Here is a 143,131-nt window from a genome sequence, read left to right as displayed (position 1 = left end):
ATCTTTGTGATAATCATTCCAAACGTTTCCAGTAGATAGTTGCATATCTTGATTGTGATTACTTTGGTCTTCTTCACACATTTGCGATCCTGAAAAAATAAAAGAGTTGAGACGTTAAAAACCATGCCTTTCCACGGAAAAAAGAATGCTCCAGAAGGGTAAATAAATCCTTCTTAAATCTCATGGCCGAACTTAATGTTTCACGAAATGTATTACCAAGGACTTTGCTAAATTATTGTCGTTGAGACAGGGGTGTTTTTCCAAGTCAAATTTCAGTAGTTTGAAGTACCAAGTTCACTCAGTGATGCAGGGATATTAACAAGAAACTAGCCGTATGCGCAGCGTCGCACGCTGCATGTCCCAATCCAGTGAATCACTATACATCTAAAAGATTCTAACGGAAGAAAGATAGCCGCCGATTGATGATTTGATTTTGATTTTAGGAAATAAAGGAGAAAAAATATAACATTGCATTGCAATTTTTAACCACTAAGCACAATTAAATAAATGGCTTAGCAAAAGTATATTTTAGATCTTCTTCGTCATCGTGGTTGGACATTCGAGGGTGACTTTGAAAGACTTGAAAAAGTTTTGAAAGTGATAGGGAGCGGCTATCGTAAACAAAAAGTTTTAAATAGCATCTGAATAAGAATTCTTTCAAATGACAAAAAAAAATTGGGAAGAAGGTTGATTTTAACACATCAAGCTCCAAACTTGGTGAATAGAAAATAGTATCTTGGGGTCTCAAAGTTAGTCTAGTGGTAGGAAATCTGCTTAAGGGGCAAGAGGAGGCTTTGTAGAGCTTTGTTAGATTTTCGAAAACTTTTTACAAAACGTTGTAAACACACACGTTTAAGCGTATTAATATATAGATTAGAGGAACAATTTCAAAGACACTCTTGCTATACCCTTGAATGAAGTAACTAATTTTATGCAAGCCACAGTTGGCTTACTGGTTCAAGAGAATGCACATTCTTCAAAAAGACCAAAGTTCAAACCGGGACCAAGTATTGTATAACAATGTTTTAAAAATTGAATATCTTGGGTTCTCAAAGTTAGTCTAGTGGTAGAAAATCTGCTTAAGGTGCAAAGAGATGATGGTTCAACGCCACGAAGAGGAGGCTTTGTAGAGCTTTGTTAGATTTTCGAAAACTTTTTACAAAACGTTGTAAACACACACTTTTAAGCGTATTAATATATAGATTAGCATAGTTATGTGTAGATATTATTAAAGTCTTGCTACATTTCACCTACCTGTACTAGCATTTTTTCGGTACTTGCAGCTGGCGACCAGATCGGAGGCACTACACTTTCGTCTCAAAAAAACGTTTTATAGACGTATAAAAAACGTTGATCAAAAACGTTGTGTGCCGGCTGGGGTATTCCTAAGGTTAGGATCCGATTTCAACCTGAATTTAACATGCAATACCTCAAGCAAAAGTATGCCCCTTTTGCGAAAGTCTTGACTTTTTATTATATCTTTTCTCCTTCAAGAGCAATTTATCAAAATGTGCGGACTGCCATTTTTTTGGAATAGACTTTAGGGGATAAATGGCAATTTACCGGTTTATATTCTCTAAAATCGGCTTCAATCTTTTGACTTTCTTATAAAAAACGTGTCGAAGCAAAAAAGTACTGCACACCTGATGAATGAGTGGCAAAAGAAAAAGGAAAAGTACCACGATCACGACTTTTCTTCTTGCAAAGTGGCCTTTTTTATCTCTCGTTGGAGGGAAAATAACCTCTATCTTTTCTGAAGACAGTTTCTCTTTCGAAACTGCACCTGAATGGACATTGCACCTACCCGACCTAACCAATTCAAATCCAAAACGGTTAAGATAATTTTACTAGAAAATGAATATCCTTTTTACGAATGGTTAAGGATAGCCGAGGCAAAAAACTTTTTCAAAAAAAGTAATTGTTCTCTAGAATTCCTAAACATGCGTTACGTGTGTGACAATTTTTTGAAATTGAAACTTTTCTTAATCTAATTCTATAGATTTGGCTCTTTTTCAATGAAAAAGTAGTTTGTTGTATTTATGTAATATTTTGACTTTTTTTCAAATTTTTTTTTTTGATTAAAAATTTTTTAATTGAGAAGTACTTTTTTTACTCTTTTGAGAAATTTGTAACTTCCAAAATGGTCAAGAAATGTGTGATGAGAATCAAAGGACAAAAGCTTCTGACTTCATCAATGATATTTTACTTGAGTTGTCTGTCAGTTTTCAGTCTGAAAAACTAATAATAATACCCCTCTCTTGGTCTAATCTGTAAAATTTAAGATTTTAGGGGTGGTGTTTCTCTGCAAATATGAAGTAGTACCCGGTACTAAATATGGGTGGGTGGTACTGAAAATAATTGAGTAAAAAATCAAGTAAGTACCCTGCCTCAGCTCTGCTTCAAATGGGGTTTTTTAACTAAACTTTTCAGAACACAGGATGGTATTTTTTTTTAGAAGTTTTCTCTACTAAAATCGTGAACTGCGACACTTTTTATTCCCCGGAAAATCACTCCGAATGCAGACGAAATGGAATCATCAAGGAAGTATGTCTACTCCGAAATTTCTTTTGCACGATCTTTACTAATTTTTCAATCTTTATTTGTATGGCGATCGATGGTGAATTAACTATTCTTCTGTTATGGCCACCAAAAGCGGCACATCAAAAGAAAATCAGGAAGTTCTTTTTAAATCAACGATTCTTTTTAAGATTATTGGTTGATTTTTCTTAGGATTGTTATGCTTGTTGAAAGTTTTGCATTTTATTGTAAATTCAATTAAATTTGTGTAACTATTGTGCATATTGAGAACTAAGCGCCTAATTTTAATTTCAGTTATTATAATTGGATCAGTAACCCAAGATACTTATATTGGTTACCCTTATGGGGGGGGGGGTGTCGCACATAAAAATCGACATCGACATCAAAAGAATTAATCGTAAACACGGTCATTAAAATTGGTCAAATGGAATTCGCGGGAAAAATTGCTGACGTTAGCGAAATCGTTAAAAAAACATAAATGGTAGACAAAGCGGCGGGCAGATCGACTGGGAAATTAGTAAACATTCTGGTGGGTGGTGACTCTTGCTTTAATGGAATCAGACTTGGAGCTTTTTTTCTGGTAATTGGCAGTAGATTTAGATTTTGTGTATTCTATTGGTAATTAATACACCACTTGTTAATATTTGTTTTATTTCAACAATAAAGTCATAGATTTTCTGGGTATAAAGAACTGATATTTATCCAGTTTTGAGTTTACAATTTATGACTTTCAGTTAGGGAAACCATCCAGGATCCTGCCATTCTACAAGCCAGCAAAAACTAAATGACACTTGTTGCGGAACGACCGTTTTGAGGGCGCGAAGCGCCCGAATAGGGAGTGTAGCATCCTTTGGCAAGATCTGCGTACGCGGGGCGTAAATTTGTATTATGTTCAAAAAAGTGTTTCCAAAACTGCTACCTCCGACGATAAATGTTTAGCCACCGGAAAGAAGCATTTACCTCGTAAATTTTATTGAAAAATAATTTTAGTAAAACTTTGGTTCTGTTTTTGTAATTTTTTTCAAAAATCACACATATTTTTAAAAAAAGTAAAAGTGTATCTAAAATTATATCGAGTTTGACTATCCAATCAAGTGCGAGATGTTTGTTTTTGTGTCGTTGCTGCTACTTTCATTTTTGCACACTTGCGAAACATAAACAAAGATGGCGATTTTTGTCAAGGCAGAATCCTGCTGATTTTTTAAGCTACTGGATGCATCCTTTGCTTGTAAAATGACGTTGCTGCTGTTCACACTTAATGGAAATTTTACTCGAGTATCATTCTAGGTTTTTTTACCACTTCCTCTGGGAGAGGTGAGATCTGTCCTACCCTCCACTTGCTGATGTGGTGGCTGTCAACTGCTGAATGAAATTTTCGATAAATGGTCACAATGGTCTGATGGTTGTTTACCTTGTGGCATTCAAACTTCATGGTACGTTTTTGTGATAATTTGATTGGAGTAACCGCTCCTATTTACATCAATTGATCTCACCGAAAAACTATTTTTATGACTTGATCAAACCAAACCAAACAGCAGTCAAGTCAGATTTAAAACAATATTTGGATTTCGAAATATTTTAACGTTTTAAAGACTTTATAATTTTATTGGAAATGTCATTATTAAATTTTACATTCAGCGGGCATTGTTGCCAAACAATGATTTTTTTGTCACGTTGCCGTTGTTTAACAATTTGAGTAAATGCTTTTATATACAAATCAAAGAACATTGAATATTGGGTGATTGTGGTCAGTAATATTCGTTGAGGTTATCGTACCTCGATGTGGTTTGAGATCAAGCACATTACACGATTCCCATCCATCCAGATTCGATAATACAATTCGATACCTTACTTGAAAACAGCTCTGGCCGAAACATGTTGGAAATTTGTAGCATAATTATAATAGTATTTTTTTCTCGATCCTCGTCCAATATATACAATTTCGATATACAATAATGTACGTATAATGCAACACAAGAAAGGGGTAAATTGTGAATGTTTGAATGCAATGGTTGCTGCCTTACTACAATCTAATAATGTTTCAAGAGGTTTATATACAAGAGATGGGTAAAAGTCATTGCAAGATTTGTTTTTTGATTGCATGAATTAGATGAATCTATGAAAACTAGAAAATGTACTGAATTACAGTATAAACTATTGATACCGTCAACTGCTCTAACTTGGGACGATTGGTCAAAATATGAGACTGGTTGATATCTGGTCTGTATTTTCACTTACTGTTAAATATCTTTGACTACAAATTTGTTTTTGTGTATTTTTTAATACGCCGTTCATTAAGTCAAATCAAAACAAATGACTTTGGAGGTTCGGTGAAATGGTGGCCGAATTGCCGTCCCATGTTTTGTCAGATAGTCCCAAGTTAGAGCAGTTGACGGTATTTTTGTGACAATGGAATCCACTTTTTACTGTTAGTTAGGACATCCTACTTATCAAAAGCTCTATTTTCTTGATCACGATTTCACCTTGAATATTCAAAAACTACAACAGCAAAACAATCAAAAGAAAGACTACATGATGCTTTTTTTAAGACACATCAAACTATTTTTAGTTCAAAAGCCTTGTATAGAATACTCTCAATATGAGCTATGATGCTAATTTTTAGAGTTTTAGTTTTTATTTTTGATATTATTTTTTGTTATTTTACTGTACCCTGTGGAAAGTTGTATTGAGCAGATATTTTTGTAATTTTGATCAGCAAGATTTTTTAAAGCTGTTACAGTATAAAAGTATCACAAAATCGAGTACAAATGACTTTTATTTCAAATACCCCCAGGTGCTTTTGGAACTCTGTCTTCATACATTTCTAATTTTTCAAACATTCTCACTGGCAATAAATTCAACGTGAATTGTAAGGTCCTATTAGTTTTTCTTTTTTTTGTAATTCTTCATTAATAATGGAGTAGTACATTTTGAGATTTCTTCGCTTTGCGAAAACAGAACGCTCGTTCCGCAACCCCTTTTATGTTGATAAACTTAAGTTTCTTACTATTTTCCATCAAAAACAACCAAAAACATTGCTACTTCCCAAAGCTGGAGACCAAAACAAATTATCTTCCAAGATTATGGCGCCCTTTTGGATCTATTGTTATGGCCATCTAAAATGGTGGAAAGAGTTACGGAAAGACAGGGGCGCCCGCTAGCTTCGAGGGTGGTAACGCCAAAACGCCCAATATGATCTTCCAACAAAAAGCGAGCGAGTTAGTTACCGCGCGAGTTACGTCATACACTCCACCGCAGCGCACAACGAACGGTGTTTTAGTGAATATCAATAATAATAAGAATATCTTATGTGCTTAAATTCAGTAAACTTTAAGTGCTTCATTGAATATTAAGAAGATAAGAAGATAAAAAATGCGCTGGATAATTTTCATTGTAACAGTTTGGTCAATCATTGCTGAAAGTTTGAAATAAAAATTCCGACGCAAAAAACAACTTCAGCCAATAAAAAGCACAGTGTGCTTATATTTACTATGTTTGCTACATCGTCTAGGCTAAAAAAAGTGCGAAAAGACACGAACGTCATTTTTTAATGAGTGTTGGTATGATTTTTAAATCTTGGTCGCGTACATGAACTCGCCAAATGTTCCTAACTGACTTTATGTTTTAATACTAAGGGTCAGTCACCTTCTACTTCTATACCATTGTCGATTAGACTGCCAGAGGCCAAGTTTTCATCAGAGATCCTGTGACAACATGGCGTTCTAAATCATTTAGAACGCCATGTCTGACAGTCTGACAAGGTAGGGTTTTTCATTCGGAAGGCGTTGCACTGCAAAACGTTCGAAAATTAACAATCAAATTTATTTTCAAAACCCAGAGCTTGAATCAAAACATCATTGTTGAAAAGAATTTTGAGTGACAAAAATAAAGTGAGAGGGATGATGCAAATATTGATCGATAAAACGTTTTCTCGTTATATATCTATCTTTTGGCTGATCTGAAATATAGGATGTATCAAAAGAAGATTAGGGGCAATCGAAAAATTGTTCTATTCGCGTNCGCGAACGATCTTTGAAAGAAAAATTAAAGTTTTGCTCGCGGTTTCTTTAACTCTCTTCCGAGATGATAGCGGTATTTTTTCAAACCACGCGCTTTTCCCAAAAAGCTTTCTTTTATAAGAACTTCGTTTTTACTTCGTCCATCAAAATCACAGGTTTCACCACCCCCGTATCCCCTTGCGATCAAGAGGAAAAAATCAAATTCAAATGCGCCAAGCCCGCTGAAGATTTCTGATTGCTCAGAGCGCCGAGCAATTTTTTTCCCCGATATTTTTTCCTATCCGTATCCCGTGATAGGGTATTGGGAGGTCGGGTCAGGTTGGTAGTAACGGCTGCACGTGCCGGGGCATACTCGGCGCCTTGGCCCCGCGGGTGCTAGTAAGGCTCGAATTTCAGTCAGGTTTAAAAAGGGGTTACTTTTCCCATATTATAATAACATTACCCCCGTCTTTTGCCAGTTCGGTATAATATGTTATGAATTGCGTGGTTTTGCTGTGCGGCGATGGCTCAACGGATAGAGCGCTGGCTTCAGAATCTGAAGGTCTTTCTTTGGTGGTGGTTCGAATCCCACTCGGTGAGAAAATTAGACTGGTCGAAATTGATGGACAAATGATTGACAGGTATGAAACTTAGTCTCAGAAAGTAGAATAAACAGGTAAGGTGATGAAATATAGGAAAGGGAAAATGGGCCGTCGCGCTCTGAGCATTTAGCGAAATGTCACGCTGATAACTATCAAAAATCTTCGTTTTTCAATCAGCTATTGCAGCTCAATAAATCAATGAAATAATTTGAAATAAAAAGTAAACAAACCTTGAACCTTTCATGAATCCAAATAAATAAAGCTATTCATCTAAAGTGAAGATTACATCTCAAAATAAAACGATTTCCAAAAACCTAATTCTGTCTGCCACTAAAAATTCTCTGCGGGGTCACTGGCAGGGTTAGTTACAACTTAGACTTTAGATTCAATTTGTATAGGCTGCACTACACTGCCAGCTGATCTGTATTACCAGACTTCCAAATGGGTCTAGTTAAGAAAATGAGATTATCATATAGGACGGGGGTTTTGTTTTTAGAAAACAAACTTCAAACAACATTGTTAAGAACTTCTACTTAAATATCACTTACTTACATAATTACTTTATGATTTATAAACCTTTTCTTAAATAAATGGCCTCTTACAAAGTCTTTTATGTTTGCCGCAAGCAGGGAGAAACATTTAATTTGACCCCCGGTTTTTTCTCTCTTTTTCTAGCTAATTTTTGCGCGTTAGTGTAGACACAACTTTAATCCGGGGAAATGAAGCGTTTTCATTGGTCTAAAATCATGGATGGTCACGTGACCAGAATTTTTATCCAGGAAAATGCCGTGTCCACAATGTTTTGCTTTAGTGAGATTGACCATTTTGTTGTTTAGATTTGAGCGGGCAAAACTTCTGTACAAACCAAAATATGGCTTTGTTGGAATACCGGTCGAAACACTTGTGAAATATCTTTATTTTGCGTCCTCGTTGGGTCTAAAAAGTGAGTCGGTCGGTCGGTTGGTCGGTCGTAAAAATTTTCGGATTTCCTCCTTCATCCATTTTTGGAGTATATTCTTGAAGGAAACTGCCAGCCAGCCGCAGCCAAAAAACAACCGCACGTTATGGGTGGTTTCAAATTATGACCTTTGAACAGTGTGATACCTCCGACCCAAAATGGCGCATGTAATGATAAACAAAATCAAAATGCCGTGAATGCGCTAGAAATCACTCGCAAAAATTCGGCAATAATAAAAATTTTAAACGAAGGAACGTCATCGACAGAAAAAGTCCGACAAATTGACCGACTCACCGACTCAATTCCTTTCAATTTTCGAGAGTCGGTCGGCGACGCGAAACGAAGATATTTGCGATTCCCGCCTAACCTGTTTATTTTTGTAAATATTTTCTTGTCGTCCATTTTTTTGTTTTCTTTTTCAAGTTTTGCTCATCGAAAAGCGCGGCAATGTAGTGTCTTCTTTTTTAATTGAGATCGCCAGCGCTTTCGAGTGTTTTGACGTTGCAATGTCTTCATTTTGAATATGGTGTTCGGATCGTTCACGGACTGGAACCTTTTTTATATCAACTACCGTGAGAGTGGGTAACTTGCATCAGTTGAGGCTAACATGCATAGCCCTTAAATGAATGACCCGTCTGGTCATTAAAATACAAAGTTAAATCAAAACAAAAATGGTAGAGTAGAGCTGCGAGCAGAGCTGAATATAGTTTATTTTAATGACCAGCCAGGTCATTCATTTGAGAGCTCTCAGGATAACTGGTGATATGTTTCTATTGATTTTGAATTAATGAGCTAACATGTTTCAATATGAAATTTAGTGTGATGGAAAATAACAGGTTTTTAAAAGAGGAAAGTCATTTTCAGAGCTCTTTCATTTTTCTCATAAAAAACATTTTCTATTGCGATCAGCCATGTTTACAAAAATCTCGAATTTCGTGATTTTTTTACTTGGCCTCGTTCAAAATCGGTTTGGTGTTGTTCTAGTGCTCCATTTATTTTAATTTTTGAAGAGATTGCAAGGATAGTTTGAGGATTCTGCTGGCACAAAGGAAGTTNCTCAACTTCAGTTGAGTTAGAATCTGAGAATGTGTGTCTGTGTGTGTGTGTGTGTGTGTGTGTGTGTGTGTGTGTGTGTGTGTGTGTGTGTGTGTGTGTGTGTGTGTGTGTGTGTGTGTGTGTGTGTGTGTGTGTGTGTGTGTGTGTGTGTGTGTGTGTGTGTGTGTGTGTGTGTGTGTGTGTGTGTGTGTGTGTGTGTGTGTGTGTGTGTGTGTGTGTGTGTGTGTGTGTGTGTGTGTGTGTGTGTCTGTGTGTGTGTCTGTCACCAAAACTTTGGGGCAGGCTGGAGACTTCAAAAATGGTCCGATTGGGCTGAAATTTTGCACACTTGATCCTTGGGCAAATCTCTGGGGGTGTTTTTTTCATTTTTTCAAAATTTTGATTTTTGGGGCCTTGGGACGAGTTTTTCGCCAAAACGAGGCTAAAACTTTGGGGCAGGCTGGAGACTTCAAAAATGGTCCGATTGGGCTGAAATTTTGCACACTCGATCCTTGGGCAAATCCCTGGGGGTGTTTTCTTCATTTTTTCAAAATTTTGATTTTTGGGGCCTGGGGACGAGTTTTTCGCAAAAACGAGACTAAAACTTTGGGGCAGGCTGGAGACTTCAAAAATGGTCCGATTTGTCTGAAATTTTGCACACTTGATCCTTGGGCAAATCTCTGGGGGTGTTTTTTTCATTTTTTCAAAATTTTGATTTTTGGGGCCTTGGGACGAGTTTTTCGCCAAAACGAGGCTAAAACTTTGGGGCAGGCTGGAGACTTCAAAAATGGTCCGATTTGGCTGAAATTTTGCACACTTGATCCTTGGGCAAATCCCTGGGGGTATTTTTTTCATTTTTTCAAAATTTTAATTTTTTGGGCCTGGGGACGAGTTTTTTGCCAAAACGAGGCTAAAACCCAAAATGCTATAATTTTTCTTAAGCCATTAAGTTTACAATTGGGCCTACGAATGATTTCAAAGATACTGAAGTTGAGCCAGTGCGGTTAGCACGTTCGACAGTTTATAATGAGCGAGACATAGGTTCTCTGATTACGCAATTTTCATATTGACATTTTCGAGGCATTTTGATGTAACTGCCTAAGTATATTTATAACTATGTTTTCATACCAAATAAGATATTTAATATTTATATGAATTTACAACATTCATATATTTAATATAATTAAGAGAAACCAAGTTTTTCTCAAAGAAAATGTTAAAAAAATTCAGTCCTGAAATCACACGCCTGTTTAAATCATGTATTCAAAAATTGGCCCGAGTGTGGCCCGTGCGTGGCCCGAACACGGCCCGAATTCTCGGGCCAGCTCGGGCCATACTCGGGCTTTACGCGAATTCCAATAAAAGTTTTGTCTCAGGCCATGTCGAGGGTCGTGGCGCACCGGACAGTCCAGTGTTTTACGATTTTGATTAATACTTTGATTAAATGGCCCGCGCAGTTTCGGACCATGTTCGGGCCAGATTTTCGAGAACTTGCTACGATGGCGCGTGTAATTTCAGGACCCAATATTTATATTTTAAATTCCTTATTTTAGCAAACAAATTTAAAAATCTTCATCTTTATTCAAATATTGTTCAAATATAAAAGTTAATCATCTATTTTCCAATTTTAAGTTAGGAAAATTATTAAAAAGAATGATTTGAATCTTACAATACAACTTTGTCAAACTGGTATTTGGAACTTTGAATTTGTCTAATGAAAATATTTAACAATGGATGATGATAAATCGAGGGATCGAAGTTGCGGTTATATATAGTCCGAACATGGCTCGAGCAAATCCGTATCAATTGTAAATACATGGCCCGAACATGGTCCGAACAAAATGTTCGGGCCGATTCAATAATACTTTTTTGTGGCCCGAGCATGGTCCGAACAGGCCCGAACATGTTCGGGCCATGCCGTGGGTCGTAGTGTTTTTGTCCGGTCGGTGTCAAAAAGTATCCTCTCGCTACACCGGACGTGGTAAGTCTGGTGTTAAATGCTAGGAGCTCTAGGCACCAGACATGCGTCAGAAAAAAATTAACGTGCACCGGACACATCGGACTTCAGACTTCCATAAGTCCGGTGTTGGGGTTGTCCGGTGGTAAAAAGTATTCTTATCCGACACTGGACATCCACTTTGTCCAGTCAGTTACATCAAAATGCCAAAAACATTTTGTTCAACCATACCTTCACTTCAAGATAGGCCACCATAGAATGAACTTCCTTTTATAGGATGAACCATATTCATTTGGCTTTCAGCCTTGCACTCCATCGCAGAGGCTAATCAATTTTAATGACTTTTTTGACTAATGACCAAGTTAAAAATTTTTAATTTTTTTATATTTGAGTATTAAAATAAGCATATCACATGACTTTCCGTTGGCAAAGAATAAAGGTTTAATATTTTTCTCTGGGCTAGTTAGTAAAATATCTCAAATAGGCTCTGTGATGGAGTGCAAGGCTGAAAGCCACATGAATATGGTTCATCCTATAAAATGAAGTTCATTCATTTTTTCTTCTTTTTGCAAAAGTTCTAGGAATGAAAATAAAGGGATAATGATAATTGAATAATATCCACTGATGATCCGTGGCACTATTGTAAAGCTAAAATCGCTTTGCGTACTCTTCGCTTGAGAAGTTGATTGACAGATTAAATTTTTCACCTGTGCAGGCGTTCTGCGAGCATTCTCGGCTCAATCCTTGGACCGTGTTAAGAATGGTAGACTCATAATTTTGATGGAAGTTGTTGGAATGTTACTAGACTCTTGACAGAAAATCCTTTGTTTTATTGTCAATGATGACAGTGCCAAGAATAATATGACCAAGTGATGTTTATTTATGTTATTCTTTGTATTCTATTAATTGACCCTGACTCTAAAGATAAGGAATATACGAAATATATTATGACAACCATTATACAAAATTAATATAAATATAATTTAGGAAAATTTAATATTATTAATACGATGCAATGGTAAATTTTATAAACTCTAGCATAACAAAAAAAATAAATGAAAAAAAAAATATATAATTTAAATAGATGAACACTAAAAAAAAAATATTACAAAAAATTAAAAATTATAAAAACCTAAGACTTCAATGAAAATCACTGTCCGAGGCATGGAGTGAGATCCTGTCATCGCCGTCATCCTTGTCATTGTTAATAACGATCGATTCGTTCACGTCTGGTTGAGCATTTTGTTCCTCTATTAAAACCACTATTCGTCGATCCACATTCGAGTCACATCTCTTTCGGTGTTGTCTTGCAAGATGCTTGTAATACTTTTGTTGTTTCTTCGTTCTTTTCTTTAGTTTGTTTTTCCCCATCTAAGATAAAGTTAGCATATTTCAATGTATCGTCTACGAGCTTTTCTAACTCTTGTTGATACCCTCTGCGGAATGGTTCCTTCTTCCGGGTGAGTGGGTTCATCATTTGGGGGAAGGGGTTGTGGGGCTGTTTGAGGGAAAACTAGTGGGGGAGTTTGCACTGGGGGTGCTTCAGGAAAGGTAGTCTCCCCATGATGCTCCTCCTCTATTAACTGCTTTGCTGCTTCTTCTAATTCCTGATTGCTCTGAGTGGTTTTGCGTCCTTCCTGTTGTGGTGTGGTGTCAATGAAGTATTGGCATTTTTTGACATCATCTAGGTGCCTTAGTAGGGTTTTCGTTGAGAATAAATCTCTTATGAGAACACTTTTCATTTCTGGATTTATTTCCTGTATCTGATAAGGAGAAGGTAAGAATATTGGATCGAATTTAGATCTTCTTGTATAATTTCGAACTAATACCAAGTCCCCTTGCGTGATATCAGAGGATTTTCGGTATTTTGAGGCATTAATAACCTCTTCATGTTGAATTTTCTTTTCTTTGTCTAGTGCCCGTGCTTTTTTGATCTCATTTTCAGTCAAGGCCTTTCTTGGAAATTTGTCTTTCAGCCCGTCCCTGAAAATCATGCTTGCAGGTGGCACACCCGTTGCTGGGTGAGGGGTCTGTCGGTATGTTTTGAGCGTTTCTTGTAAGATTTCTGCTTCATTCGTTTTTAAGTGCTGATTAATCTTCATTGCTTTTCCCACTGTTTTCATGAATGTCTCGGCTGGGTTTTGACTAGGAAAATGAGGGGATGAAAACCTTGTGGCAACACCATGGGTTTTAGTAAACTCCTCCATTTTTCTGCTGCTGAAAGGAGGACCATTGTCAGATATTTGATTTTCAGGATATCCATATTCATCATAGATCTCCGCTAGTGCAGGGATAACTTTATCAGCTTTAGTTGAGGCTACGAGCTTTGCTGCTGGGTATCTTGATCCCAGATCTTGAACAACAACAATATGCTTGGATGATGGCATGGGACCAAAGAGGTCTACTGCCACTGTGTCCCAAGAGTTTTCAGGTACCCTGTGACTGGTTATAGGTTCCTTTGTCTTTTTATCAACAAACAATGCGCAATCACTGCAAGAACTGACAAAACTTTTCACCTTATCGTACATTCCATGGAAGAAAAAATGGAACCTAAGTCTCCTTTCAATTCCACTTTGTCCTGGGTGAGATCCCCTGTGTGCTAGTTCAATAGCTAGTTTGTGTAGTGATTCTGGAAGAACGATTCTATCATCCTTGAGTATTATACCGTTCGCCATAATGGTTAGTTCCGACATAACAGGTCCAAATCTTTTAACCTCTTTGGAGACGTTCTTAGGGATTGATTGATAGCCCTTCCAGAGATATTTTTGAATGTGACTGAGTGTTTTATCATCAGCGGTTTCCTGAGCGATTCTCGCTAGTGAAATGTGATCAACGACTTGTGTCATATGAAGTGCGTATAGAAGATTATTGAGGTCATTGCATTCTTCTCTCTGGCCAATTGGAAGACTGGAAAGTTTTCTCCCATGACGACTCATGTAGTCTACTTGATTAAGAGACCCTTTCTGGTATTCAACAATGAACGGTATGTCTTGATGATTCAATTTGATTCGCTTTGTTCTAATGGAACCAGAACGCTTTCCATTGAATATGTGTACCAAGGGCCTGTGATCAGTGATCACCTTGATAAGGGCAGGCGAACCTACAACATATTCACGGAATCGTCTGAGTCCAAAGTCAAGGCTAGCAGCTTCTAAATCCAATTGAGGACAGTGTTTCTCAGAATCATTGGTTGTCCTTGAGGCTAGAGCAACTGGTTTTTGCTTCTTCTAAAGACGGACCTTGTGCTAAAATTGCGCCTAGCCCCGTCTTGTGACCATCAACAACAATAAACGTTCTAGCATTTGGGTCAAAATAACGCAGGAGTACGTCCTTACGGAATGCTTCTATAAGGGAGTAGAATGCATCATTGTGTTTCTTTTGCCATTTTAACCTTACCCCTTTCTTTGTAAGCTCCCTCAAGGTAGAAGCTTTTTGAGAGAACCCTTCAATGAAATCAGCATTACTCTGCATCATGCAGATAAAACTGATTAACTCCTCTTTGTTCTTAGGAGTGGTGAGGTGGTTCAAAGCTTCAACCTTTTCAGGATCTGGTCTTATACCACCTGCTGAAACGACCATTCCCCAGAATTTGATTTCTTTTGCCCCAAATTTGCATTTATCCTTGTTGAGTGTGAGTCCTTTTTCTTGCATTATGGATAGAGTCTTCTCAATTATATGGACATGCGATCTTTCGTCATCGGTGGCTATTATAATATCATCGTGTATGACGTGAACCTCAGGAAGATTTGAGAACAGAGGCTGAAGAGCTGCATTGAGCTCCCCTTGTGACGGCTTTAACCCCATGACTAATCTCTTATACCTATAGAGCTTGCCATTTAAATGAAAGACTGTAAGATTCCTAGCATTTTCTTCTATTTCTAATTGCCAGAACGCTGATTTTAAATCAATTTTGGAAAAGACCTTTTTGCCAGATAACTGGGCCTTAATATCTTCTGGACGTGGAATGGGGAAGTTTGATGAAAGAAGCGCCTTATTTAGGTTCTTGGCATCAAGGGTTGCGAATGTTGCCATCGTCTTTAGGGGCTATCACTACATTGGAAATCCATGGGGTCTGTTGACCTGCAGGGAGTTCTTCAATAACATCTTGGGTTTTCATTTCATTTATGACCTCCTCCACACGACTTTTAAGGTGATAAGGAATTCTCCTAGGAGGTTCTGCAACCGCCTTAATGTTTGGATTGGCAGGAAGCTTGACAAGATAGTTTTTTAACTTACCGATTCCATTGAAAATTGGTGTCCTCTTAGTAATGATGTCTTGTAGATTTTCTTTCAGTAAATGATCTGTGAGATGGATCATTCTGACCGGTGTAAGTACTGCAGGTTGGTTGTTGAAGCTTACAATATTCAATTGGGTTGCCATCGCACCGGAAAGTATGGATTCACATGGCTCTTTTATGATGTACCATTGAACTGGAATCGTCCTGTCACCGAATGAAACACTACATCGACTAACTCCAATTGCTGGTATCGGTTTGCTTTTGTATGGCTTTATTCTGAGATTTGTTTTACTCATTCTGTCTAGGATATTCCATTTTTTAGCTGTTTCCATGCTACACACTGAGATTCCTGCCCCTGTATCGGCTAATACAGTGTCTAGATGGTTGTTAATGAGGATATTTGTTCTAAAATCTTCTGTATATGTCCTATTCTCTGAATTGTTGATTCTGAATAGATTCACATTATACACTTGAGATTCCTCATCAGTTGAAGTCGATTCTTCTACCTCATTGATTTCCATATCCTTCCTTGCTGGTCTACTTTTACATACTTTTGCATAGTGGCCAGTTTTGTTGCATTTGCTACAAACAGATGCTCTTGCTGGGCATTGTTTAGCATGTACGACGATATCTTGTTTCTTGCCTGTTATTCCACAGAAAAAGCAGGATGTTGATCGGTCTTTATTTGGCACTTGTGTCCCATTTCTTCGGTTTGCATTCTTTCTTGAGTATTTCCCGTAGACTTTATTGAGTTTTCCTTCTCCACCAATTTCACATGCACTTTTCGATGCACTTTCGAGACGCATGCCTTCCTTTCGTAGTGTATTGAGTTCCCAGGAATTTTTTAGTGCTTCTTCTCGAATCTCCTCATTGGACAAACCAATTACTATTTGGTCCCTGACAGCAGTTGATAGTGCAGTACAGTCATCATTCGAGCATTGAAACTGGCAGTGTTTTGCTTCCTTCTCAACTCTGTTGGAAAATGCGATAAAGGTTTCACCTTTTCCTTGAGAGAGGGATCTGAATTGGAAATGTTTCAATGTGAGGTTCTCGGTAGGCTTGTAGTAACTGTCCATTGTGTCTTTAAACTGGTTCCACGTTGCATCCTTTCTTGATTTTTCAGTTGGCATGGCCATTGTCCAGTCACTAACCAAGCGCCTTGATGAATAGATGCCCAAGAATTTTGCAACCATGTCTTTGGCTTTCCATTGGTCGACTATATCATCATATTCTGCCATAGTAGGGTTTTTATTGTCGTTTCCAAGTTTCCACCTTTGAAGAGCAGAGTCCAAGGATACCTTTGGAGGATCTGGATACATTGCTGCGTAACGTAATTCATAGTCTTGGGTGAATTCAAGAAAAGCCTTCAGTGTATTGTCTGGGTGGCAGTCAGGGTCGAAGAATAATGAGGCTGTGGCATTAGTACTCATATTACCAACAGACCAACCTTTGTAAGGATGGAGGTTCACCAATTGGATTGGTGAAAGGCTGAGGCAAGTGTTTATCAGACCAAACAAATTGTCTGGTGGTTCACCGTACTTGGTGAAAGCCTGAATAACTTAGAGTAATGCACACACCTTGAAAGAACCAAACAAATTGTCTGGTAGTTCACCTATTAGGTGAAAGACTTATAGTTTTGGATAGATATAGAGAGAAAAACAGAACCAAACGTTGTTTGGTGGTCACCTGTGTTACAGGTAAAAGACTGTAATTGTCGGTTAACTTACCTTGCAGTCAATCAGTTGTCTACGATGAAGGAGTGTTACCTTTGTGTTTGTAGTCTTTCTTTTTTCTTGTAAAGCTTTATCTTCGTCGCCAAGAATAATATGACCAAGTGATGTTTATTTATGTTATTCTTTGTATTCTATTAATTGACCCTGACTCTAAAGATAAGAAATATACGAAATATATTAAATTCGACACCCTTTTCTAGAGCTGAAAATAGTAGAAAGGTCAAAACTATTTTTCTTTGCTTAGTGGTAAGAGATGAATAATTCTTTTTCAATCACCGATTCCAACTTTCATATTATTCCTATCTCTAAAGAAGGGTGTCGAAATTAGACCAACTTACGGTAATCATACTCCAAAGAATAGCGGCATTTCAAAGAAAAAAGACCGACCGTCTGCAAAATTCAAGTGCCGCGCCGGCCCGTCTAAACAAAAGGATAAACATCGGGTCGTTTGTTTTGGTTAAAATTATTCTAAAAAATAGCGAAGTGAATACTTTAGGTATGCGACTTTAGCAGATCTTAGTTGATAAAAGGAGGAAAAGAAATATGGAAAGTAACATTTGTATGGAATAAACGTCTCAAAAATCGATATTTTCTGGTGAAAAGAATTGATACCGTGAGATTGGGTAACTTGCATCAGTGGAGGCTAACATGCATAGCCCTCAAATGAAAGACCTGGCTGGTCATTAAAATACAAAATTAAATCAAAACAAAAATGGTAGAGTAGAGCTGCGAGCGGAGCTGCGTAGTTGTATTTTAATGACCAGCCAGATTTTTCATTTGAGGGCTATGCATGTTAGCCTCCACTGATGCAAGTTACCCAATCTCACGGTATGTGGTGAGTTGACCCCTAAAGAGATTTTCGACCTTCCCTTAACGGCACATGGTCGACCCCCTCCCCCCCTTAACGGCCAAATGCCGTTAAAAAATTCAAAAGTCGAATGTCGACGGCCCCTTAACAATTTTTGCCTCGCTAACCCAAATCTCCCAACCTCTTTACCTTAAAGGAAGATCGAAATTAGGCGATGGGAATTTGATGTTCTGCCGCCGCTCAAAAAAGTTCATTATTTCTTAAAAACTCATTATTTTCTTCTTTTCCTGTGCCAAGCTATCCAAAACACTCAACGTGAATCACAAATAACATCTTCGCTAACAAAATGTGCGCCTCAAGTAAAAGATATGGTTCCAATCACGTCCGCGAATGGGACAGGCATTTTTTTAAGCAGTGGGCGGCTACATACAAGGGCGTTTTAGAAATTCGCGTTTTAGATGCGTCTTGAACACGTTTGAATTTTCGCGCATGTCATTTTGATTCCGAAAGTGAAAGCAGCTCGATTTCACGGTGGAATCGTGGAATTCAACTTCGTTGGAGATGGGAAGTTTCCGCCCTTTTTTGCGCCCACAATAGAATTATCCAAATATGGGGGTATTCCAAATGATAAACGATGTCGTTTTGTAAGTGTTTATTTTCTGAGAGATACAAATAGTATATTGAATATTATTAACTTATTTATTTAAGTATTTTTGAGCACAAATTTAAATATATGTGACTCCCCAAGCGATTTGAAGTACATAAAAGTCCGATCGGTAAAAATACCGATCTTCTTTGGCCTCTACTTGACCGGTCTTTTTACCTTTTGGGCTGCTTGGATATTGAAGAAGGCCGATGCGAGGCCGCTTATTAAAAGCGGCCACAGTGAAGCGGCCACATAGTAAGTTTTAAGCCGCTAACAGCGGCCCTTATTGGACATAGCGGCCATGAGCGGCCATGAGCTTTGTTTTTTAATTTACTTACATTTTCAAGTACATTTGGAACAAAGAAAGATTTTTTCAGAAATCAAAAAGGGCAAAACAAAAAAAAGATAAAAGGGAAGGCGCTCGAAATAAAGAAGGACCTAAGAAGCCATCAAATGTTGTAAAATAAAGTGATATGATTGCTTCCCCTGTAGAGAAGGGGGAAAGCTTCCAAAAGGGCATCTTGCAGGCTTTGCTTTCTTATAAGCTCCCGATTTGTCACAAGCTCCTGATCTGTGATGTTTCGAATGCTTGATGCAACTTTTAGAATGCGAGAGAAAAAGTGAAAATCACGTGAAAAGAAAGAGACACACTCAGAAGGAGTGTATTTCATCACTATTTTTGGTAAAAGTTCACGTGATAACAGGAAGGAGAGCACGCAGAGGGAGCTCAATGTAAACAAACATTTAGTAAAAGTCTGCACTCTGCTTCGTTCGTTGTTATGATTTACCGAAGCGATTCGGTTAAACAGCCGAATTTAACCGAAACCATTTTACCGAAATTCGGTTATTTCTGAGAAGATCCCTAAGATATGAGCGAAAAAGGATTAATTAATCGAATACAACAAGGATTAAATAATCAAATATGGGAGATTAAAAATAATTGAATATAGGAGAATAAATAGTCGAGTCATTTTAAAAATCAAACTTCATAAACGAAAATCGATTATATCTTTGAGAAGATCCCTAAAGAAACCCGCTAAATAGGCCGCTGGCCGCTAAATAGGACGCTGGCCGCTAAATAGGCCGCTGGTCGCTTGGCCGGTCTCTCGATCAAGAAAAAGCCTCTAATAGAGGCCTTGAGGCCGTTCTTGGAAAAATTCCATTGGCCGCTTCATGGCCGATCTTCTAAAATGTTAGGCCGCTTGAAATTTCACTTCGCCCGCTATGAGACCGGTCTTTTACCGGCTTTAGCCGATCGGACTTTTGTGTACTTCAAATCGCTTGGGGAGTCACATATGGTTGAATAAACAACAAATGATAACAGTTCTGTTTCTTCATCAAACCCCCAGGCAAATTTTTTTGCCAATTTAGCTATTTTATAAATCTCGGAAAATAACTCCCATAGGAATTCCGATACTTGGTTAATTACGGAACTGATTCAAGAAAGTCATAATGGCAGATGATTTTGAAAGTTTCTGAGGAAATGTGTGTAATTTATCGATGTTGATGGCTTGTTGATTCTTTAACGAAAAAAGATAACAGGTATAGCTTTTTCTAATCCTGGAATATCGAGGTTCCAGCTACACTGAGGTAGGCTTTCACAATGCAAAAGGAACAAATCTTTGCAACAAGAAACGCATAAAATATGCAATTGCGCGCATCCGCACAAGCGTTCGTGAGATCTGTTATATCAACACTCCGTAAAAGAGATTTTAAGATGAATGTTGAAATGTGTATTTTTTCAATTAAAAACGAAACTGATTACAGCAAATATTCCTCTGGAAGATGTGAGCAGCGTGTGTGAGATTAAAATTGTTAATAATTTAACTTTTTCAAATTATGTACTTTTAATAAAATGCTTTAAAAATACATTTGGTTGTGGTTATGGGGGGGTAAAAGTTTGAAAGTTTGGTTGAAAGTAAGTGAAAATTCAGGCCAGATATAAACTATCCCATCTTTTGAACAATCGTGTCCCAAGCTAGAGCCATTGCATTGGGTATCACTCTGTTTGACCAAATTTGGTGCGGTTTTTTTAATGACATACAAAAGATTTTTCTAAAGGTTACTTCATTTTTTTTTATTTCGGTCCTATTTATTTTTTATTGGCACAGATAGATGAAAGTGAGTACATCACAATGATAAATTTACATAAATGGGATTTATTTCATTTATTGGGCCTAATGTAGCGGTACCTTTAGCGGACATTGTATCCTTTTATCACTTTGAGCATGATTGTTCAAATTATAATAACTTGTAGAGAATTTTTAAGAAAATATATACTTTTACGTGTTAAAGATCCCACAAAAGAAGTTATACTGAAAAAACTAATACTATACATACATCAAGTGTAAAGCCAGCCCTTAAAAAATCCTTTACATTTTGACTGTTGTTAAAATGATGTGGGTTGTTGGGATTTGTCTACATGAGCACTTTTCATTTATATTGCCATAACTGCATTTGTCCACATAGACACTTTCCAATCATAGACCTTTTTTGTCTTTCCATTCACTATATTGAATTATATGCAAAACAGAATTTTTTTAAAACTTTGAGATATTTTGGCTGGTTTTGCTGCAACTTCAGGTCTTTCAATTGAAATTTAACAAAGGAAAGATACCTTTTTCACAAAACGAAAAATAAATCTTAAAATTCAATCTTCCACTTTCAAACCATCAACAAATCTTGAAAGGTACAGTTTTACTCATCTTTCATATGGTTTTTTGAAAATTAGTGCAGAGAAAATCTTTTATGAATTACAGATTGTGTGTTGGTCTAATGTCAAAAAAAGTTCCTTAACTTATTTTTATGGAACAAAAAATGTTAAAAAAGCTCCACTTTTGGAACTAAGAATAGTTTCCTTTTTGGAATTCAACTAGAGTGACTGATGGTTGCCATTTTTTCTTTGCCTTATTACATTAAACTTCATCTAATTCCATTCATCATGTAGTAGCCATTCTAGGCATTGTCGACGTAAACATTTATTGCTTGCGCCATTGATGACTTCTCATTCATTTCATCATCATGAAAACACATTATTCTCCCTATATTGTCACTTCCTGGGATTCACTACAAGCAATATTTGTAGGGAGCCACAGCACACTATGGGGTCGTCCACATAGTACGTACCCACTAAGGGGGAGGGTATGTTTGCGTACAGGGGGAGGAGAGGGGTCAAAGGAAAATGTACGTACACAGAAAATTTTTTCATATCCCTTTTTCGCTTGTTTATTTGTCGACTTTTAAGCTTGTTATACGCATCAAGGAAAAGAAAAAGTTTCTTGATAAATATTGATTTTCATGTACGAAATAAAGGTCCAAACCAAACGATTTGAATTCGAAATTTTCTTTAACCAAGGGGGGGGGGGTGAATTAAAAAGTACGTATTTACCAGAGGGGTATAGCCATTTGCAGGGGGGAGGGGGTACTCGATTTTCAACATTTTAGTGCCTACGTACTATGTGGACGCCCCCTATTGAACTGAGTTTCATAATGAAACCGTCAAGCTTAAGGACGCCGCAACCCTTACCTCTCTCATACCTAGTCTTCTGCACTGAAGTTTGTCCTTCACACGACGTGAACTTTTCTAGTTATGATATTTCAATTTCAATCTAGTTAATAATCTTTTTCAATTTTAATAGTGCATCGAATAAATAGATTTAAAACAAAATGGCTTTGTCAAGACCAGTTTACATTGTAGCTGCTAAGAGGACAGCATTTGGTGCTTTTGGTGGAAAAGTCAAAGACCTTTCAGCAACAGTACTTGCAGAAAAAGCTACCAGTGCTGCTTTGAAGGACATCAATTTGGACCCAGCTCATGTCCAGTCTGTCATCTTTGGTAATGTAATCCAGGTATAATTGACTATTTTAGTCGAAATTTTCGATTTTAATTCATTTTGTGTGAATCGCCAATTAATAATTGATTGTTAATGGAATTATATTGATCAGCAGTTAGCATGGAAGATTGACCAAAATTTTGGTGAACTGAGAGGCGATTTCACAAAGTTAAGAAAGGAAGGAAGGTGTTTATCCTCACATGACTAAAGGTTCAATCTCAAAATAAGTGTCTTGGAAAATTGGAAATCTTGCAATCCTGTTCTGCCTTTGAGATTGGCCATCGACTATATTCCTCTACATGAAAAAAGGGCAATCTCTATCTCAAAGATGACCACCACAGTAAAACTCTAAATTTCATAAGGTATTAATTTTGAGATTAAACCTTAAGTCATGTGAGGGATGGTGTGTACTCATACAATGTAATATGTTAATATAATTATATTTATTCATCAGCAATGGATTTCATCCTAGGTAAGGATATCTTTTAATTTGCTGCCAGGGATGCAAAGGAGTGGGGGAAATTTGTCTGCTAAGGAGAACAGTGAGAATAAACTTATTCAAGTGAGCTAGAATACAAACTGAAAGGTTTTATGAACTTATCAAAGTTTAGTGAGCTAGAAATCCCACCTTTTTCTGTTATTGTTTTAAGCTGAGCTATGTTCTCTGATGACAGGCTTCTTCCAAAGCAGAAGCATGCAATCAAGAATTAAAATTCTTAACTTTGTCTGCTTCTAATCATAAGCTAGGCAATGTTTTCAGGCTTTTGACATTTTTCTGAGAAGTATACGATATTGTTTTGATACCTTGGGGTATGGTACTTTCCTTTTCATTTCACCAGTCGAAGCAAATGGTCTAATCTAAAAAGTCTGTTACAATAGAAAAACTAAAAGGCTTGAAATAATTTGCTAACTTTAAAATTTTGATTTTGAACTTTTAAATCAACCCTTTTCTTGTAGTGGACAAGTATTCTATTTACAAGTGAAAAGGGTAAATCTCAAAATTTTAAATTAGCAAAGCAAAATTAAAATGTCTTAATCTTCTCTAACACACTATTTATATTGGACTTTTTACCTCGATAGCCGCGACAGGTAAAATAATAGTTGCGATTCATGATATGCACCATTGCAATGTCTTCCGTTCCACCCAGTAGCTCATTGGTTGAAAGTGACGTAAAATCAGTCAATACGTCACTTTTAACCAATCAGCTACTGGGTGGAACGGAAGACATTGCAATGGTGCATATCATGAATAGCAGCCCTGTGACATTTAACTTTCTCATTTTCAGAGTTCATCAGACGCAGCATACTTAGCACGACATGCAGCTCTTGGTGCTGGTGTACCGCAAGAAGCTACTTCGCTCACCACAAACCGCCTGTGTGGGTCTGGTTTCCAAGCGGTCGTTAGTGCTGCTCAGGTTTGTGATAGCTAATTCTCAGATACCTTTTTATGGTATTATTTCCTCCATTGTTACAATGTTTATGGGTTTTCCGAACTCCTTGTTCTGGCATGATTTGGTGATCTAACTTCTTTCCGGACATTGTTCGACCCAAATAGCTTCATGTCCGACCCATTTTCATACTAAAGCAACCATGATCTGAGACTTTGTCCGATCCACTTGAAATCGTTATTCCAAGCCTTGAATAAGGAACCTGTTTTGTGATAACTAATCCCCAGAGACCTTTTCATGGCTGCCCAAATTAGTTGTGGTTTGTAGTAAGGACTAAGACAATCTCTTTTCACTTTTTTAGTCACGAAAATATGTAAAGATTCAGTATATAATATAATGAGTGCATACTAGTAGTAGTTTACACCCCTTTCTCACAGACCCGGTTGAACCCCCTTTCCGACTGGAAAATATGATGGCCAAAACATCATCTCCCAGCAGAAAATTATACTCCAATTTCGTCGAAATCCGTTGAACGAATCCTCGCTGCAAAATATTGTCCTATTTTTTCCATTCTTTCATTCATCTAAGGAACCTGCTCCTTGAAAACTTTGATTTCTCATTTTACTTAACTTTTTCTTTTTTTTATAAGAAAGCTTTGTATATTAATTGAATCGGTTGCCTTTAAGCTTGAATGTTCTTCAAGATGACTTTGATATCTTGGCTCATTTGCTTAAAGGCTGAAATCAAATCAATTAACTCAATAACTAATCTTAATTGTGCTCAATTGTAGGGGAGGGGTGGAATAAGCAGAGGATAGGTACTCTGGAAAGAAAGTCATAAAGTGGGGGGGTCATAATTATATGCTATAGGGTGATTTTGATAAATTTCGTTAAAGTGGCGGGTGTCTAATAAAATGGGGGGTTACTTTATCATTCCGACTTACGTTCCTTTATACTTAATAGTCATAAGTATGACATAGAAATTGCTAAATGTTTTATTTACTGGACAATACAGACATTCAAGACACACAGGGCATTCTTAGTCTTAAATTTTTGAAACTTTCGCTAAGAGTGTTTTTATTAGCATACACTTATCAAAGTCGTGTTCATTTTTTAGGAAATAGTTCTTGGAGATGCAGATATCGTAGTAGCTGGAGGCTCAGAAAACATGAGTCAAGCGCCCTACGCCATCCGAAACGCCCGATTTGGTATCACTTTGGGTGAAGGTCGAGAGGTAATTATGAATAGTTGAGTTATACGTTCTTTTTATTAAGGACTCTGACCATAGTCGAAAAATTGATTTTGGTACTTAAACTTAAAAGTTATGTTTTAGGTTCCGGAATACTTTTAACAAAGAAATGCCTTTTATAAATTTCTTTAATTTGAGTAATTGAGAATTTAATTGAAAAAATGATGTTGTGAACTTTAAAAAGAAAAAGATATGTTGTATCACCCTCTATTGCAAAAAGTGCTTCGTTTTAACGGGTAATTAACCTTTTTCTTTCGAATTTTTTCAAACAAATATTAAAAATTCACTATCGCTAGAGAGCCCTTAAAATAAAACATTAGTAACATTTTTAGGGATGCTTTGGTTATTCATCGTCTTATCCGTGATTTTCAGGCTTTAATGTTTATATCAAAATGTTTTTGTTTGTGATTATTTTATTATTATTATTATTATTATTATTATACTCCTTACTTATGGCTTAAAAGAGGCTCAAATTCAATATTCTCTTAATCATTTTTGAAATCAAAGACTTGAATTGTTCTTTATTGGTTCTTAGGTATTGGGCTTTTCCAGAAAAAAACGGTAAACCCCCTGTTGAGGAGGTCCATCATTTTGTGGCTGGAAATGCTGCAACCCCCTGGAATTCCAGGCAATTTCAGGCTTAAACCCCTCTGGAATTCTGAATTTTAGTAGGATTTAAAAAGCTACCCCTAAGGAATTCCAGTTATTTTTGACAGATTTTTGTATCTCCCTATAGAATTCCGTCACATATCAAACCTTATCCCCTTGGACCTCCTCAACAGGGGTATACGGTTTTTTTCTGGAAAAGCCCATTTGAGCGTCTTGTTGTTATATTAATTGTTCCTTTATAAAGTGCAGTGCAAGCCCTTTTTAAGGGATTTCAAATTGTGATATCTCAAGACTCGACTTTGGAAAAGACCACTAAACAAAAAGATTTGGAGATTACGCTCAGGATGATTAAAGGAATGAGGCAAAAGATCTGAAACCTTCTGATTGACATTATTCTCATAAACTATAATACCACTAATATCACTGTTTTAGAACTTTGAATACTTGCCTAGTAATATTCTTGTAATAAGGTTTGAGAGAAATATCACATGTTTGCAAATACCGAAGCACAATTTCCCATTTTTGGATCTACCTCGGAGGTCCTTTTTAGATTAACCCATGTCTGTTCCTCTGTTCGTTCGTCTGTTACTAGCTTTTTTTCTCGAGATCGGCTCATTAGTTTTTTTTCTAATTTTTTGCACAACGATGTAAAGTGAGAATGCCCAAATTGTGTCGTAGCCTAATATTTTTGAAAAATAATATTTTTTGGGGCAAATCTGGTACAAAACCCACCCAAAATGTGCAAATTGGTTTATTAGATTTTTAATTTTTTTACTCATCATGCTGCTATTTTGCTTTTGTACTGGACATTATTATCTTTCTTTTCTAATTCTATATCTATCTGATTCCATCACCTGTTAGGTCCATTCAGCATGTTGGCCTGTTATGATTGAATCAAACTTATATACCGTGTGTTATGAAAATGAAAAGAATATGTAAAAAGATGGGCAAAATCGAAATCGTTTTTACTTTATGATGATAGACAGTTCATGACAAAGTAAACTCTTCAAAGGTCACTCAAGGGGTTTTCTGACAAACTTTATGGGTTGTCGCTAGGTTGCGGGTACTTGATAAAGTGGTTACCAAATTCCCTGAAACTCAATTTCTAATCTGAGAAACGGCCAGTGGCAAAAGTGCTTGGAATTCTGGCTGATTGTTATGATTGGTTAAGAAATTTCTTTATTTAGATGGAAGATACACTTTGGGCTGGTTTGACTGATTCCTACATCAAAACTCCCATGGGTATCACAGCTGAAAACTTAGCCGCCAAATACGGAATCACTAGACTGGATGCTGACGAATTCGCTTTAGCTTCACAGGACAGATGGGCTAAAGGTATTTTATTGGTGCTTTTCTTCACTAGGAGGCTCTTGTAATGCCTATTTTAGTTTAGTCACGAGAGAGACTTGGTTTTTAGCAATGTTAAGATTTTGAAAACTAACTTACAATTGTTACACGGTGTTTATTGCTGGCGCGATCTTCAGTCAATGCAGGTGTATTGTAGATTCGGCTCTTCCAGAAAATGTCCGTACATGGGGGTGGAGGATATATTGTCCGGGTGGTAGAGCAAAATATCAAAATTTGCCTTGCTGTCCGGGAGGTAAACTTGCTCTGTCCGGGGGTAATTTGGGTTGTCCCGGGGGTCTACTGATGCCTGTCCGGTGGGTAAAACCCGTTGTACGGGGGGTAAATAACTGAAAATTGTTATATACTCCACCCCCCCCCCCCATATTCAATTTTTTTCTGGAAAAGCCCATTTTATTTCAATGAAATGTTATTTCAAATGTTTTTGGACTTATCCTGGGAAAAATACTCTGCCTCCTTTCCCGTTTGCAAATTTTCTCTTTTTGCAACTCCCGAATCACCTTATTTATTGTTAGGAAATCTTTTTAGCTGTCAAAAATAAAGTCCATTTTGCACGATATCCCCAGCTTTCTATATTAACCTCATTTCGGGATATTCGGGTATTTTCCGATCCTCGCCCCCTTTTATTAGGCATCGGAATCCATTCGACGTTTTCGTACCCACTTTGAGACCCTCTTGACTTTCCACAAAATTTTATTGATCTCTCTTGGATTTCAGATTTTTTTATGCCGGAACATCTCCCATTAATTTAAGAAGTATTTTTCTGACTTTTCTTCCTGAATACAGCACACAAAGAAGGAGCATTTGCTGACGAGATTGCACCATTAGAAATTCAAGTGAAACGAAAGACAGTCACTTTCGATACTGATGAACACCCAAGGCCGGGCGTCACTATCGAGGCGTTACAAAAATTACCGCCCGTCTTCAAGAAGAATGGTACAGTGTCGGCTGGAAATGCTTCGGTGAGCTTTTTGTTTTGTTTGTCGCTTTTTTAAATTATCTGTACATTAATGATTCAATTTCACCAATCGTTTGGTAAAGTCGCCATGGTAATTGTTGGTAAAGTGGCAAGTGGTCGTCCGCCCGTCTGTCTGTTTGTTATCAGCTATTTCGGGATTTGATCATATCTTTTTTGCACAAAGGAGTTCAATCACAATGCTCGAAATGTGACGCAGCCTAATTTCCAAAAAAAAATTCCGGCCGACAAAGCCATAAATGTGCCGACAACCGTTTTTTGGACCTACCTCCGGGTGCCCCGGTGGAGGTCCTATAAATTAACCCATGTCCGTTCGTTCGTCCGTCCGTCCGTCCGTCCGTCCGTCTGTTACCAGCTTTTCTCAGGATTGGCTCATTAGTTTTTTTTTATTTTTGGCGCAATGATGCAAAATGGTAATGCCCAAAATGTGACGGAGCCCGATTTTCGAAAAAATTTATTTCCGGCTGAAATATACCGGAAAAACCGGTTTTTTGGCATTTTCTCAAGATTTCATCATTAGTTTTTTCTGATTTTCTGCAAAAAGATGCGTATTAGCAATGCGAAAAAATCTTTTCCGGTCGAAAATGCCGGAAATATGCCGGAAATCGCCATTTTTGCAGATTTTCATCGGACTTTTTCCTTATATTTCGTTGTTTTTTCACACAAAAACATTATTAATAGCAATGCCCACCATGAAGCATGGTTTAATCGTCAATAGAACTGAGTTTTGAAGCCGGAACTTTCTAAAAATCGCCGGAGCAGCCCATTTTCGCCGGAAAAACGGTATTTCTTGATTTTCTCGAGCTGTACTTTATATTTTTTTATGAAATTTTGCGCACTGATGCAAAATGATAATACCTAAAATGTGACGGAGCCCGATTTTCGGAAAAACATTTTTTTCCGGCCGAAAAAGCCGGAAATATGCCGGAAATACTGTTTTTTTGGCATTTTCTCGAGATTTTATCATTCGTTTTTTCTGATTTTTTGCACAAAGATGCGTATTAACAATCCCCAAAACATGACCGAGTCCGATTTTTGAGAAAAAAATCTTTCCGGCAGAAAATGCCTGAAATATGCCGGAAATCGCCGTTTTCTGGGTTTCCATTGGGCTTTTTTCTTTTAAATGGTTGTTTTTTCATTCAAACACATTATTAATAGCAATGCCCACCATCAGGCATGTTTCAATTTTCAATAAAATTGAATTTTGAAGCCGGAACTATTTAAAAATCTCCGGAACAACCTATTTTCGCTGGAAAGACAGTATTTCTTGAATATCTCGAGCTGTACTATATATTATTTTATGAAATTTTTCACACTGATGCAAAATGACAATACCTAAAATGTGATGGAGCTCGATTTTCGAAAAACATTTTTTTCCGGCCGAAAATGCCGGAAATATGTCGGAAAAACCGGTTTTTTGACATTTCCTCGAATTTTCATCTTTTGTTTTTTCTGATTTTTTTGCAGAGAGATGCGTATTCGCAATGCTCAAAACATGACCGAGTTCGATTTTTGAGAAAAAATTCTTCTGGTGGAAAATGCCGGAAATCGCCGTTTTTGCAGATTTTCATTGGATTTTTTCCTTATATTTCCAATTTTTTTCACACAAAAACATTATTCATAACAATGCTCACCATCAAGCATGATTCGATTGTCAATAAAACTGATTTTTGCGACCAGAACTTTCTATTTAGTTTTTCCTTACAACCCTTTCCTCTCCCTCCATCAACAATCAATGATGAATTTTTTGCGTTATGCATTTTCGCTATATTTTCTGACTGATTTTTCTCCTCGCATTGCTATCTAACTTTCATCATCAGGTAGGTCCATTCAGCATCTAGCTTGTTGTTGTCTTTTTCTCAAGATTTAATCATTAGTTTTATGATTTTTTGAGATGCGTATTGAATATATGTTTTGAAAATCTTTTTCACATTGATGTTGTTCTGAGATCGAACAATCACTCGTGTGAAAATGGTAGTTAGAGCACAGTTACTGAAGAAGTCGATTATTTTTCTTCATTTCATGGTTCTATTTTTCGATTTTGTTTTATTTTTTCTATTCGATAATTGTCCACTCCTTATATATTATCTTTTCAACGAGCGCGAAACTTCCATTTCATTTAAATTCTAGCAAAAATTACCTTTTTCTCTGCATATTATATTGAGACAGACTTTGCGTACTTCTAAATTTTATTTCAAATCTTAGTTATTTCTAAAAAAACATCTTCATACGGCCAGTTTTGCAAAAATTATTCCATTGCTATACACCTTTTCTACCGTAAACCACCACTTGCCGCGCGGGCATTTTTTTTGTCCGTTTTACCCACCTATAACCGTCCCAGTCTTTTTATCGCACCTTACTGTAAGACAATAGAAAAAAGTGTAAAAAAGAATTGTCACGAGTTTAAGATGGTAAATTAAATAATAAAATGACACGCGCCTGACCACGCGACTACGGTCGAAAAGGTGTATTAAAAATCAATCCAATTTATAAATTTCAAATTCTCTCCCTCTTTTCAAAACAGGGCATTTGTGATGGTGCAGCAGCATTGGTCTTAGCATCGGAAGAAGCATGTAAAACGCATAACTTGAAACCGTTAGCGCGTGTTGTTTCTTATGGAATCGCTGGTGTTGACCCGAGCATTATGGGTATCGGACCTTCGCCTGCAATCAAGATTGCTTTGGAACGCGCCAAATTGTCGTTGAACGATATGGCCTTGGTGGAGGTATGTATATTTTAATCTCTTAATTGAATCTTACATGAACCATACAGTGGAGCAGTTAGTGTTTATCAATCTTGACTTCCGTCTAGGAGGTCGGTGTTTGGCACACAGATTTCTGTAAAGTCCGAAGGGCTAGATGTCGTGCTTTAAGCTCTTCCAAGCAAAAAAAAATTGAATATCGCAAAAAATATTGCTGCGAATGTTTTCAAAAACCTGCGAAGCTTCTTGCTGGTCAAGCGCTGAAATTCTATTGTAATATCACGTGACCTATGTAGGATTTCCTACCTAACCTCGGCACACTTATCAGCCAAAGCACGACATCTCTAGCCCTTTGGGCTTTATAAAATTATGGAATCGCTGATGTTGACCCGAGCATTATGGGTATCGGACCTTCACCTGCAATCAAGATTGCTTTGGAACGCGCCAAATTGTCGTTGAACGATATGGCCTTGGTGGAGGTATGCATATTTTAATCTCTTAATCAAATCTAACATAAACCATATAGTAGCACAATAATGTAGTACTTCCGTCTAGGAGATCGGGGTTTGATTCGACATTCGTTGCTCTTATTCACTTGAAAGTGAATGTACCTTCGCCCGGGCCAATCCATAGCATTTTGTCTATCGGTGACTGCTCTAGGTATCAATTCCACAATACACTGTGGATGAAGTGAGACTGTGCCGGTCTTGGCACCGTATTAACGCACTTGATCAAAAATCGTGTGTCAGTATCTCGCAAGCTGGCAAGCTTAAAGACGTCTCTAACGAGACGACTCCTAGACCGATCAATACAGAACCGTATATCCTTTGTAAGGAGAAGCCAGTCATAATCGTAGAGACATTGCGTTTTTTCGTATCAGAAAAGAGTTTGATTTTCGTATTACATACTCGTATATTTATATTTTGAATTATGCTTTGTAAGTCTATGCGAGTCGGAAGACGGTGCTTAATAGACGATATTTATACTTGGAAATATCTTCAGAAATAATAAGTAATGGAAGGGATCATTCGAGTAGTATTTCAGTGGGAATCGAACTCGGACCTATTTTACACCTATTTTACTTTATTTAACATGGATTAAAAACGACTCCAGTCTGTAGGAAAGAAATACTGTACATTAAAATCATAAATTTTCTTATTTATATCGGTTAGGTCTCGCTTAGACGGCCCACTTTTAGTCCTGCATATTCGAATTGTGAGTTAAAGTTAGCAGAAAGTTGGCTGTCTAAAATCAATACATTACCCTCTTTTGACGTCAATGCAATAACTTCTTTCAATCTTTTTCAAGCAAATATTTTCTTACTTTAGGTCAACGAAGCCTTCGCTCCACAATTCATCGCCGTTGAGAAAGATCTCGGCCTCGATCGATCCATCACCAACGCCTGTGGCGGCGCCATTGCTCTCGGTCACCCACTTGGTGCGTCTGGCGCCCGCATCATGACCCATTTAACGCACGCCATCCGTCGAAAGAACGAGCAGTATGCCATGGGCTCCGCCTGTATCGGTGGCGGCCAAGGTATTGCAGTTCTATTGGAAAACATGAAATAAAGGACTTGTTCATCCTGCATCTAATATAACGACAACAGAATGAGGTTTACACTTTTTATTCTGTCATTTTCATTTTTAAATTTCTGTCGATTTTTTTTTGTCAGTACGAATACTCTCTTTTTCTTTGTATTTTTTTTTTTTCGTTTTTAAAAATAGAAATGAGTTAATTTTTAAATTGTTTAAATTAATTTTCGAATTGGTTAATAGAATTTTAATATTTTTGATATTCCTTCCTTCCTAAACTTTTTATCCACTCAGGGCTCAATATTATGTTCGATTCTTTAAGTTTTATTTTGTTGATTCAAATGAAAAAGGTTTTGCCGTAAATTCCGTCTTTAAATTTGCTTTCAAACTTTTTGAAAAATGTGGAATAGTGATAAAACGTGATAAAAAACCATAAGTATAGGCTTAACAACAGTGCAACACCAAATAGACCTTTCCCCCCTCACTAATTACGTCACGAACATCACTTGCCTCGTATTCAAACAATTACCATGGTGATTATGTGCCTTGAGACGTTGAATGATTTTTTATGAATATGAAGTTGTTTTGATCCGCTGGGGGTTAATCACCGTGGCAATAATTTCAAAACGAGGCAAAAGATGTTCGTAACGTAATTTATGAAAAGGTCTATTTCTCGTCTTACGGATTCAAAAAGATTCTATAATGTTCACAATGTCAATTGACTATGATGCTAATAACGCATCCCCTCTCATATGTTTTGATATCGGAGATTCGTATCGTATATAAAATTTCCATCCAAGAGTTATCCCCTTCTTTGTGTCTTTGAGTTATCTTGAAACTTGATTTGCTTGATTAGTAAGTTTTGTATGGAAGATCTTTAAATTTCATTAAATTTTGTATTAAAAATTTAAATGGCTAGAGGTTAATACAATCATTGGATTTCTGAAGCTTTTTAAGAAAATTGAAACAGGATACCCTAAAATTGGGGATAACTCTCGGAATGGAACTTTATACATGATACGCATCCCCTATCAAAATCAATTTTAGGTAATTTCACAGTCCAAATGGATCATGGCCTGATCATGGGTAATCAGGACTGATTGCGCCTCCATAACGGCTTTCTGTTGGCTAGACGCTGTTGGCTGGACCAATAGTAAGACGTCATTAGCGCGCGGTGGTCCTGATTACTCATTACGCTTTGGCCTATTAAAAACCATGTACATTGTAAAATTGAAAGTAGTCCACGCCCATTTTTTGACGTCACTTTTCGACGTTTATTTTTGGTAACATTGTAATGTCTTCTTTTATTTTTAAAACAAAAACAAAACAAAAAATGAGTTTATTTGGCTCTTGGCTCCCAGTGGACAGACAACTCAACAAAAAGGACTTTCAGCATGAAAGATAGCTAAAATTATCCGATTTTGTATGGTGAGTATATTTTTAATTATTAAACTTTAATTTTAACTAACTTTAAGCTTGCTTTTAAATTCTATTGACTATACAATCTATTTCCAAAGGTTTTTTTAAATTATTGTCTTTCTTGTTCAAATCCATAATGATATGCCTTTGTCCTTCTCAAATGTATATGGATACTTTAAAGTTTTTAACAATTTCTTAGCACCCATGCATTCATGCTGTGCTTTTAAAACATTTTTGACTGTTTTAAATGAAAAATATTCTCGAGGAGAATCATCTAAAAGATTGAAGATTCATATGAAATTGAAAAACAAAAATGAATCTTCGACCTTTTAGGATAATTCTTCTCGAGAATATTTTTCCAAGGTTGTACAACTTATCTTATCGGGGAAATAAATGTCGGAGTTTTATTTAGTCGGGGTTTTTTATTTTCACCGGGGAAAAATTTCGTCAACCAACCAAAATTTCAAATTCGTCACTTTCACCCGACTAAACTGTCCAAAAGAAATGATTTCCTTCGATAGCTCGAAAATAGATCTTGTAATTCGACGTTTAAAGCACTAATTTCGGTAAATAAAGGTGTAAAAAAATTAGATTTGAATTTTGGTTGCGGTATGAAATTTCGGGTAAATGTTTTGGTCGGGGATAAAAAAATCGGGTACAAGTTTTAGTCGGGTGATAAAATGTCGGGGTAATAATTCGTCCAGAAAAATTTCGTCACCCCCTCAAAATTTTCGTCACTTTCCCCCGATAAGGTATTAACTTATTATCTTCTGGTTTGTCTAGATCCGGATGAGTAAATCAGCTCTTTAACCGTCCTCGATTTTGGGGGTCAAAACTGCGGGTTATTCAAAATCGCTTCAGTTACTCTACCGTCCTCAAAAGTGCAATACATAAACTTGCTATTTAATCCAGCTTTGCCCGAATTATTTCAGGCCCGGCGGAACAACCAATAAATTGAGAGGCTGAAGGCTCTAAAAGAGACAAGCTTGCTAGGAATTTGAAAAATAAATCTCATTTGCGCACAAGTGGGTAGGCTAAAGTCTTCCCAGTCTCCCCGCTTCCGCCGGGCCTGTATTTGGCATGTTTAACCTCGCTAATCACTTATTTTTCCAGATTTTCCACACATACTCACAAGATGAATCCAATCACCATCCATCTCATAGTGTCATTGATATACATTTTTTCGACAATACCTTCTATCCATTGTAAGAAGGCAACCCCCCGACAGAAACTTACATCATTTGCAAAAGTTAAAGCTAACGGAACGGATACAGATACATCTCACTTTAGAACAACTACCACTCGTGCGCCTATATATGATTGTGATTTTAAATTCCAACCTAGTGTCAGGGTATGTTGAGTTTTTATTTCCTTACATATTTTTTGATATTCATGACACCAACAGCTGATTGGTTGAAAGTGACGTATTGACTGATTTTACGTCACTTACAACCAATCAGCTGTTGGGTCCGTTGAAGACATTGTAATGGTGCATATCATGAATAGGAACTTCTAAAATTTTTGAGACCATGTTCGCACGTTACGATTCCGTTTCGCTCCGAAACGAAATGAAGCCATTCCTTTGATTCAAGTTTTACGTCACTTCTAACCAATAAAATGGCTTCATTTCGTTTCGGAGCGAAACGGAACCGTCACTTGCGAACATGGTCTGAAGCCTTTTGAGTTTTAAGCCTTAAAATGTTCTTAATTTTGTATTTTTTTTGAGTGTTTTTTGAGTCCATACAGTATAGTCTTAAAATATTCTTAACTTTTCTTAATATTTTGGCCGAAGCCTTGTGTTCTTATATAGTTTGTTCTTTTAAAAACGTTAATAACTTTTTCCTTTATTTCTACTTTGTCTGAATTAGTCGTCTAGTTTGCTAGACTACGAGCTATGGCAAATATTTTAATGTGATACATTTTCGTGGGGATTAAACTTTGTGTTAGGCTTATCCGCGAAATTTTAACATTTTGCGAGGAGTTAATTTCGTCGTGGTGCTTCTTTGATGCCAGTAAATATTTGAAAGAAGTTATTTGAAATTTTTACAAGTTGTTCTCAAAAATATGTCGCGGATAAGGCCTTTCCAAATTTCCATTGGGGACTTAATTTTGCGGATGACACCCAAATCCGCGAAATCCACGAAATTAAATCCCCGCGAAAATTTATTTCATTAAAGTACCTGGGGATTCTCTTTCATTTTTTGAAAATTTTGAGGTGGCCTGGGTAGGGGTTTCGCGTAAAAACGAGATTAAAGCATTTGCTGACTAAATATCTCAAACCATCTGATTATCCCTTTCAGGATAACATGTTTTGAGTATCTTTATTGCAATAATATGACCCAGAGGCCCCGTTTTTCCTTAGTTGTAGGATAAAAATACTTTAATGTTTTATCCAGGACCGCAGAAGGTTTCTGCTGACCAAATATCTCAAACCTTCTGATTATCTCTTTGAACATTTATTTTTTCATAGATTCAGAAACGTGGTTGGTTATATGTCACTATAAAGAATCCGGCATCTAAAAGCATCACATATGGTCACTACTTAGAATGTATGACAGTAGAAATTATGAAGGAGTCTGCTAGTAGTAGTGAAGGTACGTATGTGGATAAATTCTAGTGTAATTTTTTTTTCATCAGTGTTAAAAGTTCTTCCGTCTCAGACGGATTTCCGTCTCAGAGAAGTATATAGAGAGACTTTTCCGTCTCAAAATCCTGCATAATTCACCAAAAGTTCAAGAATATATGCTAATTTGCTGTGTAAAATCCATTTTCCGTCTCAGACGAAAATCTTGCTTTGACCACTGTTTAATGAAGCAAGAATACAAAAAAAAAAAACAACCTTGAAAGATGAAAGAATATAAATGAAAAAGAGGCTGATTCGTGAAATTCTGTCCACGCGAAAATCTTCAATAAACGGGTTGCAAAAGTCTGAATCACGCTTTTACTCGAAATTTTTATGTGCTTGTTACATGACATTTATTTCTGATTGGTTCGAATTTATTGACATCAATAAAGTTATCAGCTGTAAGTTGTAAAGCAAGTAACAAGGGAATAAAATCACGTAAACTTTTCGAGTAATCACATGTTTTGACTGCACTGATATACTTTTGCAACCCGTGTATTGAAAAATTTCGTGTGAATAGAATTTCGCGGAATAGGTGTTACTGCGTAGGAAAAAAGGTATTCTTCTTCTGACATGATTGTTCTTAATCGTAGGTTCATTACTTCCACCTGGTGGTAAAATGCGTGCATCCTACATGTTGAGAATCTCCATAGCATATTATAAAGACCATCCCGATGTTACTGAGCACAAATGTACTTTCTCTAAATGGCCAATCATCAATGGAAAGAAAGGAAATGTATGTACAGTAGAATTTCAAAATCATCCGCCATCTTTGATTAGTAGACCAAAGTTCGGTGCCGGCAATTTTTAATCGATCAAGCCTATCTTTCGCCTCGTCGCTCTGCACCATATAGGTTTTTTTGCTTTGTTGAACAAATTGTCGGAACCGAACTGTGATGAACTATTGTGATATACTTTCAGCAAAGATGGCGAATCATTTTTCCTCACCTACCGTTGCTTGGGAAATACAGAGTAGCTCTATCTAGTGTTTTATATAAGACATCTATGGCTCTCAACCGAGGGGGATAAATTGGGTGCCAAGTATGTGCGAGCCATAAGGGGGTTTCTTTTTCACACTCGAAAGTCTCTCAAAGGGGTACAGAAACCATTAAAAAGCAATTGAGTCTCTGTATAGGTTCCAAAATTACAAAAATCAAAAATCAACTCCCTCAAAGGGTTATATATTTTTGAGATTGTGACAAAAATTTGAAAATTTTTGCTGAAATTTTGGGGAAATAGTCTCTCTAAGGGTGGCAAAAACGTCAAAGAATGGACAAAATTTTAAAATTTAATCTCTCTTTGGGCTGATTTACGAACTTTGGCTCGGACATACCCGTCAACTCGAAAACCTAGTACCTCCCCCCAGTGGACTCTCAATAATCCATACTTCTATTATTCGAATCTTTCTATAATTCAGACGAATATTCAGTTCCCTTCAATGAGAAACCCATTATTAACGGGAAGACAGGGAATATATTATGTATAATTGATTTTCTTACATGATATTATTTTGGATAGTTTCTGTTAAAATTGAAGTCCATTTGCTTTAAGTGTTGGACCATGTCAGCGCATTTAGACTAAAGTTTGGTGTCCACTTTCGCGCAAAATGGGCGACAGTTTTTTTTATTAAAGTCTGTCCAGATATAATTGGCAGTGGAAACAAGAATGCCTGTAACTTTTGATAGTCAAATATAATTATGGAAATTTTTTTTACTTGGTTTAGAAAATCAAAAGCGCTATATTTGAATGTATTTTTGGTTGAAAAATTCGCGATTTTTAGCGGTTAAATTTGCTATTGTAAAAATTGAGCTTTTTCTCTACTTATGCTATAACTTTCATTTTTACACCAGTGGTAGTTCAACCTTAGGTCAAGAAGTTTGTTAAATTTCAAGGCAAACAGAAAAGTCCTTCGGAAGATATGGGACCCAAAATACCCCTTGGTAGCACTTTTCTGTGAAATATCAAATCTCCAACTTATTACTAAAAACGGGGGTTATCTTTTTTGAACAGTGCAATTAAAAGTTGGAAAATGTTAAGTGTTGGTGCATTGGTATCATTGGTATCATTGATTATTTCGAAACGAAGTGAAATCACAGTATAATTGTTTTGAAAAGATAAGCATGAACTTATATTGCCTTTGTCATTAAAGAACTTTGCTAATTCCCAAAACACTAAACACAGTTTGGCTATGAGGTCATTAAAGAGATCGTAAAATGTGTTATGATCGAAAAACTGTGTTATCAATCATATCACTACCCCCGTTTTTAGTAATAAGTTGGAGATTTGATATTTCACAGAAAAGTGCTACCAAGGGGTATTTTGGGTCCCATATCTTCCGAAGGACTTTTCTGTTTGCCTTGAAATTCAACAAACTTCTTGACCTAAGGTTGAACTACCACTGGTGTAAAAATGAAAGTTATAGCATAAGTAGAGAAAAAGCTCAATTTTTACAATAGCAAATTTAACCGCTAAAAATCGCGAATTTTTCAACCAAAAATACATTCAAATATAGCGCTTTTGATTTTCTAAACCAAGTAAAAAAAATTTCCATAATTATATTTGACTATCAAAAGTTACAGGCATTCTTGTTTCCACTGCCAATTATATCTGGACAGACTTTAGTCTTTTTTTGCCTGAACAAAAGATTACGTCATAAAAAAGCTACGCGCGAACAAAAAAAAGGTGAAGAAAGTTCTATTTTTTTCATCTGTTACGTCAATTTTGACCAATGGAATTGCTTCATTTTTCAACCGACCAATGACCTTACAAAAACATCAAAAGTTTTCGCTCATGTTGCGCGAAAGTGGAGACCGGCCTTAATGAGAATAGTTTTCACTCATGGTAACTAAAAAACTTCTTACAGTGGAGTCTCCATAACTCGAACCCGGGGGACACAAATCTGTTCGAATTAAGGAAACTTCGAGTTATGGAGTTCGGTTTACATGGCATTTTTAAGTGAAGGGGCGAGAAAACTTGTTAGAATTAAGGAGACATTCAATTTAAGGAGGTTCTAGACTCTATAAATATACTTCCTATATCGGTCTGCTTAATAGTGTACGGCCACTAACCTTTATATATCCCTGGACCAAGCTATATCCACCATCTTTGATTGGAGCTATTGTGAAATTGGTACCCGAGATGAAGCCATTGCAATGTTAAAAATTAACGTCTAACGGCGCTACATCATCAAAAGTATGTGAGAGAAAGTAGACCTAGCGCTCTCGATGCATTTACACCGCTATTGAGTAGTGCCGCCATTAGGGTACCACTTTTCAAAAAACTCCGATCAAAGATTTTGCCTTGCCGGGATTGAGAAGCTTGGTCAAGGGATATATAAAGGTCAGTGTGTACGGGCTGCCTTCCCGCTATGGTGGCTCTTATTGTGGCCGATTTTACCTTTTTTGGCGAGTTACGGAAAGGGACGAGTTTTATAATAAGAAACCTTTTCGCTTGAGGATGTGCAGAAGCCTGAGGAGGTTCGAACTAAAGAGACTCTACTGTATTATGGATTATGTCATTTCTTTTTCAGTCGGAGAATTGCTATATCAAGATACAAACTGAGACGTCTGGTCTCTTTTCCCGTGGTTGTCCCAAAGATGACAACGATGTTGTTAAAATTGATATGACCCGAAAGGTTCGTTGAAAAGAATTAATTATATTACAGTTGACTCTCTCTAATTCGATCTTCAAGGTGCCATGAATTTTCTTCGAGTTACAGAGAGTAATTTAAACTACTTTTTTTAGCTGAGGAAACCAATGTTTTAGTTCGAATTGCAGAATGATTCGAATAGTAGAGGTTCGAATTAGAGAGAGTTAACTGTATGATCTCTTTGATATTAGTTTTTACTAGATTTATTTTTCTTTAGAAAATTAAAGAAACATGTTTTTAATTTTTTAAAGAAAAATTAATTTTGAAATTAGCTCCTGGGGGTATAGAGCACTTTGTTGCCACAAGTTACTGATGTTGTTGACATCAGTTTCTTTGACATTAGTTTCTACTGAATACTTTTAAAGGAAATGGATAGTCATATGGTTTGATCTAGGGGATTGATTTTAATAGAGAATTGTAATTTTATTTCTACGCCCAGTTTAAATACTGAGCAAAACATATTTAAAGTCAGAATTTTGCGAAACATATTTAAAGTCAGAATTTTGCGAAACATATTTAAAGTCAGAATTTTGCGAAACATATCTAAACTGGAGAATTTTGCGAAACATATTTAAACTGGAGAATTTTGCGAAACATATTTAAACTGGAGAATTTTGCGAAACATATTTAAACTGAGAATTTTGCGAAACATATTTAAAGTTAGAATTTTGCGAAACATATTTAAACTGGAGAATTTTGCGAAACATATCTAAACTGGAGAATTTTGCGAAACATATTTAAACTGGAGAATTTTGCTAAACATATTTAAACTGGAGAATTTTGCGAAACATATTTAAACTGAATAATTTTGCGAAACATATTTAAACTGGAAAATTTTGCAAAACATATTTAAACTGAGAATTTTGCGAAACATATTTAAACTGAAGAATTTTGCGAAACATATTTAAACTGAAGAATTTTGCGAAACATATTTAAACTGAGAATTTTGCGAAACATATTTAAACTGAAGAATTTTGCGAAACATATTTAAACTGAAGAATTTTGCGAAACATATTTAAACTGAAGAATTTTGCGAAACATACTTAAACTGAGAATTTTTTCTCTTTGAAAATAGACCAACGAACTCATCGTGGAACACCACGGAGAAACCACCTCCTTCTCCGCTAACACCACGTGTGAACCGGAACTTGGTCTGGTAAGTGTTACGAACCCACTGATCTTTAACAATTTGACTGGAACGGGCTTCATATTCAAAAGAAAGTGTCATGTTTAAGAGTCGGCTACACGTTTTTTTTATAAGAACAAACTATACAAGAACATAAGGCTTCGATGGCGAAAAATGTCAAGAACAAGTTAAGAACATTTTAAGGCTTTGCGGTCTCATTGCTAAACCCCTGTCTCAGTGACAAAATTCTTGGAGGTTTCGTTTCGTTTTTAATGGGTGGAGTTAGTGGAGATCTCAAATCCGATTTTTCAACTCAAAACAATTTAAAGCGTCGACTTCACACATTGATAGGTGAATACAAGTTTTTTTATATAAGAACATTTTTTGAAGCCTTCCGATGTTTTTAACTTTTTGAGTTTTAAGCCTAAGAATGTTCTTAATATGTTCTAAACATCAAAATATAATAGCCGCATTCTTTTTCACCGTCCAACATATGTTCTAAACATGTGTTTATTTTCACCATTCTTAGAGCAATTTGTCCATTTTCCTAACAAATCGAGTGTTCTAGAGCCCGCAAAGCCTTAGAACATTCTTAAACTAATCTTAATATTTGGGCCGTCAAAGCCTTATGTTCTTATATAGTTTGTTTTTTTTATAAAACAACGTGTATTTTCCTTTCATTTTAACAGGTTCTTCATGGTAGCATTTACAACACGTTAAATTCAAATTCATCCTGGACCATTCCACTATTTCCAAATTGCTCAGATCTTTTAGACATTGATTATTCAGGCGTTTGTCGTATAACAGTCTATCATATTTGTACTGGGAAGAAAATTGCTGATTATAGTTATCCATACTACGAAGGAAAAGTACGTATTCTTACAATTTGTCTACCCAGCCGGCAAACAACGTCGTTTTGACGTTTTTCTAATATTCACAACGTCCATATAACGTTAAATGGACGTTTATAAAAGCAATGCAGCTGAGCAGCCTTTGGGTAGCTGCTGAGCATCAAGCAAAGAGGCATCAAGTACCATTTTAAGGGTCTTTGGTATTTGCTCGGTTGGGGATTAAACCATTGAGTTTAAAGCCCGAAGGGCTAGAGTAGAATCTCTAAGCTTTCGCAGGCAAGGACAAGTGAAGCCACTTATTTCCCATCCAGAACGCTCCTAGAAGGCGCCGCATTCATGACGATGGATTATATATAGCGCTTCCTTTGTTTTTGAGGATGGCATTTTTTGAAAATTAGCGATAGATTTTACTTTCAATCCGGCGTTTATATAAAAACAACGCACAGAAGTTCTGGATGTGAAAAAAGTGGCTTCATTTCCCATCCAGGAGTCTCGAGTCTAGCCCTTTGGGCTTGGAATTTAATAGTATAAAGTACCATTTTAAGAGTCGTTGGTATGACCTCGACCAAGCTATATCCGCCATCTTTGATTGGAGTTTTTTTTGAATTGGTACCCGTAAAGAAGCCATTGCAGTGTTAAGAATTAACATCTAACGGCGCTACATCATCAAAAGTTATCGATGGAAAGTAGATCTAGCGCTCTCGATGCATTTACACCGCTATTAAGTAGTGCCGCCATTAGGGTACCACTTTTCAAAAAACTCCGATCAAAGATTTTGCTTTGCAGAGATTGAGAAACTTGGTCCAGGGTTTATAAAGGTCTGTGATTGGAATCGAACCCAGAACCTTGCACATTGTAGTTTGGTGTTCTATCTCTACCAAGTCACTCTTTTCGAAACCCATAAAATAATTGCGAACCTCGTTCTCAAAGCCTTGTTGCTACGATACTTCAACGTCGTTAGACATAATTGATATTTTCAAACGTTTGCGTTTTTTTATCAAAATTGAAAACGGTCAAAGTCATCTTTTAAAAGAACGAAAACGAAAGTAATATACAGACAAAATGACTACAGACTACCACTATTAATATATAGATTAGGTCACAATGTAAATGTAAACCACACTGAAACGACCGCCTTCCATCACGCATCACGCTCGCTAAAGAGCGCGCGCACATTATTAACGCCTACATGTCATCTTCAGCACATTTTAAATTATGCATTGAAAACAGATTACAATATAGTACATTTTTCATGTCTCGATTATTCAATTCCGAATAAAAGACATTCAGGGAAAAAAAAGAGAAACACCTGGGTAATCTAGTTAAAAAACACGAAAGTAAATGATAGACAAAATAGTGAGCCAAGGCAAAACAAGATTAGCGTACCACTATGAAAGAAACCACCTCCGGCGGTCGATAATCATACTTTGTTGTTTTGGCGTGTGTCTTTCTAGGAAAGCCAATGGGCGCAGTGGGCACTTTTACGACAGGGAACTTTATTGCTTGATTCTGTTTCAGCAACTGATGTTTTCATGTCAATATTCGGCTTTTATTTATGATATGCACCACTGCAATGACTTTACGAAATTATGCAGCTTTACTGTTTTTGTTCCACTCAATACGTCACTTTTTCTATTGTTTAAGTGACGTATTGGGTGGAAAATTTTAAAAGTTCTCAGAAGACTCTCCGGTGGTGCATACCATAATGAATTGAAATCATAAAATATATTTTTTCTTCCAATTATTTATCCAGACAGAAGAATGTCACGCCCAGGTTGATAAGGAGACAAGCTACTTTGTACTTTTGTATTTCCGTGGCGCTAACAAAGTCGTGTTCCTATTATCCATGTCACTTGCATTATGTACTGTGATAACTATTTGTGGCAAAATGGCTTATATTTTCCACTTGCAAGGAGACGCCAAAAGAGGTATTGACTTTTTATTTTCTGATACAACCATAGATTTATAAAGCCCGAAGGGCTAGATGTCGTACTTTTGCTGAAAAGTGTGCCGTGGATAGGTAGGAAATCCTACCTAGGTCACGTGACAGTACAATATAATTTCAAAGCTTGACCAGTCAGAAGCTTTTCGGGTTTTCGAAAACAATAGCAGCAATATTTCTTTCCGATATTCAAATTTTTTTTGCTTGGAAAAGCTTAAAGCACGCCATCTAGCCCTTCGGGCTTTATAAATCTATGGATACAACCCCTTTTTTCATCCATAAAAATAATAACCAAGCAAAACTCGATGGGGGATTGATATTCCCATTGTTTTCATGGCTAGGGATTTGAATTCCAGTCCCGGGGGGGGGGGGGGTACTCAGGCAAAAATGGATGATGGGTATGGGCGGACGGTAAGGGGCGGTTTTTTCACCTTTCAAAGTCTCTCTAAGGGTCGAAAAATCAGAAAGGTTAAATTAGTCTCTCTAAGGGTCGGAAAATTCAAGATTTTTAGAAATTTTTTTGATTTCCAGAGAAAAAATTATAATAAAGTCTCTCTAAGGGTATGACTTTTTTCAAAAATCTAAAAGAAAATTTCAAAAAGTCTCTCTAAGGTTCACCTTTTCAGCAAAAATCAGTCTCTCTAAGGGTTGGTTTTTGGAGGTCCCGTCCGCACATACCCCTCATTCGCCAACCCTAGAACACCCCCTTCCCCCGGATTCCAGTGTTTTCGAGGAAAACGATTCTGAGAGATTAAAAAATAGCACGCTATCTTGCAGTGAGGATTTACTCATCCTGATTATTTTCAAGCAGAGAGGCATCAAAACAAGCACCATTTTGTAAATCTTTAGTATGACCCTGCTTGGGGTTGAACCCATAACCTTGCAAACCGTAACTGGATGCTCTAACACAACACTACGGTCGCTACGGTCGTGTTTTTACATATCTCTTCAAACTTTAGTATTTGATTTGGAGGTCTGGTGCAGTAAACTGAAAAGGGGGCAAAGCCCTTACTACTGTTCACTACCTGGGGAGGAGCATGGAGGGAATATGCAAGCCATAAGATTACCTTTTTATACCCTCAAAACTCTCTCACAGGGATAAAGAAGCAAAAAAAACAGCAACCGAGTCGCTGAAAGGGTCCCAAATTTACGAAATATCAAGAATCGACTCCCTCACAGGGTCGTAAGTTCTCGTAATTTGGACCAAATATTGAAATTTCTAGCTGGAAATTGGGAAAATAAGTTGTCACCGAGTCGTAATAACGGGTTAGAAAAGGGATAACATTTTTTAAATTTAGTTTCTACAGGGTAGCCTTTTGAACGTTGACTCAGACATACGCGTCACTTTGCAAACTAGTACCGGGTTTTGATGTATCGACCCTTTTGAAGACAAGTGTGGACTGAAACGACAAAAGTTTTAACCCGCAAAATGATGAACGCTAAAAGTTCTGATTTGCCGTCGTCATTTGTCGGTTTGTCATAAGTAAAACAGTTATATCAAAAAAAGCTCAAGATGGGATACTTGCGGTAGAATTTTTGAACTCGCAGCTCTAGAGAAAAGGGGCCGCGAATTAGCTTGTCTGTACACAAACCCGATATATACGGCTAATTTCAAAATTCATTGCCTTAGTACGCTACGATAATCGTGAGGTACACTCTGGTACAGGGTACGAATTAGCCTATTTCATAGGATTCGAGTTTTTAGTGCAGTATTAGTAGTATTTTTCTACGACATGGCAGAAATCAACTACAAAGGTAACAGCAATTAAAAAGAGTTCTTGAAATCCCAAGCGAATTGAATTATTACAATTTGTTTTCAACGTCTTCATTGAAGGGAAATCTGTACAGATTTGTGCAATTTCCACGTGTAAATTGAATAGAAAATATCATGTGACAGATGCACGAAACTTATGAAATAGGCTAATTACTTACCCTCGCCTTCAATGAAAGGTTTCCAGACTAATATTCATGACATGCACCATTGCAATGTCTTCTAACAATACATCACGGGCTCAATAGTTGATTGGTTGTAAGTGACGTAAAATCAGTCAATACGTCACTTTCGACCAATCAGTTGTTAGGTCCGTGGAAGACAATGCAATGGTGCATATTCTGAATAGCTGGGCTTTCTTTATACAACAACTAAGAAAACAAATGTCGATACAGTGCTCCATACGTAAGTAGAGCTTTTCAATATATATTTCAATTTGTTATTCAATTAATTAGCTTTCTTTTTATCTCATTTTAAGGCTGGCCGATATTTGTGGTGGAGATGAAGAAAACGTTTGAATTTTGTTCTTGCATGTGTTTTGGTATTTGTAAAACAACAGATTATGAACCTGTTGCTAAGGATGATAAGGAAGAAAATGATAAAGAAGAAGGTGACAAAGATGAAGATGAAGATGAAGAAGACGAAGAAGATTAAAACATGAATAAAGGTTGCATAGGGTCAACCAGGGCCCACGCCTTGATTTTGAAAATGGAGACAATATATAGTGTAGAAGGTGCAAACCATGGTATACGATGATAGGACAGAAAATGTTAGGAATTTTGTGGGTTTGAATGGGACAAAATAGCAACCAAATAATGGAAGTTTATTTGTTAAATGAATAATTTTATTTTGAAAAAAATAATGACGAGTATTCATGTATTTGGGATTTTGAAGATTGATACGTTGGGCTCTTCCAAAAAATTTTTGTACATGGGGGTGGGGGATATACTGGATATTTTGTCCGGGGGATATTTTGTCTGGGGGTAGATAAAAATCCCGAAAATTTGTCTTGTTTTTGTGGTTGATTAAGGGTGTTTTTGAATGTCCGGGGGTAAACTGATGCTTGTATGGAGGTGAGATCCGTTGTCTCGGTGTCAAAATTTACAAGGTCCAGGGGGTAAAATTTCCAAAAAAATATTATATCATCCACCCCCTGTATTCAAATTTATTTCTGAAAGAGCCTATTCTCGTGAGCCAGGGCTCTTATAAACGATTCTGCAACGTAACAAGGTCAGTGCTATAAACTTGGTGAAATCGCTTATATACCTCATGTTTATCAAAATCATTAATAGCGTGAAAAGCGTCAAGAGTCATTAGGATATTGTGGCTATTCAACTTAAAGCTTTGCGACCAAGGAAGACGATACAACAGTCGAAAAAAAATTTCAATCTCTTATAAACACCCCTGTCTCACAGCCCCGGTGAAACTTTTTCCTACAGTTGGATAAAAGTATCGATTGAAATCTCAATGGGGAATTTTAATGGGAAAATTCTATTGTTCCAAGGTTAAAAAATTCTAGTTGTCTAATTCAAACGGCGCTACATCACAAATAATAGATCTAGCACTCTCGAGACTTTTTACACTTCTGTCGTGTTATCAGTAGTATCACCAAGGTAGCACTTTTAAAGAAACTCTGACCAAAAATTTTTGTCGTTTGGGAATTGAGGAACGCCTTTCAGTGTTTACATAAAGCTTAATGAAAAAGACTTGAAAAAAAAAGATTTTTTGTTCAAGCTTAAGTTAAAGGAATCTAGATGAATCACTTTTGAGAGGTTCAATCTAAAGTTTTTTGAGCGAAATGGATGTCGAGGATGTGCGAGCCATAAGGGTGCCTTTTTTAAACCCTTGAAAGTCTCTCTAAATTAACAATTGACTCTTTGAAAGAGTTTCAAAAATTACGAAATATTAAAAATCGATTCCGTCAAAGGGCTGGAAAACTCTGGTAATTTTGAGCTAAAAATTGGAAAAACAGTCTCTCAAAGGGTCGTAAAAAACGTTACAATTTAAGTCTCTGAAAGAGTCGATTTTTGGACTTTGGCTAGGACATTTTTTTTAAACTGATGTATACAGAACGGGTTTCGGCTGCGTGGCAGATATTTCTGGCTGAGAAGATTTACAGTAGGAAATTACAATTCAACACTGTCCTCACTTACTAAAAAAAGAGCCAAATTTTTTTCTAAAGTATGACCAGTGAAATAATAACATAATTTGATTGGCTGTGTGTTTTCAACTGTCGTCTGGAGCTGGGAAATTCAAACTCATAGCCCAAACCATGCTATTCATTTCGCCATCAGTATGTAAAACAAAATATGGATCTCCGGGCTACTTGCAAGGGAGATAAGTCGCTCACTCTTAGACAAGTAAGTCAGTACCCTGAGTATCAGAGGTTGAGTTTTCAAAGAATATAATCAACCTCTGAGGACCAATAATAGAAACTTTATCGCGCATGTGTCAACCTAATCACTGTAAAAGAATCAAAGATGAAAAGCAAATATTGCCATACTAATGTCTAGCAGACTGTATCAGTATGCAGTTTACTATTTACAAATTCCCCAGAAACCTCCAAGTGTAATTGAAATGAGTTTCTTTCAAAAGAAATCTTCTACATGATTCCCAAATGTATAACAGTAATTACTAAACTATTATCTATGGTAATGTTACTTCAATGGAATCGAAATCTTTATGTTATGATTTTCTATCACTGACTCTTTTTAAAAAGCTTTGATGACATTTTTAAGTTGTGTTTTCAACGACGGGAATAAAAAGTATCAACTTTGAATTTAATCCAAGATCTTGGATGGTCGTCATGGTTACTTTTCTCGCTGCGTTGATTGCGCGCTAGATAGAATCTTGATTGGTCGGCACAGGTCAATATATGATAGATTTTGTGCAGCATAGTATTTTATTGACCTTTCCCATGCAGCATAATGTCCTATTTTTCTACTTTTACATTTCATTTCTGTCCAATAGAGGTGGTAGACCTTGTATGGATAACTCAAATTCTTCTGACCTGTGCTTTTCACAGTAGTAAGTCAGCAAATTTTGGAAGATTCTTTAAATTGTGGATTGTTTATAGATTCACCAGCTTGATTTGATTAAATAAATTGTTGATTTGGTGGTATTGGTAAACTTTTTCGGGCCAAGTTCCAGACTGTTAATAAACATCGATAGTCTTGAGGGTTTATGCAATGAAGTAAAAGCCCAAAGGGTTAGAAGCGAATCTTTAACCTTTCTCAGGCAAATAAAAAAAGCTTTAGAATACGCCGTAATTTTGACGACTGATCGAATTTTGCAGTTTCTTTGTTTTCGAGTGGTATACTTTTTAAAATCTAGCGGAAAGTTTTACTTTTATTTCAATATGGAAATTGTATAAAAACTACGCGGGCCACTCAAGGCTAGGTACCACCTTAACTTCGATGCAGATTAATAGATTATAAGCTTGTTTTTTATGCTTGGATTTAAATTGAAGATGATTAGATTCTAATGAAACTTAGACTGGCACGCCAGTCGGGCTGGAACAGTACGACGCGGGAAAAGTGAGCGTAGGTGTTAGGTAAGCGTAGGAAGAAATTTTGTCGGCGGCAAGGGCTGAAAGCAGCAGCCTCTCACCAAGTTTTGCTCGTTTTCCTACGCAGCTCCTATTTTAGCAAACGCCCACCGTCTTTTTATGCTCCCGCCCTCTGACATGATTTAATTAACAGACTATTTGCTAGTCTAAATGAAACTGTGCGGTAAGAGTCAACAACAAATCTTCAAAATTTCGGAAACTGTGCGCCATTCACGCAAATAAAAGAAGTATTGCACAGAAGAGAGATGATGTTCATGAACATGATGTTCTGATGGCGTATGGGCAGCGCGCTCTCAGTCTCAGCACAAAATGTGTCGCAGGTAAAATCTATCAGCGCGCCTCGATTATTCTGACTTTCTGATGTCGGATTATTGGCGGCCGCCTACGCTAAAGCTCTAAAGGGACGGGTTAATTTCTCAACGGCCTTTGATATGCTGCATCCCCAACTACCCTTGTGCGCAAACGTTAACATATTTTGATTGGACCCATCAAATTCACGAAAACCAAAGCTGGATTAAGTTACCAGGCCTTTCTCTGCAAAACCCGCATTTTTTTCTACACAAGAAACGGAGCTAACAATCTAGGTTTTTGGTGAGGTGCTTGCTTAAGCTGTAGTACGATGGCTGAGAAGAGACACTAAAAAAGCAATATACAAAACAAAAAATTTCAATACATTTACAATACAAAATTTAAAATCAAAAATCAAAATTTAATTAAATTATTTTTTTTTGCATTGGAATTTTTCATTTTGTTTTTTGGATTTTTCCTCCTCGGCCCTCCAACGAACTTTAGCGTGTCGGATGAAAATTTGGGGTTTTGGTCGAAGCTTCTATTATCGATTACCGCTCGCGCGCCGTAGCTGCGGCTCTGCGCCTGATAAGCTCCGCACAGCACAAAAAAAAGTTATCTGATATTCCGATGGCGTATTAGCGGCCGCCCACGCTAAAGCTCTAAAGGAGCGGGCCAAAATTTTCCTGACCTTCAGAGCTTTAGCGTGTCGGAAAAAAATTTCTACATCGGGTGCCAGATAAAGAAAAAGTCGAAAAAACATCACAAAAAATGGGCGACCGCCAAATAGCGCCCATTTCTCCAAAATTAGAATGTTTTGGTCACGTGATCAAACATCAAACTCGCCCAGCCGCCATTATGAAAATATCGAAACCTGGAGTAGTATTTTGAGTCCAGTTTCAAAAATCTCAACTGTGAAAAGCTGGCAGATAATATCGTCTGGATTACTCAATGTAAATTTTCAATAGAACAAGAGTGTAAGTTGTCAGTGTTGCAGTTCTAGATTGACTCAGAATGGAAAGATCAAAGTAAAAGGAACTATAACTTAGGCGTTTTAGTTTTTATATTTTGTATTTCTCTTTTATGTTTTGATTTTTATGAAAGAGCTTCCTTATTATGCTATGCATTTTTTTATGGGGAAGCCAAGATAATCTTTATTAGGAGTTTATCTTTTAAAAACTAATTGATAGCTTTCAAATTCATACTTTTTTTAGAATTACCAACAGCAAACAAACAAAAAATTAGAAAAAAATTAAAGTGATATAACTTGCTCATATGGCTTAACCAGATTTTGTGGTTTTCATTCATCTGCAAAATATCATGACTTTTCTTAGCCACAAATGAACAAGCATGTCAAATAAAAAATCACAGAAGGAATTCACAATATGTGTCGTAGGTTTGTCTGGCTATGATAATCAGGAAAAACGTTTGTATGGTGTTGGAAAATCATGTTTTTGCAATCGTCTGGTGAGACCTGCACAAGACGAGTATTACACTGATCATGCATCTGTCTTCAGTACTTCAGATTTTGTAGGAACAGTGCTTAACAGTGATCACTTTTTGTATTGGGGTACTGCAGAACGAAATATCGAGAATGCAGAAACCAAGGGAAGGATAAAAATTATAGAACACACAGAATTTATTGATGATGCAAGTTACTCGCCACTTTCAAAAGGTGGTCAACTTGCTGCCTACACCAAACGAGCAACATCAGCAAAAATAAGTTCTTCGGGAAAAATGATGTACATTAGCCGAGATCAAGTTGCTTTGCAAAATGAGTTTGAGGAAAAACAAATGGAGGAGAAATTACAAGTTGATGCATTTGTTTGTATCTATGATGTCAGTACGATGCTTTCAAAAAGGACCCATTACATACAATTACAAGAGGAAGTGCTTTCAAATTTACTTTCAAACATTGCAAAAACTAAAAAGCCTGCAATTATAGTTGCATCAAAATGTGACAAAGGTGATACCCAAATACTTCAAAGAGCCCAAAATTTTGTTACAAACAAAAAACTGAACACTCAACTGGTTGAATCCTCTTCAGAACTTGATGTCAATGTTGATTATGCATTTCAAGTTTTGTGGAGTTTGCTAGACACTAAAAACAAACATCGGGTTAAACCCAAACCCTTATCTTACCAAGAAGGCTTGCTTATACAAAATGAAAAGGTATCAGGGCTTAATAAGAAATACTTGAATCTAATTCAAAGGTGTGCTACAGAAAATTCATTACTCATGAGTTGGAAAGACTTTCAGGCTCTTCACGGTGAATCTTCTATATTCAAAGAGTATATTTTAGCTTGTGGCTCTGATAAAGCTCAATTAGTTTTTAACCAACAAGCCAAGAAAATAAAACGTCATCACGAGGACAAAAAACTGAATGAATTTTTAAACAAACTACCAGATGCATTGGATGAACTGCTTCCTACAATTCAATCTATTGAGGCAAATGATTGGAAGTGGGAAAATTGCCAAAAGGCAATCAAAAACCATTTATTGTTTGATAAATGGTTCCAAGTACTTCCTCAAGGGGTCCCATGGAACTCAAATGATCAATTATTTAAAAAGACTGACCGTATACCGTTTGATGTTTTACAAGTTGAACGTTCAAGGGCTTGTTTCGATAGACATTACAAAAAGTTAAGGGAGTCAGCAAGGAAATCACGTATGAAAGTAGAATTTAGAAAACTTTTAGAACTTACACTGCAGATACGTCCTGGAACCAGTTGGGCTGATGCATCAACATGGATATCAAACGAGGAATCTTACAAATGCCTTGATGAAATGGAACGTAAAGTCATATTTGAAACTTATCTTAGAGAAATTACATACAATGCTAAAACAGAATTTCAAGAACTGCTTTTTGAATCTGCAAATAAATTTTCAAAACTCAATAAAGAATCCCGGCCCTCTGAATCAGAAATGAGGGAACTGTATGAGTACTTGCAAGATGACTCTCGTTATAAAGATCTTGAGAATTTAGATAATGCACGTGACATACTCCTTTTCAATCATATTGCTCTAATGCAAAGTCCAAATAGATGTTTGAGCGGACCTGAGAAATGTATGGACAGGAGGATACAACATGTTGTTGAAATGACTGAACGAAGGTATGATCTTTTTCGATATTTTTTCATATGCCTATGATACAGCCTGAAACTCCAGACTGCATTCATTTCTATTTTTGATTTTTCGAGTTTACGGCCTGGTCATCCTTAAGCAATTTGCATTCCAACTTCAAAGACAGCACATTAGTAATTTTGTTTATAAAGCGTCTAGGTAGACTAAGTTGTAAATAGAAGAAACATCGAAGAAAATAAGAAATTAATAGACAGCTTGGATATACAGGATATTTTATTTACTGTTATCAATCTCACATTAAAATTATTTTAAGAGTCACTATCACTATGGGTGATAGTGTAACTTAAAAGCATAATCTATAGATCTATAAGCTACATATTATTATCTGAGCTGGGGCTCCCTTGCCTAATTGATGGATAATTACTCAAGCTTCATTTTCGAGAGAGTTAAATGAAGATTTTCCATTATAATGGAGGGATTATCCCTTTTATCATAAAAAAAACAGTACTAACTACAGTTTAGGTAATTTTAGGCCTTTCATTATGTAATGTATTTATGTCATGTATAGGTATTTTTCTCAGCTCAAAATAAATCTAGTACTTTGACTGTGGTGTATTAGAGCTTGCTACGAAAAAAGGTCTGTCTGTTCAAAAGTGTTTTAAAGGTGACCTATTTGTGTTTAAACCAGCTGAATCTCCTGGTCTTTCTCTTGGTCGAGGAAAGTTTTTGAATTTTGTATGTTTATTTTTAATATGGACTACAAAATATCATCACTTAGTATGTACATTTTTGAAATAACTGTCAGTTAGTTGTTTAACAAAATATCAGCACACTAGTTCTAAAGTTCAATTCATTCTGTCAAATGGTCCGGTCATAAAAGGAAATCAATGCAGATCAATGCTTCATGTATGAACTAAATGTGAAAAAGATATAATTTGTATTGAGATTTTGTAAAAAAGATTTATGAGAGGGTGTTTATAATTAGCTTGCTATGTATCATGAAGGTTTTAATGTATTATTATATATATACTTTTTTGATTTAATTACTGATTTCGAAGTCTCTTTTAGAGTCAGCAAGTAAAGTCTGGATTGAAAAATTCCATATCATATATATGATATCATATTCTCCGTATTTGTCTTGCTTAAAAACTTCACCTACAGCACCTGACCCCGAGAATGTAGGTGAAATTTGAATCAGACCTGAGAGATGTAGATTTGCATTTAAAAAAATATTGAATGTTTTAAACGAAATTTTGAACTCCCAATATCCTTTCCCAGGGGTTTGTTTCATTACTTTTGATAGATAGGCTAATTTTTTTGGTCCTTGAAGTTGACTCCCATTTTCGTTATAACCCCCAGAATGTAGGTTTGGTTTTATGGCTTTAAATCTAGTAATAGTAAAATGTTGATATTTTTTTGATTGAATTAATTATAACAGGAAATTTTAGAAATATTTTATGCCAAAACAATATTCTAAAGAGCTTTTGTTATTCTGAAAATTGGATTTTTTCGCTTTTTAACCCCCAGAATGTAGGTGAAAAGATTCGGTTGCTGAGTGCGAAATTTCAGTATTCATCGTAAATTTTTGTTCTCTAAGTGAAATTCATACTTTCGAAATATACTCTGACAAAAAATTTACAAAGATATTAATTTTATCGTGCTACAAATCATGAAAAGTAAAAGAAAGGACGAAAAGAAGAGACAAGAAAGTTGTTTTTATTTTGTAGGTTGAAGATTCTGTGTTAAAATATGTGAATAATGTAACAACACCCCTGCCTCACAGCCCCGTTGGAACTTTTCCCACGTCGGGTCAAAAAATGTCTACTAAATTCCCAATGGGGATAGAAATTCTATTGTTCCAAACCTTTCTGATTGGGCTGGGGTCCCAGCGGGTCTGGGACACGTCGTAAAAGCTTAAAATACCAACATTAATCATCTCTCAGGTAATACTTTCATGTTATGAAAGTGAAACAAAAAAGTTTTATATAATTTGACAGACTTTTTATGTCGGCTTATGAAGGCTCCCAAATTGTAGGTCAACTAACCCCAAAAAGTAGGTCAAACATTTTCGTTAAAATATCTAACTTAGAACAATAAATATTGAAATGGACTATTTTTCACATTTCCTTAGTTCATTAGGAATAAGAAAATACCTTATCATCATAACTTAATTCCAATAGATTTCGATTTAGAGAGGATTTATTTAGAAAATGTCTCAATTCGAGTAGTATCCAATCAACTTCGATTCAGATTTTGGCCTGAAAAAATCAATTCAAGTTAAAATTTTATGTCTAGAAATAATCAGTAATATGTAACAGTATGCTCTGAAACAACTTTTTATGAAGTTAAACTATTGTTAGGGCTACCATGCTAAAAAATGAGAAACCTACATTCTCGGGGTTTACTACATTCTCGGGGTCAGGTGCTGTAGATCTAAATGTTTCTGTGAGAAGCTTTTTTTATCAAGACTCACCTACTTAATTTACTTTTCAAATTCTTTTTTTTTATCTTGGGTCTTTTCTTACTTTATTCTCTGTTTTAATTTTGATTTAATTAACCTCTGAGAGTTCTGAGAGTTTTTCTTGATTTTGAAGTAAGTTCAAGTCTATTTAAAAGTTTCGTTTTGCGGTGAACTGGATGGACTGTATGTAAATGGTTCCAGCCTATTTTATCAGTTCTAATTTTGAGATCAAATAAAAAACTAAATGTCAAAGAATTATTTCACAAACTAGATTCATTGATACCTTTGCAGAATTTGTGAATTTTTAAAGAAAGGGAGTAGAGAGGAAAGGTTGACAAGAATTTCCATTCAAATCTCGTTGTCATTTTTTTATTCATTTTTTTTTTCATTTGATAGGCTGTCAAATTTTCAATCAAATGTTTTAATAAATTAAAATCATATACATAACCATTCATTTAAAAGTTTTTTTTAAGTGTTAACAATTAGTTGACATTATTTCCAGTTTTTTTTTGTTTTGCAAATTATCAGATAGATTTTAATTTTATATAAAAGAATCTTCGTTGGCTTTGTTTCTGACACAAAACACGCATTTCAACAAAATAGCCCATAGCTCTTTTCATCTTCAATATTGGCTTAATTGCAGCATATGTTGGAAAGCTTCTGCAATTCACCCAGCTCTATCTTCCTGCTAAAAAAAGAGCAGCTTTTTGTTAAATGATTAGAGTCCAGAGCAAGTATTATTACTCTCACACTGTCATTAATTTAAAGTCTGATGATAAGCTCTTATGCTTATTATACATGTTCATAATAAGTTAAACAAAAATAGAGAAAAAAGAAACCTTCGTGATGATAATAATGATAATGATAACTATTTTTGATGAACCTTCTTGTAAACTATGAAAATGGTTTTATTACAAGATTAGAGAGATGTATAAAAGTCAAGTTTTATTTTTTATAAGAATCACTCAGCTTCACATGCTTATAATTAATTTAAGATACATTTTAATTGATAATACAATAGGAAGTCATCTTTTTTACCTTACAGATTTTTTTATAAGAACATCAAAAATTTTGAAGTCTTTGGATGTTCTTTTTGAAATTTAAGCCTAAAAAATGTTCTTAACATGTTCTTATTTTCACCATTTTGTGAGTATTTTTGTCCATTTTCTTAATAAATTGGCCGTTTTGGAGTCCACAAAGTCTTAAATGTTCTCACCTTGTTATTAACATTTTGGCCATCAAAGCGGTATGTTTATAGTTTATTCTTATAAACAAAAAAACGTGTACTTGCTTTGTAATTCGAAAAAAAACAAGTGGAAGATTTTGGAAATGACAAAAAAATCGAATTGATAGAATCCATAGGAAACTCCATTCTAAATGTATATGGCAATCTGCAGGCAAAAGATCCCGTTTTTTTATTAGAACAAACTTTATAAGAACATTACCATTACCATTACCATTACTCTGATACAAGAGTGTGGTTAGATTAGACAGACATTGTGACGTGCCATGGCACCCATAGGGTTCGGCCTCGCATGAGCATCGCTCTCCCAGTGTCGTTCGAGTGTCATGGTTTACGCCATGGCTTGGCATCTCGCGTCTGTCGAGTTGCAGTGTCTGTCAGCGCTGTAATTCCTACTCAATCCCGAATGGAGGGCTCATATCTATCTATAAGAATAATAATTAATAACAAGTTAAAAACATTTTTAAAGGCTTATTTCATTAGGAAAATGGACAAAAACACTCTCAAAATGGTTCAAATAAGAACATGTTTAAGAACATTTTTAGGCTTAAATTTCAAAAAGAACATCCGAAGGCTTCAGAAATTTTGGATGTTCTTATATAAAAAACGCGTATTGAAGAAGATCTACAGTACATCGTATATATCCTGAAACTTTGTACAAGTATGAAAAACCATATAGTACATAAGTAAATAAGAACAGCAGAGCCTCTAAATTTTAAGCCTAAAAATGTTCTTAGTATATTTTCACCGTTTTGTGAGTATTTTTGCCCATTTTCCTAAGAAATCGGGTGTTTTAAAAGTCTTAGCTTGTTCTTAATATTTTGGTTATCGAAGCTTTATGTTCTTATAGTTTATTCTTATTAAAAAAACGTGTAAACTGGGTAACTTTTCTGGGTAGTTTTTCTGGGTAGCCTGCTGGAATCCACCTTTCGGTTCTCTCGCTATTTGTTCTTGTAATGTAAGCTCAGTGGCTTATTTTCAGACGTTTGTTTTTGAATTATGATGTTTTCTTTAAGATTATAGAAGCTTTAGTGTGATAGTTTTTCGTAAAGCTAAAGTTTAGTTTTTTTGTAAGAATAATATTTTTAATACCAAATGCGAAAATAAGTAGTCTAGAAGTGAAGCTGCAAGGATATTGACGTAAGGGTAGGGCGTTGACAGTTATTTTTGGTGTGAAGTCAAAAAATTCACGATGGAGTGTTTTTGTATGAAAATCTTAATCTACAGTATTGTGAGAAATTTTTAAAGGTCAGAAGTCCAAGATTAGCCGAACTCCCCCTTGGGGTCCTGTTTTGTACTACAAGTAAAAATTAGAAAATATTTCGTTTGCATTTTCCTGTAAAAATATGTCAAGATAAACCTTATGTTTTTGGTTTACAATTCTACTAAATTTTCACAAATTACTTGTTCGAGTTATGGCGACTCCCCCGTATTCAAAATTACGTTCCTTGAATATCGAATTGAAGATTTTTTTTTTATTAGAACCCAGTTTATAAGAACATTCAGGCTAAAATTCGTCGAAAAAACATCGTAAGAACATGCCCAGCCTCTGTTTGGAAAAAAAATGACAAGAAACTGCAATTTCTTCCTCTTTTCAAGCAGTTCTAACCGAGCTTAGGGATGTATTTTCTAAATCGAGAGTAAATATTGTCCAAATTTTACCAATTTTAAAAGTGCTCTTTATTTTGCTTGATATTGTCGATTTAGAGTAGTCGAAAAAATTATAAGAACGCATCTAAGAACATTTCAGGCTGAAAATTGCTAACAAAATAACCACTTCCAGGCTCAGCCAAATTTTAGGTGTTCTAATAAAAAAAACGTGTAAAGCAAAAGAAATCAACGTTAATATCTTTTCAAATGAATTTGTAAAAAATGTTTCCAGAAAAAAAAAGATGTTTGAAAAATAGGGCTAAAAAATAAGCTTTTTCTTCAACTTAGGTTTAAGTAGCCATTTTGACACATAGACAAGGAGTTTATTTAGACCATAATATGCAGGTTATGCCAGTCAAATAGTTTTATCTCAAATCTTCACCTTCATTTTCCGATCTTTTTTGAGTTTTTTTCTTTGTAACAATAATCCCACTCCTGTTTGTCTTTTCAACGAGCACAAAATCGCTACTTAATTCAAATTCTATCAAAAGTTATTGAGGTTTGAAAAAACACTGCCAGCTAATTTGAAATAGACTTTAGTCTGATCTCAAATTTCTACTGAGTTTTCTTATAATAGCTAAAGAAGATTTTTTGTTTGTATTTAGTTGTAAAAAGCTAATCATAGAGAGAATACAGTCTGATTAAGAAAAAGTCAAGTTTTCAAATGTTTACAAATACCAGTACTATCTCTTTGTAAGCATTCACTTTCATTATCGACTATACTCTTTTTATAAGAAGCAGCACATTTTTGTTGAGGCTCCTCGCCTGTTCTTGTTTTTTTTTGACACTTTTAGCCTGAAATAGTTTTGATCATGTTCTAAATTTTTTTAGAAAATGTTAGTTATTTCTAGCTTGATACCCTATTTTTATCGTTTTGACCTTTAATTTACCAACAATCCCCCCATTTGAGATGGTTCTTACAAAAAAGTTTTTCGTCGAGTCGTTGTTGTTCTAGCATATTCATGCGAGGTAGTTTTAAAACAATCGATAGCTGGTTAAGAACAAGATTTTTAGCCTTTGCGGACTTAAACGTACGTAAATACTCTCAAAATGGCGAAAGTTAGAACATTTTAAAAACATCCAAGGGCTTCGAAGATTTTGGATGCTCTTATAAAAATAACGTTTCTCTAACTGCTTTTGTTCAATGTTACGAACTTTGTTGGTAGTTAAACTTTTTGCTTGAAAAATATTGAAAGAAGTCATTGCACTATCGCCAAAATACATTGACTTCAGACAGCCAACTTTCTACCCAAGTTAATTGAAGACTAGAATAGACCGAAAGACGGGCCTTCTAGACCAGGCTCAAATGTTAATAGATTTTGTCCTCAAGTTCTAGTCCTTTCAGCATAAACGTTCTTGTTAAAATGGTCTGATAAAAATTGATATTTTCGGCGAAGGGTCCGGCTATAGTTAGACTATAATTAAAGGTTTTATTTTTACCTAAGTGATTTTGTTGCATACTAGACACATATTTCATATCAGGACAGTGTTTTGCTGTTGTTATATTGTGCTGTTATAAGCAGAAAAATGTTTTTCTTTTCCTCTTTTTGACAAATCTTGCTCCACATCCGTCACTACTAGGTCTTAAAACATCAATTGTGGACACGGTTGATGTTTTTAATCCACAGTCAATCATTTTTATGGACAGTCAATATCCAAACATCGACTGTCAATACTTTTCATCAACTGTCAATATCCAGATATCAACAGTCAATATCCAGATATCAACAGTCAATATCCAGATATCAGCAGTCAATTAAATAATCTCAACAGTTGATGAAAAGTATTGACAGTCGATGTTTGGATATTGACAGTCGATGTTTGGATATTGACTGCTGATGTCTGGATATTGACTGTTGATATCTGGATATTGACAATTAATGAAAAGTATTGACAGTCGATGTTTGGATATTGACTGTCCATAAAAATGATTGACTGTGGATAAAAAACATCAACCGTGTCCACAATTGATGTTTTCAGGCCTAGTAGTGCGTGTCAATCCAATATGAAAAAGCTTGTAAATCAAAATTGATGAATAAGCAAACGATATCACTTTTGTTTAAAAAACAAAAGTGATATCGTTTTACAAAACCTTTAGAATGTATTCAATTTATTTACCTTAATAGAACGACACAAAATCCTTACGAGAATGAGATCAACCGTGAAAATGAAGATGAACTGCTTAACTTGCTCATCATCGGCAAAAATGGGCTGGGTCGGGAACTTGAAGAGAAAATTAGGGTAAGTCGGAAAATAAAATTTTTCGGTTTAAATCCATTTCAGAACTTTTATTTTACCCCCACTGTTATGTTGAGGATATTGATTTTTCAAAGTATCGAACCCCCTGGATATCCTACTTTATAAGTAAAGACCCCATTCTTAAAAATATGCTCATGATAATTCATGATGCACCATTGCAATGTCTTCTGACAATACATCACGGACCCAACAACTGATTGGCTTGAAGTGACGTAAAATCAGTCAGTACGTCACTTTCAACCAATCAGTTGTTGGGTCCGTGGAAGACATTGCAATAGTGCATATCGTGAATATAAAGCAATTCCTTCTTTCTTTGTAGGTCGGTAGTTCATCATGTGAAGACGTTGAATACATCATCGATGGTCAAATCTATGGATTAAACCTCAAAGTGCATGATGTCAGTCAAAACTCTACAACTGGTGCTTCTGAAGTTCAATCGATCATCACTGATTTCAGACCACAAGGTTAGTTCACTGAGCATTTAAAGGGACATAAAAGTTGTAAAATGTTAACATTGCGCGAACCACGTGTCATTAAAGAGAACAATTAAAATCACGTGTCTAAAACAAACTTGTAAAACAATTGGAACAATCAAAATCAACCATGGGAAGCATGGGATGCGGTGCTCCTAAGTGCTGTAAAATTGAACCCTTGAAAATTGAGCGGTCTCGTATGGGATGCCAGTGACACCGTGGCACTTAGTAGGTTAACCCAGCTGGTACACAACCTTGTTTCAACGTCCATCTAACGTTATACACACACAACGTTGTTTCAACGTTCATCTAACGTTATATCCCTGAAGACGGTTTCTCGATCCCATCCAAACTACAGTTGACGCTCTCTAATTCGATTTTCAAAGGGAATCTGATTTTTATCGAATAATTGAGAGTATCGAATAGTAGAGCGTCGTTTATAAGAGTTTCTTGTTGACAGGGACTTTCAATATTGTCGAATAATAGAGCGTATCAAATAGTAGAACGTCGAATTAGAGAGCGTCGACTGTATATCTTCAATAGGAGCTTTTTATGAACTATTACCTCAATGGTAGGTACCAAAACTCCGATCAAAGATTGGAGATAATTGCTCTGTCCAGGATTCTAATACAGTTCATTTTGTTTGATGATTTTAATTTCTTATCATATGGTAAAAGCCTGTTTACATTGAGAAGTTTCGAAAAAGCATGAATCTCCTGTTTAAAAGTGTGCTGTATACCATTTGACGGTCGAAATGAATCATGGGTAATCGGGACCACCGTGTTCTGATAACAAATTTCTGTTGGTCCTAGAAGTTTGGATGTTTTTGCGTCTAACCAACGGAAAGCCTTTTACGGGGGCGTAATTATTCGTGATTACCCATTATTATTCATTTCGACCGTGAAATAGAAAGCCTTCCTTCCGAAATTATAACTCGCGGTGTTTCGTATTTTCGGGATCGACCAAAAGATTTACGCAAAGCTTTTTCTTTGAATGATGTAATCTATTCGAAAATCTTCAACGGTTGAGAGAGAGGTGCCTGAACAGTATTTATCTTGTAATCACTTGTCTCCAAGGCAACCTGAGATTTCTTAAGCTGATCTTGCGCGGCACTTTATAGAATTTACAAAATGCTGAGTAAAAAATCTAGAAATAGATTTCAGAACAGTTTTAAAAGTGATTTCAACTGAACTACTGAATATAGTGTAGATAATATAAACTTTTAAGAAATTTTAATCCACACTACCTTCATTTAAGGATTTAAAGCAATTTAAAACCTCATGATACGTTATAGTTATCGGACAGTTGCGAATACAATATGAGAAATATTTTACGAGTTCCGAGATTTTTCCGTACAATATTTTCCGAGCCTTTAGGCGAGGAAAGTATACGGAAAATCCAGAACGTGATCACATCTTTCCAATATCCAGTACAAATGGCAGCTTTTTAAATCCTGATATGAATAAATTTTAACTTACCTGCTCTTGCGATAGAAATGATCAACTTTGGTTAAAAATGAAAAAATTGTTGAGCGCTTTTTCCATTTATTTTTTTATTGGACATCTCTCTCTTTCATCAAATACAAAAAAATGCTTTCACATAAATATTTGCTTATCTTTATTAAAGCACTTTGCAGTAAAAGTACACATACGCAATATTTCACAGATTTTCCGAAGAAGCTTTTTGGTGTATACCAAAGTTAATGCGTAAAATTTTAATGTTTGTAATTGATGATTTGTTAAAGAATCCACGGGTTGCAAAATTATATCAGTGCAGTCAAAACATGTGATTACTCGAAAAGGTTCACGTGATTTTATTTGCTTTACAACTTACAGTTGATAACTTTATTAGGGTCAAAAAATTCGAACCAATTAGAAATAAATGATGTCATGTGAGGCGAGACCAATTTGATTAGTTGTTTTTTATTTCGAGTAAAAGCGTGATTTTTCTTCAGACTTTAAGTTTAACTTTGCAACCCGTGTATTCTTAGATTTGTGGATGATCTCATTTGATATTGGGCGCACTAGTTAGACCAAGCAAGGGGTAGGGGTACGCGTTTTTATATGTAACAGAACGTCCAAAAATTTGGAAACTTTCGGATGTTTTTAAGGTTTGAACCAAAAAATATTTTTAGAATGTTCTTAATTTCACCTTTTTTATGGTAATCTTTTGCAATTTCATCAGGCTCTTGTGTCTTAAGATGTTCTCAACATGTTGAGGGGGTTTATCTAAAGAATCCTGCATAGGGTCCTCCAGGCTTCAGGTACCCCCATTAAAATTAGGTACCCCCAACGATTTAGGTACCCCCAAAGTTTTTTGAATTCTTAGGTAGCCCCCAGGATTTGTTACCCCCATTGAAATATGTTTTTTAGGTACCCCCTTTTATTACGTAGCCATTTTGAAGAATTTCTGCTCTTTTGTCATTCCTGAAATCTTAAAGGTTGTTTCTGACATTTTTTTGCATTCTATTCTCTGTAATGATAATTTTGTGTCAGTTTGTTGAAAGTATTCAAAGAACACACAAGAGTAATAAGACATGTCTTTTCCCACAAATCCATGTGAAGAAACAAATATCCAAAATAGGTGAAAATTATTAATATGGAAACAAATTAAAAAATATACTAAGGATACAATCAAATAACGTATACGCTTGGTATACGCTCAAATAACGTATACGCTCAAATAACGTATACGCTTGGAACTGCATCCAAAAGATTTTCACAAGTTATAAAAAAATATAACAACTTCAAGCTACCATGTTTGTTATGATAGAAACGCTTGGTCAACATCCAAAAGATTTTCACAAGTTATAAAAAAATATAACAACTTCAAGCTACCATGTTTGTTATGATAGAAACGCTTGGTCAGCAAAAATGCAATATCGTTATTTATATATTTATTTATTTATTCAAATTGAAACACTCCACATCCGTGGGCAAACTACAAATTTCTTTTATAAAAAAAAAAAAAATTGTTGAATTTTAATCTCCTTCACTGGGGTTACTGTAAGATGTAAAGGACACAAGCCCGGGGGGGGGGGGTACTAGGGCAAAATGGGGTACGGGGATGCTCCGCTGGTCAGGGTATCTTTTTCAACCTCCACGAGTCCCAGGTAGGGTCGCAAAAACACCAAAATAGAAAAATCAGTCCCTCGTAGGGTGCCTATTTTTGAAAAATTCGGGGGAAAAGTAGAAAATTTTGGAATTTCAGTCCCATTCAGGGTCACTTTTTTCGCAAATTTCGAGTCCCACGTAGGGTCCATTTTTCGAACCTCAGCGGAGCACCCCCGTCGGTCGACAAGGGTAGTACCCCCCCCCCCGGGGACACAAGAAAGAAAAAGTAGTAAAAACGAAGGGTTTGGTTGAAAATTGAGAAATTGAGTAAAGTTAAGAAAAAATATCTCACACAGAAAAAACAGCCCCCACCCTCACTGACGAGATTACAGGTCCCCCCAAACATATCAGGTACCCCCTGAAAGTGGGAATACTTCCAGGTACCTGGCTTTTTTAACACCTTTTTTTTAGGTACCCCCACTTAAAGTGGGGGGGGGGTGACACCATGATCCTGCATTACTAAAAATAGACAAAAAGAACGACAAATTTCATAAAAAACGACATATTTCGCCGTCCATAAAACCCCGACCGAAAGTGACTGTACCACCCCTAGCGATTCATTCCCATTGGTTTATCACGGGAATTAACTACATGTGGTCTAAAAGAACGACAAATTACGCATGCGTATTACAAAATGCAGGATCCTTTAGAGGAACAGACTACTCTTCTTTAACCCATTCCCTTGCTATATCATTTTCTAGTAGATTGATATAAAACTCTCGGGACATTCGTGGCTACCGTAAGTTGGTCTAATATCGACATCCCTCTTCTAATTCCGACACCTTTCTTTCGAGTTGGGATCACTTATAGACAAAAGAGTTTTTTTCTTCTCTGATTGCTAAGTAAAGAAAAATAGTTTCAATCAGCGATTCCAACATTCTGATTATTCTTATCTTTAAAGAAGGGTGTCGAAATTAGACAAACTTACGGTACCGTTTTACTGCGTGATGGCCGACTAGTCAAGGCGTCAGCGCCTCGAACCAGGGGTTTACGGTGACCCCGTGAAAACAATCGAGAGACTGTCTAAAAGTCCTAGATTACTGGGCCATCCATGTAAAATATCGACTCTACCTCTATATCTACTCTAGTTACTTTCTATCTATACTTGTAGGCTATCTGGCGATATAGCCGTCACCCAATTCCCTCCCTTCATATCATTAGCTAATAGAATGATATAAAACATTCGGCTCATTCACGGCTACAGGCTAACTTACTAACTTATCTCTTTACTTGCAGGTTACTTGGCGATTTATTCTTCACCCAATTTCCTCCGATTCATATCATTAGCTAACAGAATGATATAAAACATTCGGCTCATTCACGGCTACAGTCTAACTTTCTCCTATCTTTACTTGCAGGTTACTTGGCGATTTATTCTTCGTCCAATTCCCTCCCTTCATATCATTAACTGACAGAATGATATAAAACACCCGGCTTATTCATGGCTACAGTCTAACTTACTCCTATCTTTACTTGCAGGCTACTTGGCGGTATATTCTTCATCCAATTCCCTCCCTTCATATTATTAGCTAAAATAATGATATAAAATACTCTGTTCATTCACGGCTACAGTCTAACTTTCTCCTATCTTTACTTGCAGGTTACTTGGCGATTTATTCTTCACCCGATTCCCTCCGATTCATCAAAGAGTGTTTGAAAGAAATCGAAGAACACGAAAATCAAACACACACTGCTCTACCATTGATTGTGCTGCTTGCAAACGAGGCTGGTACTCCTGAAAGCGAGATCCAGTTCCTTAGAAATGAAGGCCATAATCTGGCGAACAGGTAATGCCCAATTCTTGTCATAAAAGGAGGATGCATAGATTGGAGTCGTTTATAATGCGTGTAATACAGTATTCTGCAGTATTATAGGCGTTATATGATAATACGATTATTGTTACGGGATTTAGTTTGTATAAACTAAACTAAAATTGTTTCCTCCATTACTTTTTGCTTTATATTTATACTATGTCTAAATTAGTAGTCTAGCTTGCTAGACTAGAGGATGCATTGTTAAAACGATACCTAAATACACATGCGAACTTCAATGACGAATAGAAAAAAAAGTTATGTCAAAGAATATAGAGGAACGATTTTTTTAGTCACCCTGTATAAGTTCCTCTGAGAAATGATAACTTTTGGTTTCCCTATCTCCAATAGTTTGCAATGTATCTTTTTGGACTACCCGTACACCGTATCTCTAACGGACGAACATCTACTTTCGTTGACTCTTTCTAATTCGATTTTCAGAGGACAGATTCTGTCTCGAATTAGAGAAAGATTCGAATTACAGAGAGTATTTTATACTTATTTTCCAGCAGAGGAGACCAATGTTTTACTTCGAATTATAGAAAGATTCGAATTACATAAGTTCGAATAAGAGAGAGTAGATCAATTCCCTAAAATAGTAACTCATGGTTTCCCTATTTCCAATAGCTTACAATGTATCTTTTTGGACTACCCGTACACCGTATCTCTAATGGACGATCGAATCCACTCATCTCAAGTCGAAGATTCACTACGTGGTGTATTCGATATCATCAACAAACGCTCGCGGCCCGCTGGAACGCCTGGCGGAACGGATGACTATAACTGTGACGTCAGGTAACTTTTCATTCAATTTTTCTCCTTTATGATTACTTCTTAATAAGGCGTCTCGTTTCGTTTTTGGATTCAGATTGTACTTTTAATCAATTTTGGGCTCCGGCCAAACATCGCCTAGGTCCGGGTCCCTTTTGTTCTCACCAACTGTTCCTAATGGTCCTTGTAATAGTGTTTACTTGATGTCAATTTACATTTCAAGCTCCTATATTTTACCCTAAGTTTTACAAGTTTATGAAATAAACTCAATCAGTCAGGAAGAAAAGACACTTTTTTATTCTGCTTCATGCAAAGTTGCCTGAAGATTGTCGCCAAAGTGGCACGAAACTGTCTAGTAGAGTAAAAAGTGTCTTTTCTTCCTGACCGGCATCGCTCTACTTATGTATCGAGCACTGTAAAAAACTGAAGAATTACTTACTGAAATAAACTCAATAAACTCACATTTGACGCTCTGCCATTCAATAAGCTCCCTTATATGATGAAAATCCAAGTCCCCTTCAAAATTGAATTAGAGAGCGTCAAATGTTGGTATAGATTGGCTATAACATCAACCATTTCTACTTTGACTCTCGGTGTTTTGTTATGTTCAATGTGCGGCGACAAATATTTGTTAGAGTTGATGTAGAGCTACATCTTAGTCTTTCAATTTCATGATGAAGCCATTAGTACGGGTCTTGTTATGGGTGAAAATTCACATTAGCATGACTCCTTTTCCCATTAAATTTTCCAGGATTTTGCTATGCTCAATGTGCGATTACGAATATTCGTTAGAATTGATCTAGAGCTACATCTATATCTTTCAATACGGGTCTTTTTATGGTAGAACATTGACATTACCTAACTCCTTTTCCCATTTTATTTTCCAGGATTTTGCTATGCTCAATGTGTGGTGACGAATATTCGTTAGAGTTGATTCTGAGTTCGATGCTTCAACAGAACAATTGTTATTCCAACCCAGAGAAACAGGATACTATAATGCTGGAAGCAATGGTGGATGGTGTGAAGAAAACGATCGCCGTTACGTTAGGATCTTATCATCGTAAGTTTTGTCGAGTCTATAAAGGCGTTGGCGGATGCGTAGGTGATTCGAGTTTAAAGACATTGTCACCATAGGCGTAGGGAGATACCCTTCAAAATTTATGGATGAGAGCGGTTTTTATGACACTGTAATTATTGTCTTTATTTTATCAAAAGATAATGAGTATGTCATAAACGTCTGCACTCCCTCATAAATTTTTTACACCTATGGTCACCGAAGGATTTTGGCCTTCATCGCGAAATTTAGTCTTTACGAACAATTCTATATCGTGATTTTTGCCAAAGCCTCTAGGAAACATGAAGGAAAAAAGAACTGAAAACTCGTTTCGCAAAATTTCATCTACGCAAAAAATTTTCGATTCGGGAAAATAAGTCCACGCGAAAATCTATCGACTAAAGGAAGGCGTGAGAGGTTGGATTGCTCTTTAAATAACTTTTTGAATAACTTTCTTTCACTTTAGGCGCATATGGTTTAAAGAATCAGATGTTCCACGGCTTCATTTTGGTCTATTCCGCGAAAAGGCTTGCTTCCCTTGAAACACTAAAGTAAGTGACATTTGTTTGAGGTGTTTACAACAGCGTGATGTGACAAGTTCACTGCCAAATACGAGTATACTCGTAATGTAGGTGTCAAAATGCCGGTAGTACTTTTAAGAGCCTTAACGTGCTTCTCTATTTTATTTTTGGAATCTACGTGGAATTCTGCGTCAGTAATTTTAACGTATTTGAAGAAAACCCCAGGCGAATTTTGATTTCTTGAAAAAGGCTCGGCAGTAAACTTGCCAAGTATCTGTACATCACTGGCACCGATAAACATGGTCCCTACAGCCTTCATTCTCGCTACAACACTTCTCTACATAGGCTAGTGAACAGGGCAGGCATACCCCAAGCCAAAAAAAATGTCTGCTTAGTTTTTATGTCAGTAAATGGGTGTCGCTTTTACGTGTACATCTAGCTGGTTAGGGTCTCGAACGGACTAACGGTAAAAAGGTTTTACCAATATACCAATCTATTATATTTTCAACATTTCTTGCTTCTTCAGAGCTTACGTGGCCACGTTACCGCGTAACGTTCCCGTCCAAGTGTTAGCTGTTACGGGAAGCTCATCGGCTGCAAGTATACTGTTCCACAAGCCCGATGCTACGTATCTCCTACATGATGATACCAAGTTGTCAACTAAACTATTGCAACAACAAACCTCTCTCAACCAAGGTAAGTTGGCGAAAGCTAAAGAACATTTTAGGTTTAAACTCAAAAAGTCCGAAGGCTTAAAAAATCTTGGATGTTCTTATAAAAAACGTGTACATTCCAAGAAAGGGAGACAGGTCTTTTTGTTACCCGCTACTAAAAGAAATATGAATTAACCTTTTCATTAAATGTATTATTCTCTTTCCATCGTAGCGAACGCGTTCGTCAATTTTTTTCGCGACGTCTGCGATAAGAAAACGTTTACCGAACGCATCTTACAAGGCGTCAAGAAACGTCGCTTACAAGAACCGCTCCCCGACATCCCGACAATAAGTCAAACGACGCCGACGCCGGAACCACGTGTTAATGGTGACGGTGGCAGCTTAGCGGTCGACGATGATACGTATGCATCGATCAACGATTTCAAAACACCCGGCGTCGACTCTCCGTACGTCGAAGTCGCAATCAGTCGTTCATACATTGAGAAAGGAAGCGACTCATCACGTTCGTCGCCCGATCGACGTGGCTCGTTTGTCGACAAACGTCGTTCAAGAACGTCGACTTGTGACAGTAGTAGCGACGTCTTGTTGGATACGTCTCACGATCAGCAACGTCACGATGAAGGTTAGTTAGCGTTGCCTTATCCGTGACACGGTTTTTCTACTATTTGATCGCTTCTCTTTACTTTAATTCGACTTATTTTATCAACCCTTACGTCATTATACCAGAATTTTTGGGGTCAGAGAAATCGGTGCACTGCGGTGGGCCTTTCCTGACTTTTTGTTTCGTATAATTGGACGATATAGAAAGGATATAGGTTGACCGAGAACCTATAAAGTGGAGGGGAAGGCTGTGGGGAGGGTGGCCTATCAAAAGATTTCTTTTGAGTTTTCAGGGTTTGAAAATGCTGTTTCTAGTTAATTTCATAAGAATTCATAGGAACTCCTATAAAAAAATGAGGGCAGGGACATTTACCTACGCCCAGTGAAGGTTAAGCTGGACGGCAGAAAATTTTTTTTATAGTACAGTAAACGTTCGCTCATTCGAACTTCTATTATTCGAATCTTTCGAACTTGTTTCCAGTCTCTTTAAAGAAAAAACCCTCTTAAAATACTTTCTATTCTTCGAATCTCTCTGTAATTCGAACAAATAAGAGTCCCCCCTTCGAGTTCGAATCCCCCTTTCGAGTCAACTGTACTCGCCTCAAAAAGCCGGCCAACCGGAGAGCCTCTAATAATCTAATAATCTCTTATACTGTAATATTTGTATAAATTTCCTAAATTTCTTAATTTTCAGGGTACGGTGGAGAAGCGAACGATGTGTCTGGGATGTACGCGCAAGTAGATAAAAAGAAGACCTTTTCTTACCTAAAGAAGCTAGAACAGAAGGTAAGGTGGTGATTTTGTAAATGAATTTTGTCTTAGCTCTAGTTTAGACGGCCGACTTAACCAAAGTTATAAGAACTGCAGCGAACACCCATTTTTTTCAGCCAAAAAATGGCTTGAATTTAGGCACTTGCTAGCTTGCCGTTTCTAATTGTTAGTTTAGGCAAAAGGTGGGCAGGAAGTTGGCATTTGAAGTCCTGTATTGAAAAAAATCACTTTTAACCTTTTAGATCCGCACATTATTTTGGTTTTTTAGGGTTCCTTGACACCTAGGTAAATGCGATGAAGAATGACTTTTTGATGGTTTTATATACAACTGTAGGACTATATATTTTCTGAAAGCATTTTAACCTGTGATGGAGACTGAAAAATGCATTAACTTCGCTCTTACAAACCACTCAAAACACGTGGTTTTCAGATGGGTATATCTTCTTGAGACCATCTGGTGAAAATTTCATAGAAAACCTAATCAGATTTTATGGTAGTTTGTTTGGTCAGATCTGACCCGTCACTTATCCAAAGGGTTAACATCATCCTTCTTGTACTGAAGTCACTCTTTAAGTCACTGATTTCCTTTCATTTCGACCAATCAAATTAAAATAGCGCTGTGAACCCTAAGTTAAGTTAGGGCCTATTCCCTGTGCTAAGGGAAGGTTCACCTCCTCCTCCTCCAATCAAATTAAAAATGACGTCAATTTTTATCACTGTCAACCAATCAATTTTTTCCTTTTTACCTTTGACATCACTATCAACCAATCACATCTCTTTATTCAGGTCTCCTCAGATGACGAAGACGACGAAGTGATTTGGAAAGACAATGACGCTTATCTTCCAGTTAATGACGAATATGAAAGCATCGCTAAAAAGATGTCGGACAGCCCTTACGCGACCGTCCCATTTCTACCTAAGGGGCATCGTGGTCGTATAGTTAGCGACTACGAAAAATACAACACGCTACCATTGACGCGGGCCCACAGCGATAGTCAGGAGCCTGGTGCCACCCCTGGGTACCGGAACTCCATGCATGTAGCTCTAGGGAGGGATCAAGACGCTGTATCGTTGTCTAGCAAGAGTAAGGACTCCTCCGGATCTCTACCCGAGCTACCGACACGGGAGAAGACGTCTAGTATGAGTAGCGGTGGTGGCGAAACGAAGAGTATTTGGTATATCGGTGATAAGAAGGGCGGTAAAAAGAAGAAAAAGAATCCGGCGCCCATCGCCCGCCCTGAGGTAAGAGCCTAAAGAAATTTAGATTACTTTAAGGGCAGAAAGTTTCGCGGGCAGAAAGTTTCGCGAAGTCAAAAAGTCGCGAAATTTAGCGAGTTTAAGTTTCGCGAATTAAGATTTTAGCCGAAATTTCACAGATAGAACTTTCGCGAATCCATATAAAATTTACCTTTTTTGGTAACAAAAACTGATGCAAACACGCAAAAATTTAGCAGACAGTGTAAAACTGAGTAGGAAAGTTTATTTTTTGCCAAAAAAAACTTTGAAAAAAGGTTTATCAGGTTTACTTTCTTACCTAGCAGAAAGTTTCTGCCCACGAAAGTTTCTGCTGTTAAAGTATCACACATGAAAATAATTAAAGAAGCATTCTTTTGGAAAGAGCTCTCAATGGCAGGTTATACATTGTAAAATGGATCATCCGCTTATGTCTTCAAAGTTTAGAACGCAGAGATTGAATCACTGAATCGACATGTACAATCATGGTCAAAATCTATTGAGAATTAAGCTTATTTCCTCGTTTTTCGAATTTGGAGTTCGGGCGAGAAAGTCGATTTTGGATCTCTTAAATTTATTTGGATATTTCAATTTGGCACGGGTTTAAAGTCTTCCAGGCTATATTCTGAGACTCATTGGGCCGTATTTGAACTTTAAGATACTCAAATCCTAAGGTCCTAAGTCTTAAGACTCTACCTTTCCAACCTACCTCAGAGCACTTACAAATCGTTTGTGGTTTTGAGAATTCGTGGGAATTTCCCTTTTTTCTAAGATATTACGACCATGATTGTAGAAATGTATTATCGCTACAATCAAAGTCAAGATATTAGGCACAAGAGGGAAATTCCCTCAAAATTATAAACCCACAAGTGATTTTCAAGTGTTTTTACTTGCGGTTGGAAAGTATAGTGATAACGTTAAAATACCCAAAGTCGTATATACAATTTGATGATGATCGTGTAGCTAGTAAATTTAACTTTACGTCCTTTGTTTCTATCAATATTTGTAGTAAAAAATGTTGTTAAAAAGTTTGAAAATCACATAATTTTGATTACTTTAGTCTGAGCACGGAGTGTCTTTTGTCTTTTGTCTAATCTAACTCCTTTTAAATTTAAATTTTCTTTTGTTTAAATTTCGTCATTTTTTTACCCTTGATCCTTCTCTTAATTGCTAAGCATCAAGCAAGGAGGCATCAAGTACCATTTTGGAAATCTTTGGTATGACCCGGCTGGGGGTTGAACTCAAAACCTTGCGAACCGTAGTCGGATGCTCTACCACTGAACTATGGTCGCTTGCCAAATTTTAAATGGCTTATTACATATATCCCACTAATTGCATTTCGTTTCCCAGGATGATGAAAACGATGATATATCTGATCTCCGTCAAAAGTTGGAGGACGCCCTCATCACATCGCCCACAAGCGCCACAGCTCCACCCACCACGAGTTCAAAGAATAAGAAGAACCAACAACAAGGTGTTAAAAGTCCTGGTAAAGACGGCCAACGGAAATCGCGATCGGAAAGTAACCAATCAACGTCGTCGCTTGACCCGCGGAATATGAGTTTCATGAAGAAAATCATGAACAAGGTTAGTAGATTCTAGCCGGCACACAACATTGTTTAAAAACGTTCATTTAATGTTATATGGACGTTGTGAACATTCGATCAACTAGTAGAGGCCACTATGTCTTCCCGTTTGCAGCAGCAAAAGGATTTTATGATTGAATATTGTTCCTTGAATGAAGAAGATCAAAATTTGAGAGGTGGGGCCGGGTGTGACCACCCGTTGTCATGGAAAGTGACGTAATTGGTTACTATGGCAACCAAAATAGAAAGTCGTCAAAATTGAAAGATTTTTGTTCCATTCGAAAGAGCATGAAAAACTGATAAAGAAAAAGGTCACAACCTATTATCTGAAAATGAATATATCAGGAGATATTAAGGAAATAAGGGTAATTCCATCTCAAATCATCCAATATTTTTGAAAAATGTAACCCTTATATCTCAGATTTCTTTGAAATTTTTACCAGTGAAAGTTATCAATGAGAAATGAAAATCCTGAAAATTTCAGCCTCGTAGCTTTTTTAGTTCCCAAGATATCGCCATTTGAAAATTTGCCCCTTTTTGCCTTGCGGTCCCAAAATCCGCCATTTTGAATTTACGTTTTCTTTAATATTTCCTGAATGAAGAATGCTACAGGGCTGAAATTTTGGATTTAGGGTAATTTTGAGGTGAGGAATTCAAAAAAAGCACTTAAAACCATTAAAAATAAAGTCTTGACATGCTATAGATCTGTTTTAATTCTCCCCCCTTGGTAGCCCATGTGACCAAAAAAGGGGCGTGGCCGAACTTTTTTTGGAAATTTTTTTTTTTCATCTGAATTTAGAGTACTTGAACTGCAATTTGACCAAAAGATTAAGAATGTTCTCTTTTAGATCAGTCATAATCAAAGATCAAAAACAGGGTATTTTATAAAGGTTTAAATGGGGAAAACTAGCAAATTTTTCTTACACATAACGATACAATTTACAATGAAGTATTGAAAATACTAGGACTCAAAGAAAAATCTAAACCTTGTTAACAAAACAATCATATGAAAAGATAATATTAGCATGATCTTTCTCTGAAATTTCATACATTCTTCCAGTTGTTGTTGCTGGTGTCTCAATACAAGCTAGAATCCATTGTATTGGTACTAGACACTTATCTTGTTTAGTAGGCCAGTAAAAGTTCTTACGAGGTCCATGAGGGTGTAAAAATTCAATCAATACATCTTGCTTATTCATGTCAATTTCTGTAATCATTCCTACCCACCAAAAGTCTCCATAAACACATGCAACATAGCTAAAGTTTTTCAAGGACGCAATATCAATCTGCTCAAATACCTTTAATCTAAAATCAAAAAGAATGGAGTTGTTATCCTCACTTGTCAACTTGTGAGTGATTTTCGACTTGGATTGAGGTACAAAATGATGGCTTTTTCTTGTTCCTGGAACAGTATCACCAGCATCAAAACGTTTTTTCAATTCTTCTCTAACTACCTTCATTTCCTCTTGGCTTATTCCAACAAAATGTATGTCCTTTAATTCGGTTACACACAAATCTAGCATTGCTTCATAATCTAGTATTTGGTTTTTCAGTGGTCTTTGCAAGCTCCTTTTTGCTACATGTCTCTTAACGAAACCTCCTATACCGTCACATGGAGACTTTCCATGACTGGTGGCAAAGAAGATCCACTCTGCATCAATTCCAAAATCCTCTTGATGGTGGCAGAGATTCATAAAATTTTTATAATTCTTATACTGGCCTGCACATCCATCTGAGAAATAATAAAGCTTGCTAATTCGAGGAAGGTTTTCTTTCAAATATTCTACAACCAATGTTTGAACTTTATAAACAAAATTAGTGTCGTGGGTGTTATCATTGGAAATGAAACAGAATGATTTGTGTTTGAGTGTTCCTTCACTCTGATAATAGACAACAACTGGATGTAAAGTACAGTATTCCTTGCTCCAGTGGTAGCTCTGAATTTCGTCTTGTATTAAAAATTGATAGTTCTCTGCGAAATCACCAAGAACAATAGCTTCGTTTGGCAAAAGAGACTCTTTCTTTGCTTTAAGAAATTTGGCTTGACATTTAGTGACGAATGAGTGTTTAGTAAGCTCATCTATGTCTTTACACAAAGTATCAACATAGTCATTACAATTGGTTGTAATTGTCTGTAAACTTGCTCTATCAGTTGTATCCCACTGCATATAATGAAACTCTTCCTCTTCATCAAAATCTTTGAGTTTTTCTTTCACAAAAACTTTCAAAGCTTCAACTCCAGGACAATTTTCACAACGGTGCATCATGCATATTCTATTGGTAGAGTCACAAACAACTTTATTGACTAAATCTTTGTAAGTTATATCCCACTGAATTGCGTCAACAAGCAAAACAGCATTTTGATGTATGGAACATACACAAACTGAATGAGTCCCAGACTTTCCAGCAATTATGCAAGACTTAGGTCTCAATGCACAAAATTTAGAAAAGCCTACCTTGATGTCAGGGTTTTGCATCTTGAATGCTGCATAAAGTTCACGCAAGTTACATAAGACAAGACGTTTTTGTTCATGTACATTTTTTCGTATGCTTACGCAGTCTTTTTTACCTGGCATTTGTCTACTATTCTCGTCACTTTTATAAAAATTCTCGATGTCAATAATATGCTCCTGAGGTATTGTTTTCCCTTTTTTAGGTAATGGTGTGGCAAGTATACCAGAATCCCTTTTTAAATCCCTTGCTTTTCGTACTAGATATTCAGAAACATCAAAGTATTTCGAACAATACTCTCTGGACCAGCTATCAGGCGCAAGTGTTAGTAATTGTACCTTTTCAGGGTATGAACTGATAAGTAACTTTTCTTTGATAGCAGTGCACAGTTTATCAAATTCGTCTGCCTTCTTATCAATTGTCTCCCTTTTATCATTATTTGAAGGTTCACTGTCCTTTAATTCTTCCATTGGGAAGTTGTAAACAGTGGATATTGACTCTTCAAATTTACTCATTACAGTTTTAAGTTTTTCTTTTGCTCTATTCACTCTCGAATGTGGCGGAAGAGAATGAAGATTTACTGGAGATACTCCGACTGATTCAAAGCTCGAATTTAACCTTTTCCTTGGTGATTCTTCATACTCAACATGTTCATCCTCAGTTTCATTTTGACTTTCCCCTTCAGTTTCTGTTTCTGTATCCATTTTTTCAGGCTCTACATTAGCTCGTGAAATGATTTCCTGATACTGTTTAATACACTGCCGACAAAGCTTTTGTCCTGGAACAACAAGATACCCTTTCTCTTTCAGTTTAGTTGCCTCAATTAAAGAAATTGTCTTTTGTCCTTTTGCCTTATGACTCTTTGGCGTATCCAACCCAATGCATTTAACTTGATTCCTTTCAAAAACACGTCCAAATTGCTCAAAATGACGGTTGCAAATTGTAGAAATATCATCTTTAGAATCATGTAAGTTGGATCTCCAAATTAAAATCGCTTTTTCGTCAGAAAAGTCAGTCAATGTACGTAGGGTAGTTGTCCTGGTGTTATTTAATTGGTTACAAGCCTGATTGAGAATTTCTCCAAAACTGCAGTTATTTTCTTCACTCATTTTTTCAAACACTTTATCTTCCATTCATATTATTATTAAAACTGATATCCACATTTTTCTAGGCTACTTAAATACTGTCTTAATATTCTCAAGGTGAGGATATAAAAGATGTAACCATGCTAACCTTGTGCTTTTCTTATGAAGTTAGTGTGAAAGCATGAGGTACTCTCAAAATAAAGACATGTATTTAATGTATCCATTCTGCAAATGAGGTCACCATGAGGCATTCTGAAAGTGATGAAAATGGGATTTCTCCCCAGAAAATATATTAACAAATAAATTATTCTTCATGATATACTTACTATGAGTAAAGAGGGTCAAAGGTTGAAGCAAAGTGTAGGTCAAAGCAAATAAAATAAATAAGTTTGAAAACAACATTTCAAATCAAATGAAGAAAAAAATCTTTGAATGAACCCCAAAGAACAGTTTACAGGCCAAGTGTGTGATTTCTTGGTGACAATTTGCTAGTTTTCCCCATTTTAAACCTTTAAAAAATACCCTGCATTTGATCTTTGATTATGACTGATCTAAAAGAGAACATTCTTAGTTTTTTGGTCAAATTGCAGTTCAAGTACTCTAAATTCGATTGAAAAAAAAATTTTCCCAAAAAAAGTTTGGCCACGCCCCTTTTTTGGTCACATGGTCTACCAAGGGGGGAGAATTAAAACAGATCTATAGCATGTCAAGACTTTATTTTTAATGGTTTTAAGTGCTTTTTTTGAATTCCTCACCTCAAAATTACCCTAAATCCAAAATTTCAGCCCTGTAGCATTCTTCATTCAGGAAATATTAAAGAAAACGTAAATTCAAAATGGCGGATTTTGGGACCGCAAGGCAAAAAGGGGCAAAATTTCAAATGGCGATATCTTGGGAACTAAAAAAGCTATGAGGCTGAAATTTTCAGGATTTTCATTTCTCATTCATAACTTTCCCTGGTAAAAATTTCAAAGAAATCTGAGATGTAAGGGTTACATGCCCTGGATGACTTGAGATGGAATTACCCATAAGGCAAATGACGTCATAAAACGATGACGTCATCGAAAAATAAAAATTTGCCAAATTCGAAATATTTTGGCTTTTTGGAAAGAATACCTTCCAATGAACATAGTGGCCCCTACTAAACGTTACAACAATGTTTTGTGCCAGCTCCGCATATTGTTCAAACGTCTTAGGTGGACTTCAATCTCCACGAAGTATATACAGTGGACTCTCCCTTATTCGAACTTCTATTAATCGGATATTTCTATAAATCGAGCTAATTCTCAGTCCCCTTCAAAGAGAAATCTTCTTAAAACACTCTCTATAATTCGAATCTCTTTTTAATTTGAACAAATAAGATTCCCCGTTGGAGTCAGCTGTAAAGAGGCTTTTCCGTCACACAGTAGAGTCACCCCAGTTCGAGCGCGTATGGGGTAATGCAGATTGGTTCGAGATGGAAATTTTTGGTTTGGTTATAAGGCTTGCCTAACTGAAGGGACGTTCGAGTAAAGGGTACATTCGAGTTATAGAGGAGCGAGTTATGGAGGTTCCACTGTATTACTGTGGTAGCAATCGATAACGTCTGTCTGAAAAAATGCCAAAGTAATTTTAAGAAAACCATTAAAAAGAAAAACATTCGAACTCGTTCGATTGTGACATAATTGAAGGGACGGGCAAACTTGATCGAGTTACAGAGTTTCGAGTTAAAGACTATAGAATTTCCACTGTAAATCTATATTTTTTTTCAGGTGTCACCGAACCCATCTCCAGTCAACAGTGACGTCGAACTGGACACCACTATTGACACTCCGACCACACCCAAAAAGAGGTCTGGTCTAAGTATCAGGTATGTCCATTTTCTTAATACACGTTTATTTTTATAAGACGGTGTTTTTTAATATCATGGATATTTTTTACTTTTTGGGTATTAACATTCATCCAGATTCAGCGCTGGCCGTCTCTTAATTAAGGAGTTTAACGTGTAAAGAATTAGCTCTGGCAGAGACTTGTGGATATTTGTGAATTTGGAGCTTTCGGGTCGCCTTCAACTATACGATACCAAAATCGTCGATTCTACCCCCTTCGCTGGACTTCGCTGGGTTTAATCTTTTGCAATAGAATGTCCCACGAGGGTTAGAACCATTGGGAACCAGCTCAGCCCTGCATGGTGCCCAGAATAACCTTAACTAAGGCTCCAGTAAAGTGCTGTAAGTTTAACGCGCAAACCCAGGCGGCTCATGAGGCCTAAAACCCCGTTCGCCAACCGGTCCACCTACTCTATATATATCTTTCTATGTACCAGGAAACGAAGACAATCGCCTTCCCATCACAACAACCAACAGAATTCAAGTCAACCTGTCATTACTGTCGATGATTCATTGACCAAAGAACGATCCAATACTCTACCTACTGATAGTCCCAGTAAGTTTCTCCCTTGTTTGTTAATACCGAGTTTTTGTATCGGAGGATATCGAGGGCGACGGTAAGTGAAATGATACAAAACAAAGTCGATAGTTGATGCTCTATATCGCCTTTGCTCACCTAAAAAGACGACGTTATTTCGGTGTTTTTACCGTCGTCGAGCAAAGTGGACGGTGATTTTGGAGACATGTTAACTTTGCTTTATACTGCCTCCTCGATTTAGCTCGACTCGAATACATAAACTCGCTAATGTTTGGAATATAGTGTACGATTCCTGATATTCATGAAGTACAATTGACTCTCTGTAATTCGACCTTCAATGAAGAAGAATGAAGAATGGTCCATCCTAATCACGAGGAACTGGCCTAAAAATATATAATAAATATAATCCTAGGAAATCACTACGCTAAGGACATTAAAAAGTCACTAAATTAAATTCAGATGTGAAAACATTAAGAAGAAAAATCTAGCATTTTGAAATATACTACACATTTATCAATTTTCTCCAATTACCACGATCATTAATCAAATCAAACCAAATAGATTTCTCAATATCAAACCACTTCAAGGCTTTATAAACACTTCTACCATAAGTGAACTCAGGCGAACCAACCAAACGAGCATTACATACCCAACATGATAATAACTTTCTCGGTAATCTATCAAACGACATACGCGATACATGACCCAACCAGGATAATTGACGATTGAAGATATAAAATTCAATTGGTTGGATATTCAGCCTTGTCAACAACGATTCCGTACTTATTCGGTACAGAAAGACATGGGAACGATTTAAACGACACATTGAACGCATACATGCATGGTGAAAGTTACGCAGAAGACGAAGTAGGTGCTCAGTGAGGGACCACGACTCAGCGCCATAAAGCAATATCGGTAGAATGAGACATATGTAAACTACACTTTTAGCCTCATCAGAAATGACACGAGAGGAAAATATTGACGTTCGTAGGGCTCCGAAAGCATTGCTAGCCTTTTTGATACGATTGGTAATATCAACATAATCCTTACAGTCCCTTGATATAAAGCAACCAAGGTAGCAAAACTTGTCAACGATGGGGAAGTAAGTGTGCGCACAGAGCTTTATGGGCGAGAGATCGATTCCGTCATAAGATTCAGGATCAGAATACGATTTCGGTGGTTTCGAAACAAAAGGATTTCCGTCTTTGAGGGTTTATCCGGAGTACGAATATCACCAACATGAACTCCCATCCCAAATTTCAAGAAGTGAGTGATCAACAGCGGAGAGTAAGTTTCTGTATCCGATCTACTTTCAAAAAGCACAGCAGTATCGTCTGCATATTCAGAGTCGTCTACGGAAAAATCAGATCCTTTGGTGTTGTATCTCCGTCCTGTTAGCGTGAAATCTTCCTTGGTGCGGTACATGCATAGCGGTCGATCGTGCATTTTCCGCCATGTTTGCATTATTGCGGCAATGTAGATGACAAATAACACGGGCCCGAGGATGTCACCTTGTTTAACTTCGATTGTGCAGGGCATAGTGTTATCAGCCGAATCAACTTGAAAATTTACGTTGAAATTTACGTGTAGAACTTTCAAAATAGAAATAAGTTTGTCTGACAAGCCGAACTTTTGTAGGACTTGCCAAAGCAATGATCTGGGCACCCTGTCAAATGCCTTGACAAGGTCAAGAAAGAGTACCCATGTTTCTAAATTGTGTTCTCTGCGTTTTTTAAGAGCAAGTTTGATCGCGAATACAGCATCCATGCAACCTCTACCTTGACGGAAATCACATTGTGCCTCATGATCAAGATTTTCAACGAAAGGTTGGAGTCTGTTGTGTATTATGATAGCCAGAACTTTGTATGCTGTCTCCAGAAGCATGATTCCCCGATAGTTGCCTGGCTTCGATAGGTCACCCTTTTTCGGTAAGATGACAAGTTTTCCGAGATCCCATTGGGAGGGGTAAGTTTCATTTTCCCAGATATCAACAATAATCTTGACAAAATAATTGAAGCAAAGTTCGTCTTCCGTCAACGATTTGAACATGGGAGCAGTTAAGCCAGATGCCCCTGGTACTTTATTTTTCAATACTGCCTTTCTGATTTCTTCAACGCTTGGAGTATGACTGAAATCGTCATTCAAGATGCGCGGTGTTATGGACGATAGGACCGAAGGGTCATAAACTTCTTCACGACTAAAATATCAGCTGAAAAATGGCATAAATTATCCTCTGTAATACGAATCTCTCTCCAATTCGACCTTCATGGGACTAAAAATTGTCTTCGAGTTGGAGAGAGATTCGTATTACAAAGGATAATTTATGCCATTTTTCAGCTGATATTTTAGTTTGAATTACAGAAAGATTCGAAAAATAGAGGCACGAATTAGAGATAGATGACTGTAGTGATGTTTGCTGCTGAAACACCCCAGGTTTTTGCAGGTAGTGGAAAATTGAAGAAATTAGGGAAAAAATGTTTAGAAATTTTCCACTAATGGCAAAAACCGAACTATTTCCGTAGAAAACATTACGTGATGAACACCAAGAATAAGTGACTTGGATAAGAGCGAGGACTGCCCTTCTCTCTGTTGAAGTCTTCAAAAACGGTGCCTTTTTTCTGTAGTTGACATAAACTTAATACAGTTGACACTCTTTCCAATCCGATTTGCACGGGTAATTGTATTTTCAGACTGTGTTCACACGTGACGGTTCCGTTTCGCTCCGAAACGGAATGAAGCCATTCTATTGGTTAGAAGTGACGTAACACTTGAATGTAACCAATAGAATGGCTTCATTTCGTTTCGGAGCGAAACGGAACCGTCGCGTGCGAACATGGCTAAGAATGGTTTTGAATTCATGATATGCACCATTGCAATGTCTTCCGTTCCACTCAATAGCAAATTGGTTGAAAGTGACGTATTGACTGCTTTTACGTCACTTACAACCAATGAGCTATTGGTTCCGTGATGTAATTTCAGAAGACATTGCAGTGGCGCATGTCATGAATTATCATGAGCATATTTTGTAGTGCGTCGTTTATGAGAATTTCTTTTTGATGGTGACTTTCAATGGAGCGTATCGAATAGAAGAACGTCGAATTAGAGAGAGCTTCAACTGTAAATATCATGTTGTCTTTCAGGGTATTGCTAATATCATGATAGCGATAAGTAATAGTTATCGGACAGTTGTGAGTACAATACAAGAAATATTTTACGAGTTCTGAGATTTTTTCGTACAATATTTTCAGAGCCTTTTGGCGAGGAAAATATAAGGAAAATCCGGAACGAGTGAAATATTTCCATATTGTACGAGCAAATGTCTGATAACTGGTTTATTGGTGACCCAAAAAATGCACTTTTTGTGTCGGAAAAAAGCGCAGGGCACTTTTGTTTGTAGCAAAGTGACGTTAGATTGCTGCTACCGCTACAATCCAACAACATCTTTTCGTCAATTTATATTTTGTACATGTAAAATACAAGATACTTTGTACTCCTTTTAACCAATCAGATTGTAGATAATTTTTGGATCACCAATAATGATATCTTTGCTGTTAGAGTAGTTTTTACCTATGTTTGACTTTCCTCTTCTGCCATATTTGACTCGCTCACCTCCCTTTCATATCCAGGAACGACTCGATCATCTAAGTTTGGTTCTTTGGACAATCGAGGCAAAAGTAAATCATCCATATTCAAGCGAACTAGTGAGCTCTCACCTTCGGAGAATGAGTGGGGAAGTCACACAATGGACAGACGTCAATCGAAGAAAAAGAAGTTAACAAAATCTAAGGTTTGTAGGCTAGTTTGAAGGGAATAGGCACAGGTTTCTGTAAAGCCCGAGACGCTAGATGTCGTTCTTTAAGCAAAAAAAATGAATATCGCAAAAAATATCGTTGCTGTTGTTTTCCAAAACCCGAGAAGCTTCTTATTGGTCAAACGCTGAAATTCTATTATAATGTCACTTGACCTAGGTAGGATTTCCTACCTAACATCGGCACAATTTTCAGTCAAAGCACGACATCTAGCTCTTTGGGGTTTATAAATCTATGGGAATAGGTGCTGCAGATGCAGCCTAAATTCTTATTTACTTCAGAACTTCTTTTAAGAACCTCTTCGATGTTAGTTTCTCATTTTCATGATAGTAGCTTATTTGTTTTTTTGGACTTTTAGTGTTTTTTATTCCAAACTGGCGACCTCACCGAATACTCCTCAGTCGATTTTACAGGACTCAGCGTTATCAAAAATTATCAAAAAAAAGCAAAGTTCACTCAGAAATTAACTCTTGTCTAATCTATCTTTTTTTTTAACTTTCATTTTTCTCACTCACAGCATTCAAAAGATGACTTGGATTTACCATTAGGCGAAACTACTATTGTAAGTTTATATCTTCGAAGTAAGAATAGGTTATACAGAACGTGGACAAAATACTGACCGGTCTGTAAAATACCAACCACGTGGGTCGCAGATTTGAAGCTTGGAAATTAGCCTCGGGTAGTCAAGACCTTTCACTGGTCTGGTAATTCCTGCGTTCCGGAAAAAGGATGTGTATTATACAGATCGGTCTGTAGGTAAACGAATTCTACGAAGTCTGTCAAAGTCTGTCGAAGTTGACCCAAAGGTTTCTTTTTTTTCGATCGGTCTGTAAAGTACCAAGTGTCACCCTGAAACCATTCTTTCGGTATCTTTTTGCTTTATATTGACAAATGAACTCAGTTTCAACCTGAACTACCTGGGTGATCACGTAATTTATTCTTTGGCCTACTATAAGAGTACTAAAGGAAACTTTGGGAATTTTGAATGATAAATAAAGTTATCAAAATGATATCAAGATTTCAAGTGAAGATACTGTATACTGTTTTCAACTCTTGACCAGGGATACTACCTAGCTTTAAATAGCCAATCTTAAAACTTTCCGGAAGACCAATGAATTTTAGGGAGTACCAGACTCGCTTTATATATACTTAAAAGTAAACACGCAGATAGATGTTCAAATATTTTTTAAGTCGCCTCTTTTATTCCGGTAAATTTCGAGAGATTACTTTTGCCTTCTGCGTGAAAATGATTCAAATCTAAATTTTCATAATCGTATTTATATTGCAAGATCCAAAATGGCATCTTCAGAATAAAATCGATATTTTATGTGGATAGCCCAGTACACTTTCGATTGATTTTGCGGGGTCCACGGCTATCCAGATCAGCTAAGAATGCTATGAAATGAACTAAATAATGGAAGGATTTAGAAGGAATTCGAACTGCAAACCCCTTCTTTAATGCGCTGACGTCATGGCCCCTTAGAATATCAAATATTAAATTGAAACACTCATTTTTTTAGGACAAAAAGAAACGATCAAATCTCGGACGTTCTTTCCGCAAAGCCAAATCCAACCTGACAAAATCGAAACACGGCGACTCCGACATGAACCTCAAAGCAAAACAATGGGAAGCTATGAAACAAAATCAAAACAAAGCCAAGAATCAGAATTCATATTTTGGAAAGAATCTAGCAGACATTATACCTCAGTGTGGCCTGTGTCCGATTTTCGTTGAGAAGGCAATCAAGCATGTGGAGACGAACGGTACGTTTTACCACTTAGAGTGAAAAGGGTCTGGACCAATGAAGTAAAAGCTCGAAGGGCTAGAAGTGAATCTTCTAACGTAGGATTTTAATCTGCTAAATCCTACCTATCCTAAGTTGCGAGGCCTTGAGCGGCCTACGTGAATTTTATATAAACTCTAGATTGAAAGTAAGATTTTTCGCTAGATTTAAAAAACTACACCACTCGTAAACAAAGAAACTGCTAAATTCAATCCGTTGCCAAAAATACGGCGTATATCCTAAGACTTCGTTTTTTCTTGCATGCGAAAGGTTGACTAAAGATTCGGGCTTTTGGCTTTAGGCTTTTACTTCATTGGTCTGAAACCCCCTTTAAAATTCATCCCAACTGTTCAACTATTGAAGAGAAAGATAGCTGATCTCTAACTATTTGGCTGGATCAAGCATCTCATATAAAATAAACCGCGTCCAGTAGAGATGACTGATCCGACATGTTGTTTTCAATTCACACCGTTAACATTGCCATTTGACATGTTCTCAATAAATATATAAATACCGTTATTCGAATGTTTTGAAATTTGAACGTTCGAAAGTTAGAATACAACAATGGACACATTCCCACGGGAAATTTATGAACAGTTAGCCTATCTAGTGTGTAAAGGAATATACGATATCTGTGAGAAAGATCCGTTCCGATGAAAAAAGTGGAGCGAAACGGTTTCGATCTGTTTTGCTTTGTAACGTCTTCTTTTTTGACGTTTCGAATTTTTACGCTCATATTTTTTTCGGAACCGTTTCGGAACGGAACGGAACGGAACCGTAACGTCTGAATATGGTCTAATAATTTTCTTTTTTACCTGTCCAGGGATGAATACTGTGGGTATTTATCGTCAAAGTGGAAATAAAAATGACATCAAGATTATCATGGACAAGTTTGATGCTGGTAAGATCATAATTTCATTCGCTGCTCCTAGCTCTCGATGATTCGCTAGTTACACCCCTGTGTTACAGACCCAGGGACACCCGCCCTGCTTAAAGATTAAGCCAAAGTTTCGTCCCCGGTGGGAAAATCCCTAACAGTCCCATTAAGAATTGATTTTCTTGATTATCATCCCCATATATATTAAATACAATGGAAAAACTGCACTGCAAAACCAACCCCCCGGACTTTTTGAGCGGGGACAATAGAATTTCCATCCCCGTTAGGATTTCGATAGAAATTTTTATCCACACTGTGGGAAAAAGTTGGCTGGGTCTGTGAGGTAGGTCTACATTTTTGACGTCAATTTAAACATTCCAAGCTCTTGCGTTAAAAAACTTGGCTTCTTTTTTCCGAAAATCATCAAAGTGCGCCAAGAAATGGAATAACAAGTCCCGGGTTTTGACGAGGTACTCGCTGATTATGCGTTTGAACGTTCTATTCCGCCAACATAACTTAACTATAATAACATTTAAGCGACCGTAGCATGAAGGTAGAGAGAGCATCCAGCTACGGTGCGCAAGGTTGTGGGTTCGATCCCCAGCCGGGTCATACCAAAGATTCCCAAAATGGTACCTGATGCCTCTCTGCTTGGTGCTCAGCAACTAAAGAGACGGATCAAGGGTAAGTGTAGAAATCCAGGGAAAGGACCGGCGCCCTCCCCTACCTTCGGGTAGACAGCTAGAGAAAAGGGAACCTTTCGGGTCGCCCTTAACTGCGGTCGCAAAGAAAAAAAAAGAAAATAACTTTAACTTTAACAAGCATGAAAAATCCTTTTCTAGATAACAACATCAACTTACACGAGCTCGGCATCTCCGTCCACGCCGTGACAGGCGCCTTGAAGAACTTTTTCAACTTGTTACCAGAGCCTTTGGTTCCGTACGAGTTCGGTAAAAAGATCAACACTATTATGAGTGAGTCATGTTTTTTTATTTTGTTTTCTTTATTTAACATAATCACGTGGTTCATGACGTCATTTGTTTACTCACGTGACTAACCGCCCGATTTTTTGGAAGCAAAAAGACCATAACTTTAGCTGGAGGCAAGCAGATTTTTTGTTTTGACGAAGTCTCTGGTAGGACTTTTGAAAATAAATTTTAAAATCATTGCCATGAAATCATATTGAAATCGTCCGCCCACATCAGTCCGCCCGTACAAAATTAAAACATTGAAACCCGTCTATACATCCAACTTTCTCAAATTCGAATCTCTTTTATTTTATATTTTGGATTACTAGGCTATCCATGTAAAGAATATCGAATCGATATATCTATAAACCAGTGTTGAAAGCTATTTTGGTCAAGGAAAAGCGACGAATTTGAAATCTTGGCCGGGGAAAAGTGACGAGAATGCTTCTAAAGCAACAACATTTTTCACCGTCTAATTAAAAAACCCCTACTTTTTTCCCCCGATAAAGTATTCTTTATTTGCTAAGCGGTTAAAGAGGAAAAAACTTTATACCGCTCTCTTAAAAGAACGGTGTCGATATTAGATGAGGGATGTCGGCATTAGATGAGGGATGTCGGCATTAGATGAGGGATGTCGGCATTAGGGAGGGATGTCGACATTAGACCCAATGCTAATTATATTTATTTGCTTTTCCCATGCAGGTATAATGGACGCGGAGGAACGATTAACTAAACTTGGTGATATGATCAATCAAATGCCTCCTGTCAACCATGAAGTCTTTTTGAAAACAATGTGTCATCTGCATAGGTGAGTAAAAAAGACGAACAACGCTTACTCTTAGGTTTCAAATAGACGGGGGGGGGGGGAGTTGAAAAATCTTCGAGATTTAATAAACGGCGGGTGACCTAATTGCAGGGGGCGTTGGAAATTGTACTTCTGAAAACCCAAGAATAAGGTAAATATAGGCTAAAATCAGGCTATTTAGAGAAAAATAAGGGGCCTTCTCTTTGAGAGCTGAAAACATTCTTAAAAATTAATAAACGGGGGGGGGGGTTGGAAAATTTTTGTTTATTTGGAACCTCTTCAAAATATTACTATGTAATGGTAATTGATTCCCAGATGAGTTCATAACAATTTTACTCTATGTTAAAAGTTACACTTGAACACTCAAGGGATATAAACACCTTGGTAATGGTGTTTCAAAACGAAGCAGTCGTATTAGAAAAACTGAAAATAATTTAGGAAAAGACCTAAAAATTCATTAGCAATTTTAGAAAGATTTTGAAGTCTTCTTAAAACCATCTAGTTCGCATGGTCTTCTCAACGAGGTACTAATGCAAATAAATGGATAGAAATAGAAATAGTACGCACGCAAAGATTCCGAAGTTTTTGCCACCATTTCCCCCTTGTACGCGTAGTACAAATTGTACTTAGCTCGAGGCTAATCAATATCAAGTATTGATTACAATCCTATCTATAAAGTTGATACGAGATCAACTGGATTCACAAACTTGCTAAGTCGGGCTGATAATGTCGTTCTTCGTTTACGGTCACCGTGTCATTGCGAGTTGAAGGACTGCCCTGGGACTTCCCTTCACTCGCCAGATGAAATCTCTCCATCTCTTCATTTCGTTTCTTTGTGATTTCATACTTTTCTTTTACATTCTTCGTTATCAACATATAACCCCCCAATAAATACACATATTTATTTCTGGTGCAAATTGGTATTTGGCGGCTGATCATGTTAAGCCAGCGAGATGAGCCGAGATGGTACCATCTTGGAACAGCGTGGCATTTATGCCACTGAGACTTTGCTCATGCGCACTGCACTGCCAGAATCCTAAAAGAAACTTTGTTTCCCGTATCTTCGAATCGGAAAACCCCGCCTCTCTGATCTTCATTCGTTTCGTCCTTGTGAAATCTTCGGTCATACTGACTTTGTAGCTAGGTGCATTGATCGGTATCCTGTTTAGATTATTCATAACTCGTTCCTTATGTTTTTGAAGCTAAACCCCCCCCTTCATTGCGTACGCAAGGGTATATAGATTGGCACTTATGTCTTTTCTCCATCAAGGGCAATCTATCAAAATGTCTGGGCCATTGAGTTTCAATACCGAAGGGCTAGAGACGAGATTCCGGAATGGGAAATGAAACCATTTTTTTCCCATCCAGAACGCCCGCACGTAGTTTTTACACAAACGCCAGATTGAAACTAAAACCTATCGCTAGATTTCAAAAAATGTAGTCCTCCAAAACAAAGGAACCGCGTAAGCGGTGGGAGAAAATCAAAACAAAAAGGGGAAAAGAAAATAAAGCGAAAACACAAAGAAAATATTTTCAGATAAATTTTCATTTGGAGTTCTCTTCTCTCTTTTTCTTTACAGGGTCGGTTCCTCTCGGTTTAACTCGGTTCGACTCGTCTTTTTTCTTTACAGGGTCGATTCACCTCGGTTTAACTCGGTTTAACTCGTCTTTTCCTTTTTCTTTTCTTTTCCAGGATCGGTTCACCTCGGTTAAACTCGGTTCGACTCGGTTTTTTTTTCTTTACAGGGTCGATTAACCTTGGTTTAACTCGGTTTAACTCGTCTTTTCCTTTTTCTTTTCTTTACAGGGTCGATTAACCTTGATTTAACTCGGTTCGACTCGTCTTTTTTCTTTACAGGGTCGGTTCCTCTCAGTTTAACTCGGTTCGACTCGTCTCTTTTCTTTAAAGGGTCAATTCACCTCGGTTTAACTCGGTTTGACTCGTTTTTTTTTCTTTACAGGGTATCATTATCGAGTTCATCCAACATGATGGACACTCGGAATTTACAGATCGTCCTCTACCCGACACTGATGCGTCCGGAATTCAAATCTCTTTCAAACATCTCACAGAACATGAACATGGCCTTATTCGTTCAGACTTGCATCGAACAAGCAGAAAGGTTTGACAAATTCATTTGATTTGAATGGGGCTTATTTATGCCTACTCTGTACCAGAGTGTATCTCACGTGTATCGCTTCGTAGTACACTCTGTGTTCATTGTCTGTTTGATAAAAAATTCCCGTACGGAAACCTCTGCGATGAAGTATGATTTATATAAATATCAACACTTCTCTCGTCGTCTCCCCTCTCTCACAAACACTCCATCGCAGCGGTCGGTTTGAAAAATCTCAAATCAGAAAAGACAATGACAACAGACTCTCTACGGAAATGAATTTTGAAATTAGCCGTAGATATCGGGTCTGTGTACAGGTTAATTTCGCCGATCTAACAAGGCACGTAAAAATTACCTCACGCAGGTCTAAAAATTCGATTCGCCGCCTCCAGTACATATTCACGTTTATCAATATACTACACTAGGCTTGCTAACAATTCACCGGAGATAATTTCCATCAGCCAGCCTATCAAAAACTAACCTGGGAATCCAAAGTTTTAGAAGAACAAAATTATCTCCTAAAAAGTTCTAAAATTAAAGGGCTTGGTGCAGGTAGATCAGTTTGATACAAAGAAATGTTATAAACAGTCTGTCTGTCCATGAACCCTTGTTGATAGACTTCCTGAACTTTGGAAAACCAGGCAGGCGCATTATCAACTTACCATAAAAACTCTTTTCACGAGCTCTAAAGACTTTCAAAACTACCGAAAATCACATCAAAACATCAGCCACATGCATTTATAAACTTCCAGCCAACAGACATTTTGATTATAAATGAATCTATATATTCACTTTTATTTGTTTTCCTTTTTTATGTCGAGTCAGCTTTTTCCATAAATTATGCGCGCGCATCGAAATTATCAAAATGCGCGCAAAGGTACTGCTAAGTAAATACACTTAAAAGAAACGCTTTCGACGCTTTTGACGGTTTTGACGGTTTTGACACTTTGACGCTTTCGAGGCTTTCGAGGCTTTCGAAACTTTTGAGGCTTTCGACGCTTTTGACACTTTCGACACTTTGACGCTTTTGACGCTTTTGACACTTTTGACGCTTTCGACACTTTTGACGCTTTCGACACTTTTGACGCTTTCGACACTTTTGACGCTTTCGACACTTTCGACACTTTGACGCTTTTGACACTTTCGACACTTTGACACTTTGACGCTTTTGACGCTTTTGACACTTTGACGCTTTCGACGCTTTCGACTTGAACCAAGTCTACATTATAGAAAGGGGTACCGTAAGTTGATCGAATATCGGCATACCACATCTGATTCCGTCATTCTTCTATAGAGATGGCTTATGATTAATAACTCTTTGCTTAGCGGTCAGAGAGGAATAGATCTTTTTCATCAACAAGCGATCCCGGCCCTTCCATTATTCCCATCTCCAAAGAAGGGTGATGGAATTGGAAGGATGGGATGTCGATGTTAGACCAATTTACAGTAACAGAGAGTCCAGAATTCAGTCATCAATATTTTCCATCATTAGGTTATTTGGTGTGTCCAATGTCCAAGACATGTCTGTCAAGATCACTGAAGCTCCGAGTACCAGTAGTCTGGCTAACATTTTGGATGAATCAACCACAGCCAACATTACTTCCAATAGACTGTCAAGTATCTCCATAACATCTACGCCCCAAGCACCATCGGGTGGCGAGGCGGGTAAGAATTTACCACCCTCGGAATTGAACGATAGTTATGAGCTAGTGCACGATGAGCCATCGTTTAGTGAGACGGTGCTTGCGGAATCGGGACTCGAGAGTGTGGTAAATTCGGCACGGTCAGACGGTTCCAGTTCTAAGAAAAAGGCTGATTCAGCAAAAATCGATTCAGTTCCGGTTGTTGTATCGAGCAGCACGCCGACCGCTACGGAATGGAAATCTTTCGAAACTGCAATCTAATTCTATGAATGGGAAATTCAAAGAGTCTTTGTACTGGCGGTTGGGCGGCTTTTGGTGGAAAGGAAATGAAAGGTTCGGTAGGGATTACGAAAAATTCTCGTGTTATGGTATGACGTAGTACCAGACGGATTACGTTGTTCCAAACGGATTATCGTCGAATATTGTTGTGACGTAAGGTCATTGGTTTATTTTGGCCTAAAAATTTTATGGCAAATACTATGGTCATAGATGCTGAACAACAAAATCAACATTAACGCAACGATACTGAGTGACGTTTTTACTTGTGGTGAAATTGAAACACGCAACATCTGATTGTAAAGTGTTACCCCAACTGAGTGAGTTTTACCTTGCTATTACTGAGGTTAAGCATACAAGGATAATCGCGACGACGGACAAAAAATGTACAAGGCTAGTGAAATTTCTAGAAAAATTCTCGCTAAAAAAAAAAACTCGCTAGCCTGTTAAATTTGCGTTCCTCGTCGTGATTTTACCGATTTACTTAACCTCACTATTAACTTCAAAGCTGGTATTCTGTTTCGATGGCCTTATTGGAGATGTGGTGAAAGTTCGAAAACCGTTTCGCAAACAGATGGTGTATGAACCGTAGGTGGATTCGAAATTTTTGCATTCACAAATCACTCATATTTGACTCCTGTGCTATGGAGACGGAGAATTTGGAAAATATTGTTTTTTCTTTTCGTACATCTGAACACAGATCATGTTATTTGGCTTGTTTTTGTATTTGGATGGGATCAAGCATGGTCACACTTACGAAACGTCTTTTTTTTACAAAAAAAAAAAGTCATTTTACTTGCACACAACTTTTCATTATTTTTTTTTTTTTCGAGAAAAGGAAAACAAAACTTTAAAATTATGATATTTTTTTTTTCGCGCGATTAATTTACAATTTTATTTTTCATCTATTAATTTTAGTTTATGTATTCAAAATATTTTGCTTTTTTTTTCGACTTTCCATTGTTTTTGATTTTTTTTTTGTAACATTATCATTATTAGTAAAACTCAATTAACTTAGACATAATTTTTTTTTTGCTAGCTTTAAATTATTTTTATATTGTAAAAAAAAATAAACATTAAGATTTATTACTATGGGAAAAATGGTCCCTTTCTCCAAACTTTAAGGAACCGAAAAAGACGCTTAGAAGTTTCCACCACATCAAGAAAACTGCAAGAATTAAAAACAACAGAATTAGACAACAGCCGACTCTCTCTAATTCGAACCTCTGACATTCGAATCTTTCAAAAATTTGAACTAAACTAAATTCGCATAAAAATTGTAGTGAAAATTCTTGTTCCTTTAAAGGTCGAACGAGGGAGACTCGATTGTATACCGTAAGTTTGTCTAATGTCGACATCCCTCTTCTAATTTCGACACCCTTCGTTAAAGATAGGAATAATATGAAGGTCGGAATCGCTGATGGAAACTATCTTTTTGCTATCTTTTGTCTATCAGTGATCCAGACCTTCCTATTTTCCTATCTCTAAAAGAGGGTGTCAAAATTACAAGAGGGATGTCGACATTAGACCAACGTGCGGTATACAATCGACTCTCCCTCATTCGACCTTTAAAGGAACAAGAATTTTCATTACAATTTTTATGCGAATTTAGTTTAGTTCAAATTTTTGAAAGATTCGAATGTCAGAGGTTCGAATTAGAGAGAGTTGACTGTTGTTTAATTCTGTTGTTTGTCGTGATCAACTACTTCCTTAAGTTTAGAATATCTGACTCTAATATAATAACTATTTCGTGTTTTTTTTCTCTTTAGAACTGGTCGATTTTGATTAGACTACACGTTTTTTATAAGAACAAACCATATAAGAACATAAGGCTTTGATGGCCAAAATATTAAGAACAAGTTAAGAACATTTAAAAAGACATCATGGATTCTAAAATACCAAATTTATTAGGATATGGACAAAAATACTCACAAAAATGGCGAAATTGAGAACATGTTAAGAACATTTTTAAGCTTAAAACTCAAAAAGTTAAGAACATCCGAAGGCTTCAAAAAATAACGTGTTATACCCTGTTTCGTAAGGCTTTTACAAACGTGACTAAAACGATATAGGTTTTCGTTTGTAAGAACAAACTATATAAGAACAAAATGCGTCGATGACCAAAATATTAAGAACAAGTTCATAACATTCTTAGGCACTGCCTACTCAATCCTTACACAAGAATTCTCAGAGGATGGTGAAAATAAGAACATTTTTATAAACATTTCTATGGTTGAAACTTTTTCGATGTTCTTACAAACAAATGTGTACTTTATCATCCTTTTTTCCTATAACTATGCTCTAAGCATGATTTTCCATACTCAGACTTGTTAAATAAAGTTCGGTGAAGTTCCTAGCATCTCTAAACTCTAAGCAAGCATTTTTTAGAGTCTTAAGCATCTAGTTATTTTTTATCAATTTATTTTAATTATGTTTGTTTGTTTACTTGTTATGTTGTTTTAAGACAAATAATGATATTTTTTTTCTTCTCTCACGACAATACACTTATCATTATTTTTTTGAATTTGCATGTCAAAAAAATCATCAATTTTTAAAAAGATAAAATAATTCGTCGGACGAAATTCGACTTTTGTGCATGATTTTTATTTAGAATCATATCCACGCTAATTTTGTTACGTTGATTGGAATTCAATTTCGCGGTCATTAGATTTCGTGGTTTCGTTGATTATGTTTTGTCCGCAAGACCCTTATCTGCGAAACTTAAAAAAAAGAGATTACAAAAATAACGAAGGATTACCTTAAAGGGGAGAAATAAGTCGGGAAAAAATAAAGTTTTCCCCGACGAAACTTTTTCCCCGACTTAACTTTCCCCTTTAAGATAATCATAACATTTGCAAAAATAGAAATTTTGAGTTTTTCCTCCTTTTTGTTTTGTTTTGGATTTTGTTCATACTGAACGCAATAATCCAAAGTACACAAATTATTTCTACTTAACGATATGTTTTAAGGCTTGTCATTTTTCTTGGAACACCCTGTAGATTAACCCTTTAAGTACCACGCTGCGCGGACCTGCCTGAATGATTGAAAGGTGCCCAGTAGTAAAACTTCAAATTAATTCACTAGGGGACAGAATCAAGTAAAGTAGGGCCAATTTTTGAGGTTCTTGGATCACTCGTTGACCAAAAATGGTCAAAATGGTCAAAATCTTAAAAAATGGATTTTTTTCACTTTTTGGCTTAAATCTCGCTGGAAAGACTCGCTTTTGATTTTGTTGGCTTGACCATGAAACCCAATCCAATTCTTACGAGAACATTAGATAAACGTTGAAACAACGTTGTGTGCCAGGTGGGTTGGTATCCTCTTGAAAAGGCAAGGTGATATTTGATGTTATCACGTCCATCACACCTTTCTTTTTTACGAGGTAGATTTACTTAACGATGTTTAATTGCCCGGGGGGGGGGGGTATTTGGGCGAAAAGGGGTACAGGGATGTGCCGCTGGTCACGGTACCTTTTTCCACCTCCATGAGTCTAAGGTAGGTAGCAAAAAAAAACACCAATATAGAAAAATAATTCGGGGGAATTCGGAAAGAAAGTGAAAAGTTTTGGAATTTCAGTCCAATCGTTGAGGGTCACTTCTTTTGCAAATTTTGGCATCATTTTCAAAAGAACGAGTCCAACGTAGGGTCTATTTTCCGAATCTCAGGGGTACTAACCATTGACTTCCAAGTCCGAAGGGCTAGACTCGAGATTTCTAGATGGGAAATGAAGCCACTTTTTTCCATCAAGAACGCCTGCGCGTGATTTTTACACAAACGCTGGATTGAAAGTAAAATCTATCCCTAGATTTCAAATTATGCAGTCCTCAAAAACAAAAGAACCACTAGATACAATCCTTCATGATTGCGGACGCGTTCTAGGCGCTTTCTGGATGGGAAATAAGTTGCTTCACTTTTTCCTGCCTGGGAAAGGTTAGTGACTCTACTCTACTCTAGCCCTTCGGACTATAAACTCAATGGTACTAACCCGCCGGTCGGCAAGGGTAGTGTCCTACGGGTTTGTTTATTTTAATGTTTGTTTTAATGGCGGTAAACTCTCGCTACTTCGAACCTCTGTTGTTTCGAATCTTTCTATAATTCGAATTATAGAAGTGTCAAAAAGAAGCCTTTGTAAATTCCTTTTCAATGATTTGAAACCCTCTGTAATTCGAACTAATTAGATTCCCTCTTCGAGTTCGAATTAGGGAGAGTCAACTGAGTCAACTGCATCTTTTCAAAGCTGGGTATTTAGATTTTGATAGTCATTTTTTGATATGGTAAAGTATGGTCAATAATACCGCATCAAAAAATGACTTTCAAAATAAGTGGGAAAATAATTGAACCAGAAGTTTTGGCCGTTTTATTGTTCGGGGTGTGACTGTATTACTATATACAACCTTTTGATACTCTCGGGCACCAAATATTATTTCATTCAACCCCCCCTGCTTATTGATTTTTGGGAAATTCTTTTTTGAAAATCCCATATTTTGCCCTAATTCTGCGGTATTAGCCTCCTTTTCGAAAATTTTCCACCCAGGACATTTTTTTTCCGACCCCCCTCCCCACTTATTAAGCTTTGAGATTTTTTTCCAAACCCTCCGGCTATTAGGTACCCGAGAGTATACGTCTTTCTTTATAAGAACTATTTTCTATTTACCCTTTTTGTAGGGGGATGGGGGAATAATTTGCTCAGAAAATTTGGACGCTTTATGACTCGTGTTATCTTCAGGGCAAAAATTTAACTATATCACTTGTAATTTTATAAGAACTATTTTATCACAGCATTTTGCTCATATCTTCAGAAATAATTAAAAATAATCTAGGCCTTTTTGAAAAATGGAAAATTTAGAAAGATTTGAGACGAATTTGATCGGTTCTTTCAGAAAATGAGGAAACCATCCAAAGAATCTTAATCTAGATTTCAACAAATAATCATTTTCATCGTTCTTTTTGTTTTAGACGAAATAAACCAGCCGAGGCTGGAAGGTCAGCCAATAGAGCTTAGCTAGATAGCTTTAATAAGTGGGTTAACAGATGTAAGAGATGTACTGAAACAGAGTAGACTAAAAATGTTGAATACTGTAATGTACAAAATGTGAAACATTTGATAACAAGCCTGAGAGCTCCTTCACACCTCCCCCCCCCCCCCACGAGAAACTCAAAGTATACTTCTCTTTAGCATTGTAGCACTGTTTTTATGACATCAAACAATTAAGCTATAGTTCATTACTATAAAATAAAAGAGAAACATAGTGTAATTAAACTTTTTGTTAATTTCATTCCAGTCAGTTATGATACATTTTTTCTGTTCGATGTAGACAATATCCATATCTGACCAAAGTGTTATACTAGAAATAAATAAGAAAATTGCCAAAACGTCAGAAACTGTACTTTTTGTTTTACTTGATAAAGCTCCAATTTCACTTTAAACTAACAAGCTACAAACTTTAAGTCACAAAGCGCAAACTCCAGAAAAACACAATTTGCATCAAAAACTTTACAAAACGTAGTTCATATTTATAACATTTCAACAGGAACTGTATTTTGGTAGACTTGGTCAAATTACAGAAACCATTTATCAGTTGTCTGCAAGGGCTTTGAGGTACGTAAAAACTGACTGCTATTCAGTCAAAGCCAAAATTTGGCAAGGTCAGAAAAACATAATTTGCATCCGGGAGAAGACATAACTTGGACCCCCCAATATGGACCCCAATATGGACCCCATTATGGACCCCATTATGGACCCCCGCAAAAATTGCAAATTGCATCACGACGCCACACAGTCGAATTGTATCATGGTTACCACATGTTTAATTTCATAGACCAGCTATTTATTTGTATTTCTTGAAATAAAATCATTTCATTATCAAAAATAACTTTGAAATTATGTTTTAGAACAAGGTCACACGTGTCTTAGCCACAGGGCACAGATCATACAAATTACAGACCAGAAAAATTGTAACGCGCTTAATTTATTAAATAATTAACACTTAAATAATTTATATATAACATGAAAATAATATATGCAATGGAAATGATGTATATGTTATTTAGAAGATTTCAATGACAAATTGTCAATCCGAAATATTGACAAAAATGACTCTTAAGTTATGTAAATAAGGACATTATCAAAAAAACTGAGGTGTATACACCAATTTACAACAAGTGTTTTTTTCATGCTCAATAGGATGCTGGCGGTGCAAATGGATATAGATTGCGATTCAATGAAAACATTAAATGCTCCAAGAGAGCTGTTTTAGAGATATGAAAATAGTACTTTTAGTATTATTTTTATTTTCGTATGAACAGAGCATTACATAACTTCAAGTTTTGAAAGGACGTGTTTCTTCCACGAGAAAGACGTTACCTGTCATTTTCCTGACAGAGTGACACTTTTCGATAAAAATATTGACAAGGCACTTAAGTGGGATACCTGCAAGCTTTATTTGGATCAAATATTTTAATTGTACCGAATGAGATGCCTTTGATATGAATAGATAAATATTGTCAAGAGGCAAACACTGGGAAGCGCAGTTTTAGAGATACAATTCTCATCAATTATTCTATTGTCCTTATGTTGACAAAATGACTTATTTTTATAAAATAATGATCAGATGTTCAAATATAAAGCTTCTTTAATCAACCAAAATGCTTTCCCGCCATTTTTGATGGGGTCCATAATGTGGTCCATATTGGGGTCCATAATGGGGTCCATATCGGGGTCCATATAGGGGGGTCCAAGTTATGTCTTCTCCCATTTGCATCCAGTCTGCGTAAATAAATTTTGTAGTTTAGTCGCAAATGATAATCGAAAGCAAAACTTAAAATTCATAACTATGCGGGGAAGCTCATTTTTCCCCCGTTTTGCTTTAAACTCCCTTTTGATTGGTCTATGAATTTGGGCGATCGCCTTACCGCCTTAGCGGAATAAACACACGACCATAATAAATAAATTCAACAAGGCAGCGAAGTAGCAATTAATTTCAACTGGGAGTCCTCTCTTCTGTGCCAAGCACTGGCAGTGTTTTTTAAACTTTAAAACAATGTTAAATGAAGACCAGATGGATCTGTTGTTGTGTAACTTGGCGATATAATTCATTAAATTCTAGAAACCATTTTTCATAACTTTCTGCAGTCCGCTTTCTGCAAGTCTGATAAGAGATATGTATAAACTGTTATCGCCATTCATTCCATTCCATTATTCGGTCAAAACGTGCGCCAAAGTTAGGAAAGGTTAGAAAAACACAATCTGCGTCCGGAACTGCATGCAAAATAGTTTGATCAATTTCAACAAGAACTGTATATATTAATATTAATATATTGATCAAATTCAAAGACCATTTGTCATAACTTTGCAAGTCCAATAATAGGAGATGTGATGTCATCATTTGGTTCCCGTCATCTGACCGACCCTGATTTACGGTCAGCAGGTAGATTGGAGAGTCGGAAAGCTTTTCCGCTGCTTTGCTGGATCTCCACTGTCGACCTCTGCACGCTCTGTGTTTACAAGTTTTCAAATCGAAGTAGCGAGCCACATGCTAATGGAGAGTAAACCGAAAACCAGTTTATCCACGGTTTCTCAATTTCTTAATTCGGATCAGTCCACACGACGGATTCCTGTCATCAACAAGATGTAGCTGCTTCTTAAAAGAAAAATATTTTCAACCGAATGACCGAACGACCCCCACTTTTTTAAGTAGAAATGACGCGAACCAAACAATTTTTTGCGATTCGCCTTTTAGTCCAAAAAAGCACAATTGCATCCAGTCTTTATCAAATTTAGACAGTAGCTGTACTTTTGTAAACTTTATCAAATTCAAATAACATTATAACACCATCAATCCCACCTAGAGGCAAACAAGAAAAATATGTTTTTATTGCAAAAACTAATAAAAAGCAGCAATAAAAAGTATCAGAAAATTCAACATAAACAAAAACTTGAGCAAACGGCTTTAAAGCTTCAAAAGATATAGAAAAAGAGTCCCCTTGATGAAAATCATGTGTTTGATTTGCCGAGTTAAAAATAAATGACAGAAATTGAAGCTTGCAACAGGTTTATACTGGAAATACTTTGGTACAACACTGACTTTTATCACATCATCGTGCAAATGGGGCTATCTCTAAACTCCGTCACTATCTCCCTCTTCCAAACCTTATCAACGTCTATCACGCTATCTTCTCCTCTCACATTCGCTATGCTTGTCAAACTTGGGGCCTCTGTGATAACACTGTCACCCACAGAATCCAAGTCCTTCAAAACACCGCCATCAGGATTATGACCTTCCAAGAACCAAGGGCCTCTGTCACTCCCACCTATAATGAACTCAAAATCCTAAAATTCTTTGATCTTGTTGAAACACTCAATATTATGTTCATATACCGCTACCTGAATAGATACCTTCCTTCTGACTGTCTTTCTACTTTTACCTTTTCTATAATTCCTCATGACATTGGGACTAGAGCCAACCATATCAGCCTCCTTTTCATCAGGAATGTCAATACAACCACCTTTGGCCCTCACTCCTCACACGGCTAGCTTCACGTCAATGGAATAATTTACAAGAGCATCTTGATGACAAAAATCTGCAAATCATAGAACCACTAGATTTATTATCACATATTCATAATTTACCTCAACAAATACGCCCCTCAGGAACCCCCTCAGCAACAATAATTGCATACCAGAGTCTTATATTTTTTAACTGTATATATTTCATGAAAAAACTAAAAATGTAAATACAAAAAGAAAAAGAAAAAAGATTTATTTAGGATATAGGATACTTTATTATTTGTTTTATCATATTTTATTTTATTTTGCTTAAAACTTTTCATTTTTTTATTAGGTTGCACCATTTGTAATTAGGTTTCTAAACTTGGTGTCCCTTCCTTCGGGTAAATATATGTTTTGAATTGAATTGAATTGAATTGAACATCTGACTATCGCTTGAGCCGCCATCTTGAAACACCACATTATGATCTGTTAAAACAACGTACGCTAAAAGTACCCAAAAAGTTAACCCGATCGGAAGAAAGTTGAGAAATCAAACTGAGCACATTATGATCTGTAAAAACAACGTACGCTAAAAGTACCCAAAAGTTAACCCGATCGGAAGAAAGTTTAGAAATCAAAGTGAGATCGGGAAATCGGATTTTTTTTTTTTGCCGTCTTATGGTGGAAGAAGTAGAAGAAGAAAATTTTACCTATTTGAATGCTCAGCTTAGGCTGACCAAAAATTAGAAAAAATAGATTATTGAAAAATAATATCCAAATGGTGTTTGACGGATGAATGACAAGAAAATCATAGAATAATACGTAATCATATTCATTATTGGATTGTAAGTTACTGTTTTTACTATTTTCGATGACTTTTTGCAATGCGAAAAATCTAATTAGAAATTTGAATTAGCGAGCACAATATAACAATAGGTCCTACCTTACCCTGATATGAAACATGTGTCCGATATATGAAACGGAAACACTTATGTAAAAGGAAAACCTTCAAGAGTTTGAGCGCTCTTAAAGTGCTCGATTTTTTCGTTAAGACATTCCAATATACTATTGTTTATGTAGACTAGTAAACAAGTCGTTGAAAACAGACTCTATCTAAAAATTCAAGCTGAAAAGAAAAAGCATCGAAAAAGTGATGTTTCTTTTTCTTTTTTTAATTTCAACGACTAGAAGCTTCTTCCCTCAAAAAACGTTGTTTAATTTTTCAACTTTTTTTAGATTTTTGAGAAACCATCCAACTTTTTTGACTAAATGCTATTTCGTAGTAACATTGAACTTAGGAATATAGAAATAAAAGAACAATTGTTAAAACGCAATAAAAAGAAAGAAAAATAAACGTAAACACGTACGCACCTGACATACAGAAATCTGTATGTCTGAGCTTATGATTTTAGCTGAAGAAAAAAAAGGCGTGGAAGAGGCTTCAAGTCTGTAATTCTCCTTTTCCCCGTGCGTGGACATTTATAGTTTACTTTTTATTTTTATCATTATATAGTTCTTATAGCCAGAGTAATTACAGACTTGTTTACAAGTCTATTGTTTATGCCATTTGATATCACTTCGGCCGGATGGCCCTTTTAAAATTAATTCTAAGTTGGGCTAAGTTGCCGTTCTTTCTATTCGATTATTAGTATTAATCCTTTTTATGATATAACACCCCTGTTTCAGTGCCAAATTGGGATAAAAAAATTCTCGTTGGATTGCCTGTCCATTAACTTTTAAATTGGAATGATAAGTCAATTTCCCAGTAGGGCTAAAATTTTACTGATGCCATTCAACAAATAAATATCCAATCAAAATTTAAGTCTGTGCCACATTTCTTTTTCCAAATGAAAGAGATTTGATTCTTTATAAATACGCTCTTCTCGAGATGCATAAATTTATTGTTGTCCTCGTTTTCAAACAGATTTCATTGCTATAAAATTACATATTCACAATGATAATTGTGTTGCTTATACCTCATGAGACATTTTGAATTTCAAGTACTTTTGTTTTAGAGTTAATGTTTGCCTTTTGGGAATTTAAATTGGTTTAAATGTATAATTTCATAGCAATGAAATCTGTTTGAAAACGAGGACAACAATAAATTTATGCATCTCGAGAAGAGCGTATTGATAGACGAACTCGAGGATTTAAATATTTATAAAGCCCGAAGGGCTAGATGTCGTGCTTTGGCTGAAAACTGTGCCGTGGTTAGGTAAGAAATCCTACCTAGGTCACGTGACATTACAATTACAGCGCTTGAACAATCAGGAGATTCGTGGGTTTTCGAAAACAATAACAGGGATATTTTTTGCGATCTTCACTTTGTTTTGCCTGAAAGTGCTTAAAGCACAACATCGAAAGTTATTTCGAGATATGACCTCGGATTAAATTTATGGAAACAAATAAAAAAACTAAGTTGATTTCAAACAAAATTTTTAATCAAATGTTTTTAGTTTTTAATAAATTTCATTATTACAAAATGTGCAAATAACAAAAAACCATCGTCAGTGCTATATAGAATGGTATAGAAAATTACAATAAAATGTTTATAAAATCACTATAATGTTATAAATTTCACGAATCTGATAATTCGAATAGGGCTTTAGGGATTACTAATCGTGGAAAAGCCTGTTAGACGAAAACCTCATTTTTACGCAGATCAACAAATAAAAAAGTTTGGTTTATTTTGGAAAGGTACTGGCTAAAAATTTTAATTACATACTTTTCTCTGTGACGGAAAAAAGACATTAGTATAAGGATATAATCAAAGAATCAAAACTTATTTCTTACAGTAGTAAAAGCTTTTCGGCTACGCCAGCAAGGATATATATGTGTGTTTTCAGCGACGGAGACGGTAGGGTTCTAATTTGTCTACATCCTGACTGACCGAGGACGACGGTAAACTCAGCACTTTTACCGTCTTCGATTTTGTGGGTCAGAACTGTGAGTTTTTTCAAATGGCTTCTGTCATTCGGCCGTCGCTTGGCGTCAATTGTTTTCTATATTTTAAACATTTTGACAACATAAGTTGACCCCCCCCCCTGGACATTCAAAGTTACCCATGACAAGAGCAAAATTACCCCTAATCAAAGTAAGCCCCCCCAGGAAAAGACAAATTTTTAGATTTTTCACTACCCCTCTCCCCGAGCACTATCCTCCACCCCCTCCTGTATGAACGTTTTCTGGAAGAGCCCAATGGACAAGATGAAATTGTAATTTAAATTACTTAATAATTGATTTTTTATTGATTTTTTATTGATTTTATTTACCCCTTGTCTAAATCTAAACAGTTTTTAATTATCTAATTATCTCATTTTCCTAAACAATCTTTTAACTTTTACACGCGGATTTTTTCACATACAGATCACATTTCTCTTGTACATTCAAACAAGTGCAGAAGCACTTAACTTTAAGTTATGTACTGAATTATTGAAAGTAAACTTTGAAATTTTAGTATTAGTTACTAAAATACAAACCAAATTTCGGAAACATATAAACGAAAACCTATCGTCATTCAAACCAAAGAAAATAATCATTCAGTAAATTTTACAAAACTCGGCACGAAACACCAAAAAAATAAACAAACAAAAAAATAACATTATCTACAGTGTGTCCCAAAAAACGTTTTGTCTCAAGTGAAATCCTCAAAACTCATCGTCTAAACTGGGCTTAAAAAGATTGAAATACGATTCAAATTCTCTGCTCAATCGATATGTATTCAGTGCCCAGAGGATTTAACAGGTTTTCGAGATTAAAATATTAAGCATACAAGTCATAAAGTTTCTCATACACAAACTATGAGAATTTTAAATTATATTTATGATATACACCACTGCAATGTCTTCCGGTGACCCAACAGCTGATTGGTTGAAAGTGACGTATTGACTGATTTTACGTCACCTACAACCAATCAGCTATTGAGTCCGTGATGTAAATGTCAGAAGATATTGCAATGGTGCATATCTTGAATAATAATTTGTCCGCTTTTTTTTCAATGATTGTTAATTTTCAATATTCTAAATCTAAAGACTTTGGAGAAATTTCAATGTTTACCAAGTATTCATTCCTTACACATGATGAGATGTGTGGTACACCTCATCATCAGATTACACGCATGATTAGAAACGAATCCACTATTTAAATCAGTCTCCATTATAATGACTGTGCTCCATTCGAATCCGTAAGTTACCAAATTATCAATGATCAAAACATTTCCTTCGTGGAGAAATGTGTATGGATTTTCATTTTCTTTGAAATCATTTTGAAAGTGATTATAATTCTTCCATGTCTCATTCATCTGGTTTAAAACTTCATTTATTTTCGGCGAATTGACACCGATGACTAAAATTCCACCTTTGGTTCGTTCTCGTGCTTCTTTTATTGCTTTATCGAAGGTTTGCACGAATACAGGGGCGCGACCACATGGGAAGTTTTCAAGAGGCATAACGAGACCTTTTTTGTACTCATATTTCTTCTGTTCAGGATACGATAATGTTGTTTTCACAATCTCTCGCGAATTTCGGAAATTTTGCGAGAGATTGAGAAAAATGAAATCACCTTCCCATTGTTCGAAATTACTATAACATAAATTTTCAGTCGATGGAACGATCCATAAGAAATCCACAGTTTCCATCATTTTCTTCAGCAATTCAATATTACAATTTATCCCAAATTCGTCACAGAAAATGGCTTTGATGTCATGCTGAGCGATCGTTTGAATGATTTGTTCAAGGTCCTTCTTATGTACCTCCGGTGACTATGGTAAGAAGGAAAATACAACTTACAGAGCATTCTTCATGAAAGCATTTTGTTTATTCACGACTTTCTTTTTTCTACTTGATACAGTCAACATTTTCTAATTTTAACCTCTCTTATTCGAATCTTTCGTAATTTGTAATTGGTTTCCTCAGCTGAAAAGTGGTTTATATTACTCTGTAATTCAAATCTTTCTCTAATTCGAAAAAAAGATTTTTGGTCTCTTGAAGATATCGCATTAGGGAGAGTCGACTGTAGAAGAACTTTGAAAGAATATTGCTAACGAAAGTAAAAAATAAGAACACATTCAGAAAATCGCAGAATGTCAACAATTCACTTGACAAGAACAGCTTGAAGTGCTGGAAAAAAAGTCTGGCTCAGCAAAATTTTATTGGTCTTCATATAACAGCAGCTTGGGATCTCAAATCCTTTTTGGCTTTATGTTTATTTTATGGTTATAACTCTTGCTAAATCGAACTCGAGCGCGAAGTCTAGCTCTATAGAGAGATACGAATTATAGATAATATTTTACGAGGGTCTTTCGAAATTAAGGAGAATCGCAATGTATGTAGTTAACTTATTGATTAATTAATTGTATGCTTACTTTTATAATAATTGCTTACCATTGTCGGATCACGAACATCCATGACGAAAATTCCATGTCTCTCTTCAAGATCAATCTTCATTCGATGGTAAAGCATGCTGCTGAGATTAGGACCTCTGTCGAATAGCGCATCTTTCTGAATCAAATACATGACTTTGCCTTTATATCGATCGTGGTTCGTTAGCTGTATCGCTTTATGTTGGAGTAAAACTGTTTTACCTGTTCCAAAAGGTCCAAGAATCATTAGTTTGTTAAAGCGTGGATCGTTGCTATTCAGTACTGCCATTTGTTGATTAGAATAAAATAGAATATTGTCACTAGTCGATACGTTTTCGATGGCATTGTGGACGTAATCCACCCAATTGGAGCTGGTTATTGGTGCAACAAGGTCCTTCTTGGAAACATGAATCGAAAAAACAATGATCTTCAAAAGTTTCTGAACTTGATCGAGTGGTGTTGGCTTTTGTGCTGGCTGAAGGATTGGGAATTTGTTGAAAATACTCATCAGCCATCTTTTTATATCTGTTTCCATCGTTATGAAATGTTGACTGCTCATTAGAATCGGGCATTTGCCGGCACAAATAACCGGAAAAAATGTCCATCCCGGTTCCAGTTGATCTCCTAATCTTTCCTCGAATAATTGATGGTTTGATTCTAATTGCTTAAAAACTCGATCGTTTTTAAGTTCGCTTTTCATCTCTACGGAAATGATGAGTTTTCTTTTCCACGAGATAATCAAAAAGTCTGCTTCTTTGTGCATTTTGTTTCGAATATTTGTCAAAAAATTGACCGATGAGAGAACAACTGTGTCCTGGAGAATGTCATCTTCCAAAGGTAGGAGCTGGTCATAAAACCAATGCTCAAGTTGTTCTCCCAATTCTGACAATTCTAATCCAAAAAGCCATTGAAGGTTCGAATCTTGCGGTGGTTTCTCTTGAACTTTCTGTTGAAGAAGCTTTTTGAAATTCTTTTTGCTCAGAGATTCGCGTAGAAAAGTTTTGAATTCTGGTTCTGGTGATGTCTGTGGAATTTCATTGATGCAAGATTGAACAAAAGTTGCTAGTTCTGACGTAGTTGATGGAAGATTAACTTGGTCAGTTTTGAGCTCTTCGATTGTTAAATACATAATTTTGAGATTCATCGCCCACTTATCGAAAATGTTTTTGTCAATTTGATCAGAGTCACTTTGTGCCTGCATCAATTCTTCTAATTCCATCGTCAGCCAATTCTCTGGCGAATGCCCTTTCAAATTGCTCAAAAGTCTATCCACATCTTTCTTGACACCATAATCAAGAATAGCTACTGATGACTTCTTTGTATATTGATTCGAAACAAACGTTGGAGGTATGAAGACAGCATCGTGTACGTCCTCAATGAAAAGTGAAGAATCACCATATTCTCTTTGAAGGAGAAACATGGCAGCTTTGATGGGGTCGTTAAACTTGAGAGTATTTCCCAAGTTGAATTGCTTAGCTTGACGACTTGATACTGTTTGGTTGTTCCTGATGATTTGCCAGTACAGCGATTCATTTTGATTACACTTTGTAGGATCAATTGGCTTTGGTTGCAATAACATGAGCTTTTGTGTCATACAGGGGATTGTCGCCATATTTTTCAAATACACTATAATGGAAAAAAATATATAATAAAGGAATGGTCAAATTGTTGTGATACCGCGGGCGGGGGGGGGGCACTGGATTTATGAAACGACCGTATGTGTACCAATCCTTACAGTGCAGAGAAAATTTAGGCAAGTATGTGTAAATTTGGACCAAAAGTCGACCCTAACATTGTATTCTTTTGAAAAATTGTTGTCCATTCTCCCGGGGGGGGGGGGGGTACTTGGGAAAAAAGGGCTACAGGGATGTGCCGCTTATCCTGGAACCTTTTTGTCAACGCCATAAGTCCCAAGTAGGGTCGCAAAAACATCAAAATAAAAAAATAAGTCTCTTTTTTGAGAAAGTGTTGAAATTTCAGTCCCATAAAGGGTCCCTTTTTTCAAAGAGCTTCAGCGGCACACCCCCGTCGATCGGCAAGGGTATTACCCCTGTTTTTCTAACTTTTCATATCTATTGAGTGCATCTTTCTCTCATCTTTGCTCATTTATACCCTGACACTCCCATTTGAGAAGCCTGAAGCGGGTCCTTAAGGGCCGTATCTATGGTAGGTCGTTTAGGCCCTGAAAGGCTTTTTTTTCACCTAAGTATCATTTCATATGAGTCACATCAAATACATCAATACTTTATCGGGGAAAGCTTAGTCAGGGAAAATTTTCGTGGGGGAAAAGTATTCGTCACTTGCTGGTAGTTGGTAAACGCATTATTAAGGCCGGGGAAAATTTTCGTCGGGGAAAAATATTCGTCACTTGGCCAAAAATTCGTCACTTTTCCCTGACGAAGTTTTCCCGAATAAGGCATAAGGTATTTGTCAAAACAAACAAAAAAACAAGCACGGCAAAATTACAAAAATTTTTTCAAAATGTCAAAATATATGGAACAAAAACGAGGCCCTGAATCATTGAGTTAGAACACTTTAGCATTAGCAATTTTCGAAAAAAATGAATATGTTTATATTGTGTGCCATCCGTTGTTTACTATGTAAGAAGGTATGTCACCGTCTATCAAGAGCTATTGATTTGATTCTTATAAAGTATATGCTTATAAGAAAAATAGATATGCTCATATTGTGCGCCATCCCTTGTTTACTTTGTAAGAACTAATTACCGAAAGGTATATCACCGTCTATCAAGAGTTATTAATTTGATTCTTATAAAGTATATGCTTATAAGAAAAATAGATATGCTCATATTGTGCGCCATCCCTTGTTTACTTTGTAAGAACTAATTACCGAAAGGTATATCACAGTCTATCAAGAGTTATTAATTTGATTCTTATAAAGTATATGCTTATAATAAAAATAGATATGCTCATATTGTGCGCCATCCCTTATTTACTTTGTAAGAACTAATTACCGAAAGGTATATCACAGTCTATCAAGAGTTATTAATTTGATTCTTATAAAGTATATGCTTATAAGAAAATAAAGAAAAAATCAAACCTGTGAAAATCGTGTAATTTGTAAATTAATTTTAGAGAGTTCGTCAACCGTATCGAGTACTTCCTTTTTTATTTTTTTTTCCTCGCCGCCGCCGCCGCAAAATGCTGATTCAAGATGTACATGATGTAATCTTTGCACCTAAACAATAGATATGACGTAACAACTTTGCCGTCATTATTGGTGGATAAAAATTTGGCCCGCTAACCTATTTTGTATTGAAACCGGGGGTTTACGAAAAAGAAAGCTTAATATCTTGTGACGTAATACTAGGTCACAGTGTGGATGTAAACCACGACCACCTTTCATCACGCATCACGCTTGCGAAAGAGCGTGGGCGCATTATTAACGCCTACATGTCATCTCCAGTACATTATAAATTATTCTTTGAAAACAGATTACAATATAGTAATTTTTCATGTCTCGATTATTCAATTCCGAATGAATTACCTCCAGGGAAAAAAAGAGAAACACCTGGGTAATCTAGTTAAAAAAAACGAAAAAGTAAATGGTAGACAAAGTAATAAGCCATGGCAACACGAGATTATTGTACCACTATGAACGAAACCGCCTCCGGCGGTCGAAAAAATTTTCATGATGGCAATATTCTTACGATATTAGGGGATTTCCCTCACAAGTAAAAATCCCCACCCTCCTCAAGTTTTTTGACATTATCAGCATAATTTTTTAATGTTAGTTTGGGATATTTAATGTCATTTCTATAAGTTTTGAGATCAAAGTTTCTAAAACGAATTATTTGATAATGCATTCGGGAAATTTCCCTTGATTTCCCTTGATTTCCCTTGGGAACTTCCCTTCGGATTTTACGCTTTTGTAATTTCAAAATTGTTTTTATACCTAGGCTTGCATCCGTATTTCAGTTTGGAGGAATTTGAGCCTTTCTCATTTGTGTAGAAATAAAAGTCAGAAAGTCGTGCCTAGTTGCGTTTAAGTGCACCTAAGCGCGTTAATCTGTTAGGCGCACTTAAATGCCATTTATGTACTCACTACAAAGTGATTTGAATGAAAGAGACGGAAAAAGGAGTTATTCGCACTTAAACGTGATAAAAAAATCCCTCTCTTCAAATTTCAAAGGAACTGAATAGTGTTTACACGAGGTGGTTGTGGCAAAAAAAATTCCTAGAAGTATTTGGTACTTTGCAGACCGGTCTATAAAATACATGGCGACGCTCCAGGCGACGGTAAGTGACCTACCGGACGTGCGACCCTTAAGGGTAGGTTTTTTGGAATTTGGAAAGTGCACTGTAAGGGTTGATTTGTGAGCAAGTGGGAAAAAGAAGTGCACTGTAAAGGTGTAAAATTTGAGAAAATATCAAATTTTGAGGTAAAATTTGAGAAATTTCAAAAAATTTTGCCTGAAAAGAGCAAAAAAATTCGAAAAACTACACTAAAGGGTCGATTTTCAGCCAAATTTTTCCTGCACTGTACGGTCGTTTTCAAAATCGAGTGCCCCCCACCGGGATCTTGACCATTTAAGACTTGCACTTTTCAAATTTCAGTTTGGTCACGTGCGTTTTTGGTATTTTACAGACGAGTTTATATTTCAACTAAAATGCTCATTTTCAGCATAACAGCTGGCCTGATTTCGGTGAAATTTTAGCTGCTAGATTGTATTATCATAGTCTACACAATAGACAGCTCCAGGCTTTTAAGCATTAATCTTGGTCTATAGGCACGGCTACAAGAGGACACTACCGGGAATTTCCTTATTAATAGGATTAAACATAATCGAAATTTTTAGCAAAAGAAGTTTATCGATGGAGGTTTAGAACAAACAAGAAAGCCTAAGCGGCCTAAAGGCCCAGCAGTGTTGGCACTGTCAGCATATTTTTCCGCTGCAGAATCGCCATACAACAGGAGCGAATTTTTTCAATGTATAGACTCGAGTCGGGCGAGCGTTTTTTTTTTATTAGAACACCTAAAATTTGGCTGAGCCTGGATGTGCTTATTCTTTTGGCAGTTTTCAGCCTAAAATGTTCTTAAACGCGCTCTTAATTTTTCAGACTCTAAGTCCGCACTATCATGCAAAATAAAGAGCACTTAAAATTGGTAAAATTTGGACAATATTACTCTCGATTTTAGAAAATCCATCCCTAAGTTCGGTTAAAACTGCTTGAAAAGAGGAAAAAATTATAGTTTCTTGAAACTTTTTTCCAAAGTGAGGCTGAGCATGTTCTTACGATGTTCTTAATTTTTCGAAGAATTTCAGCCTCAATGTTCTTATAAACTGGGTTCTAATAAAAAATAAAACGTGTAAGTTGGAGGTATTAATTATATTTGTTTCTTTCTTACGCGTGCGCAGAATAGAAAGTCAGGTAGTTCGATTTTAGCCTGGAATCCTGGATAATTGTGCGCATACTCTAAGGTCCCGAATAGTAGGGGGGTCTGAATAAAAGAGGGGGGTCCGAAATTTTTGCAAAATATAATAAACAGGGGAGGTCTGAATAAACGGAGGGGGGGGGGGGTCTGAAAATATTTAGAAGTTTCCTTTTACCTTTTACCAAAATTCGAACGTTCAAAATGGATTAAGCCTGATTTACACTTCAACTCAACAACAAACAACTAGAAAATTAATAAACGGGGGGGGGGGGGGGTCCGAAAAATTTTCGAAAATTAATAATGGACGTCTATTCGGGACCTTAGAGTAGGCCCCGACAAAGTCAATTTTTTTCGACCAGTTGTGTTTCAAAGAAGAATGTTTAAAACACAGCTGATTGGCTTAGGTTTCGAAACTCTTTATTGTTTCATCAAAACCTCAGTCCGCATGCGATGAAATTCAATATTCAAAACAAAAGCAGTGCGCATTTCCCGAAGAGTAGGAGTTTTACGCTCGAAACAAAGGAAGATATGACGTAGCCTAGTATGATCAACACCAAACATTTGCCAAAACTTTAAGTCAATAGTCTTTTCTAGCCTGAAATTGAGGTTCATTTATAGGCACAGTTTTAAAGCTTGAAAAATATTCTTATTTTAAACCATGTTGTGAGTATTTTCTGACACCCCTGTGTCACAGACCCGCGGTCAATAAATCTGGTCAGTAAAGTCATCCTTGGGCGAATTCTTTATCTGGCTCGAAAACTGATAAAGAATTCAACCAGCGCCCACGGAAACCTTACCTGATCCATTTAATCATCCCCGGTGGGAAAATACCCTGGAATTTCAGCCCCACTGTGAATTTGACTTTCATTTCATCTCCATTCGAGATCCAATGTTTAAAATTGAACTCCAAAACTCCGTAAACCCTTAAACTGTTCTTAACTTGTTCTTAATAGTTTTTCCATCGAAGCCATACAGAAGCAGCCGGTGGAGAGATTTTTAAAAATATGTGTTCTTATCTTCTTCGATCAAATGTTATGACCTTTCAATTTTGTATACAAATGATGTGTTCTAATAAAATCTAGAAAAAAACAGTTTGCCAAGATAAACTTGTAAGATATTCGTTTTTCTGCATGAAAGATGTGTTCTGAAAATTTCTAGGGTTAGGATTACATCAATTTTCTCTTGATTATATACCCCTGTCTCCTTAAAAGATGTGTTCTGAAGCAAGAACATGTTAGATGACCTTGGATAATACCCCAGTCTCGCCAGAACGGCCAGAACACATCTTCATTTCTAGCTGATCAATTTTCGAAGATCTGATCTGAACAGATGAAAATTCCTAGCTGAAATATGTTCTCAGAACACATCGTAAAAAAAGGTCGCCTCACCGGCTGCTTTCGTTTATAGTCAGCCTTGTAGAGAGATGTCATTTTTAAATAATCAGAAGTGCATGATAATAGTCTCACATCACTGCATTTGCCGCACCCTCCAAAAGTTGGTAGCTTTGAAAAATCTTGTATTAATGGCTTCATTTTGAACATAATCCTCTAATTAGATGCGCGTTTTCCAGCAATCTAGACACCTTAAATTGCGAAATTTTGGCATATTTGAGTTATGTTTTCAACGACGAGAATAAAAATATCATGGTTATGGTTAGTTAGGAAATGAGGGGTCAATATTTACAGAGAGTTAAAATAATTCACTACACCGGTTATTCGAAGTAAATCCCAATTCCCCTTGGAGCTTCAGGTCATTCGCGAAATTTCGTCTTTTTGATGGAATTTAATTTCGCTAATCAACAAAATTCATTCATTTTGGTCAATAAAACAAAAACGAAGAAGGAATAAAATCAGATTGACTTCAAAATTACCTTGATTTGTTTCAATTTCTTTGTCACAAGTCGTTTGCCATAAGAGACAAAAAACTGAAAACCCCGGAAAAACCCAACGGAACAAACACGGACAAGTCAAACTAAACGGATACACGCGTGGCGACAAAAAAAATCGCAAAAATTCAAGATTCTTGTCCAATATCCTATTCCGTGAAGCTATGAGTGCCTCCGCAAATTTTTTTTCCGTGAACGGACGGAAGTATCTTCGACGGTCAGAAGTATCTTCGACGGTCAGAAGTATCATCTTTTGACGGCCCATTTTCCCTTTCCTATCTTTCACCTTATCTGTTTTTTCTACTTTCTGAGACTTAGTTTCTCATTTCTGACTGAGTTTTCATACCTGTCAATCATTTGTCCATCAATTTCGACCTGTCTAATTTTCGCACCGAGTGGGATTCGAACCACCACCAAAGAAAGACCTCCAGATTCAGAAGCCAGCGCTCTATCTGTTGGGCCATCGCCGCACAGCAAACTCACGCAATTCATAACATATTACACCGAACTGGCAAAAGACGGGGGTAATGTTATTATAATATGGGTAAAAGTACCCCTTTTTTAAACTGACTGAAATTCGAGCCGTTACTAGCAACCCTGCGGGGCCCAAGGCGCCGAGTATGCACCCGGCACAGTGACAAGCCGTTACTAGCAACCCTGACCCTACCTAATTGATTGGTAATGACCCAATAACCCCTGAACCACGGAATGACGGATAGGAAAAATTAAAAATGATACTTCCGACCGTCAAAAGATGATACTTCTGACCGTCGAAGATACTTCCGTCCGTTCACGGAAAAAAAATTTGCAGTGCCTCCTTGTCGCCGCGCTCCTGCGGGGGCAAAAAGGAGTCTCAAAAATAAAATTCTCTGAGTTTGCAATTTTCCTAATCAATTATGAGTTGTCGGCCGTCAAGCTGAAAAATTTTTGAAATCTTGAAACGTCAAACTATGAAATTAGACTTCCTACATTTTCTCTTGAGTTGTCCAAAAAATTTGGAACCCCCCTAAACCCTCAAAAACTTTTTGAACCCCTCCTGAATGGTCCAACCCCCCCCTAGTAGATACTTTCTGACCACTCCCTTATCCTCCATAAAACTAAAGACAAACTTTAACGCAATTTACAAACCTTCGTTTTTTGCTTCCTTTTCCCCTGGTGGAGTGATTGACAACAAAAGCGCCTCATTAACATCTATGGAGTAGAATAATATAATTGATGATTGGAATTCAAATGTTCATAAACTTCATATCATTACCCTCCCAAAACTGAAGACAAATTTTAACGCAATTTTATACAAACCTTCATTTTTTGATTTCTTTTCCCCTGGTGGAGTGGTTGACAGCAAAAGCGCCTCATCAAGATCTATGGGGTAGAATAATAAGATTGAAGATTGGAATTCAAATGTTCATAAACTTCATATCATTACCCTCCCAAAACTGGAGACAAATTGAATTAAAATGACTCCCCTTTAATATCTATGACAAAATTATTTGAAATTTATTTGGCTATTCAGGGCTAACTCTACAGACCCTCGTAAAAGAAATACTCCACCTGAGGGCAGTATTTCCTTCAAGAATTTTTAGATTTGGCTCAAAATTTTTATACTTAAGGGCTCTGACCATAGTCGAAAAAATGTTTACGAGATTTGAAGATATAACTTTTGTTTTAAGTTTCTTGAAACCTACCTACCTAACTCGAGATATTAACCCTTGAAAACCGTGTTTTTCAGCCAGAAACAGCTATTTTGTCCAGTTTTTGCGCTTTTTGAAGCTCAATATTTCGAGTTAGGTACTGAAATCACCTATACTTGCAATTTATCTCTAATCCTAATTTTTTGAGAGCTTTCCAAAAATATACAACAGGTCTCCGTTTTCTCGAGCTAAAATTTTCATTAATTTTTAACCCTATGATTTTTGCCTGAGACCGTCATATTTGTCCGAAAATCACACCAAAGTGTCCGAAAAAAAATTGGAAACATAGTAATTTCGATTGCGCTACCCCTTAGCTTTCCAAAAATGTATAACAAGTGCTTCTAACAAAACAGTCGAGCGATTTTACAAAATGCCCTCTACTATATTGTCTTTGAATTCATTCTATCAAGAGCATTTAGCAATTTAATCACAAAAATGACGCTACAGACCTTAAAAAGACGTTAATAAATTGTTATAATTTTTATTTTACAAAAAATGCTTAGTTTTAAGTAATTAACCTTTTTGTTTCGAATTTTTTTTTAACTGTCTGCAAAAGATTGAACTATCTAAATTTTTTCAGAAAATTTTTCTAAATTGATGTATCAAAAGTGATGACTCTTTTTGTTAGCCTGGGTATCCAGACTCAAAATTTTAGAAAAAAACACTCTTACCTCAACATACAAAGTTTCTAAAATTTTAGAGTCTGGTGCAACTAAAACAGTATGGTACAGTTTGAATGGCACAGTCTGTGAGTGAACCCTTGTTGACAGACTATCAAAACTTTGTAAACCCAGGAAGACACACATAATTAACTTACTAAAAAACCTCTTTTACAAACTCAAAAAAACTTTCAAAACTACTTTAAGCTACATCAAAACATCAGCCACATTTATAAAGGCTCTTTTCCAGCGGCCATTTTGTTTAGAAATGAACCTGCGTTTTCATTTTCATTTGTTTATCTTTTTTTGCAAGGTCAGCTTTTTCCATAAATTATGCACGCGCATCGAAAAATATCACAAACCCCGCGAAAATTCTGCTCAGTGACTGAGCGCGTACTGACCAATTAGAGACACTCGCATATATTGTCAGCTGGAGCTTAAAGCCAGCTGGCCACCCCATCAGAAAGTGGTTCAACCAAGACCAATATCTCATAACGATCGATGATTAAAACTTACGCAAATGCTGAAACATGCTGAAATTATACCTTACATAACGATCGAAGATCAAACCGCAACAAACATACAAATGAGATTCATACGGCCCAAGGCCAATATCTGTTACTTAATTTAAAACTAACGACATTCCATTAACATTCCGTTGACAGCTATAAAAGCTGCAACTTAGATGATGAAAGACGGAGATTGAAAGAGACACGAATAGAGTATAACCTATTTTGTAAGACATTTCATGTAAACTAAACGCTGTCAAATTATTATAAGTTGAAATTGAGAATATAAGTTAATCGATGGTACGAAACCATATACAGTCTTAAATTACTGATCTCTCCGCTGAGCCGTCTCCCCCTTTGTTAGCTCAGTCTACAATATGCAGGGACAGATATCCCTGCAGACGAGTTACTTGGACCAGACCGTAAACCAGAGACAAAATACCAAAAAAAAACTAGACGGTGAAAGAGTTTACGGTCTGGATATCAAGGCTATCTTTTTGTATGAGAAATTGGGATGAAAAATTGATCAAAAGCAACTGTTTTCATTTTCTTCTTCATCAATTTTTTACTTTTTTAGATTCAGGAATAGTTTGCCTAACAGAAAATGTATAACGTGTGATGGCTTTGCATCGTAGATTAGTCAGAAAAACACATTTTATACATGACAAATATGATGACTATGGTCAGAGCCCTTAAGACCTGCTGTATACTTCCCTCTTTGTAAGATCATTTTACAAAATACTGACGAGAAGCCAGATGAAGAATAAATGTTTAAACTTCGTGTCTACCAAAAATTACGTGAAAACACCATACATTCTGAAAATTCTTCAAAGTCCCTTGAAAAATGAAAAAATTTCGGCAAAAGGTGGGTGTCTACGACGAAAATCAGCTCTGCAAAAAATTCTTATTTCATAGCCTTGAACGAGAGAAGTAACGAATTAGCAAAGTTTAGCATCTTAAAGCAATTCTCAATAGGTTTTAAAATCTGAAAAACGGGGACAATAGAAATCTCGGGTAAATTAATGCGTGTCCAAATTTTCGTAATTTTTTGGAGGCAATTCCACCCCTCCTAGCATAATAAATTATACCTTTAAAGAAGCGCATTACGATGTAGAACACGAAAATCGGTGTTACTTAAATTTAGGTTTTGCCAATTTTGCGAAAAATCGCAAAAACCAAAAAATGCTGACGTCAGCAAAACTTGTTTTTTAAATAACTCCAGTTTGACTAATGGTATGAACATGAAATTTGGACCAAAGTTGCACATCACTAAAAGGATCATTTTGAAATTTTTTTTTGAAATTTTGCTGATGTCAGCACTTTATTGCAAATTTTCGTATTTTGCTGATTTCTGCTGACGTCGGCAAAATCTGAAAAAAAGGATTATGTAAAAGTGTTTTTGTTAATGATTTGCAACTTTGGTCCAAATTTCATGTTTATACCATTAGCCAAACTGGAGTTATTTAAAAAATAAATTTTGCTGACGTCAGCATTTTTTTGTTTTTGCGGTTTTTCGCAAAATTGGCAAAACCTAAATTTAAGTAACGCCGATTTTCATGTTCTACATCGTAATGCGCTTCTTTAAAGGTATGATTTGTTATTCTAGGAGGGGTGGAATTGCCTCCGAGAAATTGACGAAAATTTGGACACGCATTAATTTACCCGAGATCAACGAGAGAATGCGCTTGTCACAATGATTTTTTAGAAGAAATATAATACAGTAATCACAATGTGATGAAAGTTAGATATAAATAAAAAGACAGTGGAATGACTTCAGTTCTTGACTACTTTGGGGAGGGGGGTCATGATAAACTAGTCTTGACTATCTTGACTCCCTCAGCTTTTACGGGAGTCATTATTTACTAAGGGAGTCAGTATTTCCTAGGAAATTTCTACTCTAGGGGAGTCATTATTTCCTAGTTTTTTTAACTGGGGGGGTTCAACATTTACAGGGAGTTAAAATAATCCGCTACACCGGTTATTCGAAGTAAATCCCAATTCCCCTTGGAGCTTCAGGTCATTCGTGAAATTTCGTCTTTTTGATGGAATTTAATTTCGCTAATCGACAAAATTCATTCATTTTGGTCAATAAAACAAAAACGAGGAAGGAATGAAATCAGATTGACTTCAAAATTACCTTGATTTGGTTCAATTTCTTTGTCACAAGTCAATGAAATTTCTTTTTCATTGTCTCCATCCCGCACGATACCACATACAGCAACTTTGAACTTCTTTTTTCTATCAATGTTTTTTAGAATGACGGTAATACAACCTTCTTCCTGGGAGTTCTTTATTCGAAAACCATTACTGAAAACGTCTTCGACACCATCATCGTCGATCACATACAGGTGGGTTATACGATCAATATTATTTTCCTTAAGAGTGAGTTCAGCTTCATCTTTATTTATTGATTTGGCATCAATTCTAGGGAAAAAATGATGAGACTTTACTTTTATTAATTCATAACTTTGGTGTTTCAAATGTTCCAATTTGCCCAGAGGTTTAAGAATGAATTTTACTTGAACCTAAAATTAGTGAGACAAAAGACATTAGCACGTAAAATTTTTTGAAGATTACTTAGATTCTTTAAAAAAACTGAAATAAATCTTTGTAACTTTGAAGCTGTAACGATGTTGGAAGATTTTTAGACGCTAGAGAAACCATCTCTTCTATGACCCGTTGGAACCCACCTATTCGGGAAAATAATGAAAAGTCAGAGAGTTTTAGAGTACCGCAGCAGAAATTTCAAAGGATGCCCATTACCTTATATTTTGACCGTACAGTTTGGTAGATGGCAAAAACGGTGAGAAGGGATGAAGCACAGCCCATAAATGAACCCAGGTAAACACAACCCTAACAGGAAAAGCGTCACATATTTTCACATACCTTGAGCTTGGAGCAACGGATTCGGACAACTTTTGCATAATCTCACTCTCTAAAATAATAAATTATCAGACGTGAGAAGAGATGAGATTTTGAAAATCTTTTTACTGGGCTACAGTATTCAAATCTACTCCTCTGCTCTAAGAAATTTTCCTGATCCCTGGGGATCTGTCGGGATCCCTTTTCCAAGTTATTCGGGGAATAACCCCACTTTCAAAATATATTTCCAGACAGTTTTGAATTGTAGACCCCAAGTAAATTTGAAGAAAAGTTGCTCGAAGCCAATACCTGAAAGATTCTCTCTTTTCTGTGAACATCCACTTGTCACTGCAAGATAAAATGAAATTGATTTAATGTTCCTCTTTTATGGAATTCAGTCACTTTGATTCTGCTTTACAGTTGAGAAGAAAAAAAATGTGTAAATGCATTTTTATAGGGAACATTCATCTCGTTCAGTTTACCTTTAATTTCTGGATCTTTATACTCCACATTAACTCTCCAAAGTCTGTTTTTTTCCTTCCCGATTCGAACTTGAGGTGCGGGATCTATATCTCTCCAACTATTTATACAATTGAAATTGCCATCTTTGATCGATTTTATGAAAACGCAATGGGAACTGTGTGCATCCGTTCTGCTAGTATCATATACTAGTACGTACTCTAGGTCTATAAAATAAAAGGAAATCGATGTATATATGACGTAACACCCTCTCATAATGCTTTTTAGGCGCCCTTTCAGAAGTTTCTAGATGGCGCTTTGCAAAAACTGCATCCCATAAAAAACTGCTGATGTTATCAAGATGAATAAAATCCGGTCAAGTGGAGTTCATAAGCTCTATCCTCTGCCATCTTTTAATCGATCTTCCTAGTATCTTTTTCTATCCATCTTGGCTAGTAAGTTAACCCTTCGTGCATCTTCCTATTTTTTTATATGTGGAGCATCTTGGGGGGCATGTTAGCCCCTCCCCCTCGGATCTCAGGATTGACAAGTGCTGTGAACTTGAAATTTTCACCAGTGACAGATATTGACAAATATGAAGACGATTTACAAATTTTCAGGTCGGTCACCTGTTTAGTTGGTATTTTACAGACCAGAATGTTAAATTAGCTGCTAGAATGAATTATCCGATTGTCTTGGTACTTTTTGTTGAAATTGCATCCATTTGCCAAGTTAGATCAGAGTATAGGGAAAAAAACAGTTCCACGGTGGTATTTGGTAATTTACAGACCGGTCTGTAAAATACACCCCCCTTTTCCGGAACTCAGGAGCTACAGTAACTTTTGAGTTGAAATTTTCACCAGTGAAAGGTCTTGACCATCTGAGACAATGTGTAAAATTTCAATTCGGCCACCTGCGTGGTTGGTATTTTACAAACAAGTCAGTATTTTACCTGAAATGCTCACCTTCTGCATTACTACTGGTCCAATCTCACTAAAGTCTTGAGAGCAAGCTTCTATTATCAATACCTATCACTGGTCAAAATTTCAAGTCAATAGCTTGAGATATCAAAATTTAACACTAATTTAGGCAAAAAAGGCAAATCTGGGACGGTCTGTAAAATACACGCCTATGACAGGTGGGCAAAATTGACCGTGTGCCCCGTATACATATGTCAAATGGAATTCCCACACAAAATTTAAGCAAAAAATATTGAAGCTCGAAAAAGAATTAGAGGGGCGGGGTCCTATTTTTGGAGATGTCAAAAATTGATGACGTCATCAGGTGGCAATGAATCATCACTAATGATAAAATTTTGTCAGAAGGTGTCAATCCTTGATTTAGTCACACTGCCCAAATTTCATGAAAAAATATTAAGTCTATGAAAAACTAGTAAAAATTTTTGGCCAAGATGCACAAAGGGTTAACTCTCGAGGTAAATAGTCAGGAAGCTGACAGCCATTTTTTAAAAAAAATTTGGGGTGGGGGCGCAAACTGAAACTTTTGGAGTTCATTCTTTAGATCTATGGGACGCTAAAATGTAAGCTGGATACTCTGAATGTTCTTGAGCGTTACGTCTAGCTAAAAAAAACATGACTTCAGTTATCCTCAAGTAAAGCACTATTGACTCGCACTATTGACTCGCACTATTCACTAAAAAATCTGACGAAAAATCAAAGTCGGTAAAACCTAAAACCGCACTTATACCATTCGATAGCTCTAAAAAAACGATATAGAGAATTTTTATGTGAATATAGTCCATTTCTCAACCTAACTCGAAAAGATTAGCTCCGAAGACCAAAAACGTCAATTCTTCACTCATTTGACGTCAAAAATCACAAAAAAGTCCCGTTTTGACAATTTTCTCGAGTTAGGTTGAAAAATCGACTATATTCGTTTAAAAGTCTTCTATATCAAATTTTGAGAGTTATCGAATAGTATAAGTGGTTTTAGGTTTTAGTAGCGACTTTGATTTTTCGTCAGATTTTTGGGGCTTAGGGTTCTGCATGGGAAATAGTGACGTCGGGATACATCTTGGCCCAAAAGAAAAATTGCGATGTTCAGCAAAGAAATTTAGAATCTTTGAAAGCCAACCTATTCACCTATATAGGTTTCAATTTGCCCCCGAAAATGCCACTTTTTGAAAAATGACTAAATAATGAAGGGCAAAAAATGGCTTTGATAAGTCTAGCAAAGCTTTTGACGAAAGGATTGATACCGTACTTAAGAAAGCCTATTGACATTTGTGCAAGATTATTTATGAAAAACACCTACGGAAATTTGGTCGTCCACCTGGGGGAGCGGCTCGATCATAATCTATAGAATAGAATAATCAGATACATACGTACATTTTGCTTTATAAGCATAACGATTATAAGCATATTTATACTGAAATTTGCAAAAAAAAATAAGCATAATGTTAAGCGTATCTTGAAGCCTTTTAAAGTCATTGAAACTTCGAAAACGGGATAAATGAAACAGGGAAGAACACGAAGAAGGTTTTAATGTGGTATCGGGTGAATGTAAAAACTAACAACGAACTTGAGAAACAAGTGGAAATGAAAATGAATCAAAATTAAGGAAGCTTTGAAGTTTTTTTAACTAAGCATAACTTAAAGCTGAAAATCCAATCAGCTAAGCATATTGAGCTTTAGCCCGGAGGGGTACTACCCTTGCCGATCAACGGGGGTGCTCCGCTGAGGTTTGAAAAATGGACCCTACGTTGGACTCTTCTATACATTCTATTTATCCCCTTAACCCAATTTGCCCTAGTAGCCACCCCGGGAGTTTTAGCTCAATTTTCCTGGGTGGGCAATAGTTTGGAATTCAAATGCACATAAACTTCATATCATTTTTTTCCAAACACTGAAGATCAGGTTAAAGGCATTTACAAACCTTCGTTTTTTGCTTCCTTTTCCCCTGGTGGAGTGGTTGACAACAAAAGCGCCTCATCAACATCTATGGAGTAGAATAATAAGATTGATGATTGGAATTCAAATGTTCATAAACTTCATATCGTTACCCTCCCAAAACTGAAGACAAATTTTAACGCAATTTTATACAAACCTTTGTTTTTGCTTCTTTTCCCCCTGGTGGAGTGGTTGACAACAAAAGCGCCTCATCGGCATCTATGGAGTAGAATAATAAGATTGATGATTGGAATTCAAATGTTCATAAACTTCATATCGTTACCCTCCCAAAACTGAAGACAAATTTTAACGCAATTTTATACAAACCTTTGTTTTTTGCTTCTTTTCCCCCTGGTGGAGTGGTTGACAACAAAAGCGCCTCATCGGCATCTATGGAGTAGAATAATAAGATTGATGATTGGAATTCAAATGTTCATAAACTTCATATCGTTACCCTCCCAAAACTGAAGACAAATTTTAACGCAATTTTATACAAACCTTTGTTTTTTGCTTCTTTTCCCCCTGGTGGAGTGGTTGACAACAAAAGCGCATCATCGGCATCTATGGAGTAGAATAATAAGATTGATGATTGGAATTCAAATGTTCATAAACTTCATATCGTTACCCTCCCAAACTGAAGACAAATTTTAACGCAATTTTATACAAACCTTTGTTTTTTGCTTCTTTCCCCCCTGGTGGAGTGGTTGACAACAAAAGCGCCTCATCGGCATCTATGGAGTAGAATAATAAAATTGATGATTGGAATTCAAATGTTCATAAACTTCATATCGTTACCCTCCCAAAACTGAAGACAAATTTTAACGCAATTTTATACAAACCTTTGTTTTTTGCTTCTTTCCCCCCTGGTGGAGTGGTTGACAACAAAAGCGCCTCATCGGCATCTATGGAGTAGAATAATAAAATTGATGATTGGAATTCAAATGTTCATAAACTTCATATCGTTACCCTCCCAAAACTGAAGACAAATTTTAACGCAATTTTATACAAACCTTTGTTTTTTGCTTCTTTCCCCCCTGGTGGAGTGGTTGACAACAAAAGCGCCTCATCAACATCTATGGAGTAGAATAATAAGATAGTAGACATAGAGGAATTATAGTGCGGAAAGATGTCTGATTCCCCCTTATTAAATGACCCCCCTTTTTTGGCACCCTCCAACCCTTAGAAATGCCTATCCCCAAGGGTTTTGGGCTAAATTTTCGAAAATATATACTGTATAAGTATAGTTTGATCCGATAATCCACTTCTCGCTGCTACCCCCTTCGGTAAAAGATTTCGCCGAGCAAACGACTTTCTTTTCGTCATTTTTGCCGACTAGTTTTTTTGACGTTTCAAATTTGACTTGAAAAGTATAGTATACCTTCTTTAGTGATAGAACTGTCCGCTGCTTCCGTCAAAAGGTTCACACCCAGCACAAAAAGAGCGCCTACACCAGACATCGCCCAAACAATTCCAGGTTTTGGCAACACGAGAAGAAAAGCGGCAAAAGGCGGAATTAGTGCAAAGGTAAAGATTTTCTTTAGCAGCACACTTGTAGTATTCTCTACCCCGTTATAACTTTTTTTCTCCTCGTTGTTCTTCATTTGCAGCCTAGTCTGTTCTCCTTTGAGTTCATCTTGTGCCTTTCCTTTTTCCTTAAGTATCTTTTCATTTTGTTCCTCGGCTTTACGTGCTTCTTCGTCGAGTGTTCTTTGCCGTTTTTCCTCTGCTTTCCGTTCTTCCTCGAGTATCCTTTGCCGTTTTTTAAGTTGTCGTAGAGCTTCGTCCCAAAGTACTGAGTTTCCTAAATGTTTGGAAAAATATTTAGAAAATCTAACAATCTGTATTTCTCATGAAATGGCAAACAAGTTTGCATAGACAAATTACTTTCAGGATAGAAAGTTTCGCGGGTAGAAACTTTCACGATATTTCTGCCAGATAACAAATTAAATCTGAACAAACTTTTTTGCTTCTTTTTGCTCTCTTTGGATTGTCATGGCCAGTTTTTGAGTTCACCAGTTGTTTAACATTTCCTTTTGGAAAAGCGGATGTCGGTCTTCATCAACAGATCTTTTTCATGTTACATTCAGCCTGTTTTGCGACTTTTTGTAACCAAAATAGGTACATTTTAAAAAAATTCGCGAAAATTGTATCCGTGAAATTTCTGCCAAAGTCATAAATCAACTTAAATTCGCTAAATCTCGCTATTTTTTTTGATTAGCGAAACTTTCTGTCCGCGAAACTTTCCGCCATAATAGTAGTTATTTGGAAAAGAAGCCATTTCTTGGCGAGGATTTTTTAAGCCAATGTTGCTTCATCCTTGTTTACTCTACTGTACAAGACTCCAAACTGCTCAAAACGACTGAACATGACAACATCTGGAGGTAGTTTAACGTTGTTTGGAGCATTTAAGATAAACGCTTTTTTATATAAGAATATCTTCTATAAGAATATCAGGATGAAACTCAAAAGTCCAAAACTCTCAATATGATTATTTCTCATGTTTGTAAAAAAGTAAGAATATGTTAAGAATAATTCACCCTCAATTTTGGCAATTTCTTAAGAATACTTGACCCTCATCCAAAGTACACTACACGTTTTTTTATTTATAAGCATAGCGCTTATAAGCATAACAAGGCTGGGATTCTGGCTCGAATACAATGGATTTATTGTTTTAGAACAGTAGAAAATTAAGCATATGTCCAGCCTCAGCTTAAATCACCATATGCTTAAGAAAAATGGATGGCACGCCAAAATTCGATGGCACGCCAAAATTCGATGGCACGCCAAAATTCGGATGGCACGCCGAAATTTTAATGGTACGCAGGCACGCCAAGGCACGTAGGCACGCATGGCACGCTGGCACGCATAGCACGCTGGCACGCGATTTAGCAGACTCGGTGGTTGTTAGAGCCAAAAATGTAATTTTTGTACCGGGTGTTTCAAAAAAGTGTACAAATTTGGATTGAGATTTTGAGAAAACTAAAATGTTATAAAAACCCAAACTTTTTACCATTAGAAAGAAGAAAGGCCAACTTAAATTAATTTTGAGCTATCATACTGTAAATTAGCTTCAAGTATTCAAAAGTTATAAAGAAAATTCGAAAAAAAATCTTCTTCGAAAAAGCGTCTGTTTTAGAAAATAGTGGGGATAACATAACTTTTGAATAACTCTAAATGTAAGTCAGCCTTCCCTCTTTCTAATGGTGAAAAGTTTGGTTTTATAACTGTTGAATCTTGTATACTCATGATGAAGGAATTCCAGGAAACACAGTAAAAGTGAATACGTAGAAGCGAACTTCAGTTCTAAGAAATCTTCTGTAACTAGCATAAAAAACGTCTACCATATTAGATAATAAAAACGTGGTGTAAAAAGACTAAGTTCTAACAAAATGACGTAATGTTCCGAAGTAAACAAATATGGCGGCTTTAAATATAAACAAAGTAGCGAGGCGAGCGTCATATAGCTCAACACCCCCACTTGACGCTAAGTCCGTTAACGTCCGAAAATTTGTTGGTTGAAAGACTCCAATAGGTGCTTCTTTGGAGGCTTGGTGAAAACGTCGGCTACGTTTGAATTGGAAGGCACATAATCGATTGCAATACGATTGTCATTATAACAGTCACGTATGAAATGAAAACGAATATCTATGTGCTTTGATTTTGGTCGGTTGACAGGATTCTTGACGAGAGCGATAGCACCTTGGTTGTCACACTGAATAATTGTCGATTTCTTGATCTCGTCGATAGCTGATTGGTTTGCGCTTTTGATAATGGCAGAATTTGGTTCGTAGATTTCGCGTAGAATCTGTGTCAGGAAAATGGTTTCTTGGCACGTGATCGACATTGCCATGTACTCGGCTTCACATGTGGATAGCGCCACCGATGGTTGTTTCTTTGATTTCCAGCTTATGATTGGGCCATGTTCATTCAGGTTTGTACAGTAACCTGTGATACTTCGACGATCGTCGGTAGATGAAGCCCAATCAGCATCACTAAAAGCATTTAATCTCAGTCCCTTTTTGCTTTTGTGGAATTTCAGTTTATAGTCAACAGTTCCTTTGACATAACGAAATACATGTTTGAGCATGATCCAATCACCAGGAGTTGGATTAGAAAGATGTTGCGATAACTTGGTTATGCAGTAGCTGAGGTCTGGTCGGGTGCACGTCATTGCATAAATAAGGCTGCCTACCATCTGTCGGTATAGTTTGGTATCTTCCTCGTTGGATTCACCTTGGTTGTCGTTGTAGGCATTCGGGTTGGTTTCACAAGGAGTTTTTCTTGGTTTGCATTTCTCGAAATTAAACTTCTTGAGCATGTTAGTAAGGTATCTTGATTGTGACATTGTGATTGAATCTGGGTTGACTTCGAAATCGATACCAACAAAAGATGAGAGTTCACCCAGGTCCTTCATGTTGAACTTTGCGCTGAGTTGCGATTTGATTGATTTCATTGAGATGGCTGAACTGGAGGCGATGATGATATCGTCAACCCATACTAGTAAAATGACTGTTTCGGATTTCTCGGTTTTGTAGAATAAACATGGGTCAGCAGATGACTGTTTGAAATTAAGTTCACTTAGGAATTCTTGGAGAAGACAGTTCCAGTTCCGTCCGCTTTGTTTCAATCCATAGAGCGATTTGTTAAGTTTCCACACTAGCTTCTCACCATTTACTTTGAAGCCTTCAGGTTGTTCAACATAAACATCACATTTGATTGGTGCATGCAGATAGGCACCTTTCACATCCATCTGGTGCATCATCCAATCATTCTGAATAGCTAATTGTGTCAAGATTCTAACAGATTCCATCCTTGCTGTTGGTGAGAATGTCTCTGCATAATCAATACCTTCTTTCTGGGTATAGCCTTTTGCTACGTAGCGAGCTTTGAAGATGGGTGCTTCTGGGTCCCCTTTGATCGTGTACACCCATTTACCTCCAACTGTTTGTTTGCCATCTGGTAACTCTGTAAGGGTGAAGGTTTCGTTCGATTTTAACGTTTGGATTTCTGCTTCCATGGCCGACTGCCATTGCTTTGACTGATTTCCGTTGATAGCCTCATGGAAGGTGGGTGGTCCATTGACATGGTTGATACAATCATAGAGATCTAAATGTTCAGAGTTCACAGAGTCTCCGTAACGCTCAGGTTGTTTTCTCTCACGGGTAGGGTATCGTTTTGGGGCTTCTTGGTTGTCCGTATTGGTTGTTGACTGGTCTTCCGGTTCTGGGTTGTTAAACAAATGGTTTGGTACGGTTGGTGGTTCTGATGTGCTGAACTGATCTGTGAATTTTACCACTCTGTACTTCTTCACAGTTCTGTCATCTGGAAAATATACCAGATAGGACGGGCTTTCTTTGTCATACCCGATGAAGTGACCCTTTTTCGAGCGAGGGTCTAACTTTTTCTGTTCCGGTTGTAGAAATGCATAGCACACGGTACCGAAGATGTGCATCTTGGAAAGATTTGGCTTCGTTCCAGTGATAAGACCGAATGGGGTATTTTGGATTCGTTTGACGTAACAACGATTACGAATGTGGGTGGCTGTCATTATGGCGTACGTCCAGAGGTACTTGGGTAGATTGGACTCGATAAGCATGGATCTTCCCATTTCAAAGAGTGTGCGCCAATTGCGTTCAGCCGTTCCGTTTTGATGTGGGGAGTACGGTGCGGATAATTCATGCTTGATAGAGTGGTTAACTAGAATTTCACGAAATTCCTTTGAAATATACTCTCCTCCGTTGTCGCTTCTCATTTTCTTGACATCACCTACAGGAAATACATCTTCGAAAAAGTTCAAAGTTTTCACCTTACCGAAAGGTGCAATGTCAGCTAGAAATTTCTTAACTGCCTTTGGTGCATCAGACTTTGCTTTCAAGAAGTATGTGAAGAGGTTACCGGAAAAATCATCAGTAAATATTATGGCGTATCGATAACCGTCCTTTGCTGCTGGTTCAATGGGGCCAGCAAGGTCTGTGTGGACCAATTCAAACGGTTCGGTTGCACGAATATCAGGTTCACGGTTTCTCTGGTTACATTGCTTGGCAAGGACGCATATTTCACAATCGAAAGTCTCATGATTGCAGATATGCATACCCGACACAACTTTCTCTAACTTTTCGATGTCGTGGGTATTACAATGTCCAAGAATTTTGTGCCACATTTCAAGGCTTTCACGTCGGTTTTGGGATGAATAAGATTTGTAGAGGTAATATAGACGATTTCTCTCTTCGATTTGGAATACGGTACCATCTGGAGTAATGAGTTCTGCATACTGTTCATAGAATCTCACTGATGCTCCGAATTTGGTTGCTGCTCTAACAGAAAATATATTTTGGGGGAATGAAGGTATGTAAAGTACATCTCTCAGTTGAACATTGACAGTTTCCCCTTCTTTCGTCACAAGTTTCACGATAACAGTTCCTCTCTTTAATGCAATGTTATTAACTCGACTTCCATCAGCAAGTTCGATGTGGTGGTTTGCTGGGTTGAAGGTGGGGTCCTCCTCAATGAAGCCATCATCATGGTTAATTATATGGGTAGTGGCTCCACAGTCTACTAAAAAGTTCTCACCACTAGCATACGTGTTTCGGTTATCGCTGGCTTTAAAAATGAATGAAAATGAATGTTCATTACCGTCATTGCTGGGTACGGACGCTGCAGTTTTGGAGTGGTCAGTTGTTGGTTTGGTTTCATTTTGTTGTTTCTTTCTACACGACTGGTTGGTATGTGATGATGATCTGCAGGTACTACACCATTTCTTTTTCGGTTTACGACATTCAAACGCTCTATGTCCCGCAATACCGCAATTGTAACAAGTGAACGTTTTTGAGTCTCTCGTTTTCAATACAGATTCTTTGGTACTCTTTTCGGTCGATGAACGAATTAACTCTATTTCCTCGAAATTTCTGAGGGTTTGCTTGAACTTGAGAAAAGTATCAACTTTTTCTGACTGGGTGATAATGGCGACAAAAGGTTTGTATTCGTCAGATAAACCTTTCAAGACCATAGCAATTAACAAAGCATCACTTATCTGTTCATTAGCAGACCGCAATGACATGGCCGCTTTTTCTGCTCTCATAAGGTAATCTGTTATGTTCTCGGTAGTTCCTTTTTGTAACGTTGTTAATTGGTTGTACAATGTAATAACTCTTGGTTTGCTATCACCAGCATAAAATTCTCGAAGAATCTTGAACGCCTTTCGACCATTATCTTTTGCTTCCCTGATGACTAGGGAGAGAGATCGGTCATCCAAAAATTGGATAAGTTCTGAAAATGCTGTCTCGTTCTTGTCGGCATTAACATCATCATTTTCCCCAACAAGAATGTCTTTGAGTTTCCTTAACTTCATGTAGCCTAAAATCTTAGTTTCCCAGATTTCAAACTTTCTCTCATCTCCATCGAATGTAAGATTTTTCCATTGGGTACTGGGCCCATAACCTGTTGAATCTTGTATACTCATGATGAAGGAATTCCAGGAAACACAGTAAAAGTGAATACGTAGAAGCGAACTTCAGTTCTAAGAAATCTTCTGTAACTAGCATAAAAAACGTCTACCATATTAGATAATAAAAACGTGGTGTAAAAAGACTAAGTTCTAACAAAATGACGTAATGTTCCGAAGTAAACAAATATGGCGGCTTTAAATATAAACAAAGTAGCGAGGCGAGCGTCATATAGCTCAACAATAACAACTTTAGTTTTCTCACAATCTCAATTCAAACTTGTTTTTAAGGTGTATGTGTTTTAGGGTGCATGTCACTAGTCCGACACTTTCTAGTCCGACAGTGAATAGTCCGAATCTTTAAAAACACCCCTGTGTCACAGACCCGGTGGACACCCCCACCCCGGTGGACACCCCCACCCCGGTGGAAAAATAGCCCAAAAAATCGTTCCCGGTGGAAAAAATAACCTACAATTTCAACCCCACTGCAAAATTGCTCTATGATTTTATCCCCATTGAAAACTGAATGTAAAAAGTTGCACTCCAAAACCATCCCCACTGGAATTTTCGAGCTGGAAACAATAGATTTTCTATCCCCATTGGCATTTTGATAGAAATTTTCATCCCCACTGAAGGAAAAAGTTCTACCGGGGCACTGAGACAGGGGTGTTTAAAATAAATCCACAATTTGGAATTCTTTTTTTCAGACGTCACTCTTTTGTCCGAAAACCAAAGACATTAGAGTGTCGAATGTTGAATAAGGGTTTTTTTATAAGCAACTCCTATTTTCGGGCTTTCTTAGAGGTTGCTTAGCGTTCTTGTTCAACTTCTGAAAAATATGCTTTGAGAACCACCTATATTTATGCTTATTGAGTCAAGGGACCCTTGCCTGGACTCAATTTTTGTCATGGTTAGATTACCTAAAAAGCTTTTACTTATATAGTATAAAAAATTGGCTAATTTGAGGCCTGGAACTTTTAATGTAGTTGCTTATAAAAAATGAGCCTCCTCTTCAGTGATTCACATTCACATTTCGCTTTCTATATTTTTTTGACTCGTTGTCGGACAAATTTTTTGTCGGAGTACTGCCGCATTCGTCATATCCGACGTCGGACATTTTTACTTTCGGACTAGAAAGTGTCGGACTACTGACGACCTCCCGTGTTTTAAAGGTGTACCCACTAATATGCAACATGACCATGTTTTTAAGACAGTTGATTTTCAGATTTTATTGGCCACCACCATAAAAGTGCTTTAAAATAGAACTTTGAGGGCCTGCAGATTTCTTTGAGGTCTAATATCTATAAAGTATTGGTATCTAAAAAGTACAGGTGTTATGGGCAGATATGTAATTTTTGCGCAGATATGTAATTTCATTAAAGATTCGAATTTAGTACGATTTGCAGCTGGCATAGCACTCCAAGAGTTGGAACAGTAATTGAATGAGGCATGACAAGAGCGTTGGTTAATAGCTTTTTAGTATAATCTTAGAGATGAGATCCGTTTTATTCTGTTTAAGGAAAGATAAGCTTTGCTTCGGACCCTTTTAACCTGCTCATCCCAGGTCATGTTCTCGTCCAAGACGACACCAAGATATTTCACCTCCTTTTCAGAGTCTATAGCATTACCTAGAAATCTGAGAGGAGGAACAGACTTGGATCTATCGAAGAAGATCACTACAGTTTTAGAGGTGTTAACTCAGAGTTTACATCCATAGAACGACTGACCGAGATCTAAGAGGGACGCGTCAGACCAGAGCGTAATAAGTCAGGGTCGTCAGCACTCTTAATTATTATTGTGTCGTCAGCATAGAGATGGTAAAAAAGTTCATGCAACCTCCTATATCATTTATATACAGCAAGAACAAAAAAGGTCCTAATACTGATCCTTGGGGAAGACCGAAAGAATTTTCTTTTGATAAATCAGACATGGTGTTTTGAAGAAGGGTGCACTGGAGTCTGTCACTTAGATACGATTGAAACCATTCAAGGGAGACATCCCGAAATCCGTAAGAGAAAGGCTTCCCTGGTAAAAATTCTTGATAAGATCTGAAAAGATCGTTGAAGATCTTTCAAGATCTTTAACAAGTAAGAATCTTATAAAATCTTTGTAAGATCTTACAACGATTCTTAGGCAATCTTGAAAATTTCTTCCAACAAAAAGATCTTTAAAGATCTTGTAAAGAAATCGCTAAGAATTGTGAAGATTCTTCCCGCGTATTTATAGTAAGATAATTATTATTTCTTATTAAGTTCTTAAGTAGAATCTTACGAAATCTTAAGCCATTAAATATTTTAAGATTCTTTGCGTAACTTGTAAAGTTTTTATAAAGAGACTTTCCAAATCTTAACTAACTATTATGTGCAAAGAAGCTTTAAGATTCTTAGTGGTTCTTATCAACTTTGGGTTAAGAATCTTAAAAACACGTGAATTTCGGGTTATGATTGTTTTTCATAAGAAGGAGTCTTTAGACTCAAGGAGAGCAATCTCTAAGGATAGTATTTACGAAGCAGTTTTTGGTCAGCTTCGAAATACGATAAGTGGTTTTTCTTTTGTGTGTTTGTTATCATTGACTGTAATAATGAAATAATTGATTAATGGGAAGTATTCACGAGGTCATCAGTTGAATGCTGTCACTCGAGCGAAGCTTTCGGCCCTTATTCAATAACTGAACGGGGATAGTAGTAAGATTTCGTCAGCGACCGTAGTGCAGTGGTAGAGCATCCGTCTACGGTGCACAAGGTTGTGGGTTCAACCCCCAGCCGGGTCATACCAAGGACTTCCAAAATGGTACTTACTTGATGCCTCTCTGCTTGATGATCAGCAATTAAGAGAAGGATTAAGGGTAAGTGGAGAAATCCCTCCCCTACCTTCAGGTAGATAGCTATCGAAAGAGGAGCCTTCGGGTAACCTCCGACTTACTTTTACTTAAGATTCCGTCATCAAGATCTTGAATCACTGTAAGGGACAAGAATCCTATTCAAAACTTATAAAAGAGTCTTATCAGATCGTTAAAGATCTTGAAAGATCTTGGCACGTTCGTAGTAAGAAACTGAAAAAGAATAAGCAAAGTTTCTTGATAAGATCTTTTCAAGAACTTTTCAAGAATTTTTAGGGACACAGCCTGAAGACAGAAAAAGGTTAAACAGATGAGTTAGATAAAAAATCTACCTTATCTGTCCTTTTTACGCCGGCCCTTATTTGCGTTATTTTTGGGCTCGTGGCGTAATAAGGACCGGCGTAAGGTGTCTGAATTAAATTACAGCCGGGCTAAAAATGAAAAACATTGAGCTTTGGCGTAATAAGGGCCGGCGTTAAATTAGGGCCGGCGGAAAAAGGACCGATAAGGTAATTGCAATTGGCTTTCGGTAATTGGTTCTATCAAAGGAAACAGGGGACTGTGCTAATCTTAGTAAATTTTGTTTTTCTGTTAAGCATCGGATTTATAGGAAACAAATAAATAACTTTTGAATAAATAACCTTTCTCTCTTGATTGAAGGGAGTATATCATTCGGCAATAATTTCTTACAAAGTAAACAAAGTATGGCAAAGAAAATGAGCATATTTAATTTTCTTATAAGCATCTACTTTATGAGAATCAAATTAATAAATTTTGATTGAAGGCAATTTACCTTTCGGTAAGTAGTTATTAGAAAGTAAACAAAGTAAGTATGGTGAAAAAGATGAGCATGTTTATTTTTCTTACATCTACTTTATAAGAATCAAATCAATAACAGTTATTGATTTGATTTTGATAACGAAAGGTAAATTGCCTTCAATTAAGAGTTACTCAAAACAGAGTTAATCAAAACAGAATTGAAAATTCCTTTATTGCTTGCTTGCTTGCTATCGATATTCCTCTGAGGTACAGTTTTTCACCGATACACTGACAATTTTCATGACGATGACGAAAATTATTTTATTAGTTCATATCATGTTAGGGAAAATCTGTTTAAAATTTGGTGCAAAAAGCATTTCTAGATGAAAAGTTATTAAGGCTGTGTAACGCCCTTCCTCGAACTATTTCACATTAAACTGGACTGAAATAAAAGTTAAACAATGTTAAGTTAAACAATAATTACCTGGAATATTAGCAACCTTTGTTGTTATCGTATAATGTTTATTCAATCCTTCTGGATGATAAGTTCTATCCATGAAGTGAAACTGCTCGCCGTCATATTCACTTGGCAACACAGCTTCAAGAGTGAGTTTGAAATTTTCTACGACTCCAAGGACATAATCCTGATTAAAATCATACCGCTTATGATAATGAGCATGTTGTACGATCGCTTTGGCAATGGCATGACGAGTGCAGGTTGGTGCATCACCTTGATTGGTGGGGTGTACTTTCCCTCCTAGTGCATTTGGATCACTCATTGTTCATACTCCATGTAATAATCAATAATCTAAAGTAATCATGATTTTTGAAATACTAGAACGAGGACAATTAAAGCAACTGTACAGCCCCAAGATGTGACCCCTGCCCTAAGATGTGAAACCTGCCCCAAGATGTGAAACCTGCCCCAAGATGTGACCCAAAAAGCTGCCCTAAGATGTGACCCACTTGCCCTAAGATGTGAATCATAGTCTCTGATGATTCTGCTGGTAGAATTTATGGTTCTGGTGAATGTGCTGATGGGGTTGATGATTCAGGTGAATCTGCTGGTGGAGTTGATAAATCTGATGAATTTGCTGATGGATGTGATGGCTCTGGTGATTCTAATTGAGGTAATGATGGTTCTGATGATTCAGCTGTAGATGATGATTGTTCTTGTGAAACTGATTGTGGTGATGATGGTTCTGGTGATGATGGTGATGGTGATGGTGATGGTGATGAAGGCTCTCGTGATGATGGTGGTGGTAGTGATTTTTCTAGTGATTCTGAAGGTTGTCAGATTCAATAGCGATGGTGAATATGATGAAGGAATCAATAATGTTGATCAATCTGATGGTAGGGAATCAATGCTTCAGTAGGTGATCCGAATGGTGAAATTAATGGTCTTGGTGAATCTGATGATGGAGCTAATGATTTCGATGAATCTGATGGTGAACCTGATGATCACAACAGGATCGATTCCACCATCAGGATTACCAGCAGCATTGATTCCGCCATCGGATTCATCAGCAGCATTGATTCATTCATCAGATTAACAAGGAAAATTGACTGATCATCATTGAATCATCAGATTCACTAAAGGGGAGTAATTTTCGCGGGAACTTATTTTCGCGAAATAATTTAATTTTCGCGGGACTTATTTTCGCGAGCACAGAAAATGAAAATTTTCGCGAGGATAAAATTTCGCGAATCAGCCCCTTTTTGACCGAATTTCTTTCATTTTCCTAGGGGTTCAGGCAAAAATCATGATTTTAAATTTTTCGTGAGGATTTTATTTCGCGAATTTCGCGAATCCAAAGGTTCTTAAAATTTTCGCGAGGATTAATTTTCGCGAATTTCGGAAAAACTCGCGAAATTCGCGAAATATAATCCCCGCGAAAATTAATCCCCTTAAGGTAGCACCACTGTTTTCTAGCATTAGAATCACCGGCACCATATTTCACTATCAGGATCACCAATACCATAGATTCCAGCATCAGATCCATTTAACACAATTGATTTGAACATCACATTCACCAGCACCATTGATCCACCATCAGATTCACTAGATCCATTATCACCACAATGAGATTCACCAGAACATTTATCATCACCACCATAATCACCAGATCTATCACCATCACCAACAATCATTACCTCCACCAGAATCACCAGAACTATCAATTTCAGAATAGATTCACCAGATTCATCAACTCGACCAGCACATTCACCAGATTCATCAACTCCACCAGCACATTCATCAGAACCATCAACTCCACCAGCACATTCACCAGATTCATCAACTCCACCAGTAGATTCACCAGATCTATCAACTCTACCAGTAGATTCACCAGAACCATGAACTTCACCAGCAAATTCACCAGATTCATTAACTCCACCAGCACATTCACCAGAACCATCAACTCCACCAGCACATTCATCAGAACCATCAACTCCACCAGTAGATTCACCAGATTCATCAACTCGACCAGCACATTCATCAGAACCATCAACTCCACCAGTAGATTCACCAGATTCATCAACTCGACCAGCACATTCACCAGAACCATCAACTCCACCAGCACATTCATCAGAACCATCAACTCCAGCAGCAAATTCACCAGATTCATTAACTCCACCAGCACATTCACCAGAACCATCAACTCCACCAGCACATTCATCAGAACCATCAACTCCACCAGTAGATTCACCAGATTCATCAACTCGACCAGCACATTCACCAGAACCATCAACTCCACCAGCACATTCATCAGAACCATCAACTCCACCAGCACATTCACCAGATTCATCAACTCCACCAGCACATTAATCAGAACCATCAACTCCACCAGATTCATCAACTCGACCAACACATTCACCAGATTCATCAACTCCACCAGCACATTCACCAGATTCATCAACTCCATCAGCACATTCATCAGAACCATCAACTCCACCAGCACATTCACCAGATTCATCAACTCCACCAGTAGATTCACCAGATCTATCAACTCTACCAGCACATTCACCAGAACCGTGAACTTCACCAGCAGATTCACCAGATCTATCAACTCCACCAGCACATTCACCAGAACCATGAACTTCACCAGCACATTCATCAGAACCATAAATTCTACCAGCACATTCACCAGAACCATGAACTTCACCAGCACATTCATCAGAACCATGAACTCCACCAGCACATTCACCAGAACCATGAACTCCACCAGTAGATTCACCAGAACCATGAACTTCACCAGCACATTCACCAGAACCATAAATTCTACCAGCAGATTCACCAGAGACTATGATTTCCCACTAATTTTTTCTTGGGTCACATCTTAGGGCAGCTTTTTGGGGTCACATCTTGGGGCAAGTGAGGTCACATCTTAGGGCAGCTTTTCGGGTCACATCTTGGGGCAAACTAATCTTAGGGCAGGTTTCACATCTTGGGGCAAACGGGTCACATATTGGGGCAGGTTTCACATCTTAGGGCAGGGGTCACATATTGGGGCTGTACAGCAACATGTTAAATTATTTCCATTTTCTCAAAAATATCGTTTTAACCCCAACCCTCCGTGCATCTTCCTATATTTTTAATAAGGGAAGCATCATGGGTGGTGGGGGCTAGATGTTCCTCATAAAATCTCAGAATTGAAAATTGCTGTAACCTTGAAATTTTGACCAATTTTTATTACCAATACCTAACAGGGTCAAAATGTTAAGTCAATAGTATTTTTTTTAATCCTGAGACGTAAAAACATCGGGTAAATTTAGGCAATGGGGGCAACTTCAGGCCGGTCTGTAAAATACACGATACCAACAGGTGGCAAATAATCGACCCTGCGCCCCAAAAATACATGTTAATGGAGTTGCTCCGCAAAATTGGAGTAAAAAAAATTTAAAGCAACAAGCTATACTTATATGGACCTACCTGATAATAATTTTTTTCATTTTAGGTGCAAATTATATTCAAAGCATTAGGAGATAGTAAACAGTTATTTAAAATGACTTAAAAAAGAAATATGAAAAATTAGACTGAAAAAAAGAAACCTTTAAGACATTAGTTTGGTTTAAAAACATGAAAAAATAACCATATCTGAAGGAAACTTAATATCCAACTTATTGTGCATAGTTTGCAAGGGGGGGGGGTCCAGGTTCCACCAAAAAAAAGAGGTCCCAGCACTACCCAAAACCCCCACCTGATATCTTGAATCCTTCGTCCCACCTAAAACTCGAGTTTTTCCCTGCTCCCAAAGGCAATTGTATGGACCCTTTCTAACTATGAAAGTTATTCCATTAAGATTCAAAGATTAATATTATGCTTAAAATTATGATTTTACAAGATAGTAAATTGGTTTAAGTAAGAAGGAAGGCGCCGAAGGCTAAAAAATTTAAAATGGTATGCATACTCCTGTTTGAAGATGAGGCTTCTGTAACGAAGTTGGCGAGTCCCACCAATCAAATTTTAGTCCCAGCACATCCTATTAATCCCCCCTGAAATCCAAAAAATCCGAAGTCAACGTTATCAAACCGAAATCGACAAACCCTTAATTTAGGGGGGGTGCACACTATGTTGTGATATGCTTATAAAAAAGATCGAATTTGACCCATTTCCTCCTAAAAACAAAGCCAGCAACCAAAATTTTATGCATAACACAAATGTTCTCGTTGCATCCGAGAGTTTATAGTTACGCATCTTAGTGCAAAAATTCAGAAAAATTGAATGAGCCGATCTCAAGAAAAGCTAATAAATTATGTAGTTTGTGATGTGCTTATAAAAAATCGAACTTAGGCTATTTTCTTATAAAAAAACACATCTAGGAACCAAAATTTCATGCCTAATTACAAATATCCTTTCAACTTATGACTTCATGAGCAAAGAAAACATCCATCTTGTCAAAAAATTGAGTAATTCAGTTAAGAACATTGATCTATGCTTATAAATAATGGTTCTTATAGGTAAAGAACCGTTTTTTGAGCCGAATAATTCTTTTTGTGAAAATCTGATTTAGCCATCTTTTATCTATGATGGTAGTCTACTTTCATGCAAAAATCAAAAAAATCAATGATCCAATCTACCACACAGTCCAAAAAAACCTTTTTTAGCCTGTTTTAGCCGTTTTTTGGCTGAAATTTGCCCCAAAATTTTTTTTTTCGAAAATCGTCACATTCGAGGGTTTATGTTTATGCATCTTTGTCACCAGAAAAATCAAAAAATTGAATGAGCCAATCTCTAGAAAAGCTGGAAACGAACGCACTAACTAACTAACTAACTAACTAACTAACGAACATGGTTTAATTTATAGGACCTCCACCCCACCGGGGTAGGTCCAAAAAGAAGTTACAATCTGGGTCGAGATATATTTTAGGAATTTTGGTTAATTCCACGCGTTTTTCAAAATTTGAAGTTCAGGCGAAAAAGTCGATTTTTGGCTACCTGTTAAGTCTAATCCATTTTTATTTCAATTTGGGAGGGGTTTATAGACTTCTAGGCTATATTCTGAGCCTAGACCTTGGACCATTTTTGAACTTTTGGATCCTCAGATCCCTAAGGTCTGAAGTCTGAAGTCTAGCGTTAAAACTCAGAGTTAAGGAAAAGGTAGTGCAATCCAACCTTTGATAGAGTGATAAATAAATAATTATACCTCTAGAATCTGCTTTCACTTAATGCTCAATTTATCAAACCGCACAACAAAATCTATTCATATACAAAATGCTCTTCTGTCTCTACTCTAAATGAACTTCTTAAAATGAAAGCATTCAAAACCAAATCACTTTATTGACGTTAGTAATTGTAATTCGATCTCAAACTAAATCACTTTATTGACGTTAGTAATTGTAATTTGATCTCAAATCAACACACAAATAACTTTCTCTTTCAAGAATGCTCTGAAGTGCAAAAGTTTAAGAACAATACAAAAGCAGCCATTGGAATGGATGAATTTATAAATGGTTAAAGCTATAACTAGAGTAGAAAAAACTATCAAAATCAAATTTTGCCAAAACATTTGATCTATCGTACTCTAAATAAATTTCCAAACATGTTTTATCTGGTTATCCCTTTAAATCAAGAAAAACTTTCAGGCTCCAAATGTTGTAAAACTAAGGACAACCGAGCCTCAAACAAATTTAAACGTTTCTTATAGAATTGTTTTAGGTGAATGTTTACCTGTGAGGTATTAAAGTCTGTCCAGATATAATTGGCAGTGGAAACAAAAATGCTTGTAACTTTTGATAGTCAAATATAATTATGGAAATCTTTTTTGTTTGTTTTAGAGAATCAAAAGCGCTATATTTGAATGTATTTTTGGTTGAAAAATTCGCGATTTTTAGCGGTTAAATTTGCGATTGTAAAAATTGAGCTTTTTTTCTACTTATGCTATAACGTTCATTTTTACACCAGTGGTAGTTCAACCTTAGGTTAAGAAGTTTGTTAAATTTCAAGGCGAACAGAAAAGTCCTTCGGAAGATATGAGACCCGAAATACCCCTTGGTAGCACTTTTCTGTGAAATATCAAATCTCCAACTTATTACTAAAAACGGGGGTTATGTTATCTTTTTTGAACAGTGCAATTAAAAGTTGGAAAGTGTTTTAAGTGTTGGTGCATTGGTATTATTGGTATCATTGATTATTTCGAAACGAAGTGAAATCACAGTATAATCGTTTTTATTGAAAAGATAAGCATGAACTTATATTGCCTTTGTTATTTTTAAGTCATTAAAAGAACTTTGCTAATTCACAAAACACTAAACACAGTTTGGCTATGAGGTCATTAAAGAGATCGTAAAATGTGTTATGATCGAAAAACTGTTTTATCATATCACTACCCCCGTTTTTGCTTGTTTCTCTAGTAAAAGAAAGAAGAACAAGTTGATCCGATGGAAAATAGTGGTTATAAGAAAAATATATGATTGAATAAAAAAAGAAAAAAAAAACACATTGAAGTAGTAATAGGGGCTTCCCCACGGGTTGACGTGACACGTGAATGACCCTTTTTTCTGTCGTGAATACGTAAATTGGACTTTTTCGGCGCGTGAATACGTGAATCGAGATATCAGCGTGAACGTGAAAACAAAATTTTTCCAGCCTGAATTCGTGAATCCAGATTTTGAGCGTGAACGTGAAAAGCAAATTATTGTCTAGAACAGAACTAAATTAACCTAAATCTGTAAAATTTTCTTGCTCGCTTCGCTCGCATAATTTTCCATATCATATTGACGTATTGTCATTGTAGCGTTATTCAAAATTCAAAATAATCAAAACTTTATGAAGTTTAAAGATAAACAAATATTTTTTCCTTATTTTCCTGAGGCGCATTTTGTAATATTTAATGACAACTTTTGTCATGCAAATACTGCATCTAACCAGAGCGCTTTGAGCCAAACAAAAGTCAAAATAAGAAAATTTTCTCCGTCGGCGCTACTGATGTAGTAGTCACTTATGTTGTTACTAAATGCAGTACACAAAATGATACCGCACTAACTTGGAGACAGGGAAGGGTATATGCCCCTTCAATGAGTAGGTAATTCAAAAAAAAAATTTTATATGGGTCTGCGACGAAGAAAATTGGGCGGGAAATCCTTAAAGCTAAGGCTTAACTTTGCATTTGCCTTAACAAGTAAATTCAGGCAGGGTTTATACCACCGTGTACGCCAGAGAGGTAGTACATCCCTATCTCAGTACCCGGTGGAACCTTTTTCCCTCAGTGGGGATGAAAATTTCTATCGGAATCCCAATGGGGATAGAAACTCTATTGTTTCCAGCGCAAAAAATCCGGTGGGGATGTTTTGGAGGGCACCATTTTTTCCATTCAATTTTTAATTGGGATAAAACCCGAGCAATTTCCCGGTGGGGTTGAAATTGAAGGATCTTTTTTCTACCGGGAGCGTTTTTTTTTCACCGGGGTGGCAGGGGGAGGGGGGTCCACCGGGTCTGTGGCACATGGGTGTGGTAGTTCTTTCTAAATTTGGCGTGACAGACCTAAAACATTGCCCTAAAGGGTCGACGCTATCGAAAATAAGATATAACTATAATAACTATAAAAAAACATTCGACTGACACTCTTATTTTGATTGGCTTAAAAACTATCGTACGATATTTTGTTAACCAATCAAAATATCGTACGATACTTTTCTTTCAACCAATAGAAATTTTTGTTTACATCAGGGCGATTACCAACGAGCGGGGCTTTTACGGATTTATCGCCCCGCTCGTCCTTTACAAATCTAAGATAATTGTAATCAACCATATAATTACAAGAGGAATTTGCATGTGTTCAAGAACCTTTTGATGATACCGATACTGATTACTGGGACAACGAGACATTCTGTGGTAAGATTGTATTTATCATCATCAAATGAACAGAAACAATAATAATATTGTCTTTCTTAATGTCCGGTATTAGAAGTCTTAGTGTCAGGTGTGGGTGCTGGTATAGGAATAATTCTCTTTTTACCCCAAAGGCGAAAACTTGTTACATAAACCAATAGATGTTTTTATTAGGGTGTTTCTACCTATGAAAGTTTTTTTTTTTTTGACAGATGAACAGGAGTACGATGATCAAGGAAATGCCAGTACAAGAAACAAGCTTTCCACCCCACTTTACCCAGATGCAACGGTAACTCTTGGTGCTGCTCTAACAATGTTAAATGCCTTTTCACAAAAGTTCAAGCTTCCTGGTGTAGCCCTTTCATCTATAATACAACTCCTTAATATCCTTTTACCGCCTAATCATGTTTTTCCAAAATCACTATTCATCCTGAAAAAATTACTTGCTTCACTTTCGCCTAATGTCAAAACTGGAAGCTGGATAAAGCAGACATTGTTTGTCCAAATTCAACTTGTTGTCAGTTAAACCTGGTAAACCTATTACAAGATCATATTTTATGGAGTTTGATATTAAAAGCCAAATCAAATCGATTTTCTCTCGTGCTGGAATGCTTCTGAATTTGAATCACCGGTTTGAACGCACTTCTTCTTCTCATTCAGATATTTATGACTTTGCGTTATATAAATCTTACTCGTTTTTTCTTAATAATCCTTTCAACATTTCACTGATGTGGAATACAGATGGCGTACCTATATTTAAATCAATTAAATCTTGGATCTGGCCTGTATTCTACACAATAAATGAGCTTCCATTTAAAGATCGAAGGAAAAAAGAGAACATTTTAATCAGCGGCTTGTGGTATGGGGAGACACATCCTAACATGTTCTTATTTTTACCACCACAGCTTGAAACTATTCGCCAATTAACTTAATTTGGAACTAAGATAAATGATGAAGTCACCCTTAAATGCATGCTGTTTTGTGGTACCCTTGACATGTCTGCCAAGGCTAGTGTATTAAATTTCCAGCAATTTAACTCATTTTATGGTTGTCCCAAGTGTTTGCAGAGTGGTGAAACCGTGAAAACTGAGAAGAATGGGAACGTTCGAGCTTTTCCTTTTGATGAGTCAAATCCATCTGGCCCACTTAGAACAAACTCAGGGACAATGAAAAAAGCCATGGAAGCAGTTAATTCTAGTGTTGTTCACGTGAAAGGAGTAAAAGGACCTTCCCCTTTAACACTTTTGCCTGGATATGATGTTATCCGTGGTACAGGAATCGATTACATGCACTGTGTTCTTTTAGGAGTAACCAAAATATTAATGTCTCTATGGTTCACAAAAAGCAAAGGAAACAGATAAAAATTTCCAGGAGAGGGAAACGATATCCTATTCCTTATAAGCTTGGGAGAACAGATCAAAATTTTAATTCTGAAAATTGTAGAAACAGACCAAATTTTCTAAGATACTTTGAGATTAAAAATTTAGGTTTTGAGGAGAAACATATCTTCATTTTTGAAACTTTTGGCCAACAGATCAAATTTCCAGAAAGGCTATGCCTGGGAAACAGATGTTTAAAAAAGGTCCTCGCTGGATGCTTTCGTAGATTTTACCCAGGGGGCACTCGATTTCTGAACGACGGTATGTGCCGAGTGTATTTTACCGACCGTTTCTGACTGAAAAAGAGCCTGAGATGTTGACACAATGTGCAAAACAATTCAAAATGGGTGCAAGCCAAAACTATAAAGATATATCAGACACCAGTCACCAAACACACCCTTACAGTGTACCCTTGTTAGTGCACTCTATAAAAAAGTACACTGTTACAGTGCCTTTCGAGGGTCTTGAAAAGCCTACCCTACACGCCATCTTCCCCGGCAGTTTTACAATTGCAGGATTTTAAGTTTCAAACTGTATACTAAACTATTGAAGTGAGACATTTTCCCATTTAGCACTTTCATTTTATCCCGGCGTGGCTAAGATATTCTCGCCTTGTCACTGAGACATGGATGTTTTTTTTCTCACAGGCAATCCTTATCTGATCCTATGTACTTGCTCATGAAATGATGTGAATTACAATTTAAGTACCTGAGAAGCTGGCGTAACCAAAAACAATTTTCTTCAGAAATCTTTCTCCTCATAAAAAACTAAAAACACGATATGATTAGTACACTACAACAAAATTCACCTTTTGTCATCTCTCCTCATCGAAAAACACATAAATGCGCTCTATTCTACTAAGTAATTTGATATACCATTATTTTCTCTCTTGCATACCTAAACATCTTTTTATAAGCAGTTACTTAGGCTGCTAATGCTCTCTCGTAAAGTAAAAGCTTTTTAGATCATCTAAACATGGAAAACAATACTCCTTGGCCTAATAAGCATCAATATGGTATAATGTCAGTGGTGATCAAAGCTAAATTTGCAAAATGAGCTAGAATGCTCTAAGCAATCCCAGGGAGGACCCGAAAATTGTAGTTGCTTGTGAAGAAAATGTGTACTTATGTTTTTGTTTAGGCAATGTAATCTGTTTATTCGCATTTAGAACAAAGATGAACATCGTGTACTAAAGTTCCTCCGGCCACACCTTTATAGCAACCACCAAGCGACCTCCTAATG

At 36.6% G+C, this 143,131-nt stretch overlaps 6 protein-coding genes across 6 annotated transcripts in view; 4 read left to right on the top strand and 2 right to left on the bottom strand.

Annotated features, from left to right (window-relative positions):
- The first annotated feature begins 22,150 nt into the window (after window positions 1-22,150).
- On the top strand, window positions 22,151-32,202 carry LOC136812849 (3-ketoacyl-CoA thiolase, mitochondrial-like). The gene is made up of 7 exons (XM_067069376.1): window positions 22,151-22,362; window positions 23,633-23,761; window positions 24,851-24,967; window positions 26,779-26,926; window positions 27,743-27,918; window positions 30,457-30,657; window positions 31,962-32,202. The coding sequence occupies exons 1-7, from the start codon at window positions 22,180-22,182 to the stop codon at window positions 32,199-32,201; spliced, it is 1,194 nt and encodes a 397-aa protein (XP_066925477.1). The 5' UTR covers window positions 22,151-22,179; the 3' UTR covers window position 32,202.
- Window positions 32,203-33,329: 1,127 nt separating this feature from the next.
- LOC136812848 (uncharacterized) lies at window positions 33,330-46,414 on the top strand. The gene is made up of 9 exons (XM_067069375.1): window positions 33,330-33,593; window positions 34,698-34,935; window positions 36,055-36,178; window positions 36,801-36,943; window positions 39,737-39,841; window positions 40,932-41,012; window positions 41,672-41,851; window positions 43,587-43,761; window positions 46,025-46,414. Exons 2-9 carry the CDS (start codon window positions 34,720-34,722, stop codon window positions 46,198-46,200), a joined length of 1,200 nt encoding a protein of 399 aa, XP_066925476.1. The 5' UTR covers window positions 33,330-33,593; window positions 34,698-34,719; the 3' UTR covers window positions 46,201-46,414.
- A 4,200-nt stretch (window positions 46,415-50,614) lies between these two features.
- On the top strand, window positions 50,615-91,699 carry LOC136812847 (rho GTPase-activating protein 5-like). Its single transcript, XM_067069373.1, has 22 exons — window positions 50,615-52,515; window positions 59,967-60,081; window positions 60,419-60,563; window positions 65,286-65,472; window positions 66,124-66,291; window positions 67,155-67,327; window positions 67,788-67,872; window positions 68,369-68,538; window positions 68,728-69,138; window positions 69,811-69,902; window positions 70,674-71,129; window positions 72,471-72,707; window positions 77,994-78,091; window positions 78,548-78,666; window positions 82,275-82,435; window positions 82,975-83,019; window positions 83,978-84,221; window positions 85,065-85,142; window positions 85,961-86,092; window positions 86,789-86,894; window positions 88,853-89,011; window positions 90,498-91,699. The coding sequence occupies exons 1-22, from the start codon at window positions 50,753-50,755 to the stop codon at window positions 90,907-90,909; spliced, it is 5,556 nt and encodes a 1,851-aa protein (XP_066925474.1). The 5' UTR covers window positions 50,615-50,752; the 3' UTR covers window positions 90,910-91,699.
- Window positions 91,700-100,236: 8,537 nt separating this feature from the next.
- LOC136812846 (2-acylglycerol O-acyltransferase 1-like) overlaps window positions 100,237-143,131 on the top strand; it is an 81,570-nt gene continuing 38,675 nt past the window's right edge. The window contains exon 1 of the mRNA XM_067069372.1: window positions 100,237-100,257. The gene's annotated coding sequence lies outside the window, so the exon portion shown is untranslated. The remainder of the gene's footprint in view (window positions 100,258-143,131) is intronic.
- Window positions 113,180-136,193, bottom strand: LOC136812844 (uncharacterized). Its single transcript, XM_067069370.1, has 11 exons — window positions 136,113-136,193; window positions 132,666-132,989; window positions 122,521-122,934; window positions 122,153-122,215; window positions 121,129-121,191; window positions 120,508-120,549; window positions 118,257-118,460; window positions 118,084-118,122; window positions 117,799-117,847; window positions 117,050-117,336; window positions 113,180-113,415 (listed from the first exon to the last, which is right to left on the bottom strand). The coding sequence occupies exons 2-11, from the start codon at window positions 132,958-132,960 to the stop codon at window positions 113,297-113,299; spliced, it is 1,575 nt and encodes a 524-aa protein (XP_066925471.1). The 5' UTR covers window positions 132,961-132,989; window positions 136,113-136,193; the 3' UTR covers window positions 113,180-113,296.
- LOC136812831 (uncharacterized PE-PGRS family protein PE_PGRS46-like) lies at window positions 133,196-135,706 on the bottom strand. Its single transcript, XM_067069355.1, has 4 exons — window positions 135,699-135,706; window positions 135,058-135,461; window positions 134,161-134,991; window positions 133,196-133,464 (listed from the first exon to the last, which is right to left on the bottom strand). Exons 1-4 carry the CDS (start codon window positions 135,704-135,706, stop codon window positions 133,196-133,198), a joined length of 1,512 nt encoding a protein of 503 aa, XP_066925456.1.

This window comes from Clytia hemisphaerica, unplaced genomic scaffold (genome assembly GCF_902728285.1).
Source record: "Clytia hemisphaerica strain Z4C2 unplaced genomic scaffold, Clytia hemisphaerica genome assembly, whole genome shotgun sequence".
Taxonomy (NCBI): Eukaryota; Metazoa; Cnidaria; class Hydrozoa; order Leptothecata; family Clytiidae; genus Clytia; species Clytia hemisphaerica.
This window is presented reverse-complemented; position numbering and strand designations above follow the sequence as displayed.

Bases quoted from the DNA above. Each gene is read 5' to 3' on its own strand.
- LOC136812848 (XM_067069375.1), top strand. From the start codon at position 34,720: ATGAATCCAATCACCATCCATCTCATAGTGTCATTGATATACATTTTT. The intron at 34,936-36,054 runs GTATGTTGAGTT...ATTTTTTCATAG, and splicing joins AATTCCAACCTAGTGTCAGG to ATTCAGAAACGTGGTTGGTT. The intron at 41,852-43,586 runs GTACGTATTCTT...TTATTTATCCAG, and splicing joins ATCCATACTACGAAGGAAAA to ACAGAAGAATGTCACGCCCA.
- LOC136812831 (XM_067069355.1), bottom strand. The intron at 134,992-135,057 runs GTGAATGTGTTG...GTGCTGGTGGAG, and splicing joins TGGTGGAGTTGATGAATCTG to TTGATGAATCTGGTGAATGT. The intron at 133,465-134,160 runs GTATTGGTGATC...GACAACCTTCAG, and splicing joins ATCTGATGCTGGAATCTATG to AATCACTAGAAAAATCACTA.
- LOC136812847 (XM_067069373.1), top strand. From the start codon at position 50,753: ATGTCAAATAAAAAATCACAGAAGGAATTCACAATATGTGTCGTAGGT. The intron at 60,082-60,418 runs GTAAGTCGGAAA...CTTTCTTTGTAG, and splicing joins AACTTGAAGAGAAAATTAGG to GTCGGTAGTTCATCATGTGA. The intron at 71,130-72,470 runs GTAAGAGCCTAA...TTCGTTTCCCAG, and splicing joins CGCCCATCGCCCGCCCTGAG to GATGATGAAAACGATGATAT.
- LOC136812844 (XM_067069370.1), bottom strand. From the start codon at position 132,960: ATGAGTGATCCAAATGCACTAGGAGGGAAAGTACACCCCACCAATCAA. The intron at 121,192-122,152 runs GTTTGTATAAAA...TCTACTCCATAG, and splicing joins GAAAGAAGCAAAAAACAAAG to ATGTTGATGAGGCGCTTTTG. The intron at 118,461-120,507 runs GTAGGTGTTTTT...TTTATTTTATAG, and splicing joins AGGTGGACGACCAAATTTCC to ACCTAGAGTACGTACTAGTA.
- LOC136812849 (XM_067069376.1), top strand. From the start codon at position 22,180: ATGGCTTTGTCAAGACCAGTTTACATTGTAGCTGCTAAGAGGACAGCA. The intron at 22,363-23,632 runs GTATAATTGACT...TCTCATTTTCAG, and splicing joins TCTTTGGTAATGTAATCCAG to AGTTCATCAGACGCAGCATA. The intron at 27,919-30,456 runs GTGAGCTTTTTG...TTTTCAAAACAG, and splicing joins TGTCGGCTGGAAATGCTTCG to GGCATTTGTGATGGTGCAGC.